The following is a 144,179-nucleotide window of genomic DNA, read 5'->3' as shown; positions in this document are numbered from 1 at the left end:
GTCCATCCAATGTCACAAAGATTGACACCTATGTTTCCTTCCAAAAATTTATAGTTTTGGCTTTTATATTAAGTTTTATATTAAGTTTCTTGATCCACTTTGAGTTAATTTTGTGTATGATGTGAGGTAGAGGTCCAAATACATTATTTTGCATGTGGATATCTTTTCCCCATTGAATGGGCTTGGTACTTTTTTGGGAAATCAATTGACCATAGATATTTGGCATTATTTGGGAGCTCTCAATGCTATTCCATTGATTTATATGTCTAGCTTTATGCCAGTACCACATTATTTTGAACTCTGTACCTTTGTAGTTAAGTTTTGAGATAAGAAAGTGTGAATCCTCCAATTTACTTTTTCTTGTTTAAGATTTTTGGCTATTCTGTGTTTTTTGTAATTTCTTATAAATTTTGGAATCAGCTTGTCTACTGCTAAAAAACAAAGACAATTGGAATTATGATAGGGATTATATTGACTCTGTAGGTCAGTTTGGGGAGTATTGCCATCTTCATAATATCCTTCAAATCCATGAACACAGATGATTTTCTATTTACTTATTTAGAAATATTTGATTTCTTACAACAGTGTTTTGTAGTTGACAGTGTATAAGCTTTATACTTCATCCAATAAGTTTATTACTAAGTATTTCATTCTTCTTTGATGGTAAGGTAAAAAGAATTTTTTTTCTCATTTTATTCTCATATTGTTCATTGCTAGTGCATAGAAATACAATTGACTTTACATAGCAGTATATTCTGCAACTGCATTGAATTTGTCTATTAGTTCTAACAGGTTTATTTTTAGTAAATTCCTTAAAAATGTTTTATATATAAGATCATGTCATCTGCAAATAAAGATAGCTTTATTTCTTCCATTTCTATCTGTGTTACTTTTATTTCCTTTGCTTGTCTAAATGTTGTTTGTTTGTTTATTTGTTTGTTTACTTTTCTGGACTGATTCTGTACCATCTGTATTCTTTGTCATGTGTGCCTGAAATCTGTACTCGGTTTGTTTAATAGTTAGCTGATGGGGCACCTGGGTGGTTCAGTGGGTTAAGCTTCTGCCTTCAGCTCAGGTCATGATCTCGGGGTCCTGGGATTGAGCCTCGCATTGGGCTCTCTGTTCAGCAGGAATCCTGCTTTCCTCCTTTCTCTCTCTGCCTGCCTGTCTGCATACTTGTGATCTCTGTCTGCCAAATAAATAAATAAAATCTTTTTTTAAAAAATGATTAGCTAATGATCACACAATGATTTATTTTCCTTAACTCCTAGAACCAAAAAATTTCCTAGTCATCATCACAGGTGTGCAAGTTGGGGCACACCTTCAACACTCAGACAGGCAGTTTATAACTCTGCCTTAGCCTTCACTTCCCACTCACACAGAGCTTTACTTTCAGCTAGATGTGAGAGCCTATGGTCTATTCAGGTCTTTCCTGAGCATGCACCCCCCCATGCAGGTATGTGACTCTCTAGGTTCCCAGGAATGTGTCAGAGCTTTTCAAAATCTCTGAGAATCTCATTCTTCAGTTTTGTTTTGTTTTGTTTTTCTTTTAAGTGTACATTTTTGTTTTTCTGGTAAGTTTATTGCTGGCCCAACCATCATCCACTGCCTCAGATAATCACAAAGTTAATCAATGGCCTCTAATTGTTTCAACAAGTGCCCTGGTTTTCCTCAATAGACAAATTTGAGCTAAGCAAAGAAAGACAACTTTGCAAAGAGTGTCTCCCAGGGAATGACTAGAAAGGTAAAATAATAGCAATACTATGAAAATGAGGTTTTAAAGGTGTTCCCATGCCATTCTGCTCCCTCTGGTGGCTGCCAGGCTACTGGATTTCAGTGTGATTTCCTTTTCAGGCTGTTAATTTTTCAGGCTATTGCAGAGCTGAAAAGCAGAGTAGGAACAGGATAACTTAAAACAACATAAAGCATGTTGTTCTTACTGAAATTCAGTCATTTTTCCTGAATAAACAGGCCCTAGATTGTGGCAAGCCTTTGGTTAATTTCCAGGGTTCTGAAAAAGTCAATTCTGACCATTTTTGCCAGTTTTCTTGATGCCTTTATCAAAGAAAGGATTTTCAGAGGTCTTTAATGTGCCATTTTCACTGACATCACATCAGCCTAGTATTCTGAATGCATTATAGCACTGTGGTCAGAATTTGGGCTCCAGCAGCTAGACTGGGTTCAAATCCCAGCTCTACCAGTTACTAGCTGTGTCACCTTAGTCAAGTTCCCCAACTTCTCTGCCTCATTTTCCTTCTCTAGGAAATAGAGATATAATAATAGTATTTACTGCATCAGATTATAATAAAAACTAAGAATTAATACATGAGGGTACCTGGGTGGCTCAGTCAGTTAGACATCCAACTCTTGATCTCAGCTTAGGACTTGATCTCAGGGTGGTGAGTTAAAGCCCTACAATGGGCTCCACGCTGAGCATGGAACCTATTTTTTAAAAAGGAGGCGATTAATACATGAAGAAATCCTAGTATAGTGCCCAGCATATTGTAACAATTTGATAAATATTGGTAATATTGGTGCTGCTATTATTGTTATTGTTATTATGTCATTCCTCTAAGCATTGTTAGGGGAAGGGCTATTATTCTATCTGTTTGACAAATGGAGAAAGAGGAGGAGAGAGAGGGGAGGGAACTTGCCAGGGGTCACACAGCTAGTGGTCCTGACTGTGTTGCCACAAACCAAGATGTAAGGTGACCTCCAAGTTCATGTTTTCTTATGCCACTGATCCACCATCAAGAAGTCAGGGCTTGGAGGCAAATATGACAGAAACTGAGCTCTGTGCCTGCAAACACTGATACCCTGAGGACCAGAGATCCTCACTGCACCTCCTTTTTTTAGTATACCCAGCAGAGAAGGGAGAGTGAAAGTCCATGTGCACCAGTAGTACAAAGTAAGCCCCGGGGAGAGTGAAAAGGGGGAAATGTGCAAATGGAGAAAGCGCTCTGGGGAGTAAAAATCAGTGAGGTGAAACAGGTTCTCCACATTGATCTTCACCCTTCCTTACCATTGACAGGAAGGATATTCCTTCATCAGTTCCAATTTGTATTGATATTGCCACTTTCTAGGGTCTGGTGGCATCTGGAAGACATGGCTAGCCACTCCAAATTTGTTACCTCTGTGCACCCCACTAGGAGGTCCAAAACCCTTGCAGCCCACTTCCTATGCTTGCCACCTCCTGCCATCTGTCCTAGGCAGTTCCATTTATCAAACAAATATTAAGCATCCTCTCTGGGCAAAGGACACCATGCTGCGGGGCATGGGGGCTCTTCATTAGTGGAGGGCAGTCCAAAGATAAGAAACATCTCCAGCTTCAAGAAGCGAAGAGACAAGTAGAAAAATAAGGCAAGAGCTCTGTCAAGTGGAGAGCCATTGGGCCCAAGGGCCACCAGTGGGGTAGAAACCATGGGTCTCATGGTTCTAAAGGAAGTACTCCTTCAGCATGGGTGGATCGGAGAGCCTTGGCCCCAGTGCATGGCTAGGAGTTGAGTGAGAGTTCAGTGGGGTGGCAGGAGTCTGATCCCGGGGCCTGGAGCTGCCTCATGAAAGAAGAGAACACAAGACATGGTCAGGCACATGCTGGGAGAGTGGGAGCCACAATAGGTGGGGGCCTCATGCCATGCCAAAGAATGTGGGCACAATACAAGTGTGACTAGGGGGAACCTCTGAGAAACTGGAAAAGGGGCACCCCACGGTCATGTGTGGGAGGTAGGTTACCTAACAGAACAGGACTTTGAAGGTGGAGGAGGAGGGTGTTGACTTCTTCAGAGTACAGCATGGCAGTGGAAGCTGGACATCCCTTCCCACTCGAGGCAAGACTGGATGAGTCACCGACACTCAGGCATCCTTGGCCCCTCACCTGTCATGAACCAAAATGCTCTATGAGCCTAGACAGCTAGGAAACCGAGTAGGAATGGTGTAGGGGCCATTCAGGAGCTGGCAAGTGTGGGATGCCTCTCCTGTTGGGTCACAGGAAGGGCGTGTGGCCCAACCAGCAAGGAATAGAGGCTATTGCTGTCCTCCTGGGAAGAGAACCAAGACGGCAACAGCAAAAAAGGAAGGGAGGAACTGGATGTGAGCAATATCATGGGGATGTACCAAAGGCAGAACCAATGGCACTTGGGTTTTTTTCTTTCTCTAAAACCATATTCAGGGCACTGGCAGACACTTCCAACCCACCACCCACTCCACTCTACCCCCTCAAGTGGGCAAGTGTGTGGCATGAAAACATCATCTTCAGAGCATGGAAGGTAAGCTTCCCAGAGATGGAAGAAGACTAATATGGCCTGTCGTGTTCAGGCTTGGAGAGGAAGGCAGACATCGGGAAATGAAGGAGCCAGAGTCTGGATGTCTGGGCTCCAGGTCACCCTTTACCACACTGGGGCCATGGCCAACATCTCAGAAAGTGCCTGAGGGGAGGACCAAGGCCTGTGAAGAGCAGCGAAGAGCATCCCGCCATGTGAATGTTTATTCAAGGAGCTGAGGGGCACTGCACATTGACCCAACACCATAACAGCTCAGGCGCAGGACGCCCTTTGGGGAACACGATGCTTCCAGGTCTCCCTGGCACCTCACATGCTGTCTATTGAGAGGGGGAACTGCCACCTGGACCTCAAAAACCGTTTCCCAAATCACTTAGCCACTACCTGGAGCTGGTTGGTGTGGTGTCGGGGTGGGAGGAATCACCAATCAACCTACCATGAGGCTGGCCCAAGGCACATTAGGGCACCCTAAACAACGTGGGAAGACAGGCAGAAGATCAAAGGAAACATTAACATCTGGGTGAAAGGTGAAGTTGGGAGGATATGCTAACTTGGAATAGAAACCGTGTGTTCCTTTTGAGAACAAGTGCCAACAGCACAAAACATAATCTGCCCCCTATTGCTCAAAAGCTCTTAAATAGTGAAGTTCCTCTGAGCTGCTATTTCCCTGGTCCCCCAGCTGTTCACCCTGCAACACTGCCTCTGCCATCTCTCCCACCCCACATCTTCACCTTCCTTCTACCTTCAAGACCTGATTCAAGTGCCAATCCCACAGCTGCTTCTTCTCTCCCCTCACCCTAAAGAGACAGCTCCCCACTCTATGCTCCAACAACCTTTGCTTATGGTCAATTTATGGCTCTGCAGATGGGTATCTAATTATCCTGCATGGGCACCCAGGTGGCTCAGTCAGTTAAGCATATGACTCTTGATTTCAGCTCAGGTCATGATCTCAGGGTTGTGAGATGGAGCCCCACATTGGGCTCTGCACTAGACTTGGAGCCTGCTTAAAATTCTCTCTCTGCCTCTCCCTACCGTCTTACTCTCAAAAAACAAAAACAAAAACAAAAACAAAAAAAACCTCTTGAAAGGCAGTACATAGTATGTGTCCAGTGTAAGTTCCTGGCAATAGGGATAATATTTTATTCGTGTTTATTCCCCCCATCCCACAGAACCCAGCCCAGGGCCTAACTATATTTATATTATCTATTTATTGACCTGACTACTCAGTGTTTGACAGCTTTCTGGACAAAGAGCTTCCTCACAAGATGGTTAGACTTGTCAGAAAGTTCATATATCAGCTCAAAACTGTGTCCCTGTAGCCTCTAAACTTTAGAAGTCATTGCTTTTCCTATTGTGACTCTCTTAGAATATTTTCCTCCATCTTGTACACGATAGCCAACAAATATTTGAAGTCAGCATTTGTCCCTTGCCTGCCCCCCCTACAAAGCTCTACTTTCTCCTCTTAAACATACTCATAGTCCAAAAGGGGTTATAACGTAACTAGACACTAGAAAGAGAACAGGAAAAATGAAGTTCAAAGACAGAGAGTGCCTTGTTTTGGTTTGAGGTTTGGATGAGATCCAGCTCCCCAATTCTATGATCCATTCTCAGGAAAGAAAGACACATGTCCCTGGAATGCTCAGGGAAAACAGTGGAATTCTGTCACTGCCTCAAAGGGCACCAAAGGAAGGAGAGGCTATACCTGGACATGGCAGTCAGGTGATGCTTTCGGCTCCTCAGCACTTGTGTGTAGTTTTTCTGGACACCAATACTACCTTCATGGAGCGATGGAGACCTACAGAAGCATGTGTTTTACTCAAGAGACTATGGGACTGCAGGGATCATTGAACCCATGTCTTTCCATTTGCAGGTAAGAAAACTGAGGCCCAAAGAGAGGAAATGAATGAACAGTTATCTAAATGAATCCTCAAAGACCTAGATTTCCATTGTCTTTAACTGGGCTCACCTCTGTCCTCAGCAATTACAATTTCAGGTGAAAATAGAATGGCTCCCCCTTCCCCTATTCCCTGATACTTCACATCCTCACCAAACTACAGACCCGCAAGATTAGAGCTAACAAATGCTTTAAAAGATGTCAACTCTGGGATGTCATGTGGAGCCAACAGCTGATGCAAGTTGTCCTGATGTCCAAGTTCTCAGGTTCACAGATCAGCTTCTTGAATGTTGAGTATGTTCATTTATAACATATGCATGCCTTGTATATTTTAATATGTATCGAATGTAATATTTCTAAAAGATCATAAAGGAAACGACATGTGAGTGACTTCCATCTACATTCTTTTCCTTCAAGCGAAGAGGAAAGAGGAAGACAAAACAAAAGGACCCTGAGAATTTTATAAGGTTTTGTCCTAGCACAGAGCAACATTTTGAGGCTGTCCAAACATTGGTTTTATTGCCATATAGTGTGCACAATAGACATTCAGGACCCCTACTCCAGATATCTTTTACAATGTTATTTAGTAAAATGTTTTTATGCCTGATAAATGAATGATGTATCTTTGAATGAAATCCAAATACAATGTATCCATCAGAGATGTGAGAACAGTGTTCCCATAGGTCAGCAATGAGCCGAAGGCAGCTTTTCCTGTCCTCTTCTGCCTGAGCCTCATCTCATTGCCAGGGTGGGTGAACAGGAGGGGAGGAATCTAAGAAAAGAACAAATGGAGTAAAGCAGAGCAAGAGGGGAGAAAGCTGAAGAAGGAAACTCCACATCCAGAAGAACACAAGGAAACACATGGAATCGCAGTTAAAATGAACACAATGGAGAGACATGTCTCAACACAAATGTCAAAATATAATAGTAGAAAAAATAAAAATAAACTTGAAAATTTAAAAACAGGGGCACCTGGGTGGCTCAGTGGGTTAAGTCTCTGCCTTCAGCCCAGATCATGATCTCAGGGTCCTGGGATGGAGCCCCGCGTCTGGCTCTCTGCTCAGCTCCCCTCCCTCTCTCTCTCTGCCTGACTCACTGCCTACTTGTGATCTCTCTCTCTGTGTCAAATAAAGAAATAAAATATTTTTTTTAAAAAGGAAAATTTAAAAACAAAAATACATATTAGACCTTGAAAGCAAATTTCAGGAAGCTACATAGAGTATATTACTTCATTAAAGCTTAAGCATGCAAAACAATTTGTTCTGCATGGATATGAACCTCACAGTGAAAGTATAAAAAAACTGCACAGGAGTAGTGATCACCCAGTCAAGTTGGAGGTAATATCCCAGCAGTAGAAAAGAGAGGAAAGATAGGAAAGGAGACTAGGGAAGAGAATGAGGGTAGTGGCTTCACTTCACTCTGCATGGTTCTGCTTCTCAAGCTGCATGGGGGATATACATGCATTTGCTGTATTATTAGCAAATAATAGACCTTGTCTTCCTAGCCAAAATAACTAAGTCAGTGTTACCCGAAAAGAATTGGAATACCTGTCCCGCTGTCTCTTTCTTTCCTCTCCATCTCTTTTTTCTCTTTCTCACTATCTACTCATTCCTATACAATACATAGTTTACATACATATATATTAAAGAAAGAAAAGATTAAATAGGTGGATAAGACAAGTGATAGATGATAATGACGATAGAAGATGGATGGATGGATAGATAGATAGATAGATAGATAGGAGATAGGTATGGGAAGATAGGATCACTATTATATGCCAAGTGCTTTCCATGATCTCTTATTTAATCCTTATAGTGACCCATCTTACAGATGAGATAATTGAGGCACAAAGAACCTGTCTCACAAAGCTATCAGGTGGCAGACCCCCAATCAAGCCCAGGTGAGTCTGATCACAGCATTTACTGATCTTCTGAGCCATGATACCACTTGAACTACAAAAGCCAGAGGCATTCAAGAGTTCCCATCCTGGGGCTTCTGGGTGGCTCGGTGGGTTAAGTACCTGCCTTCAGTGCAGGTCATGATCTCAGGGTCTTGGGATCGAGACCCACATCGGGCTTCCTACTCAGTGAGGGAGTCTGTCTCTCCCTCTCCCTCTGGCCCTCTGTCCATTTGTGTGCTTTCTCTCTCTCTTGCTCTCAAATAAATAAATAAAATCTTAAAAAAAAAAAAAAAAAGAGTTCCAGTCCTTCCTCTAGAAATCCAGAGAGAGGAGAGCTTGAGAAATTTAAAAAAAAATAAAAAGTAAAATAAAAACAAGTAAATAAGAATGGATGGGATGGACAAAATAACTTACTCTTAACAGACAGGAAACCACCACCCAGGTTCCATCTTCCTGATTTCTGGCTGCAGCTGAATGAGATCTAGCCTTCTTCCTCACAGCCCCAAGGAAGAGACATGCTAAGGAAGAGACCACGTGTCTTCCAACACACAAATAACTGCAGAAGCATCTTATTTGTCACAACCACGTGCTACAAATCTTCTGTCCTGTTTGACTCACATCAGTTTACACATCAGCATCAAAATGTCCATGCTTTCCTGCACTTACAAACCCAGAGTCTTGTGAACACTGATAAAGTTAGGGAGGCCTTCTTTGAGGAAAGCTACTTCCCTGGTTCCAGCATGAACACTTAGCTGCATTGTCCCAAAGGCTCAGGATCAAACCCCACCATCAGCAGTGACTCAGTAGGAAACCTCACCATCCTGATACTTTTGCAACTACGTGTCTTTTTCAAAACCAACAGTGACATCACCTAGTAGGAAATAAAATTCGTAGAAAAATTTGATCTGAATATTTAAAATTCAAATAATAATTCTTACCATTAAGATGTGTGGAGACTTAATAGGCTTATTCTTATTTGAAAATTGCATGTGTAGGTTGTTTGGGATTAAGACTTTAAAGATACATACCGCTTAACCATCTGCTTTGTGTTTGCTCTTCACATTGAAGTTGTGGTTAAATGATACATATTTTACATTTAAATATTTGGAAACATGGCCAAGATTCATTAAGAAAAGCAAACATTTAGCTCCCCATTTCCTCTGACTAATTTTCAGAACACTTTTGTCTATGCCTTTCCTGGAGAGTGACCCTTCAACCCACCAAAGACAGATATGATCATTTCAATGATTTCTAAGAACATAAGAAATGAAACTCATAGTGCCAGAATATAGGTATTAGGATGCTCCCTGGGGCACAGAACAAGGAAGTAGTTCTCTGGACTATACGGAAGAAGCTGAGCTCACTTGGGCACATTCTCCTGCTTACAGAATAAGTCTTTGCCTGTAATACAAGACTGGATGGATGGGACATTTCTACAAGCATCAAAATGTGTCATTTCCTTTCTTCCTCTTGCTTTGACCAGGGTCAATAATGCCATCATCTTGACTATTTGGGACGTAAGCAGTCCAAGCTGCATGCTTAGCTGATGATTATGCAGCAAGGAAAGTTTCATTGTTGCAAGTTGTGGCAAAGATATCTAGCTGTCCCTCAAAGACTTGCGCTTTCCTCCTATTGCGTAGAGATTCTGTGAGGAAATGGCTGTCAATCTAGAAATATATTCCCCGTTGCCTTTACACTTGGTGAGGTCAGTCCTCATCAACAGAGCATGAGCAAAGGGATGAGTATCACATCTCAGATAACAAGCAGTAAGAAGCCAGTATATGTTTTCCACAAGGTGGAAGGGAGCCGGATCCCTGAATCACTCACTGCATGGAAGGCGGCGTGTCCGAAGCCACCTGGGACTTCATATTCATATTCATATTCAGAAGCAGTAACTTCTATGGTGTTAAGCCACTGAAGTTTGGGATTTTCACCGTAAAGCAACTCATCGGATTACTAACATGTGGATCCAATGAAAACCGTCTCAAAACATAAAAATATCTCCCCAGCCAGTAAGTTACCTGGACACCTTGCCTACATGCTCTGCTTGTTAATGAAATGAGATTGCAGACCCCAAGGCTGTGACATCAGTGCCCCCTCACCTTAGAAAGAGTAACATTTAACTCGAATCAGCCCCAAGAGGACCCCACAGTAGCCACTTCAGACAGTCCCGCCCAGTCACCCATGACACAGCACCCAGACTCAGAAGAACAGCCCCCAAATGATTTCTATCTTTGTTTAAGAATAAAGTATGTGAAGAATACTGGGATACACAAATCATTCTGTTTTAAATTTCTGGAAGTCCCGTAAGCCCTCTGTTTTACCGCACTAAATAATGAAAGGCTTAGCTAAAATTGCCCTTTGCAGAAACGTTCCCCATTTTTTTTTTTTTTTAAATATCTGGGCTTTTCAATCTGTTCCATCAACTTAGTCAAACAGGTCACAATTGAGATCAGAAGGAAAAAAGTCAAAAAGCCATTGAATTCATTTGGCACATGACCCACTGAGGAAATGGCTATGTAAATACAGCCCTAGCTTAAAGCCTTCTGTTTGCTCAGCTGTGTTTATTTAAATTAAATATTAGCCCTAACTAGGTCCAATATTTACCATCTAACCTCCATTCTGCTCACCTGAACTTGGGGTTCTAAGTTGTGGGCAAGTAGGACCAAGAAATTAAATACTTTTGGTATGCTTATTTTCATGTGAATTCAGGTGAATGCCATAAATTGGGGCCAGGGGTTCCAGAAACACAAGCCTCGGTGACTTGAAGCGTCAGCGTGTTTTGAAGCAAAGCCCAGTCAGTGCCTTTCAAACATTTTCTAGTACTGGAGCCCATATTTCTCAAGTAAGCTTACGCAGAACTCAAATAAGCGAAGGAGGCACATTCTGAGCTGCTGTAATTAAAGCCTCTCCCCTCACTGTTCCCCCTTTCCCTCTGGCATCCCTGGGGCTCCTCTGCCAACACCTGGGCTCCAAAGATCCAACTCAGAAGAAACCGAGGCCCTGTAACATGCCCGTAGCCACTTAGCCAGTGAGTGGCTGGGCAAGGACTGGAAAGCATCCCAACTCCCAGCCCTATACTCTTTCCACATCATGGGCAGGGGCTAGCTTCTTCTCTAAATATGTTCACATCATCTCTGCATCCATGAGTTTCCTGCCTAAATTGGGAGCATTTCCAGAGACACTTAGCTTCTGGTTCTGAGGCCAGTTCATGCCTCTGTCATAGATACCAGCGTCCTGGTGTCCAGAAGTCTCATTCGAGGGTGGCTAGAAAGTCCTAGAAGTGAGCGCTCTCCACGTGAAGTGACACCAACAGTGTCTGCACGCTCCCCTGCCCATCTCCTCCCTTATCTCTGAGCACTGAGCGGGCCCCCAGCCCCTGCAAGGCTCTGCTTCCTTGTGTCTGAAACAGGAAAGTTTGGGTGCTGCTGGCTAGAGTGATGGGGCAGGGCACCTGGCAAACATCCCCATCGGTATTTCAACCCATGGGCAACAGAGGAGTCATAGGAAATTGGACCCAAACATAATGTTCTTCTTGAAAACAAAAATGGGGGAACAAAAATTTGGGTTCCTTGGTTGGTAAGTTGTGTTGTTTCTCGGTGATCTGTTCATTTCATCTCTGGGGTTCTCCAAATACTTGTGCTGTTTGAGCACCGCAGTGGGCATGTTTCCTCCTCTTTCAGTGGCAATATATTAGTCCAGAATTCCAATGGAATACATTAACTCAAGCCTCCCACCCCAGCTGCGCGTGGAGGGCTGTGCATGTAGTGACACATGACTTGCGGTGTTCATGCAGCGGCTCTGCAGACTGTCGACCCTCTCCCTGCAGGAGACAAGCCAGTATATCCCGTACACCAGTGGTTCTCAAACTTTAGTGTATCTAAGAACAGTTGGGGGGGATTTTTTTTTTTTTAAAGCTTTTATTTGTCAGAGAGAGAGAGAGAGCGCGCGCGCACGCAAGCAGGCAGAGTGGCAGGCAGATGCTGCGGGAGAAGCAGGCTCCCAGCTGAGCAAGGAGCCCAATGTCGGACTCAATCCCAGGACTCTGGGATCATGACCTGAGCCAAAAGCAGCTGCTTAACCAACTGAGTCACCCAGGCGCCCCTAAAAGGCAGATTCCTAGCCTGTTTCCCTGGATGCTCCTCTTTTCTTCCATAAAATCTGCAAATGCAGTCACATGAATGGACTGGCTGGGGAAATGAAATTATATTCTGGAGGGTTTTCTAAAAGGTAAAGAAAAGAAAAGAGAAAAGAAAAAAAAGAAAGAAAAGAAAAGGAAAGGAAAGAAAAGGAAAGAAAAGAAAAGAAAAAAGAAGCGAAAAGAAAAGAGAAGAGAGAAAATAGGAGAAGAAAGAAGAGGAGGGGAGGGGAGAGGAGGGGAGGGGAGGGGAGGGGAGGGGAGGGGAGAGGAGAGGAGAGGAGAGGAGAGGAGAGGAGAGGAGAGGAGAGGAGAGGAGAGGAGAGGAGAGTCGAGTCGAGTCGGGGAGAGTCGAGTCCCTTAAGCAGTGGTTCTCACCCTGGGCTGTATCTGTGGAGCCCTGGGGAGTTTATAAATGGACTTCAGAGGACCCATGACTTACCTGAAGTTGAAAGTAATTTTTTTTGTGTGGATATAGAGCTCTTCCAAGGAAGATTCTTCATTTTCCTCTGATATCTGACCCACAGAAAGGAAAGACCCACCACCCTCGAAGCTGAAGTACATAAACGCAAACCATATACATCTCCACCTGTGAAACCTTCCAGGTAAACCTTCCTCTCTCACCCTTGTCCAATGAAAGCAGATATTCAAGGAGTTAAATCATTCATGGGACCCTAGTTGTCTTTTATTTGCTATTTGTAGGAGCAGAGAAGGGAGCAGAGAAGATCCTCTGAGCCTGGTATCTCTTTTACCAGATGAGAAATGGAATTCTAGAAGGAAATTTGCCCAAGGTCAGCTTAGCTGGTAGCTGGTAGAGCCTGGGGTGGCACTGCTAGGCATCACCTTCCACCCTGTCCTATTCCCACCCCCCACTGCCCACTCCTCCTCATCCTTCCCTAACCACCCTTCACCCCCAGATGATCCAGGTCAAAACAAGTTTATCTCTATTAAGATGCAGTTTAGGTAGTGGGAATTACACAAGCCAGCTGAGTTTGTTTCCCTGTACACGTAATTAGGAACAGCATTCCCTTTCATGGTCAAAAGTGTCCCAGTCTGAACATCACATGACTTGGTCACCCAAAGCTTGAGGATCTGCTTACAATTTTCACTATTCTCCCTCAGTGGGAAAAATTAATCTATTTCTGATACTCAACAATTCCTTTCATGAAATTTAACAACTTCTATGCACGGGGCTTGCAAACCAGCTATCCACAGGCTGGATGCTGCTTTGAAATGTATCTGGGGACTCAGCACTTTTTAAAAAAATGATCTTAAATGGCTATTGGGCATTTTTTTTAATTTGAGAAAGTTCACCAAGAAAGCCTGGATTTGCAGGTTTCTCTTAAAAAATTCTGCATCCCAGAGGCCCCATTTCCTCCTGACTGCCATTCCCTGGCCTGGGCTTTTGGGTTCAACACAGCCCTGCCCCGAGGCCTCGAGTCTGTGGTCTCTCCATTTATGTGAATTTATGTATATGTGCTATGGTTGAATGCGAGTGTTCAAGTACTGACCCCAGTACCTCAGAATGTAAACCCATTCGGAAATAGGGCAATTGCAAATATGATTAGGGAAGAGAAGGTCATGAGGGGGGGCCCCTAATCCAGTAAGATTGGTGTCCTCATAAAAAGGGGAAATTTAGACACAGATTTGGACATAAAGACACACACAGGCGAACCCCATGTGGATAAAAAGGCAGAGACTGTGGCGACCTGTCTACAGGCCAAGGAAGACGGCTCCCAACCACGCAGAGAAATGCCCCCCCCACCCCAATCCCCACCCTCGACAGAATCATCCAGGCCCTCATGTCAGCAGTACCAAGGCTAACATAGGCTGACAAGGCTGACATATGACCCTGACTTAGTCCGACGCCACAAAATAGGAGCGTGCCACGTGAGCCACGTATCAGACACTCAGACTTGGCCTCAACTCATTTCATCCACCCCACAACCCGCAGGACACGAGGTCATTATCCCCACTTTGCACATGAGGAAACTGAGGCTGGCATCGAGATTAATGAACTTGCCATCATCCAAGTCCTGGAGTTAGGGCTCAGAGCCCATGTTTTCACCCAGAGACATGGGTCAGTGGGCTAAAGCCCAGAACAAACGAAACATCTTCTCTTTCCAACCCATCATTTATTCAGGAGAGCATCTCTGAAACATGTCTCTTTGGTCTCAACTTGTTAAAAATGCTCATTATAACCTCTTTTGTCACACTGAGCCCAGCGTGTTCTGTCTGGCAAGAAGGGACTGGGACTAGATGCAATCAAGGTCCCCTCCTTCCGTGAAATCACCAGGCTATGCAGGCAGCTCATCACGAAGCGGGAAACAGCAGAAGTGACTCCCAGGCTTTGAGCCTGATGCGTTCCTTCCTTAGGCAAATCTTGTTATAAATATTTGAGAAATGGCACAGTCAGCCGGAAATGAACATGGCCTCCATCTCCCGGTTTCCCTCTGTAACCTGGGGCATATGTCCTGGGTCACATTTATATGTAAATAGCAGCTGTGATGCCGGACTCCCAAGGGCAGTCTGCAGAGACCCCCCTCTCCAAATAAGGAGCAGAATCCCTTACTCCACCAACCAGGGCTTCAGATCCGGGGCTCTTCCATGGGACTCGAACCTCGGTGCTGTCATCCCTGCTCCATCAAACAGGGGAAATAATCATACGAACACAAGTAAGATGTTTGCAGCAATGCCTGGCTCATAGTAAGGGTTCTGTAAGTGTCAGGCATCATCAGTGAGGGCACACTGCTTTCTCCCTGGGTGACCTTGATCGGCTTTCTGATCTGTAAAATGGGAACCATAGGAAAAACACGCTCTGCCAGCATCTGTACGTTTTTGAGCGAATTAGAAGGAAACATGGATTCCAAATTACTGTGTACATTGCAGGCACTGTACAAGTGTACAGGTGTCCCTGTCCTGCCTCTCTGTTGGGAATAGGGACCGGGCTCCCCCAAAAAGGCATTAGCAGGAATTCAATACCCAGCTCTATCTCTCGCCTCCCAGGGTAAGTCTTGGGACTCACCAGGCACATTCCAGAGCCTGCTTGGTCTCTCACATCAACCCTCCTACCACCTGATCTGGTCAAGTCTCTTTCTCTCTTCAGCATGATTTTGTCCCAGGGCCCTACCCTGTCACTGGGCACTGCTCAGACCCATGCCTGGCCACCATGAGAGATTTCAGTAACTGCATCTCAGGCAAATGTTCTTGGAGCCCAGGTATGTTTTTTTTTTTTTTCTTTCATCTCCAAAAGCTCCATGCCAGTGTTCCTGTTCTTCCTACAGCTTCCATCCTCCATAAACCATTAGTTTCCTTCACCTATAAATAAAGGATGGATTGTCCAGATACCCTGCTTCACACTCAGGCCAGAAAAAGCCATCTCAGACCCTTACGAAGATGGTCACCTCCCTCCACTACCTTCTAAAGATGATTCCCCAGACAACTGGTAACCCCATAGCCAGGCCGTCTCTTAGTTTGGGTGACCCTACTTGTTTTTGATACTTGGGGCCCCCAGATTAACTTCTATGAGAAAACACTATTTGGGGAGGGCTTTGTGATGCCCCAAACACCCAAGAAATGATGTAAGTGAACCTAAGTTCTAGACTTCCAAGGATTCAATCAAAAGGACCCAATATTGGGGCACTTGGGGGGCTCAGTCAGTTAAGCATCCCCCTCTGGGTTTCAGCTCAGGTCATGATCTTAGGGTCACGGGATCAAGCCCCGAATCAACCTCCACTTTCAGTTTGCTTGAGATTCTCTCCCTCTCCTCTCCTCCCCTCACCCCGCAATCCCACTGCTCCCTCTCATATGTGCTCTCTCTCTCTCTCTCTCTAAAATAGATAAATAAATCTATTTTTTTTTTTTTTTAGAAAAAGCACTCAATATTTTTTTAGAAAACCACAACTCTCAAACTCCGTGACCACCTGACCCCCTACTCACCTTGGTTCTAACTAAACGCTCAGTGAGGCAGAGATCACTGCACGGGGCCACTGTCTGGAAAGGAAAGACATGAATGTGGCACAGGAAAGAGCTTTGACAAACAAGATGCATGATTGTTAGCATTATCTGTTCATTCTGTCTTCCAGGTGGACTGTTCAAGAGAAAGCCACAGACTGTTCATGGCATTCGGAGCTTTGCCTGCTTTCTTGCTCTGACAGGATTCACCCAGGCACTCAGGGCCTCCCTGTGAACTAGGACAGTGCTGGGGTCTGCACTGCCACCTTCCACTTGTGTCAGGGCTGCAAACCTTGCAACAAGATCGCTGCAGGAGAGACGGAATTCCAGTCCTCGACCACATAGCATTGGACGAGTTGGCATCCGTCCGAAGGTGCCAGAAATGTGTGTGGGAAGGATTATTTTTAAAACACTTCTTGGAGGAGCGCCTGGGTGGTTCAGTAGGTTGAGTATCCGACTCCTGGTTTCAGCCCCAGTCCTGACCTCAAGATCATGAGATCGAACCCTGTATCAGGCTCTTTGTTCAACATGGAGCCTGCTTGAGAGTCTCTCCCTCTGCTCATCTCTCTCTCTCTCTCTCTGTCTCTCTCTCTCTCCTCTCTCTTTCTCTCTCTCTCTCCCACCATCTCTCTCTCAAATAAATAAATAAATAAAATCTAGGGGCACCTGGGTGGCTCAGTCGGTTAAGCATCTGCCTCTGGCTCAGGTCATGATCCCGGAGTCCTGGGATCGAGCCCTACATCAGGCTGCCTGCTCAACCTGTTTCTCCCCCTGCCCCTCACCCCACTCATGCTCATGCTCTCTCTCTCAAGTAAATAAATAAAATCTTTAAATAAATAAATAAATAAAATCTTTAAAAAATAGAAACCTTCTTAGAAATGAAGTCTAACATATGAGCTAATCAGGCAGCAAAACAAATACAGGTATCTCTACACCTGTGTCCTTTCAACCAATCTCTAGTGTGGCCTTTACACTAGGGTTGGTTAGGATTTTTCTGTGAGGGACTGATAACTGCCTCTCCCCCATTAACAAGTTAGGAAGAAATGAGGCCTGAGCCTCAGAATCCTGGGGAGGCCAGTAGACGCCTTAGTCTTTCCAGAGATAAGAGGGGATGTGTCCCATGCTGATGGGATCTGGAGAGCAAGGTGAGGGTACAGAAGCAGCTCCCTAATTCCCTCAGAGGAAGGGCTTTGCAAATCCCAACAAAGCTTGCCCCTATTTTCTATTGCTACGTAACAAACCATCCCAGACAGTGGTCTATACGATAACCAGCATATGCTTCTATCTCTCCTGGTTGCACGGGCTCCCCTGGGCAGCCCCGCTCTGCTGGCCATCTTTGTCGGGGAGCAGTCAGAGACCATGCTGGAGGCTTGTCTGCTCACATGACTGGTGCCTGGGCTGGGAAGAACCAAGCATTGGGGGTTAGCCGCTAGCATTCCTCCGATAGCTCCCTCTGCATCTGGGTGGTCTCTCCCCACGATCCCTCCAGTGTGGTGGCTCAAGTGTAGGTCATTCTTAGGTGGCTGCTCTGCGCTGTAAAGGCACGGGGGAGAGGAAAAGAGACAGAGAACTGGGTGGACACCGTGTCGCCCATCTGATCGAGCCTTGAAAGTTATGCAGTGATACTTTCATTGTATTCCATCAGCTAAAAGCCAGTCACTACACTGGCCTGCATTCAAGGGGAATTAGATCCACCGTTTGATGGAAGGAGTATCAAAGAGTTGCATGTCTTAAACTCGCCACAGTGGTTTTCAACCCCATTTACACAGGAGAATCCCCAGGGAGTGCTCGATGCCCACACCCAACTCCAACCCAGGTAGACTCTCCCCCAGTGGAGCCCAGGCATCGATCCCTCAGCAACACGAAACCAAGTTTAAGAGCCACGGCTTTAGACAGACATAATTTTTAAAGGTACCTAAAATTTACGCCTCCTAATGCTCACTTTTTAACCTCAGCAAACCCAACGCTGGCCTTTTGTAATAAATATATTTTTTATTTATAAATAAATATATATATTTGATATATAACATGATATCAGTTTCAGATGTACCACATAATGACTCGATATTTGTGTACATATATATTTTGAGGAAATACACATGTATGTATTAAGCTATGTGAATGCACATATCTATAAATATTTCTACACGTGAATATCTCTATCAGGCTAACCATGGATTTACACTGACGTCTCCAGCTCTCACTCATTACAGCACAAATAGTTCCAGGCACCCCTCTGGCTCATGTGTTGGATTACATCCTTTTCCAACAGCAAGAAGCCTGGCTCCCAGCAACTGTTATCCACTTACTTGTTCAGTTCCAGTGTGTGTGTAAGTGTGTATGCGTGTGTGAGCACACCCACACTGGCCTCAGAATTATGCTATTTGTGTATATTAAGAGATGATCACCACAATGCCTGGTTAGCACCCATCACCACACAGAGTTACAGAGGTTTTCTTGAGATGAGAATGTTTAAGATCTAACCTCTTAGTAACTTTTCATATCTAATACAGCATTTTTTAAGATTTTATTTATGTATTTATTTGTCGGAGAGAGAGAGAGAAAGCACAAGCAGGGGGAGTGGCAGGAGGGGCAGAGGAAGAGGCAGGCTCCTGGCCAAGCAAGGAGCCCGATGTAGGACTTGATCCCAGGACCCTAGGATCATGACCTGAGCCAAAGCCTTCACTGACTGAGCCACCCAAGCATCCCTACAGCATTAACTACAGTCACCACGCTGTACATTGTATCCCCATGACTTATTTTATAACTGGAGGTTTATACCTTTGACTCCCCTTACCCATTTCGCCAGCCCCCCCCAGCCCCCTGCAGTAAATATTTTTAAATATCCTATGTTTTCAATTAAAATTCATGGGTAATATAATTTGCCTATACAGTTTGCCTATTTGCCTAAATAATAATAATAATATAATAAATATAATATATAATAATAAAATAATAACTCGCCTATTTCCCAAAATAGCAATATATCAACCTAACTACCATCAAAGGTAAATACAGAAAGGTAATTTATAATATGGTGGGGTTAATGTGGAGCACAAACTCAGCCATCATACCTGGCTTGCTAAGATGTAACACAGAGGTGGCTGAGGGCAGGACGGGTTTCAGAGAAGCAGGTAAGCAGGGCTTTGAGATGCCGAGGCCTGGAGACCACTCCGCACTAGAAATCCTGCTAGGGGCTGCCTTCCTGGAAGCTTCCTTAGCCCAAACAGCCCCCCTGTGATCTAAGCACTGTACGCATTGTCCCTTGGGCTATGTTCAGCACTCGGAGAAGAACATGCAGATTAGCATATCATATCTTTTCTGTAAACAAATCCTCGGGGGTGGGGGGTGTCGTGGAGGGAAGGGAGGGAAAAATGAAACAAGATGGAATTGGGAAGGAGAGAAATGGAAAGAGACTCTTAATCTCAGAAACAAACAGTGTTGCCGGGGGTTGGGGGCGTAAGGATAGGGTGGCTGGGTGATGGACCTTGGGGAAGGTATGTGCTATGGTGAGTGCTGTGAATTGTGTAAGTAAGTCTGATGAGTCACAGACCTGTACCCCTGGGGCAAATAATGCATTATATGTTAATAAAAAAAATTTTTTTTTAATCCTCCTAGTTTCAGCAAGACCCCGTGTCACACATCACGTGCTTGAGAAACAGTGATAAGGATTTGTGATTATCCTGAAGGACCAACAAATCCAGGAGCAAAGAAGAGCAAAGGGTCTTGGTCTCTGAGTGTTGATGCCCTTGCCTTCTCCTGTCTTTCACAGCGAAGTGGGGAGGCACCTTTCATCCATCGGTGCAGGGATGGCTGGCCATCCCAGCAATGATACAGTAACAGGACTGTCCCTAAGCAGATGCTCAGACTCCACAGTATCACATGTCATGTAGTCAGACTGTTGTGCTCTGTGTAGAGTCCCCATGAATGTGACCACTACAACTGCACGCTAGCACAATGTGTTGTGCTGAGGACTCAAGCGCGGTGAGCTGCTTGATGTCATTAGTGTGACTTCTCCAAACAAAGCAACCCCTAATACCCTCTTCTCATAAGGACGCCATATTGAGCCCTCTTTAATGACCCCATCTTTTTTTTTTTAAGATTTTATTTATTTATTTGACAAAGAGAGAGAGATCACAAGTAGGCAGAGAGGCAGGCAGAGAGAGAGAGAGGGAAGCAGGCCTCCACTGAGCAGAGAGCCCGATGCGGGGCTTGATCCCAGGACCCTGAGACCGTGACCTGAGCCAAAGGCAGAGGATTAACCCACTGAGCCACCCAGGTGCCCCTAAAGACCCCATCTTAACTGAATTACCTCTTTGCAGGCCCTGTGTCTACACAGTCACATTCTAAGGTACTGGAGGCTGGGGCTTCGACATGTGAACTTGGTCCATAATAGTAACCAGCTCTTGGGAAGCTTCTAAACAAAGCAAAGTTGTCATCTTCAACCCATTTTCGGAGTAATTGTGTTCCAACAAAACGTATTATATATTATTGAAACTGGGCCCCCACCAACACCAGCATTAAGTTTATATGTGAAATGGAGAGAGATTATAGGCTTGGTTCATTAAAAACAAGTTTTACACTTACATGGATGTCCCATTGGGCATTTGACGATTGTGAAGGCTGAGAGACAATTCATGTGTTTGGGACTCGGACTGGACACAGTCAGGCACCACCAGCTTCCCCCTACTAACTGCCAGTAACCCTGCTTCAATTATTGTGATGCTCAGAATGCCCCCTAGGGGCCAGAACTGGTTTGACTGAGGATATTTGATTTAAAGGAAGCCAAGGATAAATCACAACTAAATATTTCTCTTGTCAGTGAAAAATACTACCCCCTATTTTATTTGCTTAGCAAGTTTTGTTATTAGCATTTCTAAAATTGGGAGCAGACTATTATTGTGTTTAATACTTGAGCTTAACTGCAGGGCTATGTGACTTTACCCAATGGAAATTACCGAAGGCAAAGGGAATCCCAAACAAAAGTTGTTTTGGTTTTAGTCTATTCCAAATTAGCCACACCGATGATGCTGTCAGTTGGCCTAATAAATAGTCCAAAGTTGACAGCATGCAATAAGGGAGAAGTTTTTCCCCTTGTTACATTCTTGGGAAGAAAAAAAAAAGAAAAGAAAAGAAAAACAAAGTTGCCATTGATCAAATTTTCTAAAAATGTTTCAAAGTTTGAATGTTTACTTTGAATTTGAGGTCATATGTATACACACAAGTAAAAAAAAAAAAAAAAAACAAAGAACATTATAAAGAAAAAACATCGTTGTTTAATGAGTAATAATATTGTGCGCCAAATCCCAAGCAGGGCGAGCAATGAAGCCAGCAGGTGGTGAAGCCACATATCCAGCACAGGTCTGTCTGACACCAGAGCCATGCTGTCCACCCCCACACAATACAACATGGATGGGATATTTGGGAGAAGGACCAACACAACAGAGCCATACACTGTGGAATGCGCAGCATTTCTCCAACAAAGCAAGGGGACTTTACTCTCAGGTAGAGCATGCGGGATGCTCCCTTAAAGCACTTCATGACCCATCACCTGTAGATTCTTACTTATCTTTGGACAAGACCTAAATGTCACTCAGACAATCAATGTCTAAGTCTAGAGGAAAAAAAAAAAAAAAGACATTCTAAAACATACATGCTTCAAGTACTTGGGCTGGGCCTGAACTTAAAAACATTTTAATGTTCAAATGCATTATTACCTTAATGGTTAGAGGTTTTTTTGTTTTTTGTTTTTTGTTTTAAGATTTTATATATTGGGGCGCCTGGGTGGCTCAGTGGGTAAAGCCTCTGCCTTCGGCTCAGGTCATGATCCCAGCATCCTGGGATCGAGCCCCACATCAGGCTCTCTGCTCTGCAGGGAGTCTGCTTCCCCCTCTCTCTCTCTGCCTCTCTCTCTGCCTACTTGTGATCTCTGTCTGTCAAATAAATAAATAAAATCTTAAAAAAAAAAAAACTTAAAAAAAAGATTTTATTTATTTACTTGAGAGAAGAGAGAATGGGGGGAGGGGGGACAGGCAAAAGGGAGGGAGAATCAGACTCTTTACTGAGCAGGGAGTCTACACAGGGCTCAATCCCAGGACCATCATGTCCTGAGCTGAATGAAGGCAGATGCTTAACTGACTGAGCCACCCAGGCGCTCCTTTAAAGGTTAGATTTTAAATCGCCTGAAAATTAAAACATTATTATTTCGTGTTTGGATATTCCTTCCTCCAGTACATATAAAAGGTTTTTTTATTGGGTCCTTTGAGATATGCCAAGATAATTATACTTTTGCATAGCTGGAGATAAAACTGCCCCACATGACCCAGTCTGTCCATCAAGATAATGTCCATGAAGACCCAGTCTACTCCTGTTCTCAGCATTCGGGAGTTTCTTCCCCAGAAAGAAGAGAATAGGAAGCCAAAGTCTGAATGTTGTTGCTTTTTAACTGATTTTCTTTTGATTACAGCTATTGATTCTTTCATAGCACAAGAGAAATCATTTGTGGTCATGTCTATATGTTGAAAAATAACAGACACCTTCCCTTCTAAAATATTAGCCAGAAGAGTTTTAATAGTTTCCATGGCCAATGTAAATCATAGCGCAAGTGATGACAATAATAGTTTGATACATATTTGTTGAATTAGCGAATGGATGGTATGATGGTTCAAAGCACGTAAACACACTAAAAAAGTCAAAATGACCTGGAATAGTCAATATGGTGACAGACATGACAAAAGTCCCATCTGAATATCATCTTCTAGGGGACAGAAAAGGGATTTTACTTTAGCCAAGGCATTCAAAACCATGTGTTTTGGATAATCTTCTTAGACACAATCTTTATTTGTATTTTAAGTCATTGAATGATTCTCAAGGACTTCATTCTGGCAAGAAAAAGACATTGTTTATAATTCATTAGATGCATGTTACAGTATTTTGTATTCTGTAATTTTATCCTGAGATCCCAAGAGTCCCCACCACAGACTCTTCCCCTGTGGTACTGAGAAGGTTGTAACAGTGCAGGATTAAAGAACAGACTCTTCCAATGGCATGTGACCACTGCTGTGGGAGATCCCACACCTTTTCCTTGAGACTGGTACCCATAGGAGCACCACGTACACATGTTACTCAGTATGGGTTATAAATCTACAGAAGTTCAGAAAAATAGTGATCAATTAACATTGGACTTAACGAATCCCTTTTTTTCTTCCACTTCCATCTCCTCCTAACACAGTCAGGGTTGCCTTCCATGACTGATGAAATCACGTGTGCATGGTGGATTCAACCAGGTCAATGTCATGAGAAAAATACCCAAAAGGTACACAATTACAGTCTAATCATTGTGTCATAATGTATTCAGACTATTATGCTAATTTGACAACAGCCAAATGGAATTTGAACAGTGCAACTAATCTTCCTTTCAGGTCATCCCTATTATACACCACCCTGCTGACCATCTGGCAATTGATTTCAGGGAATGATTGAACATTATTTCAAGCCTGCCTAGAGACCACCAAGGGAATTAGACAAAATGGAAATATAATGATTCAATTGCAGGCCTAACATTCACAGATTTCTAAGACTTTTAAAAATTATTTTTCTTCTCAGCACACATTTACTTAGCTGTTATGTTCCCTGCATGGGACAATATATCAAACATCAAAAAATGAATAAGGCGTGCCCCTCAAGAAACGTATCGCTGAAGCAAAGGAGAGAGAGTATACAATGACCTATAATATAACGTTGGCTGTTCACTAGGGTAGCCCCAGCCAATGTCTCTGTGAGACATTGTGAGTACGCTGACAATGTACTTAGTCTAAACTGAATGTGCTGTAAGTATATGATACACAGAAGATCTCAAACAACTTGTTATACCTCCTTTATAAGCATTGCATTGTTACATGTTGAAATGATATTTTTAGATATATTACGTTCAGAAAAATACATTTTCGAAATTAACTTTTGCATTGTTTTCACCTTTTTCAATATGGCTACTTGGAAATTTTAATTCTATATCTGGCTCAGGTTATACTTCTACTGGACTGCACTGATATGATGTATGAGCTACAGAAAGACAATTGCACACAGAGGAAAAGGCAATAGATTCTGCTGGGCAGAGATTTTGAAATTTAACGTATGTTGGTCTTTAAGGGATTACTTTAGAAGAAGTTTGGGGAGAAAATCAAAATGGAAGAAATAGAGGCAACATCACAGAGGGCTTAAACTCCTTGGCGAGTCTGTGGAATGGCTGGTAGACCAGGGTGGGAGAAGAAGGAAAGCCAGTAGCCAGACTAGGCTGGGAAGCATATGGAGGCCCAGACAGGTAGGGTCTTGTCTATCCTAACAACGAGACCAACTTGATCCAATGAACTAAGGAACATCATCAAAGGTCTTTAAGCAGGTGATTGACATGATCAGGACTTGCTTGTTCTGGGAGCAGAGAAGAAGCTGAGGAAGGGAAAAACCAGGAGAAGAGATACCATTAGAAAATCAGGCCAGGAATAATGAGAGCTTGAATAAGAGTGATGATGGGAAGGCAGCCATGAATGAGACACATCAGCTCAATCTCAAAGCACCAAATGATGTGGTGCTTTCTCTGAAGTCAAGACAGAGTTTACCCGCCAAGCTCATGCTTACTTTCTATCTGATAAATGCAGTTAATCTAATTGTCAACCAATAAAATTGTAGAGAATTATATATATATTTTTTTTATTTATTTATTTGACAGAAATCACAAGTAGGCAGAGAGAGGGAGAAGCAGGCTCCCTGCTGAGCAGAGAGCCCGATGCGGGGCTTGATTCCAGGACCCTGAGATCATGACCTGAGCTGAAGGCAGAGGCTTAACCCTCTGAGCCACCCAGGCACCCTGAGAATTATATTTTTTAAAAGATTTTATTTATTTGACAGAGAGAGGGTCAGGGAAGAGCACAAGCCAGGGCGTGGGTGGGGGGAGGGGGAAGCAGACTCCCCACTGAGCAGGGAGCCCCATCCAGGGCTCCATCCCAGGACCCTGAGATCATGACCTGAGCTGAAAGCAGACACCCAACTGACAGAGCCACCCAGGCACCCCCGCTGAGAATCATACTGATTTTCAGACAGAGTCTCTAGAATTCATAATCTCTACATTCTTTAGGGCTTTCTTCTCATTCATCCTGAGTCCACAGAGGATGATAACAGCAACTTCTTGCTAAGTCAGTGCACGTGGGGTGCTTCCTCATGAGGCAGGCTCTTTCTTTATCTCCTGCCATGCCGTTGTTGCAAAAGACGAGTCCACGCAGCCAGCCCTGGACTTGACTTGCTCTCCTTCCACTTTCCGTTTGCACAAAGGCCACTGAAATCTGTCCTCTCATTCCTCTCTTGTTTACATAATAGCTACTTCGGTCTTCTGTCCTCTTTTTGTTTTCCCTTGGGGAGAACAATGCTACTGTCTCCAGGATTCATGAGAAAAAATGAAGAGTATAGTTCAATTAGCACTCATCAGAGGCAAACATTGGAGTGTTCCAAGTAAGTAGCAAGACATGAAGCTAGCAGAAAAGTTAGTGGAGGCTGAGAAGGGGAGATGGAAGGCAAGAGCACAACAATAGTTTAGCCCTGTAAAGAGAGCTAGAAAGAGAAAGTGAAATATTTAATTTTATTGGGAAAGAAATTAGTAGAGGAAGTGAGATTAAAACACACACGCATACACATGAGCGTATGTCCACACACACCCACACACAAACATGAGATCCACTGACTATGGCTGTAAAAGTAAGAATCTTCGTTTCTTTAGTCAATATGTGTCTTCGTTCTCAAGAGCCTACTGGATGATTGGTATCATTTTCAAATCTTCACAGCAGCTTTCTGAATGGAACCTCCTAGAGAGTCATGTGTAACAAAACGTGAAACTGACTCATAAAGTGAAACATTCGATTTCCAGACATCTCAGTGTATGACTCAATTTGCCAGACCACATGATCTGCTCATAAGAAAGTGTAGGGGATTCCATTCTCCAAAGTAAACACTCCAAAGTATTCTGTACTCAGTTACTGACCAGCCAGGATATCCTACAATACTGGTGGGGGCTGGGAAGTCAGAAACTGCCCCAATCAATCAGGTTTCTTAGTTGTAAGCAACAGAAACCAACTCTGGCTATGTTAAGTTAAAAAGAAAGAAAGAAAGAAAGAAAGAAAGAAAGAAAGAGAGAGAGAGAGAGAGAGAGAGAGAGAGAGAGGGAGGAAGAGAGGGAGAGAGAAAGGAAGGGAGAGAGAAAGAAAGAGGGAGGGAGGGAGGGAGGGAGGGAGGGAGGGAGGAAGGAAGGAAGGAAGGAAGGAAGGAAGGGAAAAGAAAAATATTGAAAACCTATGGAATAATTCACAGAAGTGAAGGAAAAGTAAGTAGAAAAGTAAGTAGAAGAAAAGCAAGGAATCAGGAAAGCTCTGAAGAACTAAGTAGCAGGAACCAAGGACAGTCTGTTCAGGGAGCTAACATCAGGATTCATCAGGTTACCCCATAATCCTCTGCATTGCTCCATGTTATGTCCATGTTTTCTAGGGAAAGAGCTTTTTATCAGTGTAGTTTGAATCACAGATCCACTTGTCTGGGGAAGACAAGGTTCCTTGATTGGCTGTCCCTCCAAGCCTGAAAGCAGCAGAGAAAGTAAGGTTGAGTCCTCTGAATGGAAGAAGGGGTGTAGGGCAGGCAAAAGCAGCAGTTGTCCTCTACAAGACCAGTACCCTTTCTGCATGCATGCTATCCACCATCCTCACCCACCCACCCACATGGTCCACCTTCAATCCACTTTCTCCAAGAAGCCTTTTCTGGATTTACAACTCCTATTGACCTCTTTCACTTCTGAACATATACAGTATAGCTAGTCATTCACACATTCATTCAACAAGCATTTTCAAGCCTTCACTATGTGCCAGGTACTCACTCCATGGTGTACCCATTCTTCTTCTGATGGTCCCACTCCTCTCCTTCATGTTTCAGGTATAATTGTTCACATTTGGGAACTCAATTAAGATGGTGCTGCATTTATTGGTCATTTATCAATCTTTGTTTCTAAGTCTCAATCTTGGACCAAATGCTCCTGAAATTACTTTAAAAACCTGTACTACCCAACTACTGATAAAACCAAAGACCTTAGACATACTTGCAGGACAGATCAAGTCTAAGTATCAAGCAAGGATCTGAGTTTACACTTAATTTGCCATTATTCATCCCATCAATAAACAATACCATCGGATGTGTTTTTTGTATGGGACACTTTTCTACTCAGAGCTGACATACAACAGTACACACTGATACACTTGTCTCCGCTTTGTTAAAATAGTGAAAATTCCCATGGTGGCTAGTCAATAGTCACTGTCCTAAGCTTCCAGGTACATTATTACCACACTAGCCACCCATCCCCTTTGCTATGACTCCTCCCCCGAACCCCACCTTCTCATAGTCCAGTGACAAAGGGTTCATCTTTGATGCAGGACTCTGGTCTAGCCATCAAGTCAGTGTCTGTTCTGTTAGGTGCCCACACCATCCCTATCAATAAATATTTCTAATATCACCCTGGTTCTAAGTATGATGTTGGGGTTAAAGATGGGCAGACCCTATCTTTAAAGCACTTGCAGATAGGGTACTACTAGCAGTAAAAAGGAAAAAAGTAGATGAATCTTTAAAACTTTGTGTTGAGCAAAGGAAACCAGACATAAAAGAATACATATTGTATGATTCCATTTATACAATGTTCTAGAGCAGAAAACAAATGAACTTTGATAATATAAATCAGAAGAGTAGTTCCTTGGGGTGGAATGGAGGAGAAGGGTGTGTCTAATGGCTTCAAATCTATTTACTTTGCCGTATGTGAATTATACATAAAAAAGAGCTTAGAGTCTGATGAGGAAGACAACACCTTCAAAAATTAGTTTAATGCTCATTAGAAAGCCAAAGTCCTACAAGAGACAGAGCTAGAACCTGCATAGATAAGTGGTTATGACTATTTTCTCTTGGGTTGTGCCCAGTGTCCAGATTTAAATCTTGTTCTGTATTGGGGTACCTGGGTGGCTCAGGGGGTTAAAGCCTGTGCCTTCAGCTCAGGTCATGATCCCAGAGTCCTGGAATCGAGCCCCACCTTGGCCTCGCTGCTCAGCAGGGAGCCTGCTTCCCCACCACCCCCCCGCCTCTCTCTGCCTACCTCTTTGCCTACTTGTGATCTTTGCCTGTTAAATAAATAAATAAAATCTTTTTTTAAAAAAATCTTATTTTTTAATGTGTGACTGCAGGCAAGTTACTTTAGCTCTCTCAGTTTTCTCATCTGCAAAACGGTCACTATAACAGTAAGTATCTAGGGTTGTTATAAGAGTCAGATACATTACCCATTGAAAGCATTTAGGACATTTGGTACATGGGAGGTATAAAACAAATGTGCGCTATTAATGAGATAATTATTGTACTTCACAGAAGGAGGTTGTGTCCCGCTGGGAGAGCCCTGAGAAGGAACATTTGGGCTGAGATTTGAAGAACTGATTATAAAATGTGGCCATGGAGAGAAAGGAGGACTTTTTAAGTGTGTGTGCTCATCTGGCCACTCTAATCCAAGAATTCTCTGCAGTGTCATCTTCTCAAGCGAGGAAGTGATCTTCCCTTTGGCCATGTTACCACTCTCTCTACATACGCTCTCATACACTTGCATTTTTTTTTAATATTTTACTTATTTATTTGAGAGAGACAAAGAGCATGAGGGGGCAGGGCAGAGGGAGAGGAAAAGGCAGACTCCCCGCTAAGCAGGGAGCCAGATGTGGGACTCCATCCAGCACCCTGGGATCATGACCCAAGCCAAAGGCAGATGCCCAACCGACTGAGCTACCAGGTGTCCTGACAGTTGTGTTTAATAAAAAAAATTAACCAATTAGTATTTAAGTACTTACTTTGTATTTATCAGTCTTCTCTAGGAGACTAGAAGCTGTAGGTGGTCAAGACACTCACTTTTATATCCCCAGGTGTTAGCACAGAAACTTTCAGGAATTACTTAGTTGTAAATGAATAAATAATAAATACATAATTTATTTTATATAAATCAAATTATGTTTACTCCATTCGAGTCAACTCAAACTATGTTTATGGTGGGCCAGTGTTCCTCTCTGGGCATAAGTATTGGCTCTGCCACTTTCTCCCGGTGAACGCTGGGCAAGTGAGTGAGGTCCTCTATAGGCCAGTGTCCTCACATGTAGATCAGGGTCGTAAGAGTTCATCTACATAGATTTGTTGTTGTTACAAACAAGAGAACGTTTGTAAAGCATTTATCACTGTGCTTATCTCATGATAGGTGCTCAAAAAATGGTGTCATTATCAGTGTCGAAGAGTCATTATCAGTCCCTTTACCCAAACTGGAGAACTACATCACTCCACCCAAGATGCCATTATGCCAAAAACATTAAAATGTATTAAAATACTTTTGACTGTACACATCCTTCTATCCTTCTTCTCAAATTCCTCCCCCAAACCCCAACTGGCACAGTGTGGAATAAGGATGATCTGCTTTGTCTTCGTTGTATACAGCTGGCCCAAGAATGCATTGCAAAGACTTTTATCCCTGTAAGGGCCTGGTTAGCCAGAGGGAGCCATTTCCATGTAAACTTGGATTGACCCTGCCCTTCCCAGAGGAACTTACTTGCAAACCCCGGATATAGGGGTGGGCCAGGCTGGATGGAGACATCCAATCAGTGGGACGTGCACATATTTACTATGGTGAATTGGAATTCAATTGGTCACCCGTATTGCCCACCGAGCATGACTGTGCAGTTTTCCCTGTGTGTTGCAATCTCATTGGCCACCTGTGGGTGGGCCGGGCTCAACCACCTCTATAAAGGTAAGTCTGGGAGGGGGTGGGGCGGTGATAGTCCTGGGGTAGTTGTTAAGAGCTGTGCTGCTGGGAGCGGCAGCGTAGGGGTCATACTCATTGGGAGTGTCATGTGGGCAGCATCGTGGTCGTCAGGAGCATGGTGGTCTTTGTAGTCGTCAGGAGTGGTAGTCGTCAGGAAGCAGCGTTGTCTGGAGTGGCGCCGCCTCGAGCAGCGTCATCGGGTCGTTGTAGGAGCAGCGTCGTCGTAGGAGCAGCGTCGTCAGGGGTGGCGTCGTCAGGGTCGTCGTCGCCTCTTCATAAGAGACACCCCGACCAGTTCATTTGATTTTCGATGCTTGGCGCGAAATAAAGCTTTGCTTGACTTTCGCTTTGCATCAATCTCGTTCCTTTATCACGGACCCTAACAATCCCAATACCAACCATTTGGCTCCTTTCTCTTTTTCCAACTCTTAAGATCAAATTTCCTTTTTTTTAAGATTTATTTTTTGGGAGCGCCTGTGTGGCTCAGTGGGTTGCGGTCTCTGCCTTCCGCTTGGGTCGTGGTCCCCGGGTCCTGGGATTGGGTTCCACGTTGGGCTCTCTGCTCAGCGGCGGGCCTGCTTCCCTTCCTCTCTCTCTGCCTGCTTCGCTGCCTGCTTGTGATCTCTCTCTGTCAAATAAATAAAATCTTTGAAAAATATTTATTTTTTTATTTTAGAAAGAGAGAGAGAATGCATGAATGGGGGAAAGAGCAGATGGAGAGAATCTTCCTTCAGACTCCCCGCTGCGGGCAGAGCCAAACGTGGGGCTTGATCTCATGACCCTGAGATCCTGACCTGAGCTGAAAGGAAGAGACAGAGGCTTAACTGACTCAGCCACCCAGGTGCCCCAAGATTATACTTTCTAATGCTTTCCAATAGTGAATGTCTGAGTTTTACTAACTAAACTAAATAACTAAAATACTAAAAGTATTTTAGAATGTATAGAAATCTCACACCTACTGTATCTCATTTTACACTTCCATCAACCTTATTATAACACCTTTCAAAATAAAGTTAGAAAATGAGAAAATAACATAATCTGTCCCCAGCTACACCTACAGCAAGGATTAGGGCCAGGTTTCTAAATTCAACTTTTCTGGCTCTGAACCTGACATTCTTCAGCTTCCAGTCTAGACATAAGTTTCTGGAAATTTCTATAGCAGGGGAATAATGACCTCTCTGAGTGTCTTTGTATCTGGGTATGATGAAGCTCGATGTCTGACTTTGACCCCCAGGTCTAAGCTCCAGGGAAATCAGATTGTACATGATAAGCACAGCCTGAGGCTTCGAGATTTTAATTAGGACTGGCCTAGTATGAATTTCCTGCAGCAAAGTTCAGCTGAATAAAGTCCATCACCAGGCAACAAACATCATTGGAAAAACTCCCACCTTGAAGAGGTGGTGAAAGAGCCCATCACGTTACTAGAGAAAAATAAAAATCCTAGATGTGGGAGCCCCCAGGGTGGGCCAGCTCAGATGACCCGACCACCTGCTGGGCTCCGCTTCCATTTTTTGTTTGTTTTTTTTCCCTGCATCAAGTTATACTCAGTTTCAATGTGGTGATGTCATTTTTCTTTTTAATCCTTTATTAATTATCACAAAATATAATAGCATGCTTTACATACATATATACATATTCAAGTGTAATTGTAAGCTTTTTTTTAAGGTTTTATTTGTTTATTTATTTATTTATTTGACAGAGATAGAGGGAACACAAGCCAGGGGCACAGCAGAGGGAGAGGGAAAAGCAGACTCCCTGCTGAGCAGGGAGCCCAATTTGGGGCTCATTCCCAGGACCCCAGGATCATGACCTGAGCCAAAGGCAGAGGCTTAACTAACCAAGGCCCCCAGGCACACCGTAAATGTTCTTTTAGCCTTAATAAACATACTAAATTCTTCAGTGAGGAAATCAATGTGAAAGCTTCAAGCCATATCTGGGCATTCAGTAAATGCTTACTAACCTAGAATCTGCTGAAATTTCTTTCCAGGTGCCTTTCAGGGCTTCACAAAATGGCACAAAAGCAAGCTTTCCTCCTAACTCCACCATGGTACTAAATATACCCACAAAGCAGAACTCTTTCGAAGCCCTAGTCCCTTGCCTACCCAATTCTGATGCATCAAAACACCATTAGTTAGAGTTTCAAAGTCAAAATAATCAGACCACTTTTCACCACCAACCCTGGAGAAATAAAACGGCAAAGAACTCATTAGAAAAAAAAGGCATCTCGATGGCTGCCCAAAATACTCTATCACTATTTAACATTTTCTCTGGGACGCTTTCTCTATAAATATTGGAGGGAGAAAAAATCCCCGGTTCTCTACACATAGATATGCATGGACTACAGGCTCAAATTTCTCACATGGAAGCCTTGACATGTCCCCCCTCTGAAAAGAAGGCCCACCCGGGCTGATGCTTCCTCATTTGCATTTTCCCTCCCCAGCTGCCAGAGTAAATGTCATGATTTTAAAATGAAGTCTCGTTTTTTTGCCCAAGTCCAAAATGTCTTTATTTGCACGCTGGAAATGCTGACATCAATTGCCTTACAAATCCAGGGAGAAAAAATCCCAGTTAATTGTAGTTGACAAGACAGTAGCATCTCTAATAATGGCAGGCACAAGGCTTGTCGGCAAGGTGTCTGTTGCCATAGTTACTCGTAAGGTAAGACAACGGCAGCTCCAGAAATTAAAGTGTCACGGAACAGAGAGTGACTGCATATCACTTAGCTAAATGCGCCCACGTGGCACCTTAACTGATTATTCCAGAGGGATGCTACCTTCCTCCTGGTGAAGCTGATAAATGGGAGCAATGGCCTCTGGGAGACCGATTTTCTCAGGGCTTTTTCTTCTAGATCCCAAAACACTGGTGAAAAGGATCCCTTGATAATTCTTTAGAGCAATTCTTCAGCCTGTGCTCTTTCAATGGTTTAGAAATGAAATGTCACATCAATTGACCATTTGAAACATTTTAGACTCTCTAATACCCGCTGCCTCCACCGCCAAAGAGGGACGAGCCAGAGTTCCCAGTGACTTGTCTTATCTATACCATAGCAATCGACCACGTCCGCCTTTTCCCTTAAATGGTTGGATTCTAAAACAAGCGTGCCGGGAATCAAAGTGTGTATGTTCTTACCTAAGTGTATATTTTACCAACTTAAACAAATGAGACAAATTGATGAATGTGTTTAAACCATTTATACAGGGATGCCTGGGCAGCTCAGTCGGTGAAGCGGCTGCCTTCCGCTCAGGTCATGAACTCAGGGTCCTGGAATCGAGCCCCATGTGGGGCTCTCTGCTCAGCGGGGAGCCTACTTGTGCTTTCTTTCTCTCTCTCTCTGACAAATAAATAAATAAAATATTTAAAAACAAACAAACAAATCATGTATACACATACATGTGTCCACAATTTAATTAATTAATTCTTGGTAGTGTTTACAGAGTGCTTTTGCTCCCTTCCATCAGAGGAGAAAATTGAGTCAGAAATAATCCATTTCCGGTTGGCCCAGCTAGTTTCAGATGGCTCCCAGAGCCATTCACAACTCCTTGGAGGCTTTTGTGAGGTAAATAAGCATAGAATAAAATTTCTTTAGAAAAATAATGTTAAGTTTATTATATAGCAAGGAGATAAGGAGTTAAAGTCTTAATGATAGAACTAATGTTCTCCCTATATAAGACTACACTGTGTGGTGAAAAAGAAACACACACTTTCTGTGATGGAATATACTAGAAGGCAATGAAATAGACTAGAAGGTTGGAGTATAATACTCAACCAACATGTGCAGTGCTACCCTAATCCCACTACATTTCCTAAGAGAAAGGGTCTCTACAAAAATTAGAATATAGGAATATAAAAACAGATGGGAAGCCTAGACTCCTCACAAAATCCCGCCTGCAAAAGGTATGGTGTTTTTGCTTCTTATCCAGAAAAAAAAAGATAATGTAAAGGAACTATTATTCTTTCCTATTTGGTACAAACTTTTGGGGAGAAAAATGCACATTCGCAAGCATACACACAAATCTACATATGTATGCTGTATTCATAAGTATTAGCATATCACTGTGATTCAGGTCCCAGGATTCAGCGAGTCTAATATTTTTGTATCTGTCAATATTTCTCAGTTGCCTGGGATAACCTGAAAGTTTCGAGCCTCTTTTCCCTGGTGGCTCTGTGTCAGAGAAGATAAAGGAAAAGGAAATCAAAAGCCCTAATTGCATCAGCTGACACTGGAAGGGACAGCCGAGGGATCACAGGCAAAGGCTGGCAACCAGCCCCTTTTCTCACAGAGGAAAATTACCAGAGCTGGCTGTAGTGGACTAAGAGCAGCCAGCGCCGGGTGGTCTCCTCTCATCTGAGACCGAGCAGATGAAGTTCTGCAAAGATGGGAGAGGGAAGCCCGGATTCTACCTGGAGGCCACCCGGAGGCTAAGCATCCCCATCTCCAAGCAGGTGGTACCTTCCCCCCCAGCCCCCCGGGGACAGTGGACAGATGGACAGAGGGCATGAAACACTACTGGCCAAAAGCCCCACAGGTGCTTCCTAGAACAGCCACAACACTAAAAGTCAACAGAAAAGCGCTCATGGTGCTGGTGACCACTGGCTTGTTGATAATACAGTTGTAGAAATGGAAGCCCCAGGAAACCCCGTGGCTTCTCCCGGTGCCTGGAAGATGTGAGATGGGGGGAGGCGTGGTGGTTCAGCTGCTCGGACCCACAGGACTGCCACGACCAAGAGTAGAGGAAAAACAGAAGTCAACAGAAATATGGTGCTGTAGAGATAATAGAGAGTTCAACCTATTGTCCCAAAGGACATTGTTAGGAGCCTCATGAGGGTAAAGACCCTCTGACTTATCCCCTGCTCTATTCCAGCTCCTAGTAGAGAAACTGGCCCATAAAGGCACTCAAAACATTTTACATGAATAAATGAATAAACAAATGAATGAGACATCGCCTACTTTTCCACCATAAAGAACTCTAATCATAAAAAAAGTTGAATGTGAGGGCACCTGGGTGGCTGGGTAGGTTTAGCACCTGCCTTCCACTCAGGTCGTGATCTCAGCGTCCTGGGATCAAGTCCCCCGGTCGGGATCCCCACTCGGCGAGGAGTCTGCTTCTCCCTTCCTCTCTGCCCCTTGTGAGCTTGTTCTCTCTCTCAAATAAATAAATAAAAATTTTAAAAAGGTTTTTTTTTAAGAAGCTGAATGCACACACATGGGGGATTCATGTAACACAAGGGAGTGTTACAGCCTGGACAAAAATACGATCTTTATCTCTATGTCGCTAGTTAGACCATGGACATGGAATAGGTCTGGTGAGAATGTTCTACTAACTGGAAATTTTTTAGTCTACACTCATACCACCCTGAATGAGCCTGATCTCATCTATTAACTAGAAATTTAAATATTTTACTATTTAATTCTTATCTTCCCTTTATAGGTAGGAACCTAAGACACTCCTAGGAAAAAGGCAAATAGGGACAAATGGCACCAAGATCAACGCTCTAGGAAATGGAGTCTTTTTTTTTTTAAAGATTTTATTTATTTATTTATTTGACCCAGAGATAGAGACAGAGCACAAGTAGGCGGAGTGGCAGGGCTTGGTCTCAGGACCCTGGGATCATGACCTAACCCAAAGTGCAGCTGTTTAACCAACTGAGCCACCCAGGCACCCCTAAGGGTTGGAGTCTTAAGGCACAGTGGAATGAAGGAAGCAGGCAGCGACCAGTTGAAATAGAGCCCGTGTTGGCCCATATTCCAATTTCAGGAGTTTCAGGCTCTTTGGATCTATGGCCCTAAAAGGAGAGAATCGTGTGTGGTTATTCTGGAACAGAGAAGAGGAACCACTGTACACCTTTACCCCTTCCCAAGTAGAAGCTACTGGGAGTGAGGTAGCATCTATTTCCAGAGCTAAACCCAGTGGCACAGCTTCTTGGGAAGACCTTCGTCAATGCCTGGGCAGCCGGTTCCACACTCTCTTGCCTCCACCCTAAACTTTTCTTGACAACAGACCATGTTCCAAGAATACCATTTCTAGACTCTATTCACAAATAAAGGGCAAAAAGACACAGTATTAAAGTTTCATCACCAAAACTCACTCCCCCAGTTTAGGCAGATCAACAGTGCTAATCCTCTTTGACCCACATGGATGGCGACCCAGTCCTTCCGCTAGAAAAGCCAGCAGATTTCCATATGGCTACTGAGCTCAGCCAAGACACTGGACACTTTGTTCTCAGGCAAAATGAGTCGTCCGTGGAAGACAATTCAATTCTAGCTCTAGGATTGGGAGTAATGGAAGGCTGAATGGGCCCCGAAGGCCCTTTGCGTCACCAAGGTTGTGTTTTCCAGCAATCTTCAGTGGAACAGGCTAAAAGGGAAGGTTCCTAAGTGCTGGGAGGGAACATGAAAAGGAAAATAAACAGAATGGAGAGACAGCTGGAGTGTGGATGCCCGAGTCCCTTCTGAACTTTGTACAGGGAGACCTCACGTGTTCTCTCTTCCCGCGGAAGCGGGGACAGACGGATATTGCGCTGCCACAGGGCCAGGCTGAGAAAGAACTCCACTTGCTCTTTGGAAATCCATGGGAATTCTTTTCTCTGGCCCTGAACCTGATACCCAAATATAAAGAAGGATAACTTTGTTTTCTCTTCCTTTCAGTTCCCATTATCACTTTTGACACTTAAATTTCTTCTAATTCCCTCCCTGTCTCTGCCGTTCATAGCCTGCTTAGCTGCTTGGCCCTCTACCCCTTTCGCACCAAAGAGGGGAAAAGAATTCCCAGGAGGAAAAAAGTATAACTTTCTCATCACAAAAACAAACTTTTGGCATTTGTCCTTAGGGCTTATCTTAAATAACATAACATGTTATTACACATTCAGTAAGTATTAAATATCAACTTTATACCCAGCCCTCTGCAGGAGATATCAAGTTGGACAGAGTACAGATCCCGCTATCCTTGGAATCCTGGTGTTATAATAATTTGTTTATGTGCCTTAACGTTTTCATATGGATAGGAGCAAGGCATTGTGGGAATGCAGTGGAATAAACCCTTAATTGTCCCTGGAGATATCGAGGAAATCTTCTTGGAAAGGGTGACATTTGAGCTGGCTCTTAAGGGATAAATAGTAATTCTCTATGCAGTCAAAAAAAGGAAAGAGCTTAGGAGGCTAAAGTAAGATCATCTTAAAACAAGAGAAGATGAAAAATCACTTGTGTGTTCAGGAGACTGCATTCAACAGCAATCTAAGAGACGAGACTGTGTAAGATGTAGAAGCCAGGGCAAGACAGGGCAAGTTAGGGCAAGGACGCTCTCTATTTAGAGCCTTGGACCCTGTCTCTAGGAAACTAGGGGAATGGAAGGGTTTCAAGTTACAAAGCAGCCTGATCAAATTTGCATATTAAAACGATTCCGCTAACTGTGATGATGAGGATAACTTGTCCGGGCAAGACTGGAGGCAGGGGAACTAGTGAGGAGGTACTGAGAAGTGCAGCCAGAGATGGGGAGGGTCTGTAAGGCAGTGGCATGAGTTTGGAGAAGAGAGCTGCACCTTATTTGTGGCTCAAGTTCCCAAGATAACTTTTTTCCCTAATATTGGGATGTGGAATCAAACAAGAGGATATCTACATCCTAAGGCAAGAGTTGTGTGTTTTCTTCGCTTATCTTTTTTTTTTTTTATTTATTTATTTGACAGACAGATCACATGTAGGCAGAGAGGCAGGCAGAGAGAAAGGAAGGGAAGCAGGCTCCCTGCTGAGCAGAGAGCCCAATGCGGGGCTCCATCCCAGGACCCTGGGATCATGACCTGAGCCGAAGGCAGAGGCTTTAACCCACTGAGCCACCCAGGTGCCCCTCTTTGCTTATCTTTATTAAAAATTATCTCATCCTGAGCCTGAACTAGGCTCTTCCAAGGCAAGTGAGTGGTGGTGATGGTGGTTTGTCATTGTTGATCATGATGGCAATGATGGGTGGTGGTGATGATGGTGATGATGGTGATGATGGTGTTGACAGTGATGGTGATGACGGTGTTGACGGTGATGGTGGCAACCCACGCAGAATAGGAGAATAAACTTCAAACAATCCTGGATTAAGATTACGCACGAATTATTCTCTCAAAAGTTCTGTTATATCTTCAGAAATAAAGTTACCATTATTAGTTGAGGCTGTTCTTGGCCTTCAATTAGTATGTCCCCCAGGTAGAGGAAAGAAGGACAGAGCTATGGGCCTGACATGTACTTGGTAGGACAAGAATGAGATTTGGCCATAGTGATCTGAAGGGGCACGTGCACCCGAATGTTTATAGCAGCAATGTCCACAATAGCCAAATTATGGAAAAAAACCTAGCTGTCCATCAACAGATGAATGGATAAAGAAGAAGTGGTATATATACACAAAGGAATACTATGCAGCCATCAAAAGAAATGAAATCTTGCCATTTGCAACAATGTGGGTGGAACTAGAGGGTATTGTTCTGAGTGAAATAAGTCAATCGGAGAAAGACAATGATCATATGTTCTGTCTGATAGGAATTTGAGAGGCAGGGTGGGGGTTTGAGCGGTATGGAAGGGAAAAAATGAAACAAGTTGGGATTGGGAGGGAGACAAACCATAAGTGACTCTTAATCTCACAAAACAAACTGAGGGTTCCTGGGGGGTGGGGGGTAGGGAGAGGGTGGTTTGGTTATGGACATTGGAGGGTATGTGCTTTGGTGAGTGCTGTGAAGTGTGTAAGGCTGATGATCCACAGACCTGTACCCCTGGGGCAAATAATACTTTTCATGTCAATAAAAATCATTTTTAAAAAAAGAATGAGATTTGGCAATCATAACTATATACCTCTCTCAAGTCTGGGAGTTTCCAGACTTGACTGATTTTTATAAATGGAATTAAATCTCCCTCTACTTCTATTCTGACTACAGCTAACCTCTTTCGACCATTTAAAATGTGTCACAAACTATTTTAAGCTCTTCATATGCACTATCTCCTATAATCTTTTTAATGATCTAGGGGTAGGTTTTGTTACTATACCCATTTTGCAGAGGTGGAAGCTGAGACACAGACCCATTCACTACCTTGCTCAAGGTCACACAGCTAGTCATTCACCATTCTCTGCAGGTTGGCCCTGTTGACCCCAGACCTTTGGCTCTTTTCCTCAGCACCAATACCACTGCTCCTACATGGGACAGAGATAGGCGCAGAACCTTTGTGCACATTCATATTTGGATGACGAAGCTCTAGGCTGGCCAGTCAAATCAACAACAGTGAAAGTTCAAGGTTGCAGAAAGTAAGAGGCACACATTAGCTTCAAAGAGAAGTCATTGCTATGTGGGGAGGGATCTTCCCCTGGCCACACAGAAATGGCTCCCACGCTGGCAACTGGAATTCTGTGAAAAGTCTGCTATTTAAAGCACTTTGCTGAGAGAGGGAAAAGCAAAGAACTCCTCGAATGAGGCACTCAGAGCTACTGGAAATCCCCAAAGACTCATGACCGACATGAGCATTTTTCCACCTCTGCTCTTCCCCCTTACGAGGACATGGGGCAAAGTCAAGTTATTAAGGGAGCAGGTAGAGGGAGAGGCGAGCCACGGAGACAGTGACTAATATGAAAGCCGTAGGAAAGGTCAGCTGAGAAGACTGTAAGGAGCAGGACACGGAGGCAGGCATCCAGAGGAAGTGGTTTTGTTAAGGCTTGCTAAGAGCAACAAAGGTTCTGGGAAAACTAAGGACCCCGTGGGAAGGTGAGTGACCCAGAACTTACAATATGTGCTTCTTGAGATCAGAAGATGTCTACTGACTATAACATGTTTCAAATGGGAGCCCTAGTAGATAAACAAGGCTTCAAAATCTTAAAATCTTCATATTAATCAAAATACAGCCTGATTCCCTGGAAACATGTCTTGTCGTGCCTCCGAGACTCCTTCGCTCCCCCGGACTTCAAAGCAGGTTTCCAAACAGGCCAGGCTACCTTCGAAGATTAGAAGAAAAAGCAAGAGCAGGAAGAGATGAAAACCGCAGTTGGTGTATTGCAAATGAGAATTATCTCTGTAAGGCATGGGACTGGTCTCAGTTCTGTGGGTCGCGTGTGAAAATCAAAATGATTACACCAAGTGCAAGAGACTGACATGTCCTCCACTGGCCAAACAGGTGGCCTCTGGCTTCACTGTTGCCCTCGGCCTCACTGCAGAAACAGGACTTGAAAAGACGAGAGTTTTCCGAAGTTGTTCCATCAGAGCCTCTGGGGTCGAAGTTATAGCCAGTGGGAGAAAGATGGTTGGCAATGTCGCTTTCTTTAATCTGAGCTTTCTAAATTTTATTTTATATGGGAAATTCTCCTTAATCTTACAACATAGAGGTTTATTTTTAATCTTTTGAAAATCCCTTAAATTAATACTTGAGGACCAGAAATAGAAACATGCTATCTTCAAGAAATGATGGTGTATTTGTCTTATATTAGCTTCTCTTGTTTTCTTTTGTTTGTTGGGGGGTTTTGTACCCCCTGCCTTCTGAATCTCTTTCCTTGCCACTTTTATTTCTAATCTGTTTAGTAAAAAATGAAAGCAGCCCACTTTTGCAGACGAAGCTGAGAGAAGATTCCTTTCTTCTGGTGAGAGTGTGTCCTCATGTCCCAGGTAGTTTTTCCACCAGCAGCAACCAGACGTGAGCCCAGCCACTGCCTCTCCTGGGAGCACCATCTCCTCATCTGTCCAACATCCAAAGGCACATCTGGAGCCCTAACCATTCTTTTAGTTCAACAAGCTGAGATGGCTCCCAAACTTTTTGAGTAGAAAAGACAATATCTTAACACCAGAAAGTGTTCAAAGCCCTTCCACATGAATGTCACTGTGCATTTGCTATTGCTTCATTTTTTTGAACTATCTGAATGGCAGAAAGCAGTGGACTCAATGATCCTCTTAAGACATATATTTGCAGATTAGGAGAGCATCTACCCAGATCAGAACAGTACCAGTCAGTGCATCCTCCAGATGCACAACCCATGAGTCTAGTTTCCGATGCACAGACTGATCCACTGGTCGCTCACAGGGATTGGAAATTCCCAGGGCCGTAGGGTCCAATCTCTGTTCAAAACATGCTGTTCTAGGTGTCCAACAGCTCAATCGCATTACACCAAAGCACCAGGGCGCTGGGCACTGCCATGGGGACGTTGTCACTCCCCTAGGAAACACCCTTCCCAAATTTTAAAGTACCACTAGACTCCAAGGGCCATCTGGCTGGAAATAGTCCTGGGCTATATTTTAATTCCCAAAGACTCATCACTACCTGAGATAGTCTTAAAGTCCTTAAAATACCTTGGCATTCCCAAGCCCTTATTCAGCAAATCCGGCGTTATGTATATTTCTAAGTGAAACTGACCATCCTGTGATTTCCCTCTTCCCCTCTGCCATGAGGCAGACCTCATGCTCACGAGACACTGCCATCATGGGTAGTATCTGAAGTGGCTTCTGCAATGTTCTATCCACCTAGGATGGTTTCCTCCTCTCTCCCTCTCCTGTCCCTCCTTTACCCCACCCTTACAGTCTTACTCCAACCACAATACCTTACTCTTATTCTCACTACCTCCACTTTACCATTCTCCCAGGCCCTAGATCTGCTAGTAGCACCATAATCTCTGTGCATGGGAGCTTGCATTTGGGATCAAAGAGGCTTCTGATCCATACATAATTCTAGAGATTTTTCTCCCTGCGCAGTGTCCAGCAACAATGCAGCCTTCTTGGTAACAGAGATAACTCAAACTGTGGAAGCAGACAGAGCTAAGCTCACATATTGCTTTGTTCATGTTATCACGCTTGCATGTTCTCAAAAGTATATGTTGAGCAACTTCTATAATTCAAGCCCTGTGTTGGGTGGGGAGGACTCAACGGGGAGCAAAACAGTTTCTGTCCTAACGCCCCTGAAGTTTCTGGTGGAACTGACGCGGCAGATCCACCAAAGAATCTTACGAATAATCATTTAAACTTGCAATAAATAGTAGGAAGATGATGTACAGGTGGGACAAGAACATTTAACAGAAAGATTTCACTCGGTGTCTCTAGGGGGAAGTGAAGTTCAAGCTGACACTGCCAGGGTGAGTACAAGTTGGCTGGGTAACAAGAGAAGGAAAAACTTGTTGTTTAGGAAAAGAACCTAAATGTCCATCAGTAGTAGACTGAATCAGAGAGAATAGTGGAGGCAAAGGGCCAGAGTTTAGGGAAATGTGGAGGAGAAACAGAAGGGACAGAGAGCAAAGAGAGAGGATGAATGGTGCAAGACGAGCAAAAGTCACGGGCCATGTCTGGGAGGCTTCTGATGATTTGGGATTTTTTTTAAAAAAGCAACAGGACATTCACATCCAAAATATATATTTCAGAAAAAAACTCTTACAACTCAAAAAGGAATGAACAATTACAAAGCAGGTAAAAGGCATGCCAGTTCATGCCACAAAGGATGTCAGAATGGCCAACCAATTACATGAAAGAGTGCTCAGATTCATTAGTCATCAGAGAAATGTGGATTAAAGCACAGGGAAACCTTACTATGTAACCACCAGAATGGCTACAGTTGAAAATGCCACTGTACTTAGTGTTGGTCAAAATAAGAGGCAACTGGAATTCTCTTACCCTCCAGCTGGGTGTGTAAATTTGCACAATCACTTTGGGAAAACGTGTGGTGAGCCTACAAAAGCGACAGGTGTGTGTGTACCCTAGGAGCTATGGTTGAGCACACACCCCAGAATGTCCATGTCCACCAAAGGAGCCTTCACAGCAGCTCCAGGCAGAATGGGTCCAAACCGTCAACAACTTAAATGCCCACGAACTCTAGAATGAATAGCTAAATGGTGAAATATTAGTAAAATAGAACACCACGCTTCAGTGAAAAGAACAAGCTAATGACACACACGATGTGGTTAAAGCTTACAGATGTGATATTAAGTGAAATGAATTAAGTGGGAGTCTGGGTGGCTCAGTGGGTTAAGCATCTGCCTTGGGTTCAAGTCATGATCTCAGGGTCCTGGGATTGAGTCCCATGCCCGGCTCCCTGCTCGTGGGGAGCCTGCTTCTCCCTCTCCCTCTGCCTGCCACTCTCTCTCAAATAAATAAATAAAATCTTTTAAAAAACATTTTTAAAACAGAGAGGGGAATCAAGCAATACAGGAAGGGACGTGTAGGCCAGCTGAGAGTAGGTCTTAAAGACTTTAGATGAAGATGGATGACAACTGCATGAGGGGAAAGACCCTCCTGCCCCACAACTGGACGTAACCTACACATAACCGTCATGTCATTGTCATCTGGCGGCAGATCTTAAACCCTCTGGAAGAGCACCAAGTCTCCATCCAAGCTAAGCACGAGTCCCGCGCAGACAGCACACTCAGCATCCCAGGCAATCTGGGGGCTCTTTCTTCCAGGCCCTTTAGAAATAGCCCCCCAGTGGCCTGATTCCACCTGGCCATGTTGCCCCCTGACCCAGACAACCGGGCGAACTTCAGGGGCTCCCGGTCAAACACAGACGAGAAATGAGCTGAATGAAGGAAAAGGGAAACTGACACATGCCCAAGGTTAAGTCAAATGACTGGATTTTCAACAAACTGTCACTCATAGCAAAGAACTCCAATCAGGTCTTCAGGGACAATGGCGGTGCTGAGGGACAGTTTTCTAGAGTGCATTTGAGGGACATGGCTTCTATGGGAATACTTTCTCCTCCTCTTGATTTCTGCAGCATTTTAGCGAAAAGCATTCTTAAGACATCCCTCCACTCTTCCTGGTTTGGTGTTCATAGGTACGCTTTTGCTCCCTGCTAGGTGGTAAGCTCCCCGAGGGCAGACACCAGACCAGTTCATCTTGATTCTGCCCACCCAGACCTCCTGAGCCAGAGAGGCAGCAGGTGTCCCTGGAGCCAGGAGCAGCACGTCCACTGCAGGACAGACCCTAATGGGGTGCGGCGGCAGGGGAAGCGGGGTCACATCGAGTCCCATCATCTGGGGCCTGAGTTACCACTGCTTCTCTGAGATAAGTAAAAATAAAGTGTTTAAAATTCAAGAAGTCATCTCAGCAAAGCAGGGCCTAGGTGAAGACAGCCCTTGTGCCAGTATAAACAGCAGACAGCGAAGGATGGAAATGGAGCGCCAGAGAAGAGAGGCAAGGTCGCCTTGCCCTTGGGTCTCATTAGTGGAAATAAATCTTACAGGAAAGTCACATCTTTTAAAGATGTTTGGAAGTTTCCCGGGTGATCATGAAAGCGCTGGCCGCAGTGTGAGGTTTTCAGATTAGACAGCGTCTGCCCTGAGAGCAACCAGATTGGCCATTAGGACTCTGTGGGGTCAGGAGCTCTCTTCACTACTCTAGCTTCTAATTAAGAAATCAGCTACATGTCAGGGGCTTGATGTCACCTAACGGGCTAAAGCCCTCCATGGTGATGACAATAACATTGGTGTGTGCTCTGGAGTTAATCTTGAACTGGATTTCCTGTGGTGATGAGATTAGATCGTGTTGCTCTTTGACAGAGCCTCTTTATGGACACACGGAAGACACGGCTGAGTGAGAGGAATAAAGGCTTTTACCTTCTTGCATTCTCCCACCATCCCCACGCCCCCCACCAGCCCAACAGCCACCATGTGCGATCAGCTTTCTTCACCTACACATGGGTGCTCTTGGTACAATGTGTGGGAATCACAGGGCCTGGATGTCTGTATACCCACGCCCTTCACTGCCATGTTCAAGTGAAAACCTTGGAGAAGGCAGTGTTGCAAAAATGTTTTGCTGATACAAATTTAGAGTCCAGCAGATCTGGTTTTTGCCTCGCTTTGCCCCTCACCAGTCTGTTAAGCTTTGCAACCCCATCTAAGCCTCAGTTGTACTCATCTGTAAAATGGGAGTAGTGATAGTACCTACCTCATGAGTGTTTGGGGAATTAAATGAGATAAAGCATGTATAAGGTTTAGTGTAGTATCTAGTTCCTGAGAAGCGCTAATGGCACTATTTTTATTATTCTCTGAGAATGTCTCTTTATCTGACCCTCTTTCTTTTATAGAGTAGAAACATTTTGCCATCATTACACCACCCAGGGAGAGAAGAAGGGATGTCTGCTTACAGAGGAAACTACAAATAAGATGGCCATATGTACAGATTTCTACGTTCAAGCTTAGAAGATGGCTCTTTGATAGAGGTTAGTTAGGATCTCACAGGAGGCTCTAAGGGCCTACATAGGACACACTCCTTTAAATATCACATACCACTGGGGCACCTGGGTGGCTCAGTCAGTTGAGCATCTGTCTTTGACTCAGGTCATGATCCCAGGGTCTTGGAATCAAGCCCCAGGCCGGTTTCCCTGCTCAGTGGGGAACCTGCTTCTCCCTCTCCCCACTGCTCATGCTTTCTCTCTCACTATCTCTCCCTCCCAAATAAATAAATAAATAAAATCTTGAAAAATATATCACATGCCATTATGTGTTTACAGTTCTAAAGTAAACCAAGATCTTTGAAGGGTGCTTCTCCATCAGTCTCGTTCTTTCTACTGCTAATGGAGAAGGATCTCTCAGATTGGTGCCAGCTTATTGCCTTAAGAATAGACAAGGCGGCCACAAGGCAGTCAAGGAACATCTTCCAAGAAGAGTGGGATTTAACAAAGTTTGCATAATCGTCAATGACAAAGAAATGGAGTGGCAGTGACCATGACTCTTGGCTTTTCCCATCCCTGGTGAATGGAGTTATCCCACCTTGCCTACCAAGGATGCTTTGAATGGTATGATATGAGAGATGAGTGTTTTCTTTGAGGCTGACCAACCTCAAAACAGAGAAGGCATGAAGTCATATCACTGTAGGTGAAGGACAGATGCTTATCAGTGGAGTGATCAGAGGGTCAGCAGAGTCGCGGTGACTGGTTCTGACCTAGGCCTCTGGGGTTTTTGACACGGAATCACTGGACCAAAGCACAGACAGTGCTGGATCCCCATGCTCACAGCCCAGACAAAGTGGAAGAATAAAAAAGAGGAAGGTGGGCTCCATAGCTCAGGGGTTAGAGCACTGGTCTTGTAAAAAAGAGGAAGGCAGGGGCGCCTGGGTCGCTCAGTGGGTTAAGCCTCTGCCTTCGGCTCAGGTCATGGTCCCAGGGTCCTGGGTTCGAACCCCACATCGGGCTCTCTGCTCAGCAGGGAGCCTGCTTCCTCCTTTCTCTCTGCCTGCCTCTCTGCCTACTTGTGATCTCTCTGTCAAGTAAATAAATAAAATCTTTAAAAAAAAAAAAAGAAGAAGGCAGAAGTTTGCCACGTGCTCAACAGAAGTGACCTTAAAACAAAAAACAAAAAACAAAAAAATAACTGTTCTCAGTTATACATCTGATCTCATCTTATCATCTTCATTTAGATACCAACTTGTTGATTTAAAGAAACAAAACAAAACAAAAAACGGAAAGTCATGGTCACAACGTTCCAGAACCTCATCCTTGTCTAAGACCTAGAACCCCTTCATTTCTATGAAAATTAGGCAAATAACTCCTAAAACCCAATGTGGAGTGCAGGGCTGGTCATAATTACCTGAGAAACATTTATAAATTACAGACGCTGTGAGGTTACCCCATATGGACTGACCTAGAAGTATAGAGGTGGGCCTATTGATTGAAGCACCCCCTGGTCATTGTGATGGGTGACCAACTTTGAGAACCCCTGGAATGGGCCATTTCCATGCCCAGCTTTATGGAATTTGCACCTGAATGCCATCTCCTCATTAACGGTCCTCCTTATAATTCACCATTGGGAAGCTTGCCCAGCAAGTTCCAAGAAGATTACGTGACACCAATAGCCATTCTCTTCTACTACTTATCCAGGAGTTTTCCTGCTCTTCTGCTGCAAAAAGTCCATTCCAACAATCGACAAAACTAAAAGGCAACCGACAGAATGGGAGAAAATATTTTCAAATGACATATCTGATAAAGGGTTAATATGCAGTATCTACAAAAAGCTGACAAAACTCAACAAACAAAACATACTTAATCTAATTAAAAATGGGCAGAAAACATGAATAGACATTTTTCCAAGGAACACATACAGATGGCCAACAGACACATGAAAAAATGCTCAACATCATTCATCATCAGGGAAATGCAGATCAAAACTACAATGAGGTATCACCTCAAACTTGTCAGAACAGCTAAAACCAACAACACAAGAAACAACAGGTGCCCCTGGCCTTCACCTTGAGCTGTGTTTGGACTTCTCCTCTCTCGAAATGGAATCCAGTGACTCGTTCTCATGCTGATCACTTTTCCTGTTGAGAGTCTTATAAATGCAACATGAGTTTGTCCCTGAACATAGTGGCTAAATGTCCATAAAAACAGGGCCACCTGGGTGGTTCAGTCGTTAAGTGTCTGCCTTTGTCTCAGGTTGTGATCCCAAGGTCCTGGGATCGAGCCCTGCATGGGGCTACCTGCTCAGCAGGAAGCCTGCTACTTCCTCTCCCACTTCCCTGCTTGTGTTCCCTCTCTCGCTCTGTCTCTGTCTGTCAAATAAATAAATAAAATCTTTAAAAAAAAAATAAATGTCCAGAAAAACAATCACTCCCATAGGTGCTCAGGAAAATTCCTAATGAGCCCGTGGAGTACTACTTAAAAAAAGGAGAGAGAGTGTGCTGTATTTCAACTCTGCGTACATGTATATTGTAGGAGAGGAGAGATTTTGAGTCAGATTTAAGCAAAGCAATAAATTAATCTTTTATTCCAACAAGGGAAAAAACAATCTGACCTTGTATCTAGAAGCTGGGGAAAAGACAAGCTTCTCTTTTATCATTTTGGAAAGATGCCAGGCGTGGGGAGGCGGGAGAGGTAAGGAGGGCGGAGGAGTAGTTTTTCTTTTTTAATCACAGTTTTTAAAATGGTATACTAGGTCTTGTCAGGCCTAAACCTCCCTAAATCATCCTTCAGAGGAAAAAAATCCTGTAATCTCCCGTCCTCCTTTGTGGGGAAGAAAGATGTCATGGAAACCACGCCTGTGCCTAAAACAAGAGATGGTGACAATGATACGTAACTGTTTCCATGACTCCAAAAGGAGATGTTGGTCTCTACGTGGAGGCGTTTTATCAAGCATCGGGAACTTTCCCCGGGGTGAGACGCCTGTGCCCACCCTGCCCCGGTTACTCTCTACTCAAGCTTTAAAGTCAAATTGCCCAGAAGCTTTTTCTTCTCCCCTCGGTTGGAAAAGATCCCTATTCCCCTGGATGTGAGCTCTTCAGACCATGAGCAGTGGTTCTCATCAGCGGGGTAGGACCGTTTTTGGTTGGCGCAGCTGGGAGGGAGGCATCTAGTGGTAGACGCCAGGGGCGATGTTAAGCATTCTGCAATGCACAGGAGGACCCCGACAAAAAAAAGATTATCAACCCCAAACTTCTGCAGCAGGGAGTTTGAGAAATGTTCGGCATGTGAGCTGTGTGTTGGCCCAGCAGCGGGACTTGACATTGCTGATGTCCCTCCTCCTTGGCCTTTCTCCTCCTTGGTTTCTAGGACACTACACTCTCTGGGTTTCCAGGACACTACACTCTCTGGGTTTCCTCCAACCTCAAGGATCCATCCTCCAGTCACTTCCCATCTCCCTGACTTCTAAATGGAGGGGCGTGCTTGCATTCCATCCTTGGATTCATTCTGACTCTGGTCCATGCCCTTAACTGTCAAACAGACCCACCGGCCCCCTCCCACGAACTGCACTTGGGCATTTCCCCTTGGACATCACCAGAGCATCCCTGACTCGCCATATCCAAAACGGAGTTCCTTGCCTTTCCTCAAAACACCTGCTCCCCTAACACATCTCTGCTAATGGTCAGCTCTGCCTAGTGGCTCATGGGAGTAACATTGCAGTGGTCCTTGACGCCTCTCTTCCTCTCAAACACTCAGCCAATCTACCATCAAATCCTGTTGACCCAAAATTTATCCAAATGTGACCGATGCTGTCACCACTGATGGCTTCATCTATGACCATCTCTCACCCTGACCATCACACTGGTCCCTCTGCTTCCATCTCCGGCCCCTTCTCAGGACAGGAGCCAGAGTGATCCTTTCAAAATGTAAGCCAGATCATGTCACTTCTCTATTGGGAATCCCCCAAAGGCTCCTTCCTATCAATCCCAGGGTGGAAGCCAAAGTTCTTACAGTGTCTTGATAAGGTTTTATATAATCCATCTGCTTCAAAATCCCCTAATCTACCCCAACAGTGTGTCTGCGACACATAGCCTACAACTATCCCCTCTCTGCATCACACTGGCCTCCTTACTCTTCCTGGAGTCTGCCAGTCAGGACCTTTGCTGTACCCTCTGCCTAGAATGATCTTCCCCTCAAGTCCCTATAACTTGCCCCAAGCCCCTTCAGGTCTTACTGAAATGTCACCTTCTCAGAGAGACCTCTCATGGCCACACTATTTAAAATTGTAGCTGCCCCCCCCCCATCTCCGCTTATAGGTTTTAATATTTGTTCCATAGTGTGTATCACCATCTGGCATGATACTTATTTTCCTTAGCTGATTTGTTATCTGATGCTCCCAACAGGATGCAAGCTGTCTAAGGGCTGGGATTTTTTCTTTTTTATTGCTGTCCCCACAGCACGCAGGTAAGTGCTGTCTGGAGTAAATGCCCACAGTGATGAATGAACAGATCCCCAGTTCAGCATCAAGATTGTCTAGGAACAGGGGGTGCCTTCTTGCATCCCTGACACAGGGTCGGGCTCAGCCCTCCTTTTTCTTCTATCTGACACTGGTCCCTTGCCTAGACCACGCAGTAAACAAGAAGCTTTGGTACAAATTAAATGAATGACTAATTGCATTTAATTTATTAGGAACTCAATCCATTTTTAATCACATTTCAGCCTGAATGCTTAAAATGTCAAAAAGCATCTTTGCCTCGGTGAAGGCTTCCTCCTGCTGACCTAACCGGTTTATCATTTCACCGGGACTCTGGCGGAGGCTGCAGAGCTCGCCCGAGGACAGGCTGTGAGCAGACTTTCTGCACCATCTTGTGGACAGTCTGGGAACTACACGTCCGCACAGCGATCTGGGTCCCAGCGGGTGTGAAATGCGTCTACTGACTGGTCTCTTCACAGCCCCAAAGCCAGACGTTTCTCTTCCCCATTCTTTGACTTCCCAGACCGTCTTTGGCCGAGATGGTTCTCAACCTTTTTTAGGAGAAAAATGAATTTCCACGCGGCCCCTCAGGGACAACACTGAAGGCTACTCGCGGTCTTGATGACTCCCAAATTGCTCGTTAATCAGCACCTTCATCCAGTTCGAGTCCCCGTGGCCGGAAACACTGTGGGTAGCATCAGTCGCTAAGATCCATGTCCTGCGATGCATGAGTTCAGTGACGTCAGGAGAGGCTCTCCCACCTTCGGCTCCCAAAACTCAGCCCTTGGGAGTTCTGAAACATGCCTTTTATTCAACACTTCCAGAACTGAGGTTGTAGGTATAAAAACTCCTGGGAGAGGCAACAGCTTCATTTCCAACCACACCAACCTACAGACAGGTGTTGAAGGGCAAGGGCAGAGGAGAAAGGCCTAGAAGAAAGGTCTGAAGGTGGACACCAAGGGGCGAGGCCTGAGACAAAGAACGGCAAGGGGGCCTCTAAATTCGACTTCACACACCTTTGCTTTGGTCCTGTTCAGTCCGACTGCGTTCAGTAGGATCTCACTACTTCCATTCTGTATATTTGGGATTAGGGAGGGGAAAGGTGTTAGATCCGTCTTAACTGTGAGAAATCTACATTACCATCATCTATAAAGCAGTCCTATTACTCTCAAGAACCCCCAAACAATATTAACTACAGCCACCGAAGTCTGGAAAAGATTATAGACCAAGAATAATAACCTGAAATGAGTACATGAATTGTTAGAAAGGAGCTCGTGCTTCTGAGGTGTGAGACTCCTTTGGCCAAGATTAGGGGGATTGTTTTCATGATATCAATAAAGAAATAAAATGAAAGAGTATGGAATTTTAAGTAAATTCAGGCTTTAGACCCCAATGCCTGAATTACTGTCAGGAGAAGGGAAGAGAATAAACATTATTATTAAGAGCCTATTTAAAGCACTATTGAGGCATATTACATACCTTTTCACCAAAATTAATAACTCTCTTCTGAGACCAGCTCTGTGACCTTGTACTAGTAACTTAACCTCTCCGAGCCTAAGTCTTCTCCATAAAAGGATGCTGATTGAAAAGCAGTTCGATGATTCCTCAAAAAGCGAAATGCAGAATTACCATATGACCCCGCAAGTCCACTGCTGGGAATGCACCCAAAAGAAGTGAAAGCAGGAACTCAAACAGATATTTCTACATCAATGTGCAAAACAGCATTATTCCCCACAATAGGGAAATGACTCAAATACTCATCAAGAGATGACTCTATGAACAAAATGTGGTATAAACATACAAACGATCATTATTCGGCCTTAAAAGGGAAGAGAATTTTATTTTAAGATTTTATTTATTTGTCAGAAAGAGAGAGCACAGGCTGGGGAGAGCAGCAGAGGGAGAAGGAGAGCAGGCTGCCCGCTCGCTGAGCAAGGAGCCCGATGTGGGACTCGATCCCAGGGATCATGACCTGAGCCAAAGGCAGACACATAACTGACTGAGCTGCCCAGCTGTTGTAGAATGGAATAGAATCTGATGCAGTATACAACATGGGTGAACCTTGAAGACATGATTCTGTGTGAAATAAGACAAACACAAAACAATGAGTAAGTACCGTCCCACTTACATGAGATGCTGAGAACAGGCAAATTCAACTCACAGGAACAAAAAGTAGAAGAGATGTTAGTTAGTAGGACCTGGGGAGGGGCGGGAATGGGGAGTTAGTGTTCAGTGGGGACAGAGTTTAGTTGGGGAAGATGCAAAAATTCTGTACATGGATAATGGTGGCCGTGGCTTGTCATGAATGAGCTTAATGCCCCTGAACTTAAAAAGGGTTAAAATGTTAAGTTTGGTGTTATACATAATTTAGCACAATAATTAGACAGAAAACCATGCTGAGTTACCATTCAAAGCCAAGTCTTTCTTTGACCCCCAAATCAATGTCCTTTCTACCAGATCCTCTCATTCCGAGTGTGTTGAATTGTGGTTTTGTTAAGAATTAACAATTCTTGGCAGAAAGTGTGAATAGATGTTGTAAATTAATTGGGTAGTTATATTGGTCCCTAAAGCACAAAAAGGAAAGATATTGCAATGAATTTTTCCAAATAAGAAATATTGCTTCCGGCGTTCCTCCTGAGCTGATTGCATTCTGGACCATGTGTCTCCCCTGGGGATGCGGGGGCTGCGGGGTGGGAGGGCAGGGCAGGCAATTTCTCTTCTTCTGTAGTCTTGATGAGAAAAGTCTCCACGATGTACTTTTTTTTTTCCTATTAACAAAGTAGAAGGACGACTTTTTTCCCTCCAATTTTAATTGAGATGGAACATTCCAGAACAAGAAAATATCATGCATTGGATGATGAGTAAGCCGAACATCATGGGAATGACAGTCGCAGGACACAGCTATTTGCCAAAAATGTGACCTATGGGACTTAAGGACCGTGTCACGCTGCTCCGCTTGGATGGTTTTTATTTGGATGAGATTAAAACACCAATTTAGTTTTCTTTTGAGGGGAAAAATGTCCAGAGCAAACCAGAGTATGGAGAGGGGGCTGTACGCAGCCATGGGGGAAGGAGGGAAAGGTGCCCCTAACTTGGGGAACTCTGGGACTTCCAGAGGAAATATCCTAGTCCCCCTGGTGAACAAAAAGAAAAAGAGATAAGGGGATAGTTAGATGCCCTGGTTATGCTTTGACCTGGGAGGAAAGTAAGCGAAGAGGACTGTAACTTTGAAGACAAATGACAGAATATGAGTCTCTCCACATGGGGCACTCAGTCTTATTTTCTTATCACTTCCAAATCCTGCCAAAGAGCATAGTCAAGACTAAAAATATAAAAGGCCATAAAAGGGAGGTCCGAATGTCTCTCCAGATGTGTGTGAATCCATTCTGTGAGAAATCACGCTAGCGAGGACAGATAAAAATGCGATGGGCTTCCATGGTAAAGCTGACTTGATTGATAAACATATATTGAGCACATACCGAATAAAAGGTTTTGGGCCAGGTTCTATGGAATACAGAATCAAACCCGATCCCATCCCCATGCGAGGTTATAATCTAGCTTTACTTGTTTTTTGGAATTTAGTCCCATCAACAGAAAACTATCCAGATTTGAATAGTTTAAATAATGAGTAGTCTCAATGGAGGGTTGAATATGTGCATTTAAGGCGCCCCCCTCTCCTTGGTTTTCATTAATATGGTAGCAAGAAATTGTTGCAGGATGTAAGCCCACCACAGTAAGGAAAATAAAAGAACGGCTATTGTTGAAGTGAAGTCAACAAACGTCAGGGAGACAGAGGCTGGATGGAGGGATGTTAGAATAAAGATCGGAGGAAATCACGACTTTAGAGTCTGCATGGAAGGGAATACATTCCAGAAAAAAGCCAAACCCTCTGAGGAGATTGAGGACTCAGACACAGCAGGAATGTCGAGATAGTGAAGTGAAGGCGTGTACAAGGAACAGCTGCTCTGCCCACTGTGCTCACTGGAAATCTCTTCCCCACCCTCCCCCTGCCCCAGGCTGATCATTAGAGTTCTCCCCAAGGCAAATCATATGGGGTCTGGAAACATCTCTGCCTTCTGCATTTAGGATGCCCTCCATCTTGCAGAGGCAACCCCCTCCAACGGACGGCTTTTGCCCACATACAGGATCTTTTATTGCCTCATGCTCCACTCTGAATGGACACAAGGATGAACTTCCAGGATAGAGATTGTTTTCAATAGTCATTTTTTTAATGACTTCCACTAAAATAAAGAAAAACTGGGTTATAGACAAGAACTCAAAAAAAAAAAAAAAACTCATTAGCAACTGTGCCCATAAAACGGAAACAGGATGCTATCTAAAGAAAGAAAATCAAAGATCAAAATAAGAGCTATTGAACATTTTTAAATTACTGCAGACAGAATATTCATTATAAGGTTTGGGAAAATAAAATCTACCCAAAATCAGGTCCCAAACTCGAGAGATAAAAAACATGATAGAAAAAAATAAGAGACCTAAGAGACCTATAAAACTAATCCATGGATCCAGTATTAGCTAATAGGACTTCCAGGAAAAGAGAAATGGGAAGGGAAGAAATTGTCAAAGAAACAGTACAAGACAGTGAGAAGTCAGAGGTGGGAATGAGCGTTCAGGTAGTGAGAGAAAACGTTGCAAAGGAGTAGAGTTTTAGCTCAGCCCTGAAAGATGTGTGGGATTCTGACCAATGGGGAGAAGCAAGCATCCCAGGACACAGCCTAGCAGGGTCCAGACCAGAAGAGAGCATGGTTTGGCCCATGAACCTGCAGAGATTCAGGTCCAAGTACCATCTCCCCAGCATGGGCATCTCCAACACTGATCTATGTGGTATCTGTTGGAATCCTCATAGAAAGACCAGGGGGCCCCCTACCTAGGAAATGGTTTCAAAGTCCAGAACAAGGGGCAGGACGGGGCAAAGGAAAGCCCCAGAGTGACTTTAAGCGGGCATGAGGCACCTTCGGGGGGTCAAGGAAATGTTCTAGAGCCAGATTGTGGCGATGGTGGCCCGACTCTATAAATTCACTACAGATCATTACATTACACACTTACAATAAGGGAATAATAAGGGAATCTTACGGTATACCAACTCTACCCCCAATACAGTGTTTTTAAAAAGAGAAAGGAAACCGTTGCCTGGGAAAACGCGGTCGACCTGTCCATCCGCGAACGGAAATGAGCGGAATGACTGACGCGTCAGGCACGGGATAACCAGGTGGCCTGCTCTGAGCCAAAATTAACAAAAATCCCCGCGCGGAGTATAGGGACGTCCCTGCTGGCGCGTATCCAACGTGTTCATTTCCACCCGGTCACCGATGAAGCGCCCCGCCCAGGGCCAGCGGCGGAGCGGTCACTGTCTCGCTGACCTTCGCGGCAGGCGGGCCGTGCCATGCTCGGCCCCCAGGGCAGGCCCGCAGCGGCACCGCTGACAGCGCAGGGGGCAGAATACCCGGAGCATCAGGGGTCAGCGGGGCAGGGATGGGGCGGTGAACGAGGACACCCATTTTCAGGGCACCATCGCAGGGACGGATGGAGGTAACACACCCAACATCCTTGGCAAAGTCTCAGTGTTAACTGTCACAATTATTATTTTTCTGGAACTCCCAGGCGTGAGAATTATTAGTGTCTTACAGACCGTGGTTTCTCAAGAGGTTTTGCAATAAAACTGACATCATTTTTCTGTATCTTTTTTTTTTTTTTTTTTTAATTTGACAGAGAGAGAGAGATCACAAGCAGGCAGAGAGGCAGGCAGAGGAGAGGGGAGGAAAGCAGGCTCCCCGCTGAGCAGAGAGCCCGACGTGGGGCTCCATCCCAGGACCCTGGGATCATGATCTGAGCTGAAGGCAGAGGCTTTAACCCACTGAGCCACCCAGGCGCCCCCATTTATCTGTATCTTTAAAGCAAAAGAAAGAACAGGAAGGATTGGGGAAGAAGGAAGGGAGACCCAGCATAAAATTCTTGTTCCTCAGACTGCAATCTAAAATCCATCTTTTTCGTCCATAGCCATAATGCGTTTTATGACATCAAGGGCGTGCTGGTGACTCGGCATCGCGGGTGTCCTGCTGCGGTGAGTCTGCGTCACCGCCTCTACCTGTGACAATAGCACGTCCTGCTGTACCCGGTTCCCAGGACTCTGTAGGAGAAAGGCTCGGGGTCTGCGCCACTTTGGGAAGCCAGGAAGCAGGCGACGGAGCTGGCAGACGTCAGCATGCACGCGGCCGGCACCCCAGGGCCGGTGATTCACAGAAGGAGAATGGGGGGCAGACCGTCGCGGAAGCATCCATTATCTCCACGCAGTCCCTGCCGCTTCCTGTAAATGCTGCAGAGGAGGGAGGCGAGATCCCCCCCGCCAAGGCTGCCTTCGGCCTCCCCACCGAGCACCAGCACGTCTCTTTTTGATTAATGATACTGTGTACGTTTTTATTTCCCTCGTTATTAGAGTATTCCTGGGAAGGGGAAGGACAAAACAAGGTCTCAAGTGACTCAAAAGGCATATGAGATTATTATTTATCAACAGGGGGAAAAAGAAGGGAGGGAGGGAAGGACTATGTGACCAAAAATCCTAACAGCTCACATCGTACACCTTCTTTCTCCTGGTTGCCTGCATTTTAGCCTGGGCAAAGGCTAACTGATGAAGATGGTCCCAGAGCAAACGTTCCAAAGCTCAGAGAAGACAGACATCCTACGCTAGACCTGCGGAATGAAAGGAATTGCTAAAGCCCCCGTGTCCTGGGGAATTTAAACTTACCCAGGAGTCAGGATATATACACTCAAAACAAAATAACAATTGGGTAGCTTGCAAAACTTCTAAGGTTTGATCCAGCAGGTCCACTACTCAAGAACTGTCCTATATGTGAGTTTCCACTTATGCCCAAAAGTGTTAGTAAGGGCCCTTTGCTGTCACATTGATTGTAGTGGTAAACTTTGGAAAAACCTAAAAGCCCAGGAAGGAAAGAATGATTAAATACATTATAATACAGGACACCGTGTTGGCTCAGTTGATTAAGCATCTGCCTTCAGCTCAGGTCATGACCCCAGGGTCCTGAGAGCAAGTCCCGCATCCCTTCTAAGTGGGGAGCCGTCTTCTCCCTCTACCTCCGCCCCCACTCATGATCTCTCTCTCAAGATCTCTCTCAAACAAATCTAAATCTAAAACAAAATAACAAGTATGCATAAAAAATTTTAAAAAGAGCTGTATGGAGACAAAAGTGCCACATAAATAGGAATATTCCAATTGAGTGCTGAGGCAGTCAACAAGAGAATTGATAACATGAAAATAAAAATATACAGAAAAGGGAAGGAAACACAAAAGGAAAAAAAATGTTTAATACAAGAAGACAGGGATAGATACTTAAATATCACATTATAAAGATGGAATAAACAGAAAATTGATAAGCAAAATGCATAATTGGGGGGGCACCTGAGTGTCTCAGTGGGTTAAGCCTCTGCCTTCAACTCGGGTCATGATCTCAGGATCTTGGGATCGAACCCCACATTGGGCTCTGTGCTCAGCAGGGAGCCTGCTTCCCCCTCTCTCTTTGCCTGCCTCTCTCTGCCTACTTGTGATCTGTCAAATAAATAAAATCTTTTTCAAAAAAGTTTAATTGGAAAGACACTTTCAAAAAAAAAAAAAAAGGGCTATGGGTCGAATTGTGTCCCCACCCCCCACCCCCAGAAAGATACGTTGTCCTAACTCCTAGTATCTCAGAATGGGACCTTACTTGGAGGTAGTAGGGTTATTGCAGACGACCGGGGTAATGCGACTGTGTCCTTATGAAAAGGGGAAATTTGAACACACAGATGCACACAGAGGGAAGATGATGTGAAGACAGGGGAGAAGAATGCCATGGGGAGGAGCGGGGCGATGAATCTATAGGCCCAAGACTGCCACACATCATGGCAAGCCGCCAACAGCTGGAAAGAGGCAAGGACGAATTATCTGATGGACTTCAGAAGGAACATGGCCAAGCCAACATACCTAGCCTCCAGAACAGTGAGAAGAGATTTCTTCAGTTTTCAGTCACCAGCTTGTGGGATTCTGTGACAGCAGCCCTAGGAAACTAACACACTAATATAAATACAATGAGATTAAAAAATCAAAAGTTGGGGCACCTGGGTGGCTCAGTCGTTAGGCGTCTGCCTTTGACTCAGGTTATGATCCCAGGGTCTTGGGACCGAGCCCCACAGCAAGCTCCCTGCTCAGTGGGAAGCCTGCTTCTCCCTCTCCCATTCCCCCTGCTTGTGTTCCCTCTCTCACTATGTCTCTGTCAAATAAATAAATAAAATCTTTTAAAAAAAGGAAAGAAAGTCAAGTTTCTGGTTTTTACCAAAACATGACACAATTTCAAGACTTTTTCTCTTAAAAAAAGTATTCATTTTGCCAGGATAAGAAAAATAACGACTGAACTGTTCTCATTAATTTGGATTTTTAAGATAGCAATAATGTCATTGTAAATTAAAAAAAAATAGTAAAGAAAAGCATGGAGCGGAAAATAAGGGAACCACAATTTCACAATCACCACCATGTTGGCATATGTCTTTCCAGGCTTTTCTCTATGCAATATGTGTGCCACACAGATGGGCGTGCATGTGCGCACACAAACACACACACACATTTTGACCTGAAGTGCCTCTACATTTTGATTCCAACTTTCTTCCCCCAAATCATTCATAATATGAAATAATCCTCATGATATAAGAAGTTGTGTAAACACTTGTTGCCCATATGATCAGTCGAATGGATGTTATAGGACATTTAGCTATTTAGATATTAGGGCATGTAGGGTGTTTCCAATTGACAGTTACTATAAACTTCACCGTGAAAGTCTTTGTCCAACCCAGCCTGAGCGCCCCTCCCCTGACCCCCACCCAGCCCCCTGTAAAAGCCATCCTTTGATCTCATTCTGACCTTCAGTCTGCCTCCCATTTCAGACACAGAACCCTTCTGAGGTCAGACAGCATCCAGTACAGGGCCATGAGGGTAGACAAAGTGTAAGGGCATTGGAACTATAGGCTTTTACAAATAGAATTTGGAAAGCTGTGGCATCACATTATTTGGGCAACATAGCAGTGAGTTTTTCATTCCTATTTTGATGGAGACTGTGGAACTGTGCAGTATCACAGAGCAAAAATTTCACAGCTGTGTTCTAACAGCTACGATGTTTTTTTCCTCCAGTGGAAAGCTGGGACTCGGGGATGGGAGAAGGGACATACATACACCCCAGCCTATGGACCCGTACTCTCACTTAAAAATGATTATCTTAACATGACTGTGGTCATTAAGGAAACCCAAAGTGAATGATTTTAAAACTCTATACATTTCCTGGTAAAGCACAAACACTTGTGAACGAAAAAGTCCATGATTTAAAAATATTGAGATGTAAGCCACATAAATCAAAGCTTTCTAGGGTCCTCAAGAATTTTGCCAGTAATTTGTTTCAGATTGTAAAGAAGTCCTGAGGTCAAAGAGTTAGGGAACTGCCTTAACATGTGGAAAATCATATAGGTATGAAATCCTCTGATTGTAAAAACCTGACAAAGTCTTTAGGGACTGCCCATTCTTTATCCAACATGTGAGTGTTCATGCAGGTTAAAAAAAATGAATGTGAAGAAAGTGGGGAAATCTTTAGCTATAATGCGCCTTGTAATCAACATCAAAGAATTTATACTGGAGAAACTCCACAAATGTGTTCACTACAGGAAAATCTTCACTTACAGCTTGCCTTTGATTAAACAGGAAAGCTCACACTAGGATTTCCATGAAGAAACCCCATAAATTCAGACAGTGTGGGAAGGCCACAGGTCGTCCCACTCTTACCATGAGAGGGCATTTTCTAAAGAGAAAAATCTACCACCAGTATTTTTCACTGGAACAAATAATTCTAAAATTTGTATGGAACCTGAAAAGACCCTGAAGAACCAGAGGAAGGTTGAAAAAGAAAACCAAAGCTGGAGACATCACAATTCTGAACTTCAAGCTGTATGACAAAGCTGCAATCATCAAGACAGCATGGTACTGGCACAAAAACAGACACATAGATCAATGGACAGAATACAGAGCCCAGAATTAGACCCTCAACTCTATGGTCAACTAATAATCTTCAACTAAGCAGGAAAGAATGTCCAATGGAAAAAGGACAGTCTCTTCAACAAATGGTGTTGGGAATGAAAAGGAATGAAACCGAATCACTTTCTTACACCATACACAAAGATGAACTCAAAATGGATGAAAGACCTAAAAGCAAGATAGTCAAAATACTAGAGAACGACACAGGCAGCAACCTCTCTGGCCTCGGCCATGGCAACTTCTAACTAGACACATCTTCAAAGGCAAGGGAAATAAAAGCAAAAATGAACAATTGGTACTTCATCAGGATAAAAAGCTTTGCACAGCAAAGGAAACAACAAAACTAAGAGACAACCTATGGAATGAGAGAAGATATTTGCAAATGATATACTGAAAGAGGGCTAGTATCCATAATCTATAAAGAACTTATCAAACTCAACACCCAAAAAAACCCCAAAAAATCCAGTCAAGAAATGGGCAAAAGAAATGAACAATTTCTTCAAAGAAGACATCCAGATGGCCAACAGACACATGAAGAATGCTCCACATCACTTGGCATCAGGAAAATACAAATCAAAACCACAAGGAGATACTACCTCACACCAGTCAAAATGGCTAATATTAACAAGTCAGTAAACAAATGTTGGTAAGGATGTGGAGAAAGCGGAGTCCTCTTACACTGCTGGTGGGAATGCAAACTGGTACACCCACTCTGGAGAACAGTATGGAGGTTCCTCAAAAGGTTACAAATAGAACTACCCTATGACCCAGCAATTGCACCAGCAATTGCACTAGGTATTTATCCAGAGGGTACAAAAATGCTAATCCAAAGGGGCACATGCACTCGAATGTTTATGGCAAACATTAACAATAGCCTATATACACACATATACATGTGCATGCAATGTGTGTACACACACACACACACACACACACACACAAATATTACTCAGCCATCAAAAAGAATGAAACCTTGCCATTTGTAAAGACACAGATGGAACTAGAGGGTATTTTGATAAGCAAAGTAAGTCAAAAAAAGACAAATACCATATGATTTCACTCATGTGGAATTTAAGAAACAAAACAGATGAACATAGGGAAAAGGAAGGAAAAATAAAATAAGATAAAAACAGAGAGGGAGGCAAACCACAAGAGAGTATAGGGAACAAACTGGAGGGGAGCTGGGTGGGGGGATGGGGTAATTAGCAGATGGTTGTTAAGGAGAACACTTGATATTATGAGCACTGGGTGTTACATGCAAGTGATGAATACATTATATGACTAAACTGAATTTAAATTTTAAGAGAAAATCTGTAAATGCAGAAAAACTTTCATCAACAAAAAACTCATATTGGAGAGAGACCCTATTTCTACAAGGTAATCCATGCAGAAAAAGTTTTAATCAGAGGCCCCATCTTATTGTGTAACAGAGAACTCACACAACAGGATTTATCTTTACAAAGAACTGAGAATTAACAAGGAATCACCAAATGGAAAAGTTGCTTCTGAATGAATCCCACCAAGTCAACACTATTCAAAAGTATCAGTCAATAAGGATGCTAATGGAAAGGTTTGATGAAAAGGGTTCCAGAAAGTCTAAACTAGAAAAATGCATCTAACGTTTGACACATATATGCCTTGTGGTTATAATTGTTAACATTTTAATTTAATCAAGAAAGTGATTGAATGCCCACTCAGGGGACCATGGACCATTATTAAAGCACTGTAGCTGGAGATGACTTCTGAACAGATGTGACCTTGGAGTCTACATGCTTGCAAGTAGATTAGAATCAGAGGCAAGTTTTTTGTTTTTTGGGGAGAGGGGGTCACATTGATGATATCACTTAAATCAGGCTATCTATATATATAAACGTAGCCTGTTCTTGTAGCTTTTCATGACAACAGAGACCTGCCTCACCTAAAATCATAGGTGTTACTTAGTGTAGTATAAACATTAAGTTACCAAAGTTTCAAGTAACAATCTGAGCAGTTAATGACAGAAATGAGGCACAATTAATATTTAAGTTGATGCACAACACACGAAGCTGCTTTCTCAGTTGCAGGATTCCATAAAGTGTCCTGCTTTTATAGAAGTGTTGGTATCAAGGTACATAAATCTGTTTTTGTCAAAAACAAACATCAAGTGGTCTTGAAGGCAGGGAGGGGGGGTAGGTTTCTGAGATATCACAGCAGGAAACAATTCTTTCACAATTACAGGATTAAATGTAGGAATAAAACCCAGATTTATGGCTGCCATATTGCTTTTAATTTCTCCCACAAATTGTAGGATCTCTAATTCATAATATGTGAATATTTTATGTGTAGAGAACACCTTAACGTCACTAATTCTTAAATCTGACAGCAGATAATCTGTGTAGGCACACCCAAAATAGAAAGGAGGCATCACGAAGGGTTAGAGATACGGAGAACAGAGGAATGCTACCAGAAACAAAGTAGGTTAAGACCAGAATTTCTAAAGTACAGTATTTGCCTTCAAGTGGATTGGCTAGGCCAAGAAAAGTAAATTCCCCAAACTCCTTTTTCAAAACAAATATTTCAAGAATGTCAGTTTAAGTTTGACCTTATATTATATTTTTGAGGAAAAAAAACACAAAATATTGTTTTAATATCAGAAACTTTTTCCGTATCTTTATTCTTCAAACTTGATGTCAATTTACAAATAAATAGTCCATACCATGTGGCTATATTGCTTCTTTATGATGTACACTTCTTCAGGCAGAAAACAGCAGTAACCAAGAATACATCCAAAATGAACTCCCAGTGAATGACCGTTTAAGCGTAGAGAAAAGACGCATTACATTTCAGCGTGGTCCAGTATGTACACTGTTAATAGTGGCTCCCCTTTAAAACATCACAGATGTACATAATTCCCTTACAAAAGAACGATATCACAGACAAGAGATTTTAAGTTTTAGAGTTGTATCACAGGAAATAATTGCTTTATAAACTATAGAATTTATTTTAGCAGGAAAAAAAAAATTTATTCCAGGATAATCTTTAAACATTGCTGAAAAAATTGCAAGCTTTGGAGAACATGGTATTAGATCCATTACTTAAAAAAACAAAGCAGTACTTAAGAGAGACCCCTTACCATTTTGTTCTGCTGTTGGTAAAAACCTAATAAAGTTGAAGCTAAAAATTCCCCAGCAGGAGAGGTGGGGGAGGCTGCCGAGAGAAAAGGGGAGGTAGCCGCCATCAGCCCTCAGACTTACTGTCACAGGCAAGGCTGAGAAATCTTATGTAATTTATTTCCAGAAAACAAGTTCTTCAGAATCATTCTTTTTAGGATCTATAGTCTGTTTTCAGATGTATTAGATTTAGCAACTGACTTTGACATTTTCAAAGTTTTCCTCCCCAAGCGTCTTCAAGCTAAACCAGTATTTTTAAAAAATCCTCATTGTTGGGTGGTGTTTTTGGTTCTGGTTGTTAAACCAATGGTTTCTTTTCGAAAAGTTAAGATGAAAAAGTCTCATTTTTCAAGTCACTAAAGGTGGTGTGGGTCAGAGAGGAACTTGTTTGAAAGGGGACGCTACTTTATGTAATTTCATACTCTGCTGTGACATCTGACACCTGGCATCTGAGATTTTAGGACTGAAAAAAAATGAGAAAAATGGAACAAAATGCAAATTAAATCAGTCCTGTTAGAGGCTTCTGAAAAGAAACAACTTGTATCCAGAATCAGTGATAAGCTGCGTATTCATCTGACAGTTTTCAAGTCCTGATTACATTGTTCTCTCCCTCCCTTTGAAGCACTGAACCTTCTTTTCTAAATACAACTTCTCAAAAATCATTTGAAAGCAGACATTCTAAAGATGAAGCATCAGAAACAAATTCTCCACCCACCCTGACTTAATCTTCAGATCACAACATCCTGACAGAGAAGTTGTTTAATGTCTTTCATTGTTTTACTTCTTGGCAGTTTTCCCAAACTTTATGAATAAATTTAAACTATGACAAGGAAAAACACACTCAAAACATAATGCAAATATAAACAAATACAAGAAAAGTTCGAAACAGAACACCATATGCGGTATCTCCAAATATGATGTGTGTGCAACATGACCAAAAGCTACAGAGTCCTGGGTCTCAGCAATCCTACTGTCCTACCCAGATCTACTTCTTTTGTTTTTGCCTTGTGATGCCTAAAGGAACTAAGAATCGAAAAATAACCAAGAGGACATAAGAAAACATGGTACCTATTTTTTTTTTTTTTTGAAGTCTTGATCTGAACACATCTTCATTGGTGCAACAGTACTCTTGATAATGCTCAAATACAAGACAAGCAACATATGAAGACTTACCATGTACATACAAGCAGTGTTTTAAGAATCTTAACTTCCACAGTAACATAAAAACCTACAAATTAAATCTTAACTCACCTCAGTATAAAGTTAAATTCTCATATATCTTAGTAGGAATGCCAGTATCAGAAACATTCTCCATGTTTCCGTATTCTAGTGTAAAAAAGTTCTGTTTCATAGAAAGGATAAGGTGCCTTTTTAATAAGTTGCCAACACACACACACACTCGCTCACACACACACACACCAGTGCAAACTATCAAGAGAAAAATCCTCATTTTGAAATGCGATAGATTACACATCTAGACTAAAAGCATCAGAGTGGACAGAGTAGCTTTCCATGATTGAGGTGCTATAAATATAAACAACTCCATGTACAATGGTTGATGAAATAAAGAATAGCTTTCTATCCTTTGCTTCTTAAATCCCACCTTAACTTTTAGAATTGCGCCCAACTCTTTAAAAAGTCTGGACATTTTCCTAGTTTCAAAGCTAACTAGAAGACCCTGACTATTCTGAAGGTAAGCGACTAGAGACTAATTACCCACCAGTGCTACAGTTGCTGCGTTTCTTCTTTGCTATTAAACATGATCCCCTAGTGCTATCTTGTTTCATGCCGCACCAAACTTCCATTTTTTTCCCTAATAAAAAATAAATATATATAAGACGCTGTCAGGCATATATTCACAAGGTCTCAATTTCTTAAAACATAAGTATGGGTATATTTATTTCTCTCAATGCATACAAGACAATAATTACACAGCAACAAATCTTTTGTTCAACAATGATTTGATTCATAAGTATTTGAATTTACATAATTTCACATCCATACCCTTGCATTTTTAAATACTGTAAGTAAAAAAGCCCCCCAAATAACCAGTTCTTATATTTCCTATTTATCTCTCTATACATCCAAACTTTAAAAAGTTACAAACTGAACATTATACAGAACATATAAATCATGTTTAAAAACTTGAGGTTTTAAAATCACTGTTCCCCAAAATGATTCAAAGTCCTCATGCTGACAAGTGCAGTCCTAGGTGGTAAATTGGAAAGGGGGAAGAAAGAAGAGACAGACACCAGTTTGCTGTCTTAATGTTTTACTAATCCCGTCAGTAAGAACGGCGACGTCAGAAGGAACAGGCGACGTCAGGAGAAGTAACAGCTTAGGTATACTACGAGGAACAGGGTTTGCCTCACAGTTGGAGACATGCACTTCAAGTATTTTCCTATTTGATCTGAGCTCCCTGCAGCAAACGATGCTGAAAGAGAAGAACTATTTTCTTCCATACATTCGCTCAATGTCCGCCTGGTAATGTGTTTTAAGCTCTTTACGTTTCAGCTTGAAGGCATCTGTCACCAGACCAGTTTCGGGGGTCCACGGTTCCGGGCTCAAACGAATTTTTACTGGAATTTCGAATTTTTCTAGACTCGCTGCGATGTTGGAAGAGGGGGGGAAATGTAAATGAAGAGGCATAAAAAACATACAATTAAAATTCCTGGCAAACAGTGTAACTTTTCTAGTCTTAGAGCGCCCATCAAAATGCACAACATCCCATGAAATCTTGCTTCTAAATAAGCCATCCCTCAAAAACACTAGAAGTAAATAGATACATACAGATATGAGAATTATAAAAGCAAAATTTTTTGTTTAAAAAATCTACATGGCCATCAACAGAATAAGTTAGATTAAGTTATGATGCAGGCATAAAATGGAATAAAATTCAGTCATTAAAAATAAGATCTACATGGTAGGGTGTATAAAGATATTTGCAATATATTGCTAGGCTTAAAAAAAGGCAATTTTCGTATTTTTTTAATAGCAGATAAATGTTATGCACACAGATGTGTAGGACTATACACCAAGTTATAAACTGTATAGCTTTAGGGGTTAAGATCCATGATTAAGGAAAAGCAAATGCCACACACCTAAATCTGAGTTTATTATAAGGAAATCACTTTAGAAACCAAAAAAAGTTTAAAGAGAATCTTGTCATCAAATCAGAATATTCAGCATAAGCTATGAGGACAGAATGTTTGCTTACTATTGTGTCTCTATATACTGCTGGATACCAGTAAGAGTCTCAGTAGCAAAGGGTTGGACACAGGGAGAGGGATGGAGAAAGGGAGAGGTTTTCCAGCATTCATTCAACAAATATTTATTGAAAAAAATTACTGTGTAAAGCGTTTTACTAAACACTCTTAAACACTCTTTAAGAAACACAGAATAGTTTCTGTTCTCAAGTGGTATAAAATCTAACAAGGATAAACAGATGAACATCTAGCCATGATTACACACACACACACACACACACACACACACACCATACAGACAGGCACACTTGCTCACTAAACTGAAGGTGTAAGTACCTTGGGAGCAAAAGAGATATATTAACTCTAACTTATAAACATAGACATAACAAGGTTTTCTTCTTCAAAGACTAAAGCTATTCCGGGAGTGCTCTCCTAGAGGGAAAACCACAGTGAGCAAAAGCAGCAAGGCCTGGACCTCAGAATTTATGGAATGGTTCTTGTTTTGTTGTGTTTGTATATATGTTAAAGCAAATATTTTTATTTTCCTCCCTTTTATTCTATCATAATAAGTATTATAAGCTAACTGCGTATCACTGAATAAGAGCAAAAATCGCTCAAGGGGTGTGCATCCTCTTCTGCAAAAAAGGTTAATGTATTTTCAGCTGTGTGCTGGGCAGTTTTACTACATGAGGCGGGAGTCTTTGTTACTGTCCTTACTTAGAAATCAACTATGCTCTCAGGAGATGTACATGGGTGCTAAGCAGACAAGCGATGATAGACTGGAAAAGGCAGTTTTATGTATCTACTGGCTTAGGCTAGTGTCCCCAATTAGTCAATTAAACTCTAACGCAATACACATTGTACATAAATGATTAAGTCTACAACCAGTTTACTTTATGTGAGGCAAACTGTCTTCGATCATCTTAACAGGCCTGGTTGGGTGGACTGAAAAGGCCACAGGAGCAGAGCTGAGGTGTCCCCAAACAAAAACCAATTCCGCCTGTGGTCGGACTTCCAGCAGCTGCCAACAAGCTGCCCTACCGAGTTCCAGCTTTACCTAAGTCAACCCCCAAAGAGCACATAAACCAATTCTTCACAGTGAGTTTCTTTATAGATAACTACTAACTGTTTCTCAGGTGTAAACCTGATACAAATTTTGCCTAAGAACGAAGTTGGATCCCTTCTTCACACATTAAAATGAACTCAAATAGACCGAGGACCTAAATGTAACAGCTGAAACTATAAAACTCTTAGAATAAAAAATAGGGTGTATCTTTGTGATAGATTAGGAATGATTTCTCAGGACAACAAAAGCACAAACAACAAAAGAAAAAAAAATTACCCTTTTAAAATTAAAACTGTTGTACTTCAAAAGATACCATCAAAAAAGTAAAAACACAACCCACAGAATGGGCAAAAATATTTACAAACTGCGTATCTGGTAAGTGCCTCGTGTCTAGAATACATAAAGAACTTATACAGCTCAGTAATAAAAAGGCAACCCCATTTTAAAAAAACGGGCAAAGGATCTGAATAGACATTTCTCTAGAGAAGACATAAAATGGGTAATAAATACAAGAAAGGATGCCCGACATCATTAGCCACCAGAAAAATATATATCAAAACCAAGAGATACCCTACTGCATACCCACTAGGATGAGCAGAATCCAAAGGATGACAGTAACAGGTGTTTTGGGGACGTGGGGAAACTGGAACCTAACACCAGTGGGAATGATAAAATGATGCCAAAATTTTAGAAAATAAGTTTGGAAAATACTTGGAAAAAATATTCTGGAAAATAATCTAGTACTTTCTTATAAGGCTTAACAAAGTTGACACAGGCCTAGCAATTCTACTCTGAAGTACCTGCCCAGGAGAAAGGAGCCCATCTGCACAACCCCTTGTACACAAATGTTCACAGCAGCATTATTCAGTAACCACCAGAGCGACCGACTGCAGGCTCCCCCAACACACACGCAAAAAGGGGGGATACGACACATCCATACATGCTACTACCAGCACATTAACAGTGTAGAAAATGCAGAAAAGAGTCTTGGGCAGTTGAGAATGGGCCGGGGTGGCCAGGACCCAGCTGAGAGAAGGAGAAAAAGGGTGAACCCAGAGGACAAAAGCTAAAGGGACAAGGACTGGTGCATGGGGGTCATGGGAGCACATGACAGGCGAGTCCTCTTGAAGGGCCTGTGAAGTCTGCTCTTCTATCTAGCTGTAGGAAAACAATAGTTGGCTTCTGAGTAGGAAATGACATCACCTAAGCCGTGTGACGGCAGCACAAGTGAACGTGAGAACTCTCTTCCCTTCCCACCTCAGTCCTCAGTCTGTTTCACAGCCACTCACCTGAAATAGCAGCTTCAGAAAGCACTTTGAGGACCTCGTTTTCCATTTCACAGCTGTTACACAGCTCCTCCCAAGTCCCATGAAGTCCTTTCTTTCGAGCGAGTTCTGTAAGTTCCTTTTGGTTTGGCACAACAAACCCAATGACGTAAGAATGATAACTGAAATACAGAAAGGACAAAGGGGTAAGGATCTAAACGGCACAGGGTGTGAGCTGCAGTCATGATTACCAATGCTGTTGTCCTCGATCCACGACTGCACTAAAGAACACACATGACGCCTATTTGGTACTTAGCACACTCACCTCATGCCACTTCTGCTGCATGACTCATAGTATGTTCAAGGCTCTGACAGAGTTCCCTGCTAAATAAACCTTCATCGGATATTTAATGACAAATTTCAACTGTGTTATGAATACTTCCATTTATACATTTTTTAAAGAAAATTACAAATATTAGAAAATTTAACTCTTAAAAAAATCAGTAATTCACATTAACAGGTTAAAGAGAAATTAAAATTCATGTAAATAGAAATTATATCTAGGGGCGCCTGGGTGGCTCAGCCAGTAAGCATGTGACTCTTGATTTCAGCTCAGGTGATGATCTCAGCGTTGAGACCGAGCCCCATGTCAGGCTCCACATTCAGTGAAGAGTCTCCCTGGGATTCTCTCCCCCTCTGTTTCCCCCTCCCCTGCTCATGTACTCTGTTGCCCTCAAACAAATAAAATCTTTAAAAAATATATTTAAAGAAGTAAAAAAAAAAAAAATTGTATCTCAAGAAATTTGGCAGCAAATCAAAGTAATGCGGTTACATTTACTTTTCTCTTTTGTTATCACGAGAACTGTTAATAAAAGAGCTGTAGGTGCGCCTGCCAATGGCAGTAGGAAATGGCAAGCAGCATCAGGAAGAAGGGTAGTCTGGTTAGTATCACACAAGTAAAAGCCAGAACTATAGTACCACAGAAGAAGACATCTCTTGGCTAATTGAAGGGCAGAATAATTTATAATACAATGTAGTTCATCTTTAAAGTCTGTTCAAAATTGGTTCTTCTGATACCAGATTTTATCTTTTCATAATAATTACTATGTCAACTGCTGCAGCAAGTAGTAGCACGAAGTCGCTGATCATTAACACTGGCCACAGAGTAGCTGATCATTAACACTGGAGACATTACCACATAGAATACTGTTAGGGAAAAACGTCACCAGAGTGCCAATATAAATTTCCAACACATTTCCCAGGAATACATTTCCAGGATTTTTAACTTTAAACTCTCCTTCCCAGCTGCCTTGTACCATTATGGACTAGATATGATAGGAGTTAAGCCACAGCTTAACACAGCTTAAAGCAGAGCCCCCCAGCCTTGGCGAGGGTCCCAAGCAGGCTTAAGTCTAATGCAAGGTAGTAGGTGTGGAGCAGGGTCCAGCTTGAAGACTATCCTCCAACTTCCTTCTCTACTCCCCTATGCTCTGGGCTGTTTCTGGGAAGCTTCCCTATGCGGAAAGACGTGTTGCTGGGGATGCCAGGGCAGCAAGAAGGAGCACTTGACTTTCTTCCCCTCCCCATCACACAGGACACCGCAGTGAGATGTAAACAGAAAACAGAGAGAGAGGATGACAAGGAGGGGAAGCGTCCCAAGGATAGAATCAGTTACTGGCTTTCCTGAGAAGAGGCCACTCCCAGAGACAACAGATACGAAGGAAGAAGAGTTCTTAGTATAGTTTTAAGAAGATTCATCTAGGAAGGAAATGCCAAGCACACACAAAAGGTTTGAAGTAAAAGTAACAGAATTCTACTTTCTTACCTGTTTGCATATGCACAAATGTTATCTATAAGGGAGAGGTTCTTCAGGGCTGCCTCTACTTTCCCAAGAGAAACATATTCTCCGGCCTGCAGTTTCACAAGGTCCTTCTTACGATCTATGCAGGACAAAGGCCAGGAAGGGGCACATGGGAGCACAGAAATACTTGAATACACATGAATATTGGCCATTCCCGAAGTAATTTGCTATCAATTAAGTTTATTATAATAGTTACACCAAAATTAAAAGTACACAGTAAATTAGGCCCTAATTTCAGTACCACTAAATAAATTCTTTCAAAAAAGAAAATCAGTTTCTGGTCAAAAGTCCCTCCAGGGCTTCGGGCATGTTCTGCTGAACAGGTATGTTCCCTATGACATATTAACACCAGGAAGGAGAAGAGTTCTCAGTGACGTGTGAAAGCTCATGTGCTATCTGGAGAGAAACATATCCCCTCAACACAGAATGCTAACGGTAAGGGTCAAGCCTGTCCAACCTGCTGATCTGGAAAGAATTCCCACCAAGTGGGTCCTGGGCAGAGTCTCTAGGAAAGATAGGAGGTAGCCAAGTGCACTGGCCCTGGTAAACGACAGACAGGTAGGTCAGCCTGAACTTCCGCAGCACTTGGGGGGAGGGAGGGGCTAGACGGGGAGGCGGAGAGGTGAATCTGGCTACAGAACAGAGGCACTGAGCCGAGCCCCTAGCTGCCAGGACGAGTTTTTTTTAGCAGCAAAGTGGCCCAGTGAGATCAGTGCTGACGGCTCAAGCGTGTGTTTAAGGGGGACAAGCATGTCCAGAGAGAGGAATTTCTTGCAACAGGGTGACAGAAGGTGTGGGCCTGACCTATGGTCATGGTGAGAGGGCAGAGAGAAAAGAATGGTTTTTTTTTTGTTTTTTTTGTTGTTTTGTTTTTTTGGTGCAAAATGGTAGTTTTTTTAAACCACGGGGACAGGACCTGTGAGCAGAAGAGCTGCTGCCAGAACAGAATGATCTTGAGGCATGTTTCACCTGGTAAATCAGCAGAACATGGGTAACACATGGGGAGCCCACTGAAGAGTCTCATCTCCTCCCAGGTTTCTAGGTAGCATGACTAGGACAGAAACACTATTAACTGAGAAAAAGAATGTTAAGAGGGAAGGCAGGGAGCTATTTTCTGCCCCACGGGTCATAGTACTCCAACTGCCAGGCCTTCCTGATCTCACAGGCAAGGCCAGGACATGGTTCCAACAGGAGAGCCATGTCCAATAAACTTTAGATACCAAAGAACACAAAAAATAAATATTCCCTACTAAGAATTTGATTCCTTCAGGGTTATCTAGTAATTAAAAATATCACTGCTATTGAACAGATTTTGAGATCTCCTAAAATGTCAAGCCTTAAAATTTCTTCACAGTCTCTATTTTATATTCCAGAGATGATACAACAGACCCTATCAACACTGAAGAAAGATCTATTCTTGTATTATTAAAAAGCTTCCCTAAATATAAGTTATCTCTTTTGCAAAACTGTTTCAGAAACATCCATTGTCGGGGGGGGTATATATACATACATGTATGTGTGTGTATACACATATATATATATATATATAATATATATATATATATATATATATATATAATATATATACACATACATGTATGTATATATATATTAGTTGGCTCACCAATAATCTTTAAACAACCATCAGGGTCAAACTCCCCAATATCTCCAGTACAGAGCCACCTCTGTCCATTTTCATCTTCAAAGAAATCAGCTTTCGTTTTTGCTTCATTTTTGTAGTATCCTAGTGTCACATTTTGGCCACCAATAAGAATTTCACCCCTGGGGTGTGGTTTATCAGTATTAAAGTATCCACCTAGTAAACACAAAATAATTAAGAGTTAATTCTAAATTTTTATTTCTATATACATCATGTGAAAATTAGAAACTGTTAGTTTCTAAATAGGAACATCTGATTTTAAATCCAATTAGAGCTTCCCAAAGGAAAAGAGGCAGACAGTATAAATGAACAAAACTCATTAACGTAAAACTAGGTGCAACATTTCAGTTGCTTACCCATAAGCACTGATGCTTTTAAACCACTATTCCAAGCAAACATTACACTAAAAAAATCCAACGCCTATGGTATAAAATAATCATATGTGCTACAAGGTAAACTCCTTTAGGGACTCTGTGGAGATTCTTATATATCTGATAAAAGTACTAAATCATGTATTCAATAAAACACAACACTGTAAAACCAAATTACACTATATTTAAGAGATTTATGCCTTATAAAATTCAGAATAACTCCAAGTTTAAATTTGTCAAACATTTTCACTAATTCTGCTAAAAGAGAAATGAAAAATGGCATCAAACCTTCAGAATATTTATTTTGTATAAAAGGAAAGTGAAACCAATCACTAATAATCTATACGCACTGATAGAATCAAATGCAATTTTTTAAAAGGTGATTAGTATTTAAATGGCAAAACAACAGATTTTATGAAATCATAGTAAAAATTTCCTTCTGATGATTCTAGATTGAAATCATCAGGGAAAAGAAAAAAAGAAAAAATATGAAAAATCCTGTTTCAGAGATTACATTTTATGATTTTTGCTTCTACAAAATAAACTTATGATCATTCCCTATTTATTGACATCGTTTAGCAGATTAAATTTTTGCCATAATTCTTCCTTGCATTCATGTAATAAAATAAGCAAAATAAAAGCAATTATAACTCTTCAGAATCATTCTTGAAACAAGTAAATCCAAGTATAGCTCTAGATAAAATAATTCTATTAGACAAAAAACAAGCACTTGTGGGTGATTTATATCCTAAAGTAAGAAAATGAAGCACAGTTCTAACTTTAAGGTTAAATATTATACAGATTAATGCTCTGTGGTTAAAATAGGTTATTACCTTCCTCCCAGTTCTTTAATTTGATTTCACAGCAAACTAATGGTGCTCCCACTCTGCCAGTATTGTAGTCCCACACTAAGATACAAATGAAAAAAGGTATTTGATTACAGTGGTGACTAAACAGCTTCATTTTTCTACCAAAGATGATGACTTATCCCAAAGCTCTGACATCCCCAGAGAATCTTTAAAAGCAGGAGTCACAAACTGGTGAACCACAAGCTATGGGCCCCACACAGGGTTTCTTTTTATTCTGACTTGGTTATTGATATTTAAAACTCAAGCCATTTTACACAGAAGTGTGGACCCTCCAGGAACAACAGGGCCCGCATCTCCAGCACTTCAACAACTGGGGTCCCCGTCAGACGGAGCATGCCTGCTCCAGCTCCCCTACATGCCTGCCTTACTCCCATCATGGATCTTCTTACCTCAAGGCCCACTTCACTCTGTGAAGCTGCCTGGCTCATGAGTCTAGAGGCCCTATCCTCCAGGATGATGGGACCCACTCCACTTTGTCAGAACAGAAGGCTTTGCAGTACATGCAGCCTCTCCAACCTTCTCCCGTCTATCACTATTTCAAAGGGAGACCTCTAAAGCCTCCCAGACAGCAGCCTAGGCTATCATCCTATTTAAACTCATAGATGGGAGTTCAGAAGACCAGGCTGGAGATTAACTTTCAAGGATCTGGGAAAAGCACACACCACTATTGTGAATTACTATTTCATCATGTTTCCTCCTCAAAGATCATTCAAGTTTCAGAAAGAAAAGGCTGATTATTTAATAATTTATAGGTTGTTTTATTTACAATATAAGCTGTAACTGATCACATTCAACACAAATCTTAAAAACAGAAGCCATAAGGATCCTCAGAAGGAACCAGAGAAGCACGTAATTAAGACTTTTATTTCCTGCAAAACAAAACTTAGAAATAGCTTCCAAAATATAGAAAATAAGAAAATACAGAAGTAGTGTATGATAAACCTGACATAAGAAAGGTACACAGAAACATTCAAGGTAAACAAGGAAAATGCTCAATTAGGAAGTTTAGTATCTGTCAGTATCTAGAAAATATAAAGTAGCTCTTCCTAGTACTGAGAAGCAAAATAACTTTCCTCAATAAAAGGGACACATGAGGCACTCCGGGATTCATCTGGGAACCACTTAGGTTATGGATTGCCTCGTCAATCACGTCACCATGATAAACCCTAGAAATTATATTCTCTAAAACTGAATCTGGTATTCCTCTCATTACACAGACCACCCCCATAAACCACTTCCGAGTTTGAGCTTTAATACACATACCTCAACAACTGTACAAAACATGTTTATTTTTCTTCACAAAAAGACACTTAATAACTGAAATAAGAAAATAAATGCATATAATACAGCCAATGCTTGTTACTAAAACTTCTTTTCCAGAACTCTAAGTAACTTTTAATTTAACATATCATAATCTAACATGAAACTATCAATTATTGACTATTAGATGTATCCAATACATTCTAAACACTATCAATAATCACAGTACTTAGAATTTACCATCATTCTGCTACACAAATACCTTAACCACTTTTATCCTTCATACTGCAGAAAAAACCCATTACCGAAGAATGCCTGGAGGTGCACCCCAGCCTCTTGTTGGACACACCACTTTGAAGACACAAACCTTCTGTAATTGTTCCCGCACCACAAGATTCAGTCAGTCCATATCCCTGACCAACGGGACAGCAGAAACAGATGTTCATGAATCGCTGTGTGGTTGCAGAAAGTGGAGCACCTCCACATAACAGAAGCCGAATATTTCCGCCTAGCAAGCCTCGGACTTTTCGGAAAATAAACCTTAAAAAAAAAAAAAAAAAAAAAATCAGAGAATTTGAAGCTGAATGGCATTCTCCAGGTCACTTGGACTAATCTTCCAATTCTGAAATGTGAGATTCTGAGAGTCAGGCTCACCCAAGGCTACACAGCCAATTCAAGAGATTCTCTCACCCACTACTTAAACCTTAACTTTTTTTAAGTCAAGTAAAGAAAGTAGCATTTTCTCTTAACTTTACAAGTTAATGTATGAATTCAAAATTGTCAGGTTTAATTTTATACAGTAATGACAAACTCATGTTTATGGCCAGAGCAATTAGTTTTATATTATATAATAATACAGATATTAAGGGGCGCCTGGATGGTCAGTTAGTTAAGTGTCTGCCTTTGGCTCAGGTCATGATCCCAGGGTCCTGGGATCAAGCCCCATGTCAGGCTCACTGCTTAGCGGGAGCCTGCTTCTCCATCTCCCCCAACTTGTGCTCTCTCTCTCACTATCTCTGTCACTATCTGTCTCTCTAATAAATAAAATCTTTTTAAAAATACACATATTAATACTGAATAATCCTGTTGTATCTTCATAAAATTTAGCATTAAAAGCAAAGCATTTTTTTTGCTTTTGCTTACTTCATTAGGAATGTGTACGTATTGGGGGCACCTGGGTGGCTGAATCAGTTAAGCACCTGACTCTTGGTTTCGACTCAGGTCATGATCTCAAAGTCGTGGAATTATGAACTCGGCCCCACATCAGGCTCAGCACTCTGAGTGGAGTCTGCTTAGATTCTCATTCTCCCTCCCTCTTTACCCCTCCCCCCCTGCACGCACCCATACTCTAAGTATTTTTTGAAAAAGAAATGGGTACATATTTGTACAATCTCTTTTTAAAAAATTTCACTGGTTTCAGAAGTGTTTATTGTTTTAAAATGTCTGCTAAATTAAAAAAGGGAAACAATTCAAACATCTAATTAAAATGTTTCTGAAAATACACTAATAAAAGACTGCTTATTAATAATCTTTTTTTTAATATTTTATTTATTTGACAGACAGAGATCACAAGTAGGCAGGGGGCAGGCAGAGAGAGAGGAAGGAAAGCAGGCTCCCCGACGAGCAGAAGCCCGAAGTGGGGCTCAATCCCAGGACCCTGGGATCATGACCCAAGCCGAAGGCAGAAGCTTTAACCCACTGAGCCACCCAGGCACCATGCTTAATCATAATCTTTATCAAAAAGGGGAAAGGGTAGGTTTTTCTTTAATAAGTCTGAAAAAGTAGAAGACCAAGCAGTAATCATTTTTAGATCTCACTCAGAAGTTAATTAAAATAAGGCAAAAAAAATATAGTTTCAAATAATGTGGAGCATGTAAAAACTGTATTAGTATTGCCATAAAAAGGGGCACCTGGGTGGCTCAGTTGGTTAAGCGACTGCCTTCAGGCTCAGGTCATAATCCTGGAGTCTCAGGCCTGAGTCCCACATCAGGCTCCCTGCTCAGCAGGGAGTCTGCTTCTCCCTCTGACCCTCCCCCCTCTCATGCTCTCTCTCTCTCAAATAAATAAAATCTTTTAACAAATTCCCATTAAAACAAATAAAAAGTCATATATTTTTTAATTTCTAAATTATTTTATAACTAAATCTACTCACTCAGCACTATGAAAACAAAAAATAACAGTCTGTGGTAAAACCTATCGTTTAACAGTTTAAACGCAAAACATTTACTCCTATTTGGTTGCCATTTTATATTCATAGTGAAATTAATTTAAAAACAAAGAAACACTATTTCTCAAACGAAAATTACATACATGTCCACAGAAAATAAAAGCACACTATTAAATATAATAAAACTGTAAGTGAAACATTTTTCAAACAACACTGCAATCTATTTTAATTGCTCATATTCTTATGCAAGATGAATTTATAGAGTCCCTTCGACTTTCTAAAACCAAATTATTTCTTACAACTATCTCAATTACCTAGGCTAGTAATATGAACAAAATGGTTATTTGACACCAAAGAGAGAGGGAGTCCACTGACCTGTCGCACAGTGGAGTACCATGGCCTTTGGAAATCTGTTCCATTTTGTAATTATAGGCCAGAATAAACAGATTACGTTGAAAACTACTCATTTCATTCACTTTATTCATGACGTTTTTGTAGATCCGATCCATGATTTCCTAGATGTATAAAAATGAGTTAATAAAGTCAATAATGCTATCAGCTGCCTTACATATTATATCTTAACATCAGATAAATATTTCTATCAGTATTGAGGCATTTTAGAAGATATAATCTATCGGGAACAAATTTTTAAAATAGAGCCTAACTAGTTTAAAAATGAGGTTTCTGTAAAACTAATTTTTCAAAGCACAAATATACCTAGATGTTCATGGCGGGGTGGGGAGACAAAAAGAAATAAAGCCTCAGGTCAGTAACATAATCAGTACTGATTTTTTACATGGCGTTGCGTATCTTATTTATTTTGGAAAAACTAAGCTTACTACATAAATGAACAACCATTAAATGAACAACTATATGAAATGGTTTTTAAAATTCTCATAACCTGGGGCGCCTGGGTGGCTCAGTGGGTTAAGCCTCTGCCTTCAGCTCAGGTCATGATCTCAGGGTCCTGGGATTGAGCCCTGCATCGGGCTCTCTGCTCGGCAGGGAGCCTGCTTCCCCCTCTCTCTGCCTGCCTCTAGGTCTACTTGTAATCTCTTTGACAAATAAATAAAATCTTTAAAATTCTCATAACGCTATAAAAATACAGAGAACCACATTCTTTGCTCACAAAAGGACCACAGGGTTATTTCGGTTGGTTGGTTGTCTTTTAATGCTACACTCAGGAAATGTTCCCTTCTCTGCACTGCATTTTGCTTGCAAGCCCTATGACTTGAAATGGTTCTACAATTTTAAATTATACTTAATTTTACATGAACTGAAAGTTTTCATGAACTAAAAAGTAAAATACTACACTAAGGAAACTATACACCTACAGAAACTATCAAATTATTGGTCTTTTGTATTTGGAGTAACTATGTAACTTTGTTTGGACTGGAGTACTCAGGTACCTGGTAACTATTCCCAACACTTTCAAACAAAATCAGGAGCCACATAAGACTTAAAATTCAGGAGACAGAAAATTGTTACCATCCCACTTCTACTCAACTAATTCCCAGGCCCCTGCCCATGCCAGGTACATTAGGCTACACAGTGCTTCTCAGGTAATTCAAAGGCACACTAAATTCTCTGTCACTTTTTTTGGTGACTAGGCCAGACTGTTCCTGGGGACTCAGGAGGTAATGGCACAATTTGTTTAGAGGAGGAGGAAGTGGTATCAAACCTTCCACCCTACCTCTTGCAGGGCTTCAGGTTTCTACTAATATCAAACATATCATGAAAATGATCTGAGTAAGAAGCGACTTAGGGAAAGGACCTGACGATGTCATAGAGAAGCTGAAACCACATTCAGGAAATTTTAAAAATAGATAAAGCTAAAAAAGAAAAAAAAAATAAAGACAATGAATCCAGTAGAGCATTAAGGCAATATAATCAATAAGGAATAAATTCTACATTAACCACCTTGTCAACAGTTATCTTTTAGCCTAGCATTTAGGTTCTGTAGCAGATGACACATCTTTAGTACTCAACATTAATTAATGGTCAATTCTTACCGGAACAGCTGCCATCAGTGTTGGTTTCAACATGGTTGTATCCCCTTTGCTTCCTTTTTTTATTTTTGAGGACTAGAGACAGAAAAAGTGAGTCATATAAACTGTTCCTTATCTCAGAAATTTGTTGGAATTCTTAGACCAAAAAGTGTATTATAAATTCATCATTTTTATTTACTTATTGTAAAAAAAAAATTAAAATTATTTTTAAATGATTAATTGCCATCCTTACAATATACTGTCATACGAATATAGAAAAATGTGTTAAAAAATTGTAATTTTCTTAGTATCTGAAGTCACAAACATTTAACTTACCTGATCTGCTAAAGTCTGTGGTGAAGAGTAGCCAATGCGGCATCCGTGAGAAAGACAGACAAGCTCAGCACTTAATTCTAAAACATGGGCCAGAGGCAGATACCCAATATAAACGTCTTCCTCTCTAAAAGAAAAGGGAGATGTAAAAGCAACTGTCAGGAGTGGTCTCTGCTGGAAAATACTGCAAAGCGAGCCCACCCACATGGAGAGAGGGAGAGAGAGAGAGGGAGCTCGAGAGAGCACACGTGCACATGCGTGTATGGGGGAGGGAGGGGGAGGCAGACAGATGCGGGGGGGAGGGGTGATGAGAAGTACAGTTCAACCTAAAGCCCAGGAGGCAGACATGAAGGAAGAGGCTGCCTCCAGGGCCACTTGAAGACGCTCACTAATTACAAGTGCTATAGGAACGACGTGCAGAAGACAGAAGAAACGGGGGCTAAGGGGCCCAAACATGAAGGGTTCTTCTACAGAACAGAGAAATTCATCCAAAGAGGAGTGGTCTTTAAAGGTAGAGGGGCAGAGTGCCTGGGTGGCTCAGTGGGTTAAAGCCTCTGCCTTCGGCTCAGGTCATGATCTCAGGGTCCTGGGATCGAGCCCCGCATCGGGCTCTCTGCTCAGCAGGGAGCCTGCTTCCTCCTCTCTCTGCCTGCCTCTCTACCCACCTGTGATCTCTGTCTGTCAAATAAATAAAAAATCTTTAAAATAAAAAAATAATATAAAGCTGGGGGGCTCCCAAATAAAAAAGTTCCAACAGAATCCAGAACTGCTGGCCAGAAATTTTACAACAGATTCCTGTTTAGAAAGTTACTTAGAAATAATAAATTATACTGTATGTAAGAAAATGTGTATGTCTGTATGTATTTCAAGAACTGCCCCCACCCCCAAAAATATGAAGGGCAAAGACTAATCCAGGAAACTACTGCTTTTAATTTTTTCTGAAAACTTATCCATTCATAAGAGAAATCTCTCTCTCCATCCCTAAATTAAGTTCCACAGTAACCTGTGAGTATAATTTCTGTGCATAAGAGCATCAAAAATACCCCAGCACTCCCACCACACCATGTCAGTCATCAAGTACTGACTCCTCTACTACCTGTCATGATCCCATCTGGCTTCCTGTCTCTTCCCTACAGTATGCCTACCCTGCCACCGTGGCTGCGGGAATTGGCCTCAAAAATGAGAATGAATAAAGCTCGATAAATACTGGAACAGATGAAGTTATTTGTTCACCTGAATTATAACATGTTCAGGTATAAAAATGACTACAGGGGCGCCTGGGTGGCTCAGTCAGTTAAAGTCTGCCTTCAGCTCAGGTCACGATCCCAGGGTTCTGGGATTGAGTCCCATGATGGGCTCCCTGCTCAGCAGGGAGTCTGCTTCTCTCCTGCCTGCCATTCCCCCTGCTTGTGCTTGCTCTGTGTCTCTCCCTCCCTCTGTGTGTCGAATAAATAAATAAAATCCTTAAAAAAAAAAATAAAATAAAGACTAAGCAGCAATACTATCAACTGGTTATTTAAATTAAGGAATTTAAGTCAGATAAAATTTACTTTTGAAGTAAAAAAGTAATGATATATAAATGAGCTATACATTATATAATGGTATATAAAACTATATTTTAAACCTTACAACGGTAACTATTTTGTAATTAATTTTCAAGTCCCTCTGATTTTTTTGGAGGAATTGCTTACTGCCAGCGGACTCCGAAAGACTAATTTAGCCACATACCACTAAATGGCACAAACCACGTTAATGTAACAACCAGCATCAACAAGGGACTACTTCATATGCATTGACCACGTGACATACCCCAGTCCTGGAATCCTTTCCGCCATCCCAGTTATACCAGCAATAATGTTACTGTGGGAGATCATGACGCCCTTCGGAAGTCCTGTGGATCCACTTGTATACATGATTACTGCAATATCTAAGGGCCCTGGTTTGCTAAGAGGTTTGTTTTCTGCATTGGAGAAAACAAAAACAAAAACAAAAAAAAAAACACACACTTCTGAGAAATGCAGCCATAGCACCCATTTTTTTCATAATCGTGTTTAATAACTCAATTTGACAACCATGAATTATATTCATTCAGAGGTCAACGAAACAGATGAAGTTCCCGCACATAAGAGACATATGTTCTATTGAGATAAACCATAAATCTATAATGTAGTAAGAAATAGGAAGAAATATAAAGACAAGGTGAGAGGACAGTAAAAGTATTTAGATGGAAAAGTCAAGAAATGCTTTTCTGGCAAGTTGGTGTTTTAGTGAAGACCTGGATACAGTGAGGAAGGGAGCCATGGAAACCCTGGAACTGGGAGATTATCTCAAATAGTAAATAAGTGAGAGCAAAGGCTTTGACGTAGGAACCAGGACCATATCTGGCAAAGCCTTCAAGGCCACGCTGAAGACTTTGGATTTCACCTGGAGTAGAAAGCAATGTTGTTTTGAACAGGGGCTTGTCATCACCAGCAACAAGGGTCACTTTGGCTGCCAAGCAGCTGCCTAACTTGGGGAGGAAAGGCAACAGGGAAACAAATGGCTATTCCAACAATTTCACTATGAAGTAAGTGTGGTTGGGCATACTTCACTATGAAGTAAGTGTGTTAACAACTGTTCTCCGCCTCATGGTGAAATGGACTTGGCTACAGTCCGAATCCTGGATTCAAAGACAGTGTCCTCCACCTGCACAAACCTAAGGGCAGTAGCCCACATCCTGGAAGTGACACAGCAGGAAGGCAAAGCAAAGCGGGTCATGGATGGCACCCCCTGAATTAATCTTAGACCGCCCCTAAGTGTGGACTTCTTAAATAAGTGGCAGAAATGATTTTAAACATGTTGTTGAGTGAACCTTCCTTTCCTATAGGCACAGATCTATTTCATGACAACGCGTTTATTCCAGTCCTTACTTTCCAGCCTGCCGTTCACTCCTCCATCCCACACCACAATTCTCTACCACCTCCTAGCAACTGCTCTGAGGTGGGCCTCCCTCAATGCCTGTGCCATCCACTCCTCCAGGGCACCTGCTCTTGTGGCCGACACCTGCCTCCAAGAGAGGCTCCTTCATGCGCCCTCATGACACACTGTGCGCCTCCCTCCTTCCTCTGACCCACCCTCAGTTGCTTTTGGAGACATGGCTTTCTGTGGGTAACCTCACCTCCCTCCACAGCTATACTTAAAACCCAACTTCTAGCTTCTAAATCTCTAACTCCAAACTTACCTCCAGAGTACATGTCACTCCCCACTAAATATCCATGTCTGAATGTCCTCTAGCACTTAAATTTCCAATTTAAGTAAGCACTTAAATGTCCAATGGTAATGTCAGCAAAACCCCATTCCCAAGCTGAGTGCTTACATCTAATTTATCACTGAGTTTCCAACTATAAAGGAAATATCGTCCCAGCATCCCAGCAGCTTTTAGGATATTCCTTGATACCCATACACTTTCCAACACTTTCTGAGACTTATCTGAGAGTAGGAACTTCCAGCATCACCATGCCTAATGTTCAGGCACATTATAAAAAGATGCTCCCTCTGGAAAAAGGCAGAGTTGGAGCAGGGAACGAAGGAGGGGATCTAGGTCTAGCCACTCCAGCTATCTGTACATACTTACGGATGATCCACATAGGATTAGTTTAATGGCATTGTTTAGAAAATGAACTTCAAACCACTGAAAACTATCTCAAAAGAGAAACCGGAAACCTGTATAATGTTCTCCCTTTAGAACAATAAACTAATGTATGTATTCTTCCTTAAACGCTACTTTGAAAAGTAGAGAGAAGTATAACTAGAGTGACCTTACTTCCCCAAGTGATGGTCTAGAAAATTATTTGTCCCTGATCTGACTTCAGGATCTGGAACCACTCCAGAGAACGCGGTCACTGCAGAATGACGACAAGGAACTGGGAAGGTGCGCCATACCTGTGCTGGCCTTGGCTCCCAGAGCCTGCACCGCAGCCATCGTGTGCACGATGACGCCCTTGGGAAACTCGGACCACGTTGGTGGCTTACCATCCACAGTGATGATGTGCCGTAGGCGTGGGACTAATGAAACTATATCCTGGAAAAACATAAGCATTTAATATGTTCTTTGCTGCTGTTCCTCAGGAAACAACTTAGCAAACAGTCCAGGACACAAGAAAAGTAGTTTACCATAATCTGTGAATTACTCATTTCTTGCCTTCAAAAAAAAGGTTAGGGGGTGCACTGGTATGAACAGCACTCTTTTCAGATGGAGAAACTGGTCAGACATTTCCAATAGCTATTTTATAGCATTAGATTTACTGTGTATGCCCCTGTTCTTAGGTAAAATCCTAATCAGCAATGTCACTTCCCTACAAAATAGGCATATAAACATAGGCCTCCAGTAATACAGAGTAGCCACAAGTCCTACGTTTTTATGAGGCTCATAAAGATATGTGGGGAGAGGGAGGGAACTCACAAATCTGGGTATTAAAAAACCAGCAGATATTACTGTTTTCACTGGAAGTCATCTAGGCACTTTCAAAACTTCTTTCTCCAACAGTTTATCATAGAAGTCTCTTTCTTCCCTTTAAAAAATCCTAAAAACTCATACTGACTCAATGCTTCAGAAATAAATGATTACTTTAGAAACTAACCCTTGAAAATTAAATTTACTGAAAACAGACTAGAAAACAAACGAGCATAATAAAAAAGGTAATCCCTTCATCTTGGATTCCATGTTAATGATCTGTAACTCTGCACTACTTATACATAAATATGTATGAAATCTACTTTTTCTTTTCTAAAGGCAAGGAAGAAAGTATGGTACTCCTAAAAGTTTACAAAGATATTCAGGATTTTAAAGATCATAAAAGTATCAGTATTAGAGCTCATGACAATGAGAATTCTTAAGTGCTGGATAATTATAAAGTAACCACAATCCTCACCTTCAACTTTGTTTGCAAGAGTTCTTTACTGGTAATGATGTTGGTCACTTCTGTTTCGTTTAATCCATGAACAATAGCTGGGCCTCCTAGAGTAGCATACAAGGTAACAACTACAGGGAAAAGAAGGGCAAGTCATGTATTTGCACATTTCATGAAAGTGCTACATGTGAAGTCTCTGAAAGTAGTCAGAAATTCTAATGATATACTGAACACTAAATTGTCAGATCCACAGTTTATTATGTAACTGTGCTATGATTAGCTAAATTATTTCAATATACTAATAAATATGTCCACTCACCCTTTCCTACTTCCTCCAAGATTTCCAGTATCTTTCATTATGTAACTGTGCTATGATTAGCTAAATTATTTCAATATACTAATAAATATTATGCCCACTCACTTACCCTCATCTACTTCAAGATTTCCAACATTTTAAAACAAAAATTTTAAGTTTTATTTCACCTACAGACGTTACTGAGAGGATGCCACAATGGAAAGAATTATTTCTGACTCCTAAAATGTCAAGCCTTAGTTGTTACTCAGTACTAAAATATGAAAAAGAATAATAATGTAGATAAAGATAATGTACTGAGTATCAGGTTGAAGGTGTTATATGTTAAGAAAGTAACCAACAGGTGGCAGTACTGCTTATTCTAGCAGAAAACTCGAGAAAAACATTCTTAGTCATACTGAAATTTAATCATCATGTGGACTTTTATTTACTTGCTGCCTAGCTCACAGAAGTCAGACTTAAAGTGACTTTAAGAGGTAATTATTTTGAAGCTTCCCGAAAGACGCAAACTATAAACCCAAGTCTATGAAAACAAAAAGGTGTGTCAGTTTAAAAAACCAGTGGAGGCATTTACAGCAAGAAATCTGATAAAAATAGCTCTTCTGTTCCATCTGAAAAGTAAGACAATGTCCATAATTAACATCCCATTATGCCACCAAGATCTGTGAACTAAGCTTCCAGAACTACCTCAAAGACTGGGGGCATCTGGATTGCCACTTAAACCACGATGTAAAAATCCCCTGTCATTTCACCTGGCTCATGGCTCCGAGTAGTGCAGTTTTAGAGGTCAACTGCTACTACCAACAGAAGAGGGGACAAAGTGACACTAACTTCACAAGAGGATTCCTGAGAGAACCAGCAGCATAATCAAGGACCCACAGGCCTGGTCAGCGAGGCCCCACAGCCCCTATTAACAGGCCTACACAAACTACACAATTTGTTCCAAAGTAGACCTATAACTCTAAGTTGTAAGAGAACAGTCCCCTGATTAGATGCAAGGTGGCAATTAACTTCAGAATTTTAATTTCCAGACAGTGAAATATTTATAACAGCATCCTCTCTCCCACACAGATCAGAAAGCCCACATACGCTGAAAATTATACATAAAGCACGTCTGCGCAGCAATCATCCATTCGGCTCTGGTTTCACAGAAGATGGCGATGTTGGTCTTTGGTTTCTGACCCAACATCTGTAAACCATTTCCAAAATTAAAAGCTCTAACGAAGACATCTTCATAGGACAGCCAATTATAGTTTCCAAGAATCACCTGATAAAATAAACACAAAACATACAAATACCTTTTAATATAACCAAAATATTACTTCCTAGGAAGAAGCCAAGATTTGTTCCAAATTTAATGACAACCAGTTATGTTTGTATGTAACTTAACTATTTTTTCTAACACAAAGCTAGAAAGTAAATTTCAAATAAAAAACTTCTGAAAATTAGTTATTTTTTTATATTTTCTATGACCAATCTTACACTAAATCTTTTATTGTGGGGGGGGTCTTCAGAGTTTGACAGGATTTTAAAGGTTAGCTTTTTTGTGAAAAGCTTATATATCAATAATTCATTTATACATCATTTAAACAATTTAGATGTTAGCTTAAAATTTAGCCTAGTATCAAGTACTGATACCAAAAATTTACTTTCCCCCCTACTTATGAATTCCCAGATTTCAATATCAATATGATTTATGAACAGAAACTGGCTAGACCCAAGATAACAGACATATTTATGGCTGTTCAATGTGAATGGCTCTCTCCTGTACTGAATTCTAAATAAGTCTCTGTTTATGCAACCTCCAGGACTAGTTTCAATATTCATCAAAGTCTTTCCGTTGAAGCCTTAAATGCCCACTGACACCACTGGGCTTTCAACATTTCATTTGTGCTTACCATAAGTAAAGGTAACATTAAGTGTTCATTAGTTATAATCCTCTTTAAAAACTGGCTAGCTTACTTTTCTTTAAGATTTTCTCCAACTTAGACCATAAATCCCCAATTACATACAGACTGTATTAAAAGCTCTTCACGCACGCTCGCGCACTCTCTCTCTCTCTCTCTCTCTCTCTCTATATATATATATATGTAATTTCGGAATATATGTAGTAGTTTCACTCATTATGTCTCATATACCTTAACCAAATTCATTTCCAAAAACGCATCCAAGATTTCAGAGAGCTCTACAAATAAGAGACTGGATAAAATTGTGGCAGAGGCAGGGGGGTGGGGGGAATGCAGGCAGAGAGGATATATACTGCCCTCTAGTGTCCTATTCCATAACAGACTTAGGGAATAAAGTCGGTCTTTGATGGATAAGGCAACAGGATTTAAAGTATTTGAATTCTCAAGTACCAAACCCTCACCCTGCTCTGCACCCCCATGAAATGCTCAAGCACGGGGAGCTCCAGTGACTTCAAAAGGAGCTCTGTGGGAGTGAGAAGACAGATGAGAACTTGGCTAAAATATGCACGAACTGGATTATAATTAAGAATTTTACACTCCAAAGATCAGCATGAACTACCTCTTAAGATTCTACAACCTAAATGATGAGCTTTGTAAGTTTCAGAGAATGTATATACTCTGGAAGGTATTATCTACATAATCCAAATCTTTAAACCCATACGATAGGGCCACCACTGGCAAAGAAATCAAATCACGAGTTTAATTCAAATGTAACTAAAGGGAATTTCACTTAATTCTTTAAACCACTGAATCTCCTAGTAGTGATCTTTCCCATAAAGATTACATTTCAAGGCCCCTACCTACCCCCTAATTTTTACTTTTGCTGGAAAAAAATCCCAATTCTAACTCTATCCCCCATGGTTAGCTTAAACCTGAGATTAAACTCATTTATTTATTCCCTGTCCATACGGCTGAAGAACACCCAACCTCATTCTATCCAAGATCATAGATCTCACCACCCAGAAATCCGATAAGGACTCCCTGATCTACTCATTTTCTCACCCTCTGAAATGGCTACTTGAAACCTTCTCTCTACTCAAATATCCTCTAACCCCCCCCATCCAGGTGATAAGGTGATAATACTGTCTCATACATCACTGAGAAATTAGAAATTCAACAGAAATGCCCTTATCTTCTTAGCACCAAGTTCAATAACCTACACACATCTGTACTATTCTTCACAGTCCCCCTCATGGTATTACGATGGTTGAAGTGTCCCTAACAAAAGCCAAACTTAGAAGAACTTTACTTCGAAGCACTTCCCAAATTTCTATCTCCAGGCACCTCTACTTCCACACTCAAGTTCAAAAACCTTATGCTGGCCTACAAAGCCCTAACAGACCTAGCCATGCCAGTGTCTCTGTGCTCCCATCAAATCCTCTTCCCCAGACTTACCACCCCTAACTCATGACTTCCTGTAAATACAACTTCGTCCTTTCTGTCCTTCAAACAGGTTGGGTCAAAGCAGGAACTAGGATGAGGTAAGAGAGGTACCTACCACATGTGCAAAATTTAGAGAAGTACTCACTCTCTAAAGTGAGTGGATTTGAATACTTTCTTCAATTTTGTACCTCAAGTGCTTCACCCAACTGGGTTTATTCCAGTTTTAGAGCCAGTGGGCACATACCTTGCCCCACTGTACGGAAGGTTCATTACCCAGATCTTCGCAAAGTTGAGTCCCCTGCTGTTCAGGCCTCCACTTAGCCATAATCTACCAAGAGAGGCTATCCCTAATCTCCAATCATCTTTATGTCTTTGTAGTAGTTATTTCATCTGTTAACTTATTACTGTCTCTCTTCCTTCCATACAAATATAAGACCCATGAGAAGAGTAACCTCTGTGTCCTATTCATTACTGTCTCCCTAGTGCCCAGAACAAAGCACCTAGCATAAAGTCACTCAGTAATTATTTGCTATACACAGGGAATGAACGGTGTAATTAACCACCATTTCAATTCACTTTGGGCCCTGAGAGAGTCTTCTGACCCCTTTTTTCCTCCAGGAGCCTCATTTTTTAAAAGACTGCTTGGAAAAAAAAAAATTCACATCCATTTAATCTTTTAAACTCTAGAACTACTTCTGTTCTGGTCTCCATTCCACTGCACACATCCCTTGCCTACTACCTCTTAAATATTCTCACTCATGAGACACAAGTATGTTCAATTTTCCCAACTCTGAGCGAGGCAAGGGAATGACTAGAGTGGCTATTGGAAATGATGACCAACCATGGCACCCCTGAGCAGCTTCCTCATTTGCAGAGGTACGGGAAGAGGTAAGACTGGCCCTATGATTGATCACTTCCCTGTCTCATATTTAATTGGTTCTATTTTTATTCTAGGACAGGTGTGACAACACATGGCTAAACATCAATGTTACCACTCCGCCCACCAGTGCCCCAGAGGAACTTAATCATTTACTTTGTTCAGGAACAGATGAATTTAGATGCTTTGATGATGCTAATGATGAGGGCCTCTTATCTCAGAAGATAAACTATAAAAATAAAAACCAAGATAACATAAAGAACATTCTGTAAAATAAAAGCACACAAATATTTCACCATTCAGGAACCTGAAGAATGAGACAATAACGATCAAGTTTTCAGGTAGCTGAGGTATTAGTGCAAAAACGAGGGCTTTCTTTTCCTAGAGCCATTCAGAATAGAAATACTTCCAGTTACACACTTCCCTGCTGTCTTCAACCAAGTACACCCAGCTTCACGGAACCTTTCTCTATGTGAATGAAGATTATTACAGGTCACTGTGAGGGAACCAAGGGGTGAAAATCTTCAGCAAGTCTGGATGGCTGGTGGTGATCATGAGGAGGAGGGTTGCTAAACTTTGCCAGTGTTCACTCTGGGCTAGTAAGCATATTGCAGCAACTCTCACAGAAACTCCTAAGCCAGGGTTACTCTTAGTATCCCTATTTGACAAATGAGAATACTGAGGCATCAAGAGAGTCGGCAGAACTTGCTCAAAGATAACAAAAATGTCACTGACCACCTAAGTGACAGGACTAGAACAGGAATCAAGGCGGACTCATTTCAGTATCTAAGCACTAAACCACAACGCTCTGACTGCTCCATAGAAAGGAGAAGAGATGTTACCGGGCAGGTGAGGAAGGTGTCCTGATTAACACCCGTAAGACCCATTCAACTGCTGTTTGTGAGTGCATTATTGTGGGGGCAAGAGTGGAAGTAGAAGACCTGGTAAAAAGGGAAGGGGGGGCTCTAAGGGGGAAAAAACTCGACTTCTGGTAAAAAACAAAACAAAACAAAACAAAAAAAAAAACATTTAGTACATGGTAGGGCCTTTAACAGAGGCTGACTAGGAGAGGAACACGTATGGAAACGAACCAAACTTTTGGCTGAGGACAGTACTATAATAACAAAAACACGAGCCCTGGCCAAGAGACTGACCACTGGTTTTCATATAAATTAAAATGTAAATGTCCTAACCAGTCAGAAAGTAAGTATCATACACACATGCAATTATATTTTTAAAAAAATAGGACTCTGGAGCAAGAACCAACACAAAAGTAGGCACTGAACAGAAATGAGTACTTCTGTTATCGTTCTATATCAACTTACAAGGAATGTCAACAGTGAAATCTTCTCTTTCTAAGCACTGTGATTATATAATCCCTACTATTTTCTTCACTGTCATGTGTGTAAAATATGTAAGAAAAAGAATTTTAAGTGTTTCTGGTAGTTACTATATGTTAGAACCAGCCTTGTGCTCCTTTCCATTTCACCGTAAACTTATTTTTACTCTTTGCAACCTTGTTCTATTTCAGCTACATGTATTTTAAAGATCTCTGGACACCAATCCTTCACTGTTCTTTATTTCCAAGGACCTTGGTACAATGCATTTGCAGCTGGGAAGGCTGGCATCATGAGCTGCTGACACACATTCCAGGTGCTAAGCTCTGCTGTATTTTCATAAAGCCGAAGGAAACAAGAAAAAGCTTGCCAAGCCTCAAGAACATGGCAGCCTCTGCTTCCCTGACTCTCTGTGCCCCACCCCCTCCACAGACCTATCTTAGTGAAGGTGAGAGCCACACTATGGTGGGCATATTTACAGCAGAATCACCACTGTCTTTTCTTCTGCTTATCTTCCCTTGGGAGCTCAAAACAGACTTAGAAGATAAGATGAAAATAAAGCTTCAGCATTCATTTAATTAAAATAAATGTCCGGGAATCTTTGATTCAACCATATCAGATACCTTCTGGGGTTAATCCCTAAGCTCAGCCCACAAAACAGTAAGAAAGGAAACTTGTAGATATTGCTATACCACTAGTAGGCTTTTCCAATTTAAGTTTATCTTCCAGTACGTAAACTATTAATGACGATACATTCATAGGAAACACGCTGGCACGCCAGTCGGTAAGCACTCAGCAGAAACCACATCAGCCTAGGCAATACCACTCTTACTATCTACCTAAGCGCCAGTTGTGAAATGTTCCCTTTTTACTCTCCTATCAAAGTAGATGCTGCTTCTGCAGAAATACAGTGAGTATAAACAAGAAACCAAAAGGGAGGAAGCCTAGCTTGTTTATAACACCCAGCTGAAGTACCCACCATTTAGTTTGCAAACCATGACACCGTTGCAACACAAAGAAAAACCCAAGTCACTCTCTTCTTGAGTAAGTCTAACAGAAAACATTTGCTTCATTTACTATACAAGAAACCTAAAAAATTTTACTTTCCCAATAAGCCTAATTTCAAACAGGAAAAATATAACACTTTTTATATCAGAGGTTATATAAAGACTTCCCCAAAGAGTCTGAAGAAGCACAAATCCCAATTTGAAGGCAAATGTTAATGGTAGAAAGATCTGAGAATGAGATCCTGTAGACAAAAAAGGCTGCTGATTTTATAAAGAGGTTTTTTGTTTTTTTTTTTTCAGCTTCTAACTTCCCTATTTGAGTTCAAATATGTTGAATAAACGATGACTACAAAGCCACCATGGGCAGGACAGGAAAGAAAAGGCCACATACACAAACACACAACAGGGAAAAATACTCTCCTTGTGTACACTGTGTTATCTGGCCACATTTAAGGAACAACTGTGAAAGCTCTAGATTTTATTATGTCCTAATTACACCGATAAACTGAATTAAGAAGGAATTTCCTAATCACCATACTGATCTCCTTTTTACAAACTTGGAAGCTTAGTTTGTTGCTCTAAGTGCTGAATGAGGACTGAAAAACAGTGCCAGTCCCATAAAATATCTGTAACACGGAGAAAAATTAAACTTCCTGCTAACAGAGAACTTCTGTTACATATGCCCAGATTAAAAACAAGGGAACCCAATCTTTTGATTCAAATTAGGATTAGACCAAGAAACAAAAAGGAATGTTTTAAAAGAGGAGGCATACAAGTAGCAAACTTCAGCAACTCAAAAAGCGTAGTGTTCTTGGTACCTTTTCTAACTACCAGATCTCTCAAAGACAAAATCAAGAATGTATACCCTAAAAAGTAGCAACTCAGTATGAAAAAAACTCAGACACCATTATGACTTAATGTTTTACAATTTATAATCTATAGGTTAGACAAAAGGAAACAAACATGCTTAACTACGTAACTTCAGTTTCAAGAAATGTGCTATTAAATCTCCAGACCTTAACAGAAAAGAAAAAAAAAAATCATTTAAGTGAGGCAAAACTAACTCAGCACAAGAAATAGAGAATATACCTTAAAAATCAAGGGACCAATAAATAAATACATAAATAAATAGTCAAGGGACTATACCATTTCTCCAAGCCACTTTTGAGACTGCAAAGTGGCACTGTTAATGTGACAGGCAAAGCGAGATAAACAAGCACAATTTAAGGCAAAACAAGATACAAGATCATTTTATTTAAAGGGGATGGACACTTACAGATTTTGTTGTCTGGAGCTAGAAGAATGCTTTAAATTTCTAGGAGTTACTGGCGTTAACTAGCATTAACTTGCTTGCCATCTCCATGTTTGAAAGAAAAAGACTGGAATTTGTAGGAGTAAGTGCCAATTTAACAATAATGGGCCCTATTGGCCCATTAAATACCACCGTTAAATACCAAGTTGTTAAATACCATCCCCCTGGCCCTGCAGTCACAGGAGAAACTGTAAGTATTTCATTCCTGGTATGATTATTTGAACTTTCCTCTGATACCTTAGCGTTCCTTCATGACTAACAGAAAAAAGGCAGCTGGAGTCAGGATATAGTTGGAAAAAAGGAAAGAAAAACAACTTCACCTATACACATAATAAACCTATAATCTGACCAAATTATCAATCAAGCAAAGATAATTACTGATCATCTTACTGCCTCTAAAAAAATTTTATCTTCAGAGTCATGACTCCATATTCAAAAACAGTATTTCCGGGTGCCTGGGTGGCTCAGTGGGTTAAAGCCTCTGCCTTCGGCTCAGGTCATGATCCCGGGGTCCTGGGATGGAGCCCCGCATCGGGCTCTCTGCTCGGCGGGAAGCTTGCTTCCCCCCCTCTCTCTCTCTGCCTGCCTGCCTCTCTGCCTACTTGTAATTTCTGTCAAATAAATAAAAAATCTTTAAAAAAAAAAAAAAAAAAAAAAAAAAAGCATTTCCGTGCCATTTCTCTACTCACTATCCTTCACAGTGCTGCACTACCCCATGTGTCTCTGAAGTCACTCATATAATTCTGACCACCCAATTCCCAAGATAATGCTAATATAATAAAACTAGAGCATTTACACTAGATACCACAACTGTTCTGTTTACACACACGTGTCTGTGTTTGTGTGTGTGTTATGTATACATACATTCAGTTTATCCTCTCAACAACTCTGAGAGCTGGCATTTGCTAAGGAGTCTGGAGCAAGACAACCTAAGTTCTAGTCCTGGCTTTACTGCTTCTAGCTGGAACGTCGGTGCCTCTGTGGCCATCATCCGCAAAGTAACAACAGTAACACGAACTCATAGGGCTACTTTAAGTCTTAAATAAACTGGTACATATAAAGAACTTAAAACTGCCTGGCTCATAAGAAATGCTAATAAATATCAGCATTAATCATCATCTTCATATGACAGATAAAGAAACTGACACAAATTTGTTAAATAAATAACTTTTTTCAAAGTCACATAGCCAGTAGGTGGCAAAGCTGAGATCCAAACCCATAGTCTGGATCTGGAATTCAGGTTCTTAACCACTATGTTATACTGCCTCTAAGGGTGTCTTATCCCCTGTTTCAAACCAACAACGGCAGGTGCTACTGTCTATACTGGTGAAGAGAAATCCTTAAAAAACCATGCAGTTGCCACTACCGAAGTACCAACACATTAAGCACCCAATGGAACCTATATTAAAACCAGAAAAAAACAGGGCGCCTGGATGGCTCAGTGGGTTAGCCTCCACCTTTGGCTCTGCTCATGATCCCAGGGTCCAGTGATCGAGCCCCAGATCAGGCTGTCTGCTCAGCAGGGAGCCTGCTTCCTCCTCTCTCTCTCTCTCTCTTTCTGCCTGCCTCTCTGTCTCTTGTGATCTCTGTCAAATGAATAAATAAAATCTTTTTTTAAAAATTAAAACCAGAAAAACCCAGAACCATCTCAAGCACACACAGGTGCTTGTGGAACCAACAGGGAATAAAGTTTCAGACCCAAAACTGCTCAAGACAGTCTATTCCAAGCTGTAGTCGACATTTAGGCTCAGTGGGCATTCTGGCCAGTCTGAAAATTCCGAACAAATCCATGCGGGAGAGTACAGGGGATCAGAACACGGTCCTCTGCCCACCCTGGCAGACTGCTTTTCCTGCCACATCAGCCACATGGGACGGCAGCTGTCCTTGTCCCTTGCCACCACTTCTGAGAGAACCTTTTACTCAGAAAGACAAAGGCAATGAAATATCACCTTACCTTTTTAAAAATTTTTCCATTTGGTTGTACTTCATCTTCCTCATTTAAAATTTCACGTGTTCCCAGGAGTCTTTTGTCCTTAAATTTGTTTTTTGCATACATAAAAACTTTATCTAGTGTATCACATCCAGGGTATAATACTGAAGCCAAACCATCCAAACTGTTAATTGATCTGTATGCAGACTCGGGTTTTGAATTTACAGGTTTTGCTTTAATTTTGTTTGCTTTTTCTTGTTTTGTCTCAAACAAAAAATAATACGGGATGTATGTTAAAACAGTATAAAGTGACATCAGAAAATGTATGAAATACAAAAGAATAGGATTGATGGTCTGTTTTAGCTTCATGGTAGATGGTTTTGAAGACACGTGGTTATTCATAAGTGCTCAAAAAAAGTGGAATTAACGGATTTCCAGAATCTAGAAGGAAGGGGGGAAAAAAGGTATTAGTTCAAAATCATTTTAAAATAACTGTAAAGAAAAAAAATCTTCATTTTAGATAGGCAAATGATTTTTTTCCCCAATCAAGCAACAGCTGGTACTGGCCTCCAGCAAAGTCCAGTCCACTCCCAATATGGTTGGGTGAGTCTCTTACAACTATTATCAATGGAAATTACCACAGAGAAGTTTCTACATCATTCTGTAAACAGGTGATTTTTCCAACCTAACCCCAAGTGTCCACAAACTTCCCAGTGGTGAGAAGAGAGCAAGCAAGAAGTCTAGAATCAAGGCCAAAAATGTACTGATTTCCTGTTCATCCCTCAGGGATGGCAAGTGCTTTGCAGACACACCATTCTCCTCCCTCACGGCCCGGCCACCTGCTCAATAATCACTGCATTCTTTCCCAGCGGGCTCCACGCTCTCGCTCTAGGTGGCAACACGCAACTGGTGTTGGCAAAAAAAACATAGAATTCACTTCCCAAAGTGGTATTTTTCAGTTTAACCTGCCAAACTGTGAAGCAAGAAGCAGTAAACTCTGACCATTTCTACTTTGCATTCATCAGATTTACTGACAATCTCCTATGTGTTCTAAGTACAGGAACTACAACAGTGAACAACAGTCTCTGTCCCTTCCCTCTGGGAGCCTACCATTCACTGGGAGAGGAAGACGCACAAACGTACATATATAGGCACACCAAGTGATGGTAAATCCTCGGAGGAGAAGTGAACCCAAGAAAGGGAAACACAAAGTGAATGGGCGAGGCCAGAGAGGCTAGTAGTACAAGGGTGGTCCATAGGAGTCTCTCCAGCCAGGGCTATCTGAGCAGAGACTTCCAAAAAGAGGGAGAGTGGGCCATGTGCCTTTCTGGGGAAAACGGAGCACTCCAGGCAGAGGAAACAGCCTCTGTGTGGTAGGTACATACTATCATTTTAAAAAAGGAAAGAAAGGAAAAAAATCTACTAATTATTCCATCCAGCTCCAAATCCAGGGTTATGATTTCTAGTATTCTCATCTCCTACCCCCAACTCCATAGTGGAGAAGTTCTATTAGATTCACATGTGGCCAAAAAATGTGAGGGAACATGAGGAAGCTCTCTGCTACAGGCACAGCAGGCCAAGAATAACACCAGACACCTGTTAGGTTAGGAGAAGCTGAGGCAGGGACTAACTGCAGAGAGAGAGAAGCTCCGCACAGAGAAGACCAGAGGCAACAGCGCAGGCCAGGCCCCCACTCACAGAAAAGACAAGCTGCTGTCCGTGCCCCTGGCTTTGGAACAACAGCACATAGGTTCTACACAGGCCGAAGCAGGCTATAAGCACAGAGAGCCCCTCAGCAATCCCTAAGTGGACTGACTTCAGTTAGAACAGAGAACAGGGAAGCTCAAGCTTCATGGCACTACAGAAAACAATGGAGACTTCGGTGATGAGCAATGAAGATGAGGCTGGTAGTTCCAGGATAGCAACAAGGAAGAGTAGACCAAACAGAAGTTTAACAGAATCAGGGAGCAGAGAACTGAAGAAGAGCCCTTCCAGAGTCAGGGCCTCTTGAAGATTGGCCTCAAATAACCCCTACAAAGGCCATTTAACTGAATCACACAGTGGGGCAATTTATGGCCCAGGGCTCTGTTTAACACAATAACGCAATCAGCTAGCTATCAGTGGAGAATAATTGCTGGGTGTGAACCAACAGAGACAGATTTAGCAGATTAACAAGATCAGAGAAAGAGATGGTTCAAGAGTGCTACTAAAACTGGCTGCCATCCCCTAAAGAGGGCCCTTCAAGGAAACTCTCAGTGTTCCCAAGGCAGTGCTCACTGAGGAGCAACATCAAAGGATGCACACTGGGGGGGGGGGGTGGTATAAAATGCCAGCCAAGTTACTAAAAAGACAAGCAAGCAACACAACAAGCCAGGGAAATGGCCAGGGGGCACTCAGCATTCAGAAATGCTATAAAAGATCTTAAATGTGCAGTTTACAACAAAAAATTAAGAGGCGTGCAAATAAACAGGGAAGATCCAAACACAGGAAGAGAAAGCAGGCAACAGAAATTGTCCCTGAGAGGGCCCAAATGCCAGACGCGCACAAGACTTCAAAGCAGCTATGAAAAACATGTTCAAAGAACTAAAGGAAATCATGCTTAGAAAATTAAGAGTCCAGGGGCGCCTGGGTGGCTCAGTTGGTTAAGTCTTCGGCTCAGGTCATGAATCCCAGAGGTCCTGGGATCGAGGCAATCAGGTAAGAGAAAAGTTGAGATAATCCTTTGCTCCTAGGAGTAAGGTGGCTAAAGTGCGTGACAGAAGTCAACAGCTAGGATTTCCAGCTCCTGATGGCCCAGAGGGTGCCAGCAGCTGCTGCTCCTCCAATCCGCCCCAGTAACTGCAATCTTTAAATTCAGCACCCTGGCCTCTGTTATCTGAACCCTAGAGAATAAAGCCGTGAATCAGAGGAGTTGCTGTGAAAGAAGGCAAAAATGGTTTGGGTGCCTTCAACAGAGACAGAAATGTATCAGCAGTGGGATGGCCGGTGGAAAGGAGATGAATACAAGCCTTGAAAATGAGAAGTCAGAGATGCCGGGGAGTCATCCAAATGTATAAACTGTGACGATTAAGAGGGATCAGAGCTAGAAGCACACATTTTAGAGCCATACTCAGATGAAGGATGAGAATGTAAGAAATCTCCAAAATCAAGTTCAAGAACAGAAAACTTTGGAAGGAAACCATAGCCCAGACTAAGCAAGAAAATCCCGGTGGCAAGACCAATAAAAGTGGAACCTGGAGAAGGCAGTGCTGTGAACGCCAAGGGTTGGGACACGGAGAGGGTTCAGAAGCATCTGATGCAGCCTGCATGTACCAGCCACATGCAGTGAAGACATTTCGTTGTTCCAAAAGCCTCTGAGAAGACTTCACCCTTTTCTAAAACAGGGTACAGAACAAAACTCTGGCCAACTGCATCCTATTAGCTGAAGCGGTTGTGGAAAATCTACAGAACTAAGAAACAGTCACGGTGCTCTATTATGTTGCCCATCTGACAGTATCAGCTTTCAGAAAGCAAACCTGAACAATTAAATCTGTTCATCACTTCCTTCGCGACTTCTAGGTTTACAGTTCATGTTAAGAAGGCCTCATCCATACCAAGGTTACACTAATGGTCTCCTGTATTTTTTCTAGTATTTACATCATTTAGATCTTTAATCAATAATTAATTAATCCTGCAGTACTTAAAACCCACACACAAACCCAAACTCGGAACTCTTAGAATTCTACAGAAAAGCAAGTGCATAGTAAGTACGTATGAATAAGAACTCAATCATTCATTTATTTCTCAAACATTTATTGAACACAGAATTCATACCACTCTCTTGGCAGATGACTGAGTCACAGTCATGAACAAAACACAAAAAGGACCATGAACAAATAACTAAATATCATGAGGCAGAAACAACTATAGAGACATACATGCAGGCTAAACAAAATGAACAATATTGGAGGGGTGGTGGTGTGGAGAAGGCTGCTGCTTTAGGAAGGGTAAAAATGCATGTCACGGGGCACCTGGGTTAAGTGTCTGTCTTTGGCAGGTCCCTGGCAACTTTGGGCAGGAAGGAGGCTCCCTCTCCCTCCATCGCTCCCCCTGCTTGTGTTCTCTCGCAAATAAATAAAATCTGTAGAAGGAAGGAAAGGAGGGAGGGAGAGAGAGAGGGAAGGAGGAGGGGAGGAGAAGGGAGAGGAGAGGAAAAAGGGAGGGGAGAATGGGGAGGGAAGAAGAGGAGAGGAGAGGAAGGGAAGAGAGTAGGAGAGGAGAGTAGGGGAGGGGAGGAGGGAAAGAAGAGGGGAAGAGAGGAAAAGAGGAGAGGAGGAAAAGAGGGAAAGAAGAGCAGAGGAAAAGAGGAGAGGAGGAGAGGAAAGGAGAGGAGAGGAGGAGAGGGGAGGAAGAGAGGAGGAGGAGAGAATGGAGGAAGAGGAGAGGAGAGAAGGGAGGAAGAGGAGAGGAGAGAATGGAGGAAGAGGAGAGGAGAGAATGGAGGAAGAGGAGAGGAGAGAATGGAGGAAGAGGAGAGGTGAGAAGGGAGGGAGAGGAGAAGAGAGAAGAAAATGCATGTCAGGTGTTAGGAACAGACAAGGAGAAAAAGCCACATGGGTATCTGGGAGAAGGGAAATTCCAGGCTGAGCCCAGGAAGGATGGGGGACAGGGAAAGAGGAGGGCAAGGAGGGCAAAGAGGGCATGGTAGAAGAATGGGGCCAGATCCCAAAGGGGCTGGGACCACTGCGAGACTGTATTGACCTGAGTGAAATCACCTGTTAACCATCAAAAGGCCAACTCTGGCTGCTGCAGGATCAAGGAGACCAACTGGGAGCCTTTGCAGGGAACAGATGTGAGATGACCAAGATATAGACCAGAATGAAGATGAAGCAGTGAGAAGGGACCCTAATCTGACTCTGTACTGAAGGTACAGCCCTAGGAAGAGTGAGAAAGAAAGGGGGGTGTCAAGATGTTTGGCCTGAGATAATGAAACACCACAGAGCTGCATCACTAACTAACGAAAGGAAGACTGCAGGAGGAACAGGTCTGAGCGAAGCACAGTTCAGTTTTGTTGAAAGCAACTCAGACAGTGATAGTATTTTTGGCCATGAGAGTGGCTGGCATGGCTAAGGGAGTGAGAAGTGCAAAGAGCAGATTCTGGGGCAGATCAAAATTGAGAGGCCTGGGGCATGACAAAAAGGGTCAGGTTCACAAGAAAACCAGACGGGTAGAGTAAAAGGAGGAGGACACTGATCAGCTGTACACATTACCTAACAAGTCAGCAAAGATGAGGACTAAAATGTGAATCAAAGCCTCAGTAGAGGAGACTACACACTTATCAGGATGGCTACTAACAAAAACAAACAAACAAAATAACAGTCCTGGCAAGGATGTGGAGGTAGAGAAACTGGAACACTTAAAATTCTGCTGTTGGGAATGTGGCATGGCGCAGCAGCTACTGAAAACAATACGGCAGTTCATCAAAAAATTAAAAATTAAAAACAGAATTACCGTATGATCCAGCAAATGCACTTCTGGGTGTATTTCCAAAGGAATTAAAAGCAGGGGCTCAAATAGGTATTTGTACACCCAGCTTCAAAGCAAAGTTATTCACAACAGCCAAAAGGTGGAAGCAACCCAAATGTCCACTGGTGGGTGAACACATAAACAAAATGTTGATAGAGAGACAATGGACTATTACTTAACCTTAAAAAGGAATGAAATTCTGATAGTTCTGATACATGCTACAACATGTATGAATCTTGAAAACATGACACTAAATGAAATAAAGCAGACACAAAAGGACAAATAATATATAATTCCCTTACAGGAGATGCATAAGGAAACTGGACTGGATTGCCAGGGACTGAGGGGAAGGAGGGCTGGCAAGATGTGTTTAATGTGTATAGAGTTTGGAATAGCAGGAAAGTTCTGCAGATGGATGATGGTGATGGTCCACAACAACGTCTACTTAATGCCAATGAACTGTACACTTAAAGATGGTTACACTGGCAAATTCTGTTACATGTATTTTAATACAATAAAAAAAAAAAAAAGTGTGAGGGTCACTCGAAAATAGCTATGGTAAGGATCAAAGCCCAACTGGAGTGTGCTTCGGAAAGGGGAAGAGCACTCTACAGAGGAACATAGAAATGGATACTAGGACAGGACAAAGCAGATTCTTTGGTTTTCAAGATAAGAGAGTGGGGCGCCTGTGTGGCTCAGTCAGTGAAGTCTGCCTTCAGCTCAGGTCATGATCCCAGGGTGCTGGGATCGAGCCCTGCATCGGGCTCCCTGCTCAGCGGGAAGTCTGCTTCTCCCTCTCCCTCTCCTGCTTCCCCTGCTTGTGTTCCCCCACACTCTGTCAAATAAATAAATAAATAAATATCTTTGGGTGGGGGGGAGGGAGAGAGAGTCACAGCTTGTCTGCATACTGATGGCTATAACCCAGTAGAGGAAAGAAAAAGATTATACAGAAGAGAGGGTGACACGCAGCACCCAAGTGAAGAGGATGGCGTGCACAGGAACAGGGACACAGATGCATGTGGGTGGTACCAAGAGCCATTAGAAGATTCTTTTCTGAGTGCTTCTATTTTCTCAGGGTAATAGGAAGAAAAATCGCTGACTGAGAGAGGAAGAAAGGAAGGTATTAGAAAATTAAGTAGAAAGAAAGTATTAAACAGTCATCTAGGAGAACAGGAAAACAGAGAAGGAGACAGTAGAATCACCTGATAGCTCCTAAGGCCCACCTGAAGGTGGAGTCCTAGATGTAAAGGGAAATTAAAGATCTGGTTGTGTGCTTCCCAGCCAAGTTCAACTGATAGAGCACAAATGGGAACCAGGCAGAGAGCGGATATTAACCAAGGAGAGGGTTTTACCAGGCAAGTACTGGAACGAAACATGGGGAAGGGGAGGAAAACAAGGGAAAGAAGACTATTTCCATGACTGATCAGGGAGATTTAAGTTGAGGAAGGAAGGATAGCCCCTTAAGGAGGGAAAGGTTTGTGAAAAGGAGATAGGATCAATGATGCAATCAGATCATATGTGGTGACAGAACTGCGGATGTTGAGGTACTAAGAGAGAGTAAAATGGAACCACAGGAGGTAATGGTTTGAGAAGAATGCTTGAAGCTGGTATGCAGAAGAAGGCATACAGTTACTGTTCATGGAGAGGTCCAGGTTGTAATGATGGAGGAACGGGTAGCAAAGGCAGACTGGAGTAGGACATCTTTTAGAGAAGTATTGAGGGATGTCTGGGTGTTCAATCAGTTAAGCAGCTGCCTTCAGCTCAGGTCATAATCTGAGGGTCCTAGAATCTAGTCCCCACATCAGGCTCCCTGCTCCATGGGGAGTCTGCTTCTCCCTCCCCCTCTGCCTGCCACTACCCCTGCTCATTCTCTCTCTCTCTGACAAATAAATCGTTTAAAAAAAATCTTAAAAAAAAAAAAAAAAAAAAAAAAAAAAGAACATTTAAAAAAAATTAAAAAGTGTTGAGTCTTGAATGAAATCAAATAGGAAACAGAAATTAAGCAAGGGAATTTGTATGTTTCTCAGCTTGATACAAAACAGGGTTGGGGGGAGAATCCTAAATTTTTTTTTTAATTTTGTTTGTTACCATACAGCGCAATATTGGTTTCTGGAGTAGAATTCAGTGATTCATCACTTACATACAACAAACAGCCAGCACTCATCACAACCCATGTCCTCAATGCCCATCACCCACCTAAGCCATCCCCCACCCACATCCCTCCATCAACCCTGTTTGTTCTGTATCCTTAGGAGTCACTTATGGCTTGTTTCCCTCCCTCCTTTTTCAGAAAAGGGGTTTGAAACATGCACACACAAAAACACATGCGTAAATACACATATATACTAGTCTTGGCTCTGCCGCCGGTTACTATGAGACCTTGTCTAAGTCAATAAATTGTTAATTTTCTTATCATTAATGATGCTGGATTTCAAGTACACCTATTCTAAGACTAAACTGTATACTGATGCCAAGCACTCCCAGATCAATCTTCAAGTACTGGCAATCATCAAATATTGAAGAAGTAAATGAGCAGAGGAACCCACTTCTAGCCCTATCTTCTATAAAAGACACTCTTCTCCTTTAGTGGGGCAGGGGGAGGTAGGTAGTGCAAGAATCGCCATGCTTTAAAACAAACAAACAACAGGAAGATTGCTAAGGTCCATTTCCAAAATTCTAACATTTTCCAATCAATTCATTTTGAATCATGTGAATACACTATCTTAACAGCAAAAATACTTTTTAAACATACAGTCGAAAGACAATATGGATGGTCTGTAAGAATATGCCAGTGTTTGATGGACTGATCCAACATAGATAGAATGGGCTAATACCTGGGTTAAATTTCCTGTCAAGTTCAGAACTACTTCAAACCAACCAACACATACAGACACACACATGTTTTAATGCACTGAGCAAGGTATGTTTTCATATATTCATCCTGACCTCTTGTGTCTCTAGCCATGGAAGAACAAGAGCCAAGTACTGCTAGATGGTACACTTATTTATGCAGATAAATGTATAAAGCCTAAGGTCTACACAAAAAAAGCAGCTCAATCTTTTTATACACCAGAATGTCCCCTCACTCTTACTTGGGGCAGTCAGGCTTAACAAATAAAAACAGAAGATACCTGGTTAAACTTGAATTTCAGATAAACAATCAACAGATTTTAGTGTACATATGTCCCAGGCAGTATCTGGAACATGTAGTAAAAAAATTATTTGGTTTTTATCTGAAATTCAGATTTAACTGAACACCTCTGTTTTATCTGGCAACCCTAATCCCATCCCCAGTCTACCACGAAGTGTGACAATTAATTAGGATGACAACCACTCTGGGTTGCCCCAGACTTTGGGGTCTCCCAAAACACAGGACTTTCAGTACTAAAACCAGGAAAGTTTTAGGCAAACCTGTCACCCCACAATTAACCATCTCACAGAATAGGCAAACAAATTACAGCCTGGATTCTACCACTAGTTAATTTTGATCTTTTGTTTATAAAATAATTTTTCTGTGCCTTATTTTCCCACATCTGTTGTTATTTATCTAATCTGCAAAATTTAAAGTGAAGATAAAACAGAATGCAGCAAAAAATAAAGGACTCTGGAAAATGCAAAGGCATTATAAGTGCTAGTTATTAGTATAGTTGGTTTAGGTACAAAGTTCTGTTTATGCATAATTTCAAAGCAATTTTACTTATAGAGTTTAATTTACATTAATCTACTGAAGGTACTATCTATCCCTTGCAATACTAGTTTGCATATAAAAATGTTCAATAGACTTGCTCCTTTTAGACAATAAGCTCTTGGTCTGATGCTGGCCTCCCCACTTACTCATTATGTAACAGGGACAAATCCCTTAACATTCCAGAGCTTCAGGTTCACTGTAGAACTGGGGAGATGGTAATAATAAGCCTCACAAAACTCCCTTTGGGAACAAAGAAAGCAGGTGAACACACCCTACATAAACTACAAAATACAATGCATGTGTTGGTAGCACTTTAAATTCACTTATGCCAAACTATGTACACCAATACCAGTATTTTTCTTTCATCATGATTATTTATTTATACCCTCACGGATTCTGAAGATACTTAAGTCAAATGTATGCTTACTGAGATCCTAGGCCATGGAGCCAAACAGATGGAGTCTGACACTTAGTTCTACTACTTACTAAATGTCACCTTAGGTCAACTGATTTTCTATGCCTCAATGTCCTCACCTGTAAATGTGAAGAGTGTATGTATCAAAGACCACTAGGAGTACTCAGCAGCTAGCACGTGTGAAGAAGGGTGGTGTGTTTGCTTCACAGGAAGCACTCCAGCCTCAGCTGCAGGTTGCCATTACTGTTTCAGGTTTCAGGCATTTAATATTCTAAAGGTTAGAAGAACCCAAAATCACAGATCCACCCATAAAATTCCTTATAGAATAATAAGTAAAGAGAATAAGGATACTTAGCACATCTTGCATTTGGAATTGGTATGATTCCATTTAGCATCTCTAGTTCACTAGTCAACTTTGAGGATTTCTTTCCATGAGCTTCAGTTAGATGATGACAAATTATTTTTATTTAGGAAAACATTTATGAAGAATACTTTTTTCCTCACAGCTAGTACTCCATACTAAAGTTTAAATATCCTTGGATTTTATAACACAGAACTACTGGATCCCACTTTGTAGATCCTACCCCACCCCCAAAGGTAAAGAATGCATGTGCAATGTAATTCAGGACCAACTCTGTTTAACCAACTCAACTTACCAGACCTCCATACCTTTAGAAGAGTTGATCCTCAAGAGACTTCCCTAACTCTCAGGGTTTTTATAGTCTCAACTACTGCTAATAACCTCATGCCAAGACCCAGGAACACACAGGGGAGTCAGAAGTGGTTCTGTTGTCCATTCATCAATCCTATCATATGGTAGATCCCCAAACACCCCCCACCCAGACAACTCACACCACATGCATGCCCTTTCTGAATCATGTTGCTTCACCTTCCTCATCTAAGGGAAAACCTATTACTATTCTTTCTACTCACTTTCCAAACCACATAACTCCCCTTATTATTATATCCAAAAGAAGTGACATGGAATTCTCTATATACAAGTGCAGCTTTTTATCCTAGAATTTTGTTTAAGGTTAATCCATTGAAGGGAAATGAAGGGAATGGTATGTTCAGTCATCATTATACTATTCAAATGGTTGGGCAGAAAAACTAAACCTTAGGAGCCCTACTTCATAGCACTATTTTGACAAATTCATCAGTGTGTCCTATCCAGCCAAGAAGTAAATGCCCTAACTATATTATAACAATACTGAATAGGGCCATTTAACCCTCTGTAGTACTAATTCCTTACTTATTCCAATTATCTCCAAAATGTTAATGAGAGCCACCTATATAAATATTTCAGAACATGAACTATTAGATTATATAATGACATCAGCCTAGATGGTTGGTACTTGAAGGTCTTACTAGTAACTTCAACTCAATCCAGGTAAGTACTTTATTTAGTATTACATGAAACTAAATCTAGGAGAGTGGATTGGTTGATGGCTCAATTAACAACTTCACTTTTGAACTTAACTATTTTCTTCCCTACTTTAAAAACAGAAATTAAAGAAAAGTCAAAGGCCAGAGGCTAAATAATTGCAAACATGAAATATGTCAGCAAAAGTAACATGCTTAAAATAAGCAAAATAAAGAACACTTTTGAGGAGATAGTTCAGGTAAATTCAGTCTTTGAGAATGTAAAGGGATTAACATGTCAAAATTAAGATTTTCAGGATAATTTCAGTCTACACCATCTAAATCTATCCAACCTAGGTCTATACTTAAAGAATTTATAAATTGTTCAGTAAGATTTCTTAGCTATTTCCTTATTTTTTCCTCAACCCTCCTCAGCCCAAAAGCCCTTTCTCTCTATCTTGGCATATTGTTAAGAACAAAGAAAGGTGAGGCCCAGGTGGCTCTGTCAGTTAAGCTTCCACTTCTTGATTTCAGCTCAGGTATCATAATCTCAGGGTTGTGAGATCAAGCCCCAGTCAGGCTGGGCATAAGCCTGCTTAAGATTCTCACTCTCTCCCTCTGCCCCTCCCTCACCTCGCTCTCTCCCGTTTAAAAAAAAAAAAAAGATAATAATATAAATCACAAGAACCGTTAATACGTTGTAGAAACATGTAATTACAGGATAAATAACCTGCATCACAACCAACATTGTATCAACTTCGTTATCTATATTATCTAAACCTCAAATAGTTAAGAATAAGGTTTAAACATGCAATACTTCCTTAGTGAATACTTAGTCTTTTACTGTTTTTCACTTTATTCATATAATCTTATTCTATTTTTCCTTAACTCTTTACAGAAATTTTCTTGTTCCCATAAACTATTTTACTGCTAATATAGCTTTTCCGAAACAAGAGCTATGAAGATACGCTCTTCCCGTCTCTCCTCCAGTCTCCAGTGCACCCAGCTTTCTGGCCTCTTGCAGCTTTTCTGTAAATGTTCAAAAACCTAGATTGTGTTTTAAAAATAGAAGGCACAAGAAAAAGGAATCTTCTAGCTTCAACAGCTATGAGAACTATCTGACCTTACTCTAGGAAATCGTTTTGAGTAAGCCAAAAAAAAAAAAAAAAAAACAAAACAAAACACAGCAAACCTACTGCTGTCCCCATCTCCTTCCAAACTTCAAATCTAGATCACTTTCACATAGAAATGAACAATATTCTAAATAATTTCTCTCTACTGCATGGGTATATGCACCGATAACCCTTTCTGCTACCACCTGAATGTACAACACTGGATAAAGGTGAGTGAAGTCCTAAAGGCCATCAGAACTTGTCTACTCCAGGAAATATTTAAATATAAACTACCAGAATCATGAACAGAATACACTTTAAACCAATACAACACCACGAAAAAAATTAGAATAATGACTTACTGTGCATCTCTAACAGTTAAGACACTAGACAATATCTATTTAATGGGTTTACATTTATTCATGTACAACTCTATTTGTTAATGTTCTTCTTCAAATTCTACAGACCCTTTTTCAGTTGACTAACGCCAACAGCGTTAAAACAAAACTTTGTAATCAAAATCTGCTTCTCCAGATTTTTTAAGGAGCCCAAAATACTACACTCTGACCATCACAAAAGGACATGTTCACATGCACATCAGTTCAATTTTTCCATCATTTCTGAAGTCACAGGCCTTCTGAATATGCACAGTTCCCCACATGGAACACCATGCAGTTCTAAGTTTTAGAATACAAGACACCGAGTTCCTCAAACCATCTGTAACATTCCCTTTACTTCCCAATATATTAATCTGTATACAGCGACAAATGTCTTTTCCCTTTTTGGGGTACCTGATCAAGTCTAGGCAAACTAATGAGAGATAAAGTTACTTCTGTCACTTTGCCATAGCACTTTTTCCCCCAGGAACCACTCACCACTTCCTCGTCCCCTAAGTAGATGTACTAAAACTCCAAAACCACTTCCCCGTCTACCCCAATCCAGCCAAGCCTCTATGAAAAAAAACTGACTGCAATCATCTATATAAATGCCTTACTATCTAATACCCATTATTTGATACACAGTACTTTTTTTTTTTTAGGTAGGATCCATGCCCAACGTGGAGCTTGAACTCACAAACCTGAGATTGAGAGTCACACGCTCTACTTACTAAGCCAGCCAGGTGCCCCTACACGGTAAATTACCTTTGCAATTTCAATTACTTTGTAAATCTAAACTCTGCTGGGCCATTCTTAACTAGAAATTCCATGTCTGGAGTTTCCAAAACCCACTAAGCACCAAAAGAAATCTGTAGAGAATCTACTATGTTCCGATGTATTTACTTAGTGACTTCAAAGCGCTCTTCATGTGGCTAAGTATACAATTCAAGAAAATGGAGGCAAAGAAATGGCTAAAATAAAGTGAAGGCACATCAACAAAGAATATTCTCCTTCCATCACACCTGCTTCATTACAAGATGGTCACCTCGGATTTGCACATAAAAAGGACTAGAAAGTCACACTCCAACCTGGAAAGGGCTGGTCCCCTCATAGAAGAATCATGGGAACAGAGAAGTTACCCTTTTACTTACAGACTCCTAAACTGTTTAGTTTTTAATAATAAATATAATATTTACTTGCATTCTTTTTAAAATCCATAGAAAACAAAGATTACTCAATTTGACCAATGTGGGCAAAGATGGGAGGGAGGGACAAAAATTTTGAAATGAAACAGAAGATAAACGTCAACACTTGTGATTCTAATTGATAAAAATGCTTATTGCTTGCTTTTACAGTCTCAAAGCATTTTATCAACATGGATTATTTCCTGTAGCAGTTCTGGAAAGAATACAACCTGCCATATTCTAGCCCACCACAACATGAGTAATATGCAAAACTAGTTTGCTGCAGGTTAACAAAAAACCCACTGCTGTTTCCCAGGCCTGGAACCTACAACTTGGTTAAGATGTTCAGTTAGGAATTTCAAATAACACTAACACAAATTTAAAATGACCAGCACATTCTAATGCCACTCTAATTAGTGCTAAACTTCACAAAATTGATTACTGAGTTCAGAAACGCTCAGATACTTAAAAATTTGAGAAAAGATCAGTAATATTGTTGAATAACATGGCTTCATGTTCCAATGCATTTGTATTCAATTAAAATTAGTACAAAAGCTAACTTCTCCTTTCATAATTCTATAATCACAAAGTGGGAAGAATTAAAAAAAAAAAATTTGAGTTTACACACACTTGGTTTTAACTTAACACAGTTTATGCTTAATAGGAGTATTCCGTAGTTAACAAAATTAACTTTTTACCAGCTGACAATGGTAGGAGGTGCTAGTACCTTCAAAATATGCGCCTTTGACTCACTACCTGTCAAAACAAACAAAAAAAGACAAACATTACTACTTGTAGTCTAATCCATCAGAGCCAAATATCAACCTTTTCCTGGAGATACTTTTACTTCCAAAAACTCACAGAAAAATTTCTGTTTTTGAAAACATCATCTATCACACTAGCAAATGACATTTTATCATTAACCTTTCATCAAAAAAAAGCTTATTATGTATCCCTACACACCTATTAGAATAGCCAAAATCTGAAAATACTGGTACCACCAAATATTGGCAAGAATACAGCACAAGAGGAACTCATTAATTGCTGGTAGGAATGCAAACTGCATGGCCACTTTGGAAAACAAGTTTGACAGTTTCCTAGAAAACTGAACATATTCTTTACATTATGATCCAGCCTCCTGGATGAACTGAGTCCCCCTGGTATCTACCCAAATGAGCTAAAAGCTTATGATTAATTAAAAAAAACTACATAAAAATATTTATATTGGCTTTATTCATAATTGCCAAAACTTGGACGTAACTAAGGTGTCCTTCAGTAGGTGAATGCATAAACTGTGGTCCATCCAGACAATGGAATATTATTCAGCACAGAAAGAAATGTGCTATCAAGCCACGAAAGACATGGAGGAAACTTAAGTGCACATTACTAAGGGAATGAAGTCAACACGAAAAGGGTACATATATTTTTTTATTCCAACTCTGTAACATTCTGGAAAAGGAAAAGCTATTGAGGACAGTAAAAGGTTGCCAAGGGTTAAGAAGGAAAATGGGATAACAGGCAGAGTACAGAGGATTTTGGGGGTGGCAGAACCATCATTACATATTTGTCCAAACCCACGGAATGTACAACACACAGAGTGAGCCCTCAGGTAAAACAAGGACTCCAAGTGATAATGGTGTTATCAGTGTAGGTGCACTGACTGCAATATATGTACCATTCTGGTGTGGGATTATTGATAATGGGGAGGCTGTGCATACTTTAGGTCAGAGGTATATAGGAATCTCCATGCCTTCTGCTCAATTTTGCTTTAAACCTGAAACTGCTCTAAAAAATAAAGTCTATTTTTTAAAAAGTTTAAAAAAAAAAAGTACATCCAAAACTCTGAAGGTATATATGGAGTTTCTTCTCTCTTCATGGTAGTGGTCAAGAAGGATAATTACTAAGATTTATAAACAGTATTTCACTGTGTATACAACACTTTTATCCAATAATCTCAATGATTTTTTTTTTTTAAGATTTTTATTCATTCATTTGACAGAGAGAAACAGAGACAGAGAGAGTACAAGCAGGGTGAGAGGCTTGGGGAGAGAGAAGCAGACTCCCCTGCTGAGCTGGGGGCCTGTCCTGCGGCTGGATTCCAGGACCTGGAGATCATGACCTGAGCCAAAGGCAGACACTTAACCATCTGAGCCACGCAGGCGCCCCACAACTATTTTCACAATTGCTTGTGAAGTGGGAAGGTTTGCGGTCATTATAGGCTTAAAAAAAAAAAAATTTAACATCAGCCCAAACTCACAGGGTTTGTAACTGGACTTAACAGTTAAGTATTTTGACAAAATTTAGCATATCACTACTCATAACTTCCTTATTCCCTGTCAAGGTAGCCAAATATACTTTAAAAAAAAAAAAAAAAAAAAAAAAAAAGAATAGGCCTTAAAACCAGATAACCCTAGGTCTAAAACCCCCACTCTTTCTCATTTGTTTAGAGTCTTCTGAACAAATTCATTCGTTCATTCATCCATTTATCCATCTATCCATCCAGGTGGGAGGAAATCTTACAAATTTACCTGCTATTTCATATGCCAGTTTCCTCATACATAAATAGGGATGACAACATATATAATTCATATCCAGAATATTTGTTGAATTTCTATAAATAAAATACAACTCAGAAGAAAAAATAGGCTACATATGTCCATGGGAAAAAACCTAAACACCCATTAACTATGAAGTTGTCTCACTATTAAACACATGTGAAAACATTATCATTTCCCCCATCAAATTTTCTTATTAGAAAAAACGGGGCACCTGGGTGACTCAGTGGATTGGGCGGCTGCCTCCAGCTCAGGTCATGATCCCAGGGTCCTGGGATCGAGCCCCACATCAGGCTCCCTGCTCAGTGGAGAGCCTGCTTCTCCCTCTTCCCTCTGCCTGCCACTCTACTTGTGCTCTATCTCTGTCAAATAAATAAATAAAATTTAAAAAAAAAAAAAAAAAAGGAAAGAAAAAACATCACAAGTATTGGCAAGGATATAGGAAACAAGAGTGCTCTTGGCTTTGTTGAGGGAAATGCAGCCACTTTGGAGAGCAATTTGGCAGCAACCAGCAAAGCTGAGGATGTAAATTCCTATGACCTAGCAAACGCCTCCTAAAAAAAATTTGCCCTGGAGAAATTCTGGCACATGTGCATATTTTATTTTGTTAATTAACACAACAGGTCCTAGTATTTAACTGGCCCTTAATAAATGTTGAATCTCCTCAACAACTAGTTAGTGAATGAATGCCTACTCGGCTCCATACCCAGTGCTTTCCACTCTGGAAATGTGTCCATAGGCCTCAAAAAGCTCCCAGGACCAAGTACTGAGATGACAAAAACTACTGGATAAGGAGATAGGCTACATTAAGGAAACAGGCAAATGAGGTCTTCTGTAAGAAGGTCAAGGAAGGCTAAGAACTGATTTATTTAACTCAGAACTGAGTGGATCCACAGATTTTTGGCAAAGGACACAAGAGAGGAAACCACAGGCAATAAAATAGCATCTGTGAAAGCACAGAAGCACAGGAGAACTATTAAGTACCTGAAAGCAGGCTGACAGATGACCCCAGAGGCATCAGGCCCTAAACCGTGGAACCAGCAAAAGTTACCTTACTTGAGAAAAGATCTTTGCAGATGTGACTGAATTAAGGATCTGGGGATGAGAGAGCAGTATGGGATTCAGCTGGTCCCTAAATGCCACCACAAGTATCCCTGGAAGAAAGGCAGATCTGACATTCCGAGAGGGCAATGTGAGGACAGAGCAGAGCTGTTACGTGCTGGCCTCGAAGTCTGGACCCAGGCCACAGAATGCAGCAGGCCCAGCAACTGAAGAGGCAAGAACAGGTTCTTCTCTGGAAGGGGCAACACTCTGCCAACGCCTGATTTCAGCCCAGGAAACTTCTGGTCTCTTTTAACTGTAGGGTAATCAATTTCTGTGGTGCTAAGCCACCAAATCTGCGGTGTTACAGCAGCTCTAAGAAGCAAAGTCAAGAGCTCACTGGCACTGCCCTCTATGCCATGCTAAGTGCTAAGTGGTTTAGATATTACCCAAATCTCTAAAGAGCCATCCAGATTTGTATGCAGAATAGCCACCCCTCATACTGTTAAATCTCACGCCAGTGTGGGGAATCTACTGATGGAGGCAGCGGGAACTACAAACAGAAAAATCAGAATCAAAAATCCAGAGAGAATATGAAGTTCTGGATCACCAGACATTTGACAAAAAAACCCATCACAATGAAAGACACAGATGAAAACTAAAGTGGGGGGAACTCAATGGAAACAGTCGATGCAGGAAATAGAAAGAATACTTAAATACATGTGACTCGTCTTCCAAAAGATAGGAGAGGCTATTAAATTGATGAAACAAAACTGGGGCACCATACAGGATTAAAAATAAGAAAAAACTCTTGGAGGCACCGGGGTGGCTCAGGGGGCTAAAGCCTCTGCCTTTGGCTCGGGTCATGATCCCAGAGTCCTGGGATCGAGCCCTACATCGGGCTCTCTGCTCAACGGGGAGCCTGCTTCCTCCTTTCTCTCTCTGCCTGCCTCTCTGCCTACTTGTGATCTATCAAATAAATAAATAAAATCTTAAAAAAAAAAAAAAGAAAAGAAAAAGCTCTTGTTAAAATTAAGAAGAGCACCTGATATTAAATTTAAAAGTCAACAGAAATATTAAGAAAAAAAGGCTGGGAGTATTTTCCCAGAAAGGAAAGCAAAATCAATGAAGTAGAAAACAGAAATCAAAAAAAGATTTTTAAAAGTAAGGTTGTACCTGGGGGCAGAGGGCTATGGGGAGTCTGGGGCTCTGAAGGTTCCAACAGTCCAGGCTCAGCCACTCACCAAAGGCAGAGAGACAAGTGGTAAGGAAATAAGAAAGGAAATGTATTTCAGAAAGCCCACACCAGGAGACAGCAGGCTGATGTTTTAAAGACTGCCTCCAAAGTGCTGAAAATACTTCCAGGTTTATATAGGAAAATGTGGGACAAAGGTCAGTGCATATATGCAGGTGGGCAGTAAAGGTCAGGTGGATCGTTGTCTTGGGATCAACCACACGGGTAGGTCTTGCTGGCTCAGGACAGTCCTTATTGCTTGAGGGGGTAGTTTCGGTTCCCATCAAGAGATGTTTTGTGCAAGGTCTTTTGCCTGAGTTAAAGAGATAAGCTGGAAAGAAAAACTTAATTAGAAACTTTAAGATCAAAATGGAAGTAGTCAAAGTCCTTTTTCAAGGTGCTGAATTAATCCAAAAGACCAAGAGAACAAGTTCCACTAAAAGGAGTTCTAGAAGAAAGAACAAAGAGAATGAAGAGGCAGAAATTACTGAAACACTGGGCAATAAAATATCCCACAGGTGATGGATGCTAGTCATCAGACTGAAAGGGCCTGCAGAGTGCTAAGCAGATGAATGGGGGCAAAAATAACTTACCTCTAGACACAGCTTTGTGAATTCTCAGAGCACTCAGTTTAAGAATATCCCAAAAGCTTCAAAACAAAACAAAAACAAAACTAGGTCACCTACAAATAAGTAAATTATATAAATCATCAATACATATACTCTACAGAGTGAAAGCAGGTGCTATGAGATGTAATTTGAAAGTGTCCCACACAAACCTGGATGTACAGTCCCCCTTCCTATGAAGGAATAAGAATCATACTGGCCTCAGATGTCTGCAACCCTGGAAGGCTATCAACAATGCCTTCAAAGTTTTGAGGGAAATGAATTTTAAACTAGAATTCTACTTCTAGCTAAATTCCTGATGAACTGCCAAGTAGAATAAAGAAATACTCAGAGATGTAAAGACTCAGGAAATTCACATTTTGCAAACATACGTTGATGAGACTACCTTAAAAAGTCCTCCACTACGTGCACACAATGACAGTATTTAAAGACAATTTTATTAAAACTAGAACTGCCCTACACTTCTGTATTATTTTACAAGAGATAGATCCTACAGGTAAAGGGGTTATTAAGGGCTTAGTCCCGCAAGACTATTCCCCACTTGCTAGTCATGAGTCACCAGCTGGTTACAAACCAGGGATTTCCACAATCTCCTCAAATTCAATAATTTGCAAGAATGGCTCACACAACTCAGGAACACCCCTTACTTATGTTTATTGGTTTATTATAAAGAATACAGCTCAGGACAGCCCAAGGGAAGATATGCATAGGGCAAGGGATACAGGGAGTAGGAGACACAGCAAAACTTCCAAACCCTCTCTAGGTGTGCCACCGTCCCAGCACCTTGCCCAGGTCGCCAACACGGAAGCTCAACAAACTTCGCCGTTCAGGAGTTTTTATCTCCAGCCCCCTCACTCCTCATAGGAGGTTGATGGGTGAGTCTATAAGTTTTTTTAATATTTTATTAACATATAATGTATTGTTTCAGGGGTACAAGACTGTGATTCATATATTTGGAGTCTATTTTTGTGTGTAGTGTAAGGAAAAGGGTCCAGTTTCATTCTTCTGCATGTGTCTGTCCCATTTTCCCAACACCATTTGTTGAAGAGACTGTCTTTTTTCCATTTGACTTTCTTTCCTGCTTTGTCGAAGATTAGCTGACCGTATAGAGTTGAGGGTCCATTTCTGGGCTCTCTCTATTCTGTTTCACTGATCTATTTGTCTGTTTTTGTGCCAGTACCATACTGCCTTGATGATTACAGCTTTGTAACAGAGCCTGAAGTCCAAAACTGTGATGCCACCAGCTTTGCTTTTCTTTTTCAATATTCCTCAGGCTATTCAAGGTCTTTTCTGGTTCGATACAAATTTTAGGATTATTTGTTCCACTTCTGTGAAAAAAGTTGATGGTATTTTGACAGGGATTACATTAAATGTGTAGACTGCTCTAGGCAGCATAGACATTTTCACAATATTTGTTCTTCCAATCCATGAGCATGGAATGTTTTTCCATTTCTTTGTGTCTTCAATTTCTTTCACAAGTGTTCTACAGTTTTCTGAGTACAGATTCTTTGCCTCTTTGGTTAGATTTATTCCTACATATCTTATGGTTTTGGGTACAACTGTAAATAGGACTGACTCATTAATTTCTCTTTCTTCTGTCTTGGTGGTGGTGTATAGAAATACAACTGATTTCTGCGCACTGATTTTATATACTTCTACTTTAGGGTCTTTAACCTTCTAATCGCTGGGTCCTTCTGGTGACCAGCCCCATCCTGAGGCTATCTAGAGAACCCCATCCTAAGCTGTTCATTAACATAAATTCCAGATGTTATCAAAGGATGTATTTATGAATAACAGAAGACTCCTATCACTTGGGAAATTGCCATGATCTCAGGAGCTCCCTGCCACTAGTGGGGACAAAGACCAAACATATTTTTGTATTACACCCAGGATTCTGTTATCATTCTCTATATTAGCAGTTTAACTGGGAGGTAAAGGTGTGATCATGTCAGTACATGCATTTAAAAAAAAAAAGTATCCGGAGCTCTGGGGTGGCTCAGTTGGCTAAGCAACTGCCTTCAGTTCGGGTAATGATCCTGGAGGCCCCAGATCCGAGTCCCACATCGGGCTCCCTGCTTAGCAGGGAGTCTGCTTCTCCCTCTGACCCTCTCCCCTCTCGGGCTCACTCACTCTCTCTCTCAAGTAAATAAATGAAATCTTTAAACAATAATAATAATAATAATAATAAATGTTTAATAAATAAAAAAGTATTAAAGGAAAGTACCAATTATCAACCTTTTTTTTTTTTTTTAAGATTTTATTTATTTGACAGACAGAGATAACAAGTAGGCAGAGAGGCAGGCAGACAGAGAGAGGGAAGTAGGCTCTCAGCTGAGAAGAGGGCCTGATTCCAGGCTGGATCTCAGGACCCTGAGATCATGACCGGAGGAGCCAAAGGCAGAGGTTTAACCCACTGAGCCACCCAGGCGCCCCACAATTACCAACTTTAAAAGGAATTTCATACTCACAGACAAAAGAAAACTTCAACTTAATATAATCAGAAGCCAATACCAAATACGAAAGATATTTTATAATTAAAGTAATATATATCAAACCAACACCAATTACAAAAGGTAATTTCGATTAAAGGCAGGAAGGCCAGCTGTAACCATCATTACTGGATTTTGTTAAGAAGGCTCTAGCCCTTATGACCATTAGCCACATGTAGCTACTGAACACTTACTTGGAAGTATGTCCAAACTGTGCTCTAAATATAAAATATATATAGAATTATAAAGCCTTAGTATGGAAAAAAATGTAAAACATCGCAATAATTTTTATGTTGATTATATGTTGAAATAGTATCTTGGTTACAAGTAGTCCCCCCCCTTATGGGTGGTGGGGGGGGATACATTCCAAGACCCCGAGCAGATGCCTGTAACCACAGATAGTACTGAACCCCACAGACACTATGTTTTCTCCTATACATACATACCTATGATAAAGTTTTATTTATAAATTAGGCACAGAGATTAACAATGTTAAGAAAAATACAAGCCTGAAATGGCATCACTTAAGCCAAATCACTGTACATAATACCTAATCTTGCAGTTTCAACCTCCTCAAGAAATGTAGTCTTAATGGGTCAGTCAGGAATTTTCTGATCCCCATCAATGAGGTATGTCATTGGGGCATTCTCCACACACCCCCAAAGAAAGAAGAGTTAATCTGCATTAAGACTCCCTGCCATCTCCATAAGGGAAGGTGATTTTCAAGAGAACAATCCTCTTTTATTGTGCATAACTTTCTCACCACACCCTCTTCTACCTTCTATGACTCCTTGGATCTCCCCTCTACTTGCTAGATGGGATCCTGGCCAAGTCATGATCATTTAATAAAATCCATTAGGTCTTCAAATTTACCTGGATGGATTTTGTTTTTAAACAGCAGTAATAGAACAATTTTAACAATATACTGTAATAAAAGGTCAACTATACTGCAATTAAAATTAAAAACTTAATAAAAAAGTTATATGAATGTACTCTCTTTCTCAAAACATTTTATTACACCGTACTCCTCCTTCTTGTGATAAGAGACAATAATAAAAATGCCTAGGGGATTATATGAAGAGAGGTGAAGGAAGTGGATGTTGTGAAGCAGCCTTAGGCTCCTGCTGACCTTCTAAGGAAAGGACAGGAAAAGAGGAGCATTTGCTTCTGGACCACAATTGACTGAGGATAACCAAAACTACAGAGAGAGAAACTGCAGTTAAGGGGGTACTACTGTATGCTGGATTAAATAAAATATATTCAAGTTACTTGTTTCTTTTCACTTTATTTAATATGCCTACTAGAAGTTTAAAGTTATATATATGGCTCATTATTTGTTCCTCTCATTGCATTCCTTTTAGAGAACACTGCAGGAGAAAAAGAAACAGCATGAATACTAGAAAAGGAGAAACAGAATCATTATTTGCATATGACTGCCAATCTGACAAGAAATCCAAAAGAATCATTTGAAAGCTATGCAACCAGAGACAGAATTCACTAAGACATCTGGATACCAAGTAAATAATTAAAAAATCAATAGTTCTATATACCTGTATAATCAGTTAAAAAATGAAAAGATGGGGTGCCTGGCTGGCTCAGTCCATAGAAATGAAACTCTTGATCTTGGGGTCATGAGTTCAAGCCCCAAGTTGGGACTAGTTTATATTTAAAAAAAAAAAAAAAAAAAAAGTGTGGCTCAGTCGGTTGGGTGTCCAACTCTTCATTTCAGCTCAGGTCAAGATCTTGGTGTTGTGAGATGGAGCTCTTTGCTGTGCTGGGTGTGGAGCCTACTTGGGATTCTCTCTCTCCCTTTCCCCCTCTGCCCCTCCCCCTTTAAAAAATGAAAACAGGGAAGATCTTAGTCACAATACCAAAAGCAACTTTAAAATACTTAATACATACAACATCTTGCTTAAACATATGTAGGTAGAGACGCCTGGCTGGCTCAGTCAGAAGAACATGCAACTCTTGATCTCTGGGTTATGTGTTTGAGCCCCACATTGGGTACAAGGATTAGTTAAAATCTTTTAAAAAAACAATGAACATATATATGTAACTATGAACGTACACATGTAAAAACTGCTACTGACAGACACTAAATTAAAAGACAGACTAGTTCTTGAGTAGAAAAGATTATAATTCTGCCAAAATTCATCTACAAACCAAATACAATCCAAGTCAAAATCCTCATAGGACTTTATTACTTGTTTTGTGTGATCACTTGATAGTAATTCTGAAGTTTATCTAGAGGAAAACATTTTAAGATTTGCTAATAAAACTTGAAAACAAGAATACTTAATGCATACTTACCCTATTAGATGTCAAAAATAACACTAACTGTTCTGCTACAGAATTTTAAACCAGAAAACTGTCACGGGATTTTTGTATTGGACCACAGTGGCATTTCAGATCAGTGGTTAAAAGATTATTAAGTTAAGCAGCATTAAAGAAAACTCAGAACTGAGCCAATGGGTCGATTTAAATCTTAGAAAGATGAGGAGCAGATCTGTGACGAATAACCTGGCAATTCCTCTCTTCCACAGCTCCCACGTCCCAAAAGCGATTTGTTCCTAAGCGTTTTTTCTGACTATAAAATAATCTCCAGTGCTATCATGGTAGCCGGCACACCCTATTGCCTGGCCTGCCACTTTCAGAGAGAGAAGCACGGGTTCTGCCGGAACTCTATGATGCCCCTGGCTCGCATCTCCACCCCAGTGGACTACTGCAAACATGACATCAATAGGGACCCAGCAGCCTAAGACCTAGGAGGCCTGTATCAAAAATATGGACATGCTGATCCAGTAATATTCTCTACAGAACTTAGAACTGGCACTCAATTAAAATAATCTGAGACAATTAAAAGAAGCTGAAGACTGCCAATGTAAACTTGTCCTTCAACATTCAGTTGAAGCCTCTAGGGGAGGTCCTCCTCAGTGCCACAGAGCTGTGTCAACCTCTCTGTGCTAGCACTCCATTCCTGTCCACACAGAGGCATGAGTAAACACACAATGAGAAAACTAAATAGCTTAACAGATGCAGTACAGGAAAACAGGAGGAAGTTAGAAGTGAAAATGAAAAACAGAAACACAGAGCAGAGAGAATGAGATCGCATTTTAAGCAAAGCAGCTGACGAAATTTGTTTTTTCATAATGATTACTTTCGGTTATCACAGAAAAGAAACCAGAAGAGGATTCCAGGTATATAGACATTAAAATAGCTCAAGTGAAGGATGAAGTCCAGAGTTTAGGGCAGTAGTTACAGAAGAAGCAAGACAACAGGATATGAGGAGATGTGAAGATTAAGCTTTAAAATTTAGTATTCAACATTTCTAGAATGGTAGGTGACTTGCAACAGACACAAGGAGTATATGCGGAAGAGCAGATCCACAGGAGAGTGCATGAGGATAGGGCTGGATGTTCAGTGTGTGGGAATGACTAGAGGAGAGATTCAATATATTGTCAGAAATACAGGGCTGGGGCTACCGACAGAGCGGCAGATGGAGATTGAGAGTCATCACTGACCCTATCCCTATTGAGAGTGGAAACCATGGAATCCCTCAAATACAGTGTACCTTCACTTGTAAAAATATTAAGGACAGACACTACAAAAGCCAGTTAGAAAGGTAAAGAAAGCAAGAACAGTGTCCTAGAAACCAAAGGCAGACAATGAAAGTTGATGAGGACACTGTCAGGAGTGTCAAATGCTTTTAAGAAGGCAACAAGCATGGGTATCTGGGTGGCTCAGTTGGTTGGGTGTCTGCCTTTGGCTCAAGGCCATGATCTCAGGGTCTTGGGATCAAGCGCATCAAGCTCCCTACTCAATGGAGAGACTGCTTCTCCCTTTCCCTTCCCCTCTGCCCTCCTACTTGTGCACATGCATGCACACTCTCTCTCAAATGAATACCTTTGGATTTAAAAAAAAAAAAAAAAAAAAAAAAAAGGCAACAAGGAGTTACCATATCAAAGTTCAAGAACTCAGGTTGGCCTGAGACAAATCTATCACACTTTCTTATCTTCCCTACCAGGAAATTTCTAAATTATAATCTGTACATTATTACTCAGCCAGCTAGCTATTCAAATGCATATTTTATCAACAGTAAATCTACTCTTTCAGAATTCCTGAGCTCCCACTAATAAGCACAGACTGGTCATTTTGTGTCAAGTTGTTGCTGGCCTTCCAAAATTTGTTTGGTGTTAGGTTCAAATCTTTCAACCCAATTTAATAAACATTATCTCATGTCCTTTACTGTGCAGGGATACATAGACTGATTCATTCAACAAAATAGGAATATCTTTATGCTGGGCACTGGGTGTACATTAGTAAGTAATACACAAATAGACTTGTCTTCATAGACCTCTCTTTTCTAGTGGAGGGATACTTAAACACAGCAACTGCCCCTTAAAGAGCCCAAAAGAAACACATCTAATAAGGTAACAAACACATTTATTATCTCATGAAGCCTATTTGAAATCATTAACAAGAAACACAAAGCTATAATTAATCACCTACAGGTAACATGCCTGTCTGCCGACATCACACAACACAAACATTATTAACTTAAACATGCATATAGTCAGCTCTCAGTTATCTGTAAGCAAACTACCCATGCATCAAGAGCAATTCCCTAATACTGACTCATGTTTCTGGGTTATATACCATCCAAATTTCTACCGTATAATATTCTGATACATGATATCATGTAAAAAATATACAGTTTAAGACTTTTACAAACTGGGGCACCTGGGTGTCTCAGTGGGTTAAAGCCTCTGCCTTCGGCTCAGGTCATGATCCCAGGGTCCTGGGATTGAGCCCCGCATCCGGCTCTCTGCTCAGCAGTGAGCCTGCTTCCTCCTCTCTCTCTGCCTGCCTCTCTGCCTACTTGTGATCTCTATTTGTCAAATAAATAAATAAAATCTTAAAAAAAAAAAAAAAGACTTTTACAAACTAACTCAATCATTACACATGCCGGCTTTACTATGTCCCCCATTTTTTTAAGATTTTATTTATTTATTTGAGAGAGAAATCACAAATAGGCAGAGAGATAGAGGGGGAAGCAGGCTCCCACTGAGCAGAGAGCCCGATGCGGGGCTCAATCCCAGGACCCCGAGATCATGACCTGAGCCGAAGGCAGAGGCTTAATGTCCCCCATTTTTCAAATGAACTTGCAGAGACATGCTCCTTAAATCCAATAACCTTCAATCCATCTCCTGGAGCCAACTAACCCAAGCTCTTCAAACTCATCCCAAACTCAACTCATCCCCAAAGTTGCCCCCAAACTAATAAGCCTCCAAACAGGGCCTAGTTTTGTTTTGTTTTTTTTTAATCTAAGAGCCCACTCTCTAAACTTCAAAGATCCAGCAAGCCCCTTTTGGTAAAAATTACTGGCATTCCAAACACATGTACCTTTAATATTGTGTATATGTACTTTGGTCCTAGCATATCATAAACCCTATGAATCATGCATAAAATGTAGAAATTACTATAAAGAAAAAGTTTCTAACATTTCTTCCCTGCATCGCAGAGATAGGCTATATACACACCTGGACCACAGGTACCCTGCAAGGCAGATCTCACCCTGATCCTAAAGAAACTGAAACTCGGAGGTTAAGAATTTGCTGTGGTCACAAAACTAAAATGAGGCAGAACTAGATTTGGGGATTTAAGTAACAGTGTGGTCACAAACCTCAAGCCCTTCATCACTCCTCTCTACCACACCAATCTCCTTCCTTACACCTGGGGTCTCATGAGCTCCCTCTCTGACCTCACACCCCACTTCTGGCCAGCTACTATCTCCCACAACCTTCCCACCTCGAGATGGTACCGGATAAACAGGTATTCATTTTATACCTCAGGAAAGTGATACACAAACTAAACACTAAATTTCTAAGAAGAGTGCTATCCTGTCAAAATAAGCATCGGTCCACAAAGACAGGCCTAGATTCAGGGTAAATGATGAATACAAATTCTTAGACTCTAGCACACTAGCAAATGGAAAGTTACAATACAAAGGCAAAAGGACTTAGGAAAATATTCACCGTGGATATGTAAAAAATAGTAATAATGATCAATGTATTATGGTCCATGTGGTATAATTTCAATTAATGTGAATCTTGTTTAGATTAAAATGTCATCATCTACAGTTCTAAGATTAATTAATTTTAGTTCATTCTGGTCTCCTATGGAATTAAAATAAACTCCATTATTTCAACTTAGAAAGAAGTCCAGAGATCAAGTTAGTCTCGAATGGAAAAAGAGGAATTTCTGGTTGTTTTAGTGTTACACTAAAAAACTCAAGGTCGGGGTGCCTGGGTGGCACAGTGGGTTAAAGCCTCTGCCTTCAGCTCAGGTCATGATCCCAGGGTCCTAGGATCCAGCCCCACATCGGGCTCTCTGCCCAGCATGGAGCCTGCTTCCTCCTCTCTCTGCCTGCCTCTCTGCCTACTTGTGATCTCTGTCAAATACATAAATAAAATCTTTAAAAAAAAAAAAAAATCACCAGGGGAAAAATAAAAAAAAATTTAAAAAACCCCAAGGTCAAGATCTAGAATGAGGATTACTGCAATCCTGATGAAAATAAAATGAGTAAAAATAAACTTCTGTGGCTGAAGAACTTTTTATAATGTTGGCCAAGATAATAGTGAATATTTTACAACCCAGAAACATCAATGCAGAAAAATGAGCTGTTACATATCTACAAAATCAATTTAGAACTAAAATAATATTCAAAAGGTTAACTATTTCATCAGTCAGTGTAGCTAGTATCTAATAAAACCCATGCAAATACCCCAGTGAATTCCAAGGAGTAAACACAAAATAAACTCACAGAGGGAAATGCACAAAGCTAACAAAGTTTCAGAGAAACCAAAGAGAGAAATATAGCATAGATAACAAAAAAGCAGATCATAACACTACTGAGCAAGAAAGGATTACAGGCAAGGAAATCCGAACTCCAAAAAAGCTAACGGTGTGGAGAATGCCACAATGCCAGGCGTAACAGTCATTATAGTGGCATAACTGGAAACAACTTTAACAACTCAGAGCCCACGTGTTTCTCGTCACTTGCTGGCTGCTCAATCTCCATTCCTACTCCTAGAACCTTCCATGCATTCAGCAACTACTTTCTGAATTGAAGGAAACAATGAATAAATGAGATCATGTAAGTTCTTAATTATTTCTGTTCTCCATGCCTCTGCTCTTTGCTTGACCTCTGGGATATGATTCTTTCTCAAAGCTTCCCTAGCCCCCCTAAACCAGCTAACGCCTCAATTTTATGTCAGTCCCGCTCTTCCCCAACTTCCCGGGACATCCCATTTTAGTAACATCCTCAAACACAACTCTTCCTTCAAATCCAACTCATGTCTTCTTTTGCTCAGCGAAAGACCTTTCCTGGTTACCCTGGGCAAACATGACCATTCTATCCTCTGTATTGTTCACTCTACATGAACCACATCTTGTCTGTATCCTCCTATAGATTGAACATTCTTGTCCTTAAGAAATTATTATTTCCTACTCCCCCTTAAATGATGTACACTTTGGGGACAGGTAGGTGGCTCAGTCAGTTAAGCTTCTGCCTTCAACTCAGGTCATCAGGGTCAAGCCTGCATCAGGCTTCCTGCTCACAGGGAGTCTGCTTTTCCCTCTTCCTCTGCTCCTGCACTCACTCTCACTCTGCCCCCATGTGTGTGCTCTCTAACAACTAAAATCTTTTTTTAAAAATGATGTACAGTTCTATCATATGATGGGCTCCCTCACACACTGGATTCAGAATACCCTGTTATGTTTACCAAAAAACTGCTTCTGAAGGATGGAGGAAAAACAAACAAAAAACAAAGAGGCACAAGGAACCTTTTGGCAGTGATAAACATGTAAACTACCTTGATTATGGTGATGGTTGTACAGGTGTATACATGTACAAGCTCAAACTGTATACATTAAATATGTGATTTTTCAATTAGAATATAGAGAAAGGGAGGAAGAAAGGAAAGACAAAGAAAACTGGGGAAAAAAGAAAGAAAGAAAAAAGACAGGAGGCAGAGAAATAAGGCAAGCAAGCAACCGAGGAGGTCACCTGTGTACCCTAAACTACCATCTGTATCTCCCTCAGTGCTCATAACTTCATAAGGTGAGAATTAAAATATTTATGTTAAAGAAACTGAAATGAAAAGGGTTAGAAAGGTTAAGAAACCAGATCAAATTTACACAGAAAGTTTTATACACATGACTCCTCCACTCAACAGCATAGAGTTGATGATACAGGATAATGAGTGTATTTAGAAATGCTACCTGAATCGTTATTAAGATCGTATTACAAAAGGTATTAAGAACAAGAGGAAACTCTTAAATTACTTAAATGAGAAGTACACCATGTCAACCTACTTTCAATGTGCTTTATAAATACCAGAAAATTAAAGCACAAGATAAATCCTAAATTACTGATGTTACTCAATCTTCTATAATTTATAATATCTCTTCCCAATCTCCATTAGTAAGACCTTACAATACATTAGACATTTCTTTGAAGTATATTTGAATATGTAAAGATAATTAATGCTATTTCAGAAGAGAAGGCAATAATAAGAAGTGGATAGACTTAGAATATACTGCATACTCTAAATAAAATTAGCATGGTTAATATTTATTGATCGTTGACTCCATGCAGGCACTTACCCCATTTAAACCCTTATAACAATCGACAGGTAGATTCCATTATGATCTGTATTTTATAGAAGAAACTGAGTCACAGAGATGCTGAACAAGCTGCCCAAGGTCACACAGCTATCCAGAAGTAAATCCAGGACTCAAATCCAAGCAATCTTTTTTTTTTTTTTTTTTTTTTTTAAGATTTTTATTTTAGAGAGACACAAAGTGAGAGAGAAATCACGAGCAAGGGGGAAGGACAGAGGGGAGAAGCAGACTCCCCACAGAGAAGGGAGCCCTGTGCAGGACTCAACTCAATCTCAGGACCCTAGGATCATGACCTGAGCCTAAGGCAGCCACTTAACCAACTGAGCCACCCAGGAGCCCCAAATCCAAGCAATCTTAACTCCAAAGTCCATATTCCTACTCACCAAATTACAATGGAAAAGACATATTTTAGAGAAAAATTATTAAACAAGCATTAAATACAGAACTGGCCAAATAAAAAATAGATTAACAAAAACTTCCCAAGAGGAAGCACATGTGAATTATCCCTACAGTCACTTACGGAATTTAAAATGAGAAGATACTATCTGCAAAATTGCCTAAAAATATAAATAAATAAATAAATAAGAAGAAAGTCAAACAAGGTTAATTAAAAGAAAAGTTACCTAAAAAGAACTTTAGAGGAAAAGCAGCCACTGTGGTTTTGTACTACAACTATGAGTCAAATAATACCTTAAGTCAAATAATGACAAGATTAAAGGGACTCAGAGATAGGATATACAGAAGAAAAAGGAGTGCAGGAGGACTACAGTGTCAAAAATGGAATTAGAGAAGGAATGGTGTTTAAGGATACTCATGCTAGTATTCATAAAAACAAAACAACAACAAAAAGGCAGCACAGCAGCAACCCAAAGGTCTACCAAGAGAGCGAAGAGGGAACCAAATGCATTGTAGTCCTAAAATGTCACACCATATCACAGTGAAAATAAATGAGCTAAACAGACATGTACATACCCACTCTGATAAACTCAATTGATAAAACCACGATTAAGTGATAACAAGTAAAAAAAAGTTGTTGCACAATCATACAATACTACGTACTTGAAATTTAAAAACACACAGAACAGTATTATACACTGCTTGGGGATAATAAAACTGTAGAGAAATGCCTACAAATAATAAAATTCATATCACCAAACTCAGATTAGTAGTTAACTGGAGGATCTGGGGGAAGGGAGTGGGTTTAACTGGATTAAATATTATGAAATACTTTTCAGACATACAGAAAGCATGTCTTTTTAACAGAAGGAAAGGAAGAAAATGTATTAGATTATAGCATCCCAAATTGCTTTATATTCCCAATCCAGAATATTCCAAAAGGGCAATTATAATGATCCCTGAAGGAATGCTGAAGTAGGATTCACATTCAAGTACAAGAAAATTCCAGTTAAATTCCCTCAATTTAGGTTGTTACTCTTTATGTCCCGCTCTGTAAGAACAGGATGGGGGGGGGGGAATAAACTACGTTTAATTAAAACAGATTAACACTGTCCCTAAATATCATCACAGCTCCTTTCCTGATAAATTGTGTCTTCAGAGGTCAGTAAGAACTGCAAGCCTGTCACCCCAGACAGGAGGTACAGTGCCCAGGCTATAAGAACATAGATGGACTCTGGAACCAAACTGCTTGAGAGGAGATCCAGCACACACACAGACTAGTCACTTTAGGTTCCCTGTGCCTCAATTTCCTCATCTGTGAAATAAGAGTGATTAAAAAAAAGGGAAAAAATCCCTATCTATTATAACTGAGAAGAAGGTAGGAACAGCGCCTGACCAGAGGAAGTACTGTAATGGCATTGGCTATTAGCCTTATTCCAAAGACCAATCGTCTAGAAGAGGAAAAACTAAGCTTTGTAGCAGGAAAAGTGTTAATTGTGGTTACTTTCTAAGTGAAGTAGGGGACAGAAAGGCTGACCATGACAAACAGAAAAATGGACAGCTTTTGACCTCTTGAGCAATGTTAGGATAGCAAGATAAGCTTTTTATTTTTCTAATATTCTTTGATATTATACTATCTCCAATATGTACATATTTGTAGACATACACACCTGGACCAAATTCAAGACAAACTTTCTATTCCCTGGCTCCCTTGTTCCCTTCAGCCCAATTCATCTTAGAAAACCACGCTATCAGGGCACCTGGGTGGCTCAGTGGGTTAAAGCCTCTGCCTTCAGCTCAGGTCATGATCCCAGGGTCCCGGGATCGAACCCCGCATCAGGTTCTCTGCTCAGTGGGGAGCCTGCTTCCCTCTCTCTCTCTCTCTCTCTCTGCCTACTTGAGATCTCTGTCAAATAAAGTATTTAAGAAAAAAAAAAGAAAGAAAAGAAAAAGACTCAGGTCACTATCACCTCCACTGCAAAATCTCCCCTTCTTCCTCTCCTACTGTCTGTACTGGTTACACCACACTGCAATACTTCTGTCCTTACACCTTCCTTGCCTACACCATATAATGTTCATACAACTTACTTCCATCAACGAAGAAGAGCACTCTGAACAGAAACTATCAATCATTTTCAAATTCCCAGTGTCTTGCAAGACAGGCATTAAATAAATATATGCATGAATAAAGCAGTCTCCCTACATATAACAAATACAAGGGCAAGTAGAAACCTGTAACTGAAGTTGGTTTATCCCAAAGGTTATCTAGGTATCTTCAGTTCTATTTAAGAATTAGCAGATCAGTTGAACCCTCTGAATCATCCACCAATTAATACTTTATCCCTCAGAGTGGGAATTACAAGTATGTATGTAAAACATATTCCGGTAAAAACAAAAGCTAAACTTTTATTTAAAAGATTTTATTTGACATAGGGAGAGGGAGAGCACAAGCAAGGTGGAATAGCAGAGGAAGAGAGAGAAGCAGCTCCCCCTCCTCCCCAAAGCAGGGAGCCATATTCGAGGTTCAACCTCAGGACCCTCGGACCAGGCAGGCAATTAATTGAGCCACCCAGGTGCCCAAGAAGCTAAACTTTTAAATGAAAAAAACTAAGTCATTTAAAATGTCAGGGAAACAGAAGTAGTCTAAAAACTGTTTCTTATGAAACTAAAAAGAGCATGTAGAAGAAATCACAGGACAATGTTTATAATGTCTCCTTTTTCAGGAGAGAAACAATAATCACAAGTCAGATTAAAGTACATACCCCATTAAGGTGGATGAAATCAAAATTAAATCACACATTAAATCAATTTCACGCAAAGCTTCTATAGTGAGGTTTTGTAAAGAACCTATCGGGTCAGCTAAAATTGAGCTAGTTTTTTGGAATTTAACAGTTCTTGGTAATTATTGGAAAATTGCCAAGGCTCCAGGATAAAGTACTGACTAGTGTCAGATCAGTTAGGGGCCTGTCCTGGATTACTACAGAAAAGGTGTCCCTCCTCCTGGCTAAGGTTCAGGCCTCATTTGGATCCCACCCCCTTCCATCTTCTCAGGAACTTTGCAAAAATAAGCAAATACTTTTCTCATCTGTATTCAACCTCTCCCTTTCAATGAACACCTTCCCATCAGAATTTAAACTTAAATGATAAAAAAATCAAAACTCTAGAAAGTTTCCTGTTCTTGCTATCTCCATTTTCTTCACCTTCTACTTGCTTCTGCTTCCCACCCCATCAACATCACCTGCAAAAGGGCACTCATGACCTCAGAGTCGCTAAATCCATAGGATGTTACTCAATTTCCCTCTTAGCTCCCCCACTGGCTGCAGGGATACCACTCCAGCTACGGCTCCCACCTGAGCCAGGTTCCCTGGCCACTCCTTCCATCTCATTTGCCAAGTTCAGCCTCCTCTACCCCCAGCTCCATCCCAGGCCTCCACCTGTTCTCATTCTAGCCTCTCCACAGACAATCTCACCCAAGCCCAGGAGTCTACATCACCTCTGTATGATGGCTCCAAGACAGTAAACTAGTAATCACTGTACAGCTTCTCCCAACTATTAATCACCATGTCTGGCAATTTTACCACCAAATTTCCTTTTTCTCAGTATTTCTCCTGGTGATACAAGGCTTTTAAAAGGATCAAATGGGCTAACATGAGTACTTTGAAAAGGCTGGGGGGAGAGACGTGACTTAAATCTGAGCATTACTATTCATTAAATTTAAATCTCCTTGAAAACGGACTTTGTCAAATTCACCTTTTTACTTTTCCACATGGTACACCTAGCAGTGTTTTGCATGCAGACGGTATTTCAGTATATGCATTGCAATGAATTATTTGTACTGCCTTAATACACATTCAACTGAAATATTCATGTACTTAACAGTTTGTATTTCCCAAACCACATAATCATTTTGTCTCCTAAGAGGTGAGAATTTTAAGTCAAATATAACTACCCTGGATACTTCTGATAATCATGATGCTACTTTTCTCAAGTTAGGAAAACCTGTCACCTTTTTGGCCTGGCTTTTCTGAAAACATCCAACTCCTATCAAGTCCAAAGTTTAGATAAAGATTCTTGGTTCCCAAATATTCATGTTGAGAGGGGAAAATTTAAGTACTACAGAACAGTTAGGCTGTAAGGCAGAATGACTGCTTCAAAAAGCTCCCGATCTCATTTTCCATCTTGTAACATGAGCTAGAGTGGTATTCTGAGTAGGATCAGACACCATGAAATGAAAAGAACATTAGTGTTCAAAAGTTCTCAAACTCTTGCATTAGGCACATTTAATTAGAGACTCAGAAAGCAAGATTGTAAAACCTCACCTTATCAATTCAAAAAACTCCCTACTTTCCATCTAAATCATAATCCTCACTAAAATCTTCATTCACACACTTCTCCTGCATTGCACTTCTCATAATTTGTAATTAAGTATTTATCTGTATGATGATTTGCTTATCTGTTTCCTACATGAAAGTAAGGATCACATCAGTTCTGTTCAACACTATATTCCCAGCCTTACATGGGACCTAAAATACAACATGAGTGAAAGGCTCTGGCTGAGCAATTAATTGAATGAGGAATGGAAAGAGTCATTTAAGCAGAACCAGACAGCAGGGAAGCACAAGATCCTGAGGCTTTGAGATCTGACACACACCCCCACCAGATACAGCATGATTTTCCGCTCATAATTTACCCATCTTTCATTTCTTTCAAACCTTCTTCCTTCTTCTTTTCATAATTTACCCTGTCATAATTTACTTCCTTTCATAATTTCCATTCTCATAATTTACCCATCTTTCATTTCTTTCAAACCTTCCTTCTTCTTCCTTTCTTCTTCAAGAAGGGCATTTTAGACTCAGAGTATTTCAGCTTTAAATCCTGTCGAAATATCTTAACAAATCCAGTAACAGAGACTTGACGACACGAGGTGATTTGTCACCTTGACCCTTCCCGTAAAAGATAGCTTGAAAAGTCTAAAGAACATGCCACAGTGACTACAGAAGTCTTAGTCATCCCCAAGGTAAGAACTGCAGAGTAAGATTCCAGAAAACAAAAGAATAAAGTCTGGGCAAATGACTACCATCTCATAACACCTCTTCCCTTCAATAACCTTCTAATACACTTTCAGACAACAGGGCAACAACCTTCAGCTCCCAGGACTAATCTGGGGAAACAAAAAAGGCTGTGATAATCAGGAATGAAGGTCATCAAACTACAGCTCTCCTGGCCCACCCCCCCCCCCCCCCCCAAAAAAAAAAATTCACGGTGGCAACCATTCAGCCAACCACCAAGGAGAGGCAGCATAATACAAGTGGTTAGATGCAAGAGCTCTGGGTTTTAACACAGGCCGGTCAGAATCCCAGCTTCTCTTAACAGGCTGTGATCTGCGGCAAGTTAATGCGTCCAAACTGCAGTTTCTCCAGCTGTAAAATGGGAATAAGCATTACCCTAGAGGGCTGTTAACTGTGTGAAGGTACTGTGCATAAAGCACTTAGTACAGTGCCTGGCATGTAATAAAGCCTCAATAAATTGTCAACTATTTGTCACTGTATTCAGCGGTGATCGCTTTCACACAGGCCTATTCCTCCTCTAGCTTCCATAAAATTCTGAAGATGTTGCTCTACCCTTTCTATTTTTGAGGGGTCATATATGCAATAGCTTAGAGCACATTTTCTAAATGCAGACTGGATAAACCAGTTAAATGTCTGCCTCGGGATGCTCACCTAGGAAGCGGGCCTGATCATCCCTCCCCCGCAGGACTGCTGATAGCGCGAGCACCACCTCAGAGTGACACATTCTGTTACTGATGTATTAAACCGCACTTAGGGAAAAGTAAACCCGCAACTCTCAACCCCAACCACCGGTCAATCCTAGCCCACCAGCACCCATCGCGGCTACAACAAATACCAAGGTCGCCCCTGCTCAGCCGCCCAATTTCTCCCCACAGTCGGCGGCCACACACACCCCCGCCGGTCCCTCCAGCAGGGCTTCCCGAAACCGCAGGGCTCAGTTTCCTCGCAGGAACGTGTCTACGCCCACCCAAAGAAAGACGCCAGCCCCCCATGCCGTCCGCCCCCACAGCGCCGGGAGGGACGCGGGACACCCTTCCTCCCCCGGACCGCGCAGTCACCCGGCTGCCGTTCCCCACGCTCACGTGGGCCCTTCGGCCCAGGCCCCACGTCACCAGCTTCCCAGACCCCACGGCGGCGCCTCCCAACCTGCCCGGCTTTTCCACACACACACACACCCACACACACACACACACACACACACGCCGCGGGCCGCCACGCAACCCCCGCGGCGCACAGCCCCGGGGCCTGGCTCCGCGGCCACATCCGGGCCCCAAACCCGCGCCGCCCTCGGGCTCAGCCCGGCCGCACGCTGAGGCCGCGCCGCCGACCAGCCCCCGCCGCTCCCACAACGGGCGCCACACTCACCACGACGCCGGAGCCCCGGTTCCTCCAGCCTCGGGCCCACGCAGGCCTGGCTGCGCCCCCAGAGCATTCACGCCCCGTGCCGCCTCCTGGGGACCCTGGCGCCGCCGCACTCTAAGAGGGCGACCGTCTGCTGTCCCGGCCGCTGCCGCCGCCACCTCGTCCCTGCCCCGGCCGGGGCCACAATCCCAGCGTCGCAGGCCGGCGCCAGCAGACCAGCGTCTGTTGAGCCGAACCGCCAGGGACGCGTACCCCCGGCCGGCGCTCGTTGCATATGCAGAGAGGCCGCCGCCCATTGGCCAGCGGGCGGTGGCGCGTGCGGGGCTGGGCCTATCGAATTCCGGCGGGGGAGCGCGGCGCGGTCGGCCAGGGGCGGGACGGGGTTACTACGGGTCGTTCGCGGAGCCGCCGCGGACGGGACCCAGCCGCCACCGGCCGAGGGGTGGGGACCCGGCCGGAGGGAGGGATCGCACCGTGGCGGCTGGGGGAGGGGAGGCGGGCTCGGCGGCCGCGACGTGGGCGGAGGGCCGGCAGCTCCGGGAGGGTCTGCAAGGGGGCTGTTTCTCCGGGGGGAAAAGACCGCCCCTCCCCTCGAAAAATAACTAGAAACGCAGTTACTGCTGTGGTGTTTAAATCTGAACATAGATCATGAAATTATATGCATATCATTTTCATTCTTAACTGGATCATTTATCCTGTTCTTGCGCACATTGTTGACAAATTTTGTAAAATAAAATCATTTTCGGAAATATCTGAAGCAAGAGGGACTCCCAAGATTCAAAGCAAATTCCTCTATTATTTCTCTTGCTTTGGCTTCACTTAGCCCAGCAAATAACCCATCTTAACTAAATGCACGCGCTATCTATACAAGACTGATATTTGTTGTCATAAAGCTAAAGTTTACTCCAAACTATTGTTTCTGGACATTCTACTTCTGAATCTAGAAGTGTTACTGTATTTTAAAGAATTTATCTCATTTTAAAAAACCCCAAAAGGAAAGAAGACCTGAGAGCGGGTACACTGCCTCCCCACAAGCAAACAAATGCAAACCAAAACACAAATGACTAAAACAACTACCGCAGTGCTCTATAAAAAAGATGACTTTCATTACCCTAGTGGTAGGACGGTTAGACTTTTTCCTTTTTTTTTAACCTAACGAAATATTTAGTTGGTCTGTTAACAAAGTTATAACATTAAGTCAGATCTGATACCACAGGAAATAAAAATGATTTGGAGGGTTTTGGTTTTCTTTTTTTTAAGCAGTGAAGGAGCTAGAAATAGCTACTTGAATAGTAAATCTCCCTTCCATGCAAAACTTCTTTAAGTGGGTGAAAGGTGACGTTTCTGAGCCAGCCTCAGGCTGAAAGCAAGGGCGCACTTCCCAAGAGAATTTCTAAAATCAGTGAAGGCGTCTGAACTTGAACTAGGGTGGAGTGATGGTGCACAGAGCAAAGAAAGCTCTCTCACCTTGGGCCCGAGGCCAATTTAGGTACCTAAAGGAGTGGATACCTGATTCAGGCAACCTGTTCCTCCAGTACAAAATGTGTTCAGCTGCTGCTAATCTATAGAGATGCTATCAAAGGATAGACCCTGAAGACTAATGGAATGCAGAATTATCTAAAAAGATCACCAATGGGGTATCTGGGTGGCTCAGTGGGTTAAAGCCTCTACCTTTGGCTCAGGTCATGGTCTCAGGGTCCTGGGATCGAGCCCCACATCCCATCGGGCTCTCTGCTCAGTAGGGAGCCTGCTTCCTCCTCTCTCTCTCTGCCTGCCTCTCTGACTACTTGTGATTTGTCAAATAAATAAATAAAAATCTTTTAATAAAATAAAAGACCACTATTTTTCTGCATGCAGAGGGAAGTACAGTACAAATGATAGTTCCAGGGTGCCTGAGTGGCTCAGTCGGTTAAGTGTCTGCCTTCAGCTCAGTCATGATCCCAGGGTCCTGGGATCCAGCCCCGAATCGGTCTCCATGCTCAGCGGGAAGCCTGCTTCCCCACCCCCCACGCCCCCACCCCGCCTCTCTCTGCCTGCCTCTCTGCCTGCTTGTGATCTCTCTCTCTGTCAAATAAATAAATAAAATCTTAAAAAAAAAAAAAGATAAATGGTAGTTCCAAAACCAGAAAAGCCTATAGGAAAAGAAGTAATTTCCAAGTGAGGAAAGTAAATATAAATACATATGTATATGTATATATCTTAGGAAAACCAGTATTAAAAGTTTTTTTCCATCAATAAGTACGAAGCAGACTAATAGAATTCCAGCAACATCTTCACATCTTTCTTCATTATCTCTTTCTTATATTATAAAATATGTGTGTATATACATACATATATATATGACATGTTTTTAAAACAAAATATTCCTTGGAATTAAAATTCTAAATTCTCATCTTGTTAGCTTAGGCTAAACAAATATAATTTTTCTAGTCTCTAGAAGTTTTGCTTTTCAAATAAAATAATACATATACAGTTGTTTTTCTTTTAGCAAAGTTTCCAGTGTATTTTTATTTTTATTTAGAGCTTTTGAGAGGTATGGAATTTGGCTTCACTTTCCCTCTTTTTAGAAGAACTCAGTTCAGAAACTATAACGGCCAACTAAATGAAAACATCCAACAGTACCTTTTATAGTTTTGTTATTTCTCCAAATTGCAGGGGCATTCAGGGAGATGTCTTTGTAATTCTCCAGAACACTTAATGATCTGTTTTATGTGAAGGGTCGCAGAAATAGTCTGTGACCACATGGCAAACTACTACTAACATTTTCCATAATCATTATAATGTAAAACCAGGGCCAGCCAATGTTCAGAAGTTTAACAGAAACCTTTTTGTTCTTTCATTTCTGGGGATTGAGAAGGAGTTGGGGGAGCTGAGGTAGCAGAGGATACTCTATGTTTGAGGCAAAATGGTTCTGACTTGAAGGAGCAAAACACTCAACAAAAAACTATGACGATTATTGGCCTCACATAGAGATAACTCAAGAGACAGGTCAAGTCCAAAATGGGCCCAGAGAATCTGCCATGTGACTGAGGATCTGAGCTTTTACCATCTTTCACTCTCAGTATATCGGCTTCATCCTTAAGCCATCTTGGTCACAGGTGGCAGGCGTGGTTTCAGGTGTCACATGAAGACACAACAGCATCTAGCCAAAAACTAGGGGCATCTTTCCTAACGCCACTTCTTATTAAGGAGGAAATCCTTTCTCAGATGACTCAGACTGATCCTGAAGTCCTATTGGTCGGAATTGGGTCACATGTTCACATTCTAGCTGGAAGGGACCCTGGGAAAGTGTTGGCGGTTTGGGCCTCTCTATAGGAAAGCAGACACTGTCAACATGAAAATAGCCACGGGTAGGAATAAGTGTGGGAAAGAAAGCCCATCAGCGGTATCTGCTGCAGATATCACCTGAAAAGTACCCATCTCTGACTAAAAGTGCTCAAACAATAAAACCGTCGGTTATCTCACTTAAAATGTCCACAGGAAGGCAATTCCAGAGTTGCTTCAAAGGCTCACTGGTGTTATCGAGAACCTACCTCATTCTGTCTCTTAACCCTGCCATTCTCAGCATCTATGGTCTCTCCCTTCTTGGTTACAAGATGGCTGTCATGGTTCCGAGCATTATGTTTACACAATATTTCCAAAGCCAGAAGGGAACGGTAGCTTCTCCTACATGTCAGTATGTGTTTATTCTGGAACTCCATCTTTCCAAGACACACTCAGCCCACTTCTCCTAAACCAATCACTAACAAATGAAATGGCCCTGATAAACTTAGCTCACTCATACATCCTCTATTAGGGCTGGGAGTGGATAGTCTAGCAACTGGCACATGGCATTCTCTGTCCTCTGGTTCAAGCTATATGAAGGGCATTTTAAAGGACAGGGCCCACATTTAGTGTAAAATTTCCTTTAAAAAAAAGAAAATGTTTTATCAGTACTTATGTACTTATGGAGAATGAAGTATCATGACAGGATGCATGGATCCTGTAGTCACAGGCTTGTCATTGCTACTCTGCCATAAAATGAGTCCCTTGATGGCAGAACAGTATTATGTAAGATCCCACCGTAGCAAATTAGACACTCTCTGAGCCCTCAGATTGTGGTGCTGCCAAGACTCAGTGGGTAAGACTAGCAAATCCATACCCAGATTTTGTATCAGCCCCAATAAGGTCAAGTAACTGCCCTACCCACTGGTTGGAAGAAAGCCCTGGGGTAGAGATTCCCATCTACATACACTGCATACATACGAATGAAACGATATGTTCCGGGCACCAGTAGCAGCTGCTACAGGTGGGCAATCAATTGTCTGCCACTTATCCTTTTGTTAAAAAGGAAAAAAAAAAAAAAAAAACTGGAATGTATTTCAAGGAATTTTCCAGTTACTGAATTTCAAGGAAAGAATCAGGAGAATTCTAAGAGGTCTTATGGTCCTGTCTTTGCAAAGGAAGCCCTTCTTTGCAACACCGACATCAGATGTGGGAGGAATGTGCGTGGTAATTACAGGGTCAGATATCACAGTGGGACACCCTCAAACCCACTCTAGACTGTAAAGATCTCTAAGGATTAAGATTTTTAATGTCTGTGTCCTCAGTGACACTGGATTGCATCATCACTATCATCACATTCTTTCTTCAATGTAAACTAATTTAATTTTGTTTCACTTTAGTGATTAAGAACCTACCACTTTCCTTGTGCTAACCCTTCATATTCATGAGATAATCTAAAGCCCTCTTTTACTTTTTATTTTCGAGACTGAACAATCTTTTCTTTCTTTTTTTTTTCCAAATGCCCTATCTCTATCCCTTTTATCATTTTTATTGTTCTTATCCATTCTTCATCATTTGGGAGACAAAACATAATACCTAAACTTTAATGAGGGCCTGGCAATTGTAAAATACACTGAAAGCATTAATCTCCAGCCCTTACTCACCAGAATCCATTAAAATAGGCTAAAATTAATTAGCCTTTTAAAGTAACAACACAGGGGCGCCTGGGTGGCACAGTGGGTTAAAGCCTCTGCCTTTGGCTCAGGTCATTATCCCAGGGTCCTCGGATTGAGCCCTGCATCAGGCTCTCTGCTTAGCGGTAAGCCTGCTTTCCCCTCTCTCTCTGCCTGCCTCTCTGCCTACTTGTGATCTCCGTCTGTCAAATAAATAAAATCTTAAAAAAAAAAAAAAAAAAAAGAATGCAGGAGCTTATAAAAAAAATAAAGTAACAACACATACTTTCTCATTCCTAGCTCATTTTGATTAATGATAGTTTCTAGTTAAAGCAGTTAACATTTATTAGCTACACATTTGTATATGTCTAAAAGTCTTCAAATACATTCTTGGGCTTGACTGCTGCTCTACATGGATGTCTCTGCATAGATAGTTTTAAATATATTTTTTTAAAGAGTTTATCTTTTTATTTGAGAGAGAGAATGAGAGAAAAAGGGAGAGAACATGAGAGAGGGGAGAGTCAGAGGGAGAAGCAGACCCCCTACTGAGCAAGGAGCCAGATGCAAGACTCCATCCCAGGACTCCAGGATCATGACTCAAGCTGAAAGCAGTCTCTCAACCAAATGAGCCGCCCAGGCACCCTAGATCGTCTTTTATATTATCTTTATTAAACTTTTTCTGTAATCTATCAATTCTCTTGAATCTCCTTTCCATTTTATAGATGTAAACAAGATAATTGCAGAGTCAAAGGTGCTCTTCAGACCTGCGCAGAATAACTGGAAGAAAAGAGGAAGAGAGACACTTTTGAATGGAGAGATCAGGGAAGACAACTCTTGAGAGGTGACACCTAAGCCCTAATGAGGAAATATCTGATATTTTTGGCAGAAAAATCGTCTTCCCATCTACCAGCACTCTTGTAGAGCTCTTCTACCAGAGACTAGGAACACATTCTTATATCCCGTGGACTTGACCTGGCCTTTTTAGAAATCCTGTCCAGTTTGCAGAGTAAATAAATATAACATGGAACACAGTCTTATCATCTAAAGGTTCATTAGATCTTGCTTTGTCATTTAAGGTATTTAACTTAAATGTCAAGTGTTCTGTCAAGCTCCCAAGTGAAATTACTTGTCCCATTTTCTGTGTTTTGTTTGTGCCATTGGTTTGTCAGGTAGGCCTCTTTGGGTTCCAAAGAATAGGAAATGGAAATTAAACTTGCTTAAGCAAATGGAATTTATTGGCCTACAAAATTAAAGGGAGTTTAATCTGCCCTCAGGGACAGCTTGATAAGGAGCTCAAAAGAAATCAGAAAGAGCAAGTTTGACTTTCCATTTGGCAAGTCGGCTTGGTTGGCAACCATGTTTGAGGACCCTGGGGCAGCAAGATGGCTAGAGGCCCTGCAGACTCCTGCCCCACTGAAAATTCAGCCTCTTCTCAAAAAAATCTCATTTACTCTTGACGTACTAGGTGTCCCTCCCTGCCCAAGCTGCGTGCCGGGAACACTCTGCTCTGGCCTAACCCGCCTGACTTGTCCCACCCTGGGATCCTGAAGTGGAGTTCACCAGTCCACACCTCAAAAGCACTGAAATAGTGTGATGGGGAGACAGATGGAGATTCTCCACAGGGAAATCAGAGTGCGGTTACTAGTAAAGACGAAAGGAGACCAAGAACACCACCAGCGGCTTAGTGTCTCTTGGTTCAAAGTATGGCCAGTTGTGTCTTCCTCTTTTTCTGACTCCATGATGAGCTGTTTGAGAAGAAGCACATCTTCAGCTTTCAGTCCCCAGAATCTACCCAATGTGTTGGTAGATAGAACCAACCACGCTAACCACATTAGCTCGGTAAATACATGTTGAATTCGACTATTGAATACCATACACACATGCATAAGTTTGGAGGGCTCTGTACACAATGCTAGTTTACCTTTAAATTTAAATTTTAGGGGCGCCTGGGTGGCTCAGTGGGTTAAGCTGCTGCCTTCGGCTCAGGTCATGATCTCAGAGTCCTGGGATCGAGCCCCGCATCGGGCTCTCTGCTCAGCAGGGAGCCTGCTTCCTCCTCTCTCTCTGCCTGCCTCTCTGCCTGCTTGTGATCTCTCTCTGTCAAATAAATAAATAAAATCTTTAAAATAAATAAATAAATTAATTAATTAATTTAAATTTTACCTTTAAATTTAAATTTTACCTTTAAATTAAAGAGTACCTTTAAATTTCTCACAAAAATTCAAACTATTTCTTAGCAGTTTGATGGATAGACTAGCTTCACACTACATTTACTTCCATTATTTCATTTGTGACAGCTTGCATTTATCTTAGTTTTCATTCTTTCCTTCATGAATTCATACCTATACATTTTTTTCCTACATTTCAATCCACATTTGATTGACCATTTCATAAACCTTTTAATCCCTTCCAGTCTGCCCCAAGGGTGCTGCATGCAAAGGCAACATCACCTGGGATCTCATAAGAAATGCAAAAGCTCAAGCCCCAGCCTGGACCGACTAGAACCAGATCTTCATTTTAACAAGATTTTTCTTGTTAAATCTTCATTTTAACAAGATTTTTCAGGAGATTCACAGACACATGAAAAATTGAGAGTCACTGGTCTTCTACTCTAACTAGTGCCTTCCACTGGAGAACTAATGGAAGCCACATATGTGATTTTATATTTTCTGGTAACCACACTTAAAAAGTACCAAGAAAACAGCCAAATTAATTTTAGCAACAGACTTTATATAACTCAACCTGTCCCACCATATCATCATTTCACCTTATAATCAATATAAAAAATTATTAATGAAATACTTTTAGGGGGTGCTCTTTTAAACCGGGTGTTCATTTTATACTTAAAGTTGACCTCAATTTGGTTCAGCCACCTTTCAGCTGCTCAATAGCCACATATGGTTAGTGGCTACAGTATTGATCAGCAGAGCTCTGGAGGGTTAGATGCATGAACACAATATACCATGTCTGTTTCACTCTCCACTGTATTCCAGGACCTAGCCCAGTGCCTGACAGGTAGGAGACACCCAGTGTTTGCTGAATTAATCAACTGACAGGACAGATATTTAAAATATTTAACAGCATGGCAAAAGCACTGACCAAACATTATAGGTCCCTGTACCAATCAAAACTGACACAGGATGTGTCATCCAGTACTACTACATTGGTGGGAACTGATACACTATCAGCCAAGAGTAGATGACCTGGTCCAAATCACTCATATCTCAAATGAGAACACAGAGTCCAAAAAGGTTAAGCGATTTGTGCATAGTCATACATTCTTTATTGCAAAGACTAGGATTAGACAACCCGGTCTCAACTTCCCACCAAGAAAGGCTTCCGTGATAGTCATTCATTAGTAAGCACCTACTGTGTGCAAAAGCACCATGTTGGGCCCAATGGGAGAAGAAACATAAAGAAGAATGATAGTCATGTGCTTCCAAGAACACCCCCAGCCAATTAAGGTCATTTTCATTTTCAGTGGGCCAGATACTTTAACTCAAGCTAATTTAAATTTAAAAAGGCATTGATTCAGTCCTGTCATTGAAACCCGCAGAGTTTCCTTTCCTTGCATCTTCATCCAGACTCACTTGTCAGCAGGCTCTTCAGTTTTCCTGCCCCTCTGGGGCGGTCTTCCTTCATGGGTTGACTTCACTAGCTCTAAACTACCCTTCCTCAAATTGCCAAATTAAGCCCAACAAAAACCAACTACCTTTTCCAGAAATCCTGGGAAACATCTCACATTGTGTTGGCTGTGATAAGACTGGTCTGCTATCATTACCTCAAAAACAGCTCTGTGTATAGGGAGATAAAATATTCTTGCTTGAGTTAGTCTGGGTCCATCCCCAGGGCTAAGTGTGGGGCCACCAGTGGTAGGCAGCACATAGTCTTAAAGTCAGGAAGAACTTCGAGGTAACTTACCTCACACGGGGTAGAGAATGCTGATGTGCAAGACACAGTAATGCCTACTCCAGAACCTGTTTTTTAATTTAATTATCCCACTTTCGAAACGGTAGAAGTCAACCTGAAATGTCCCTTCTCTCTCTTATTTCTCTCCTCTCCATTTTTCTTGCCTTTCTTCTTCTCATTCATTCTATCTTTTTTTAAGATTTTACTTATATATTTACTGAGAGCAAGAGTGAGAGAGAGAGAAGGGAGGGTGGACAGAGGGAGAGGGAGAGAGATAGAATCTCAAGCAGTGGGGCACCTGGGTGGCTCAGTGCGTTAAGCCTCTGCCTTTGGCCCAGGTCATGATCTCAGGGTCCTGGGATTGCGCCCCACATCAAGTTCTCTGCTTGGCAGGGAGCCTGCTTCCCCCTCTCTCCCTGCCTGCCTCTCTGACTACTTGTGATTTCTGTCTGTCAAATAAAAAAATAAAATCTTAAAAAAAAAAAAAAAAAGAATCTCAAGCAGTCACCACACCAAGCATGGAGCCCGATTCAGGATTCAGTCTCACGACCCTGAAATCATGACCTGAGCCAAAATCAAGAGTCAGATGCTTAACCAACTGAACCACCCAGGCGCCCCTCTTTCATTCTCTTCAAGGTGGAAACACCAGGCAGACAGAATTGAGAGGTACAATTGAAATCAAAACAGAGAAATCATTTTAGTGTTTCTTCTTTGCTCTTTCAGATCTTGACTTGAAAACCTTTATTATTCATATTTGTCTTATTATAATGGAAATTTAGTCCAGTAGGCAATGCCATACATCTGACTTAAAAAAAAAAAAAAAACTACACTTGATGATGGTTTATTTTTACGCTAGTTTATTCCTGTTCCTACCAGATCCCTAATGATCTTGTATACATTTCTAGGCTCCATAAACAAATATGAAAACATTTTATATGTTTTATATTTTATGTTCCATTTCTATTTTATCTATTTATCTTTCTATGTAATTTCTAAGCCACCAGACTCTAGCATTGACTATAATATCACACCTTGTCTTAAAGCTTATTTCTTAAACTGATATAATTTGTGAATGTAGCAAAAGTTAACTAAAAGTATAGTGAGTGTACCTAATTTACTTAGGAAAGCCTACCTGTGACCTCAAGACCTTGTTATTTAAAGTGTGTTTCCATGGGCTGGCAATACCAACAACATCATACCAACAACATCTGGGAGTCTCGTAGCAATGCAGACTCTCTGGCTCCTCCCCAGACCTACTGAATCCAAATCTGCATTTTAACAAGATCCCTCGGTGATTCCTGTGAGTTTGAGAAGCACTGATTCACCATTGGCGTCAACTTATCCACCACCAGTTATAGATAACGCTTGCCACTGAGCCTAGAGCAAGGCACCAAAAGAAGAAAACCATTGGCCCAGAGAACAGATGGAGCATCTCTGATTTCTAGTGCTTTGGCCCACCAAACAGGGACATAATGGAGCTTTCCACAGATGAGGGAAGAGCTGACATAAAGATAATGGAAGGACAGACCTGAAATTTATCATGGTCGTTTGCTACTCATCCAAAAAGCAAGAGCTCCCAAACCCCCTGAGCTGCACTAAGGGGGATGTTTGAAAGAACCATGTTTCTCCAAAAGTGACCCAGAGCTTTCTTAAAGACAGCCTTCCTGATTCCCATGCCGGCACCGGCCTGAGTGATGCTAGCAAACACCCACAATGTCAGAACATGTTTCCCAACCTCATTTTATACCAGTGTTGTTAATTCAAGAAACTCAATGTGATCTACCACACCTGTGTTTTAACTACAAAAATTACGAATGGTCATTTACCCACTTTTCAATCAGCTACTTCTGGAGAGGGCAGAAAGAAGTAAACCACCACATGGACAATTAGTGAGAATTTTTTGCGTTTGGTAAGCTATCCTGATATAGCCATTTTTAAAATAATATTAAATATTATTGTTTTAGTAATCTCTATGCCCAATGTGGGGCTTGAACTCATGAGAGCAAGTACACAAGAGTCGCAAGCTCTACTGACTGAGCCAGCCAGGGTTCCAGCCAATGTAGTTCTTCTTATTGCCACTATCAAAGCAACTCTGAAAAAGAATAGTTTCCCTCAGTACTTTGGGATATTTAGGTAATGATGTAACAAGCATACTCTTACAGAGATTAAAGACCTCCATACATAAAATGTCAATGCTCTATTTTAATCCACACGATCGCAGTAAAATTCTAGCTAGATATTTACCAAAGATTACCTCTAGCACAAACATTTCTCATCTCCTCTTCCCAGCAGTCCTTCCTTTCTATTAAAAGCCACCACCTCCCTTTGGGAAAGGGCCCCGCCCCACTGTATTTCTGGCCACAGGGCTTGTCACCAAGCCTTCCCTACACTGGCCACAGTTGGGACTACAAAATCCAACCTGCCAATCAGAACAACCTGTCGCTCAAGCCATAGGTATTGGCTCAAGAGCAGTCACGTGATGCAGGGAGGACCAATCAGAGTCCATCCCTAGCATTTTTCCATCTTTATCCAGGGAAAGAGGCTGAATTGGTATGGGTTGTGCCTAGAGTTTACCTAGTCTACGTCAAGTCTCTCTCAGAAGCCATGAGGCCAACACAGTTTAGGGAAGAGATGGGGGTGAGAAACCCCAAATCTGGGGGGTTTTGAGGTCAGCTCCTGCCCACCACTACTTTGACTGGTAAAATGAGTCTGTGTGTGCGTGTGCGTGTGCGTGTGTGTTGTGTAAGCTAGTTTTGGTTCAGTCACAACTCAAACGTCCTAGTATACAAACAAGAAAATGATAGGAGGATTTTAAAATGAAATGTATTGAAGCTTAAGAAGGTAGCTTGCTCCTGTGGTGAAGCTGAGGTTATATCTTTGGTCAACAGAATCGTTCAGCCTTTACCAGGAGTCTGCATACCTTCTATCTCTCCATCTCTGTACAGCAGGAATCCTATTTCCAGGGCTTCCTTTTCTTCCTGCACTAGGTCAAGCAAGCTAAGGTTTCTGAGTCAACACAGCGAAAAAGAAGAGGAAAGCAGTGTTTCCTTTTAGACAGATCTGCCTGAATCACTCTCTCCTCTATCCTGGTTAACTGGATGAATGGTGTGAAATTTCCATTGACTACTCTCTAAATCAAAATGTTGAGATGGAAAGATAGCATTTGTGTATTGAATCAGTGTTTTAATGTATATATTCCTTTAATTTTTAAAATAAATACCCCGATGGCACTAACACAGCCATCCTCCCAGCCACAGGATTTGAGCAGCAGGGATGGAAAAACTGGGAAGTCAGTGTGACATGGCCCACTGAGTGCTTTGTCCCACAAAAACTCTCAACACCCTGGCAGCCCAACCCTCCCTATTCAGGCTTGTGTACGAAGATTTCCGGCCCCTCCTCGCCCTTTGAAACTTGCCCAGCCTGTATCTCATTACCTGCAGGCATATTCTGTTTTTGTCTTCGCTTAATCCTTTAATCTTCTGACAGACATGGAAAAGTTTCTAAAATATATTGCTGTTTTTTAAGACACATAATGAAAATGCAGAGAAAAGGACTGGGAATGTATACCGCATAATGAGGGGGAGGGAATGGAATGGGGAGATTGTGGGATGAGGGCGGATTTTCAACTTTTGTTCCTTATATTTCTATATTTTTTTAATCTTTTACATGAAACCCATGTTTGTATATTAGTTACATAACTTTTAAAAAGTGAGTGGGGGGAGGAAACGAGAAAAGCTATAGTTTTGTTCCCATTTTCACCTCTTCACCTTCATTCCCTTTTTCACCTTCTTTTTTTTTTTTTTTCCAAGATTTTATTATTTGAGAGAGAGCGCACATACAATCAAGGGGGGACAGGGAGGACAGTATGGAGCAGCAGAGGGAGAGGGACAAGTAGACTGCACTGAGCAGCAGCGCCTGACTCAGGCTCAATGTGGGGCTCCATCCCATAACCCTGAGATCAGGACCTGAGCTGAAATCAAGAGTTGGATGCTTAACCGGCTAAGCCACCCAGGTGCCCCATCAATAGTGACCTTTTAGAGAAGATTGCTGAGCACATAGAAGGGATATGAAGGAAGGTTTAATTTCAGATATACCGGGGGTTGGGTGACAGAGTGAGAGGGGAAGTGTTTCTGAAATTGGAACTTAACCTTTAGTGCAGATGTGGGCAGACCCTATGTAATCACAGTCACTATCCCCCATATAGCCACCATGTAAAACAATCCTCCAAGTTCTTCTGCATTTCCATAGTGAGGTATAGTAAGTGTTTAAAGAACGCAAGCTGAATAAAGGGTAGCCTCTGGAGGGGAATGGTCAAGTCAAAGTCAGGGGACTTTTTGCCTTTTCTGTAATATTTCC

General features: G+C 41.7%; 1 protein-coding gene across 3 annotated transcripts; it reads right to left on the bottom strand.

Moving 5' to 3' along the window:
- Window positions 1-64,686: 64,686 nt before the first annotated feature.
- Window positions 64,687-131,114, bottom strand: ACSL3 (acyl-CoA synthetase long chain family member 3). Of its 3 annotated transcripts, XM_032857336.1 has the most exons (16): window positions 130,981-131,114; window positions 108,248-108,276; window positions 93,902-94,318; window positions 85,154-85,331; window positions 83,773-83,882; window positions 82,784-82,922; window positions 80,672-80,822; window positions 78,866-78,989; window positions 78,554-78,625; window positions 76,917-77,056; window positions 74,742-74,914; window positions 73,079-73,153; window positions 71,839-72,030; window positions 70,179-70,293; window positions 68,378-68,535; window positions 64,687-65,422 (listed from the first exon to the last, which is right to left on the bottom strand). In XM_032857336.1, exons 3-16 carry the CDS (start codon window positions 94,277-94,279, stop codon window positions 65,265-65,267), a joined length of 2,163 nt encoding a protein of 720 aa, XP_032713227.1. In that variant the 5' UTR covers window positions 94,280-94,318; window positions 108,248-108,276; window positions 130,981-131,114; the 3' UTR covers window positions 64,687-65,264. The 3 variants fall into 3 exon arrangements, with proteins under 3 accessions (XP_032713227.1, XP_032713225.1, XP_032713226.1); XM_032857334.1 differs by lacking the exon at window positions 108,248-108,276; XM_032857335.1 differs by lacking the exon at window positions 130,981-131,114 and having other exon boundaries at window positions 108,219-108,276.
- Between the last annotated feature and the right edge of the window lie 13,065 nt (window positions 131,115-144,179).

Source organism: Lontra canadensis, unplaced genomic scaffold (genome assembly GCF_010015895.1).
Source record: "Lontra canadensis isolate GAN:19392208 unplaced genomic scaffold, GSC_riverotter_1.0 scaffold13, whole genome shotgun sequence".
NCBI classification, from domain to species: domain Eukaryota; kingdom Metazoa; phylum Chordata; class Mammalia; order Carnivora; family Mustelidae; genus Lontra; species Lontra canadensis.
Note: the sequence above shows the minus strand (reverse complement) of the source record. Positions and strands in the feature narration are given on the sequence as shown.

Coding starts and splice junctions, on each gene's coding strand:
- ACSL3 (XM_032857336.1), bottom strand. CDS start 94,279: ATGAATAACCACGTGTCTTCAAAACCATCTACCATGAAGCTAAAACAG. Junction 83,883..85,153: donor CTTTATGTATAATTTTCAGC/GTATGTGGGCTT, acceptor TTTTCCCTGTAG/TTGTTACCTTGTATGCTACT. Junction 65,423..68,377: donor TTCTGAAGCTGCTATTTCAG/GTGAGTGGCTGT, acceptor CCAACATCGCAG/CGAGTCTAGAAAAATTCGAA.